This window comes from Dreissena polymorpha, chromosome 8, assembly GCF_020536995.1.
Source record: "Dreissena polymorpha isolate Duluth1 chromosome 8, UMN_Dpol_1.0, whole genome shotgun sequence".
NCBI classification, from domain to species: Eukaryota; Metazoa; Mollusca; class Bivalvia; order Myida; family Dreissenidae; genus Dreissena; species Dreissena polymorpha.
In genome coordinates this window covers 100,291,562-100,435,740 of record NC_068362.1, presented here as the reverse complement: position 1 = coordinate 100,435,740, position 144,179 = coordinate 100,291,562, and the positions used below count along the sequence as shown (strand labels likewise).

Here is a 144,179-nt window from a genome sequence, read left to right as displayed (position 1 = left end):
CATTATCTAAATGTAATATTTAATGTAAATTTAAGCAAAGACCCAATAAAACCTTGCGAAATAAAACTATACTACTGAAGCATCAACTTAATTATTATTTCTTTATGTTTATCGTATATGTATATTTATACGAGTCTTGTCTCATGTACTAGTATTCTACTGTTCGATGGTTCATGTGTATAGCATATATGGTACCGTATTGAGGTTTGTCCACATTCATAAAACACATACTTAAAATGTGTACTTGTGTACAGCTGCTGGGTCCCTGGTTTGTACAGTCCCACGTTGCTCCGTGCAGTTGGCAGGGATCCTCAGATTTCACTGATTGGCAGACCAACATTGTCCCCGGCGCAAAACCCGGTATCACGTACGCGAACGACGTTTGGAGGTAGGCTGTAGGTTGTGTCTCATGGACATACAATGTACGTCGTTGAAATGTGTGATGATGACATGAAGTGTATGGTGTTAACACTGGTTAATTAATATTGATTTTTTTAAGTGTATATCAATACATTTGGAAAAAGTGGGAGATTCGGCATTAAGCAGTTTAGGCAGTGCAATTGTAAAGTTTTTGTTTAATTGTTGTTTGTTTTAACAATCATGTCGAATACTTAAAACTTGGTAATAAACTGCGTGGTGGTAATAAAGGTTGTTTTTGTTTTGCGACATGCTTCATATGTAATACGATTTACAAAATTTAGTACTGAAAGTGTCCTTTCCGATACATGTGTTGATTGTAACTCTAAATTTCAAAAGTTTAAATAAAAACTTTTGGAATGCATTAAATGTAAGTCCAAAATAGAAACCATATCTAGTAACTCAAATATCAGTATATTCAAGTTTTAAACTAAAGCATAATGTTACAAACGTAACTATCATCAGACCTATGTTAAAATATATTTTGCTTTTTACACCAAATAAATAATATTTGTATGGAATTATTAAAAACACAAAACTATGTTTCCTGATGAGATAAGACCATGAATTAAAGCCATAAACAAGTACTTTGACGCCTCTTTATGATGAACAAATAAATCATAGTAAACGAAAAATAATTTAAAAAGAATAGTATGGCTATTCCAAATGTATAGCATATACTGATTATGGTAGGGATATTGAAATACTTACATTAAATATGTTTAAGTTTCGTAGCTTAACTTAAGTGGCTACGCATTTGATTTCGTTTTTATTCCACAGTATCTAAGTTCCGAGCCGTTTGATTGAAACAAACTGGTTTACTAAGGGTTTGAAATATTATCCTGATAAGTAAACTATAAAGCAAACAAATACAAGGCACCACAAACAAATTTTCCACATTTGTGTGGTAAAGTCATATAATAAATTGACTTTGACACATAATTCAAGTTCGCATTTCGCTACATGAAATATGCGTTTGAGCGTATGTTTGTTTGTATGACATGGCCGTTATTTCATAATGACATCAAGTGGTTCTGATTCACAGGTCGCACGGGACATGTATACAGGTTCCCTTAACACTGGTCTCTTCTAAACCTATGCCCGGAAAGTTCATCCTTAGAGATCCCATTGGTAAGATAACTTTTGCAATTTAAATGTGTAATTGTGTCTTGTTCTGTGAAAATTGGGCATAATGAATGTGCGTAAAGTGTCGTTCCAGATTAGCCTGTGCAGTCCGCACAGGCCTAATCAGGCATGACACTTACCGCTTTAATGGTACTTTTCGTTTTAAAAGGCAGTCCCTTTTTACCGAAAATCTAGTTTAAGCGGAAAGTGTCGTCCCTGATAAGCCTGTGCGGACTGCACATGCTAATCTGGGACGACACTTTACGCACAAGCATTTTGCCAAATTTTCACAGAACAAGACACAATTAATATTATATTCAACAGCCACAAAGTATTTAATATGCGCTCGTGGTTGTGGGTTTTAATAATGCAATGAAAACATGTTATTACCTACGACTAATATTGTTTAAAATTAAAAATAATGTAAAAACGTAAATACAAATAACAAATAACCATACATAAACGAATTTAAACAAATGATTGAATATTGAAACGTAATATGCACAAAATATTGCAAAACATTAGTATCCAATAAATACTTCCATCCTTAACAAAACGTTAAACTTCTGCGTACAGGTGATGTTTTGACTGGCGAGGCTGTAGTGATCGGGTTCGAGCCAAATGTGTACTTCATCCTATGGGGCTGCACCAAGCCCTCGGTGATTGCCAACCAGTGCGCTGATCCATGGCTAGAAATCATGACACGTGAGCAGTTTCCGCTTCCGGCCGTGTGGAAAAATATTGACATGTTGCTGATGAACGTGTTTGGTATGCGACTGGCAGAATTTCCACGTGTCCCGCAAACGAATGCTCGTGAGTACCTTATATCCTTATGTATTTGTAGAAACACACGTTCGTGATATCGTTGCATATTAAACAAATGTCACGAAGTATGTTTAAACATACGGTTTCAATATAAAACATAATTACATTTAAAATTATACCTTATCGTTAGAGAATAACAACAAGATAATAAAGCTATTCTGACTTTAAAAAAAACATCATTACGTTCATCAAATGATAATCTGTATTTTGGTCGGTATTTTTTCTCATTGATGCTTTCTGCATAATGCATTAAAACACGAGTTATCTTGATATTTTAGCGTGCGTCTCGAGCACTCCACACGGAATCAAGGGATAATCATCGTACGTCGACGGCACTTACAAGATGAAGACCCACACATTTTATTTTGTTAGCATGTATGTGACAAAATAAAGTATGTTACTCGTATTTTATGTTGATTTATTTTTCGTTCGTAAATAATACATTTGTTTTCGTAGTCATTCTTGAATTGTGTCCCTACACCACCACCATCGCAACATACAGGAACAAAACTTAACCCGCAGCAGTTTCAATTGCAGCGACCAAAACTGCTACTGACATTACATTATTAACCCATTTATGCCTAGTGGACTCTCCCATCCTTCTAAATTGGATCAATTTATTTCCAAAATTAGGGATGTCTAGTATATTTATTTCTATATTTAGAATATTTCTAACAGAAATTCCTTTAAGCAAACAGCGCAGACCCTGGTACTTCGCTGTTTGCCAATTCCTTTTTTTCTAGACGCTAGGCATAAATGGGTTAACTTGAACAATAAAGCAATTCGTTAACGTTGATATGAATATTTCAGTCTCGTTTACGATGCCAACCTGACACTCATTTATGAACCTTAAGGACGAGGAATCGTGCAGTCTAAACACGTTTTCGTGGAGAATTCTATCAGCGCAATTCATAATCGCATGCTTGTTGCCCCTTTAGAATCCGCAGTTATACGTATCATTGAATTATTGTTAGACGTTCATGGAGAGTATGCTAAAAATCTCGTCTATGGCATATTAAACTAGCGAATTAAACCCTGATGCAATAATAAAATAATCATTCGTATAAATAGACATTAAAATCATACATAGGTCTGTTTTCAAAGTATTGTTATTTACGTTAACGTTCATTGGAACGGACTTACGTTTGCATTTCAGTTTTTATTAATGTGGAAAAGATTAAGTAAAATGATACCAATGACTTGCATATTTTATTGCATATATGCTTAAGTCTTAGGAAACAAACACAGTATTTACTATGTCATCTAAAGGACAGTCAATTTAAGGAAATCAGCTAATGTTAAGCCTAAGAAAAACATCCATTTCCAATATCCTTGTCGGCAATATTTAGCATTTCGATTGAATGTATAAATGATTTGTCGATGTTGTTATAAAAATTGAATATCGAGCAATTTTTAAGAACAAATCTTACAAGCCGTTTTAGTGCTCGAGTTAAACTTTCTTTCTTGGAGAGTGAGTAATTTTATCAACCTGCACACTTTTTCCCCTGTTTATTTGATATAAACTCTTCAAATCGGGCTTAAACCGTTATTATTTTATGCTATTATTTTTTAACAAAAATACCATGGTAATGCAGTTTATATTTATAGCATAGTTAAAAGACGAAAAAATGATTATTTAGAGGATAATACACGGCTGAGCCGGGCCGGGCAGTGATAATCGGCCCACAGGGAGCATAACGGCCCGAGGGCCGTTTGCGATCTGGGGCCGATTATCACTGCCCGGCCCGGCTCAGCCGTGTATTAACGTCTATAATATATATCTTACTTTTATACTAAATTATAGGATGGGCCAAGGTTTTGAGTCATAAAATCATACTATTTTGGTCCATCACTAAAATTTATGAAGAACCAGCTTTCCGTACTTATATTTTCTTTAAATTGATTACGCAATTTATGACGTATCTCATGTGACGTAATTTAAATATCGAAACTAGCTAGACGCTTTGGATTTAAGGACAACAGCAAATAGGACTTGGAGTGTTTTTATTTAACCGTTAAATTATTTTAAGCATTGAACGATTAGTGTGTGTGTTTACGATGGATTATTATAATATTATGAACGTGAATAACAGTGTTGGGATATAAAACTGGAATGAAACTGGTGAGACTGCATTTTCGATTTCGTTAAAATAAAATGTCGAATAAAGCGATGTTTTGTTAAATAATTGATGGATTAAATTTTAGAAAAGTGTAAGTGAATTGTTCTTTAACTGTTCGAATGAATTCGATGTTGAATTAAAAGGGTAATTTCTTTGATGAATAAGTCGTTCCTTTGTCAGTCGATCAAAGAATGTCTATCCACAAAGAATCGCCTGCTTACATCCAGTGCTTTAAAATGGAAGAGATGGATTGCGATGAAGAAATGTGTTCAGAATTTTAACTCGTCATGGAAGCAAATTAAACTTTACGTAAATAAACATGGTTATTACACAACTTCGGTGAGTAGAACAATAACCTAGATGTTTTACTTTTTTATGGCTAAGACTGGATGTGGACGCCATTTTTTCCAGTTGAACGTCACGCGCACACATTCTGAGGGCCAAATATAAATAATCGGCCCTAGGGCCGAATATTTATAATGACCCCGCAATGGTGATAATGGCATGAACAACTGTACAAATGTGTTACTATATATAGTAAGGTATGTATTATAATCGAATACAAGTTGTTCTTAATCTTTTATCACAAACAGTACCAACGGATATGAATCCGAATGCCTACTTAATTATGTATACCAGTCTACACTATATATGTGACATACCTAGTCTTAATGGCCCCTTACATCATCCCCTGACAGACAGGCAGACAAACAGACAGACAGACGGACGGACGGACGGACGGACGGACGGACGGACGGATAGACAGACAGACAGACAGACAGACAGACTACATCATTAACCAAATCAACCAGGATCAGACCCAACGAGCACAATGATGTTAACATTTACATTTAACACATAAGAATTGTTAGAAAATGAAGAGAGTTTAAGAAAATCATATTATAGTGGACAAATGAGTTTGGTGCTAGTTATTTAAAACAATATCATATCATTTGAATCGAAACGCATATATTTGTAATAGTTTCATTACATCACATTAGTATATTAATACAAATAACAATTATATAAACATCGTGAAATTTCAGATGCATCAGCAAGAAGGAAACTTTTTTTGGTTTTATTTACAATCAATACAGTATGCAAGAAAACATTCATACACATTGCATACATGCATATAAAAGCATGAAAGGCAGATAATTTATCTAACAAGGAATAAATAATTGGTTTGGTAGTTGAACAAATAACGTTCTATAAAATATATTTCAGTTGGTTAATATTATCCGAATGAAAAACTGTGTGCGAAGTATACAATTCACAAAACAAAACAATAAGATCATTAAATATTTGAAACATGATTATAAAGTGTATTTAAAGCTCAGAATCATGTTAAACACTCCATAAAAAGATTATTATAAAGCATATTGGCGTGGAGAAAAACAACAACAGAAGCAATAATTATGCATACAGAAGTAAGGTATATGTTGAAATGCATAGGGGCAAAGAACATCAAACAATTACATCATTGAATAAGCCCTATGTGGTAGCAAATCAATCTGCGATGTATACTATGTCACAATGTAGATATTAAGACACTTTTACTATAACTAACATTAGGCAGCTTTCAAAGCAATGGCGAAATAGAATAGTGTCTGTCCTTTCGTGCGGACTTCCTGTTTAAGGGGTTAAAAACATTAAAAATACGATGTTTTGATGAGGGACACGGATTTATTATGTATTAATTATTTATCACTTCTTTAAGAAGGACTATAAACTTAGATAATAAATGATGTTTGGTGTCACTTGTTTTGTTATGTATTTCAAGTATAAATATATATTTACTTGACGTATTTGTCTTTAACATTTTATATACGCTTTGTAGATGTGAAGCATTATATACTGCGTATTATGTATAGCATTCATGGGTTTATTTAGTTCTATACCCTTAAATATTACTCCAGCAAATGGGTATTCTTAGAAAAGGTGTTCCAGTGTTTCTAACTCCCGGCAAAATAAGCAACATGGTGAGTTATATATAAGTTCCATTTAACAACATTTTCATTCGTGGGATTTATTCGGTTTAAAATATATTGTATTTAAATTGTCGAATTTTTCTATTCACTATTATTTTGTGTATAGTAAGATAAAAGAGTGCCAGTTCATTTTTAACTAAAATTTCGAAAGCATTGCACAGTTAAGAATTAAAACTAAACATTGAAAATGAAATTTGGCGAGTAACCAATCAAACAAGATGTGTTCTTGAAATACTATGTCCCCCCAATATATTTGACCTTTGACCTTGAAGGATGACCTTGACCTGTCACCACTCAAAATGTGCAGCTCCATGAGATACACATGCATGCCAACTATCAAGTTGCTATCTTCAATATTGCAGAAGTTATGGCCAATGTTAAAGTTTGACCAAAACAAACAAACTAACAGGGCAAAACAATACGTCCCCCAGTATAGACTGGGGGACATAAAAAGTCTTGTGTGGAAATGCGACTAAAAAAAATAATAATAATGAGATTGTTCTTATTTAACAACGGAAATATACGTGAATATGTATGTTATCCGTAGCTTTTCTGCACATAAGCTTTTATGGCTATTTTTATGAATCTATACGCACATTCCTATTCTTATGTTGCGGGTATTCTTATTTATTCAGGGTCTTGTTATGGACGAAATTGACTCAGAACGAGTGATTTTGTAAGGCATTTTAAATTTCTTAAGAATAGTAGAGTAGAAGGTACAGCATTAAATTATACAGTATATTATATGTATATAAATTTTGAAGCACAATTATACTGAATAATAAATAAATTCTTCGTACCGGTTTACATACCTGATAACCATGTAGAATAAACAATACAATATTTAAGTTTTTAACATAAAGTCCAAAATAAGTAATATCAATTCTTAACTACAAAATGCCGCACGTTCAATGTAGTAAAATAATACAAGCAACAAATACATATAAAAAGGTAAATAACTGTACCCCACCTGTGAAAGAGTAGAGTAAAAGGTTGTCCAATAATGTATGCGGTCGGTTTAAACAACCTATGGGCGGGACTTAGAATAAGCTTACTTTCTGAATATCCAATCACGATATAATTATCAGCAATCTCCGGAGCCTCCGATAATAGACAAATAGTATATTTCGGCATATTTAGAGTATGATTTTTCTATTTTTCAAGTTCATATGTCAACCGATTATCCTACCTGTAACCCGGAGAACTTTTGACTTAATAAATCGTGTTGAAGATATGAAGTATTTAAAGTACTGAATATAGAATTCATTAGTACTGAACATAAAATTCATTAAATATATATATTTAACCAGGTATGTGACTTCGACCGTTGAAATTAAGATATCGGCAAAATAGCCAGTCTCCGAAGCTCACTTGTCCAGCAAATTTTATCGAGAAGATTTCGAAATTCAGGCATAAGCGGATGCCTGTTCGCACAATTCTAACGTAAAGCGGTCATTAAACAGAAAACGTGCAAAACATTCACAAGAATCGATCTGGCTACCATGAAAATACATTGCAAATACGCATAGATCGGTTTGATAGTCATTAAAATTGTAATGACACATCAAATTCAAATCAGAGTTTAAAAAGAAAACAATTACGAACACATTTAAAAAAAAGATGTGCTCTTACTGGTATATAACGGAGGTGGGGCTTTCCTGTCTTTGATTACGAACCGAAAATTAAAACATACTTATGGTAATCTTGTCGCATTAATGTGTTCTCTGTAGTTCGTGAGAAATTATAATACATCATTCAGTAATGTACAGACCACATAATTCTCAAAGAAATTACCTGCAGCTCATCATGACATATCTTTTAAAGGAAGGTCATTTATTGAACGCGTTGGCATTTGATGAATTAATAAACATTTAGAACGGCCAACGGAAAAACTTTGCGAAACCGAAATTTCGCGAACTTAAGTACCCTTTTTCTTAAAGATTCGCTAATTTGAGACATAGTATGCGATAAAAGTCTTATCTTTTATTAATATTTGGTTATTTTCACTCATAAAATGCGTTTTCTTCACTATGAAATTTATAAGCAAAGTTGGGTTCCCATGGGATTTTTGCATTTTCCCAGGGGTTTTTCGATTTTCCCAATTTTTTTTTTCCCATGGGATTTTTTTTTCTCCCATAATTTGCAAATGGGAGAAAAATCCCATGGGATTTTGAACATTTTTAAAAACGTGTTTTATTTGCGTTTGCAAGTATTTTTACGTTATTTAAGGAATGTATATTGGTCTTATGCAAATTAATTATATAAATATTTAGTAATAAAAAAATCCCATTTTAAAATGGGAGAAAAAATCCCATGGGATTTTTTTCTTATTTTGAGATATTTATTCATGAAACTTTCAGAAACATCATATTTTGTGAAATGATGAACAACCTACGATATTTTAATGCGTTTAGTCGTGTTTGAAAAAAATTAAAAATCCCATGGAATTTTTTCACCCATGGGATTATTTTTACCCATGTTTTTTTTCTTCCATGGGATTTTTTTTTCCAATGGGATTTTTCAGTTTCGTAAGCCGAATAAGTTTCTTAATGCGAAAAACAACAATAAAGGAAATAATAATTATAATTATGAATAATAAATTGAATAATATAAATAACATGAATATTTTTAAAATAAGTTACAATTAAAGGTTTATGCTAGTAGAACTTACCATTTCTTGTTCGAGCAGATGGTTGAGTCCAATTGGTGAGTATGCCAGCTTAGAACCAGTATAAATGCATCGCAGACAGACAACGCTGTCATACTGTACACACCGCTGAGTAACAATCTTTATTTCATTTCATTTTGCAACAAAAAATGAACTCCGTAGTATAATTGATCTTATATATGCCCTCTGCTTTTGAAAGCGTGCAACACATTAACATAACAATAAGTCCATGCAAAAAACTATGTGCAAATTCCATTCAAAGCTATATACACATTATAAAGGTCAGATGACCCGCGTCATGCGAAAATGGGTCTTATGTCATATGCGGCCAAAGTTGGTCCATCCTACTTGTCCAACAGCGCAGTCTGGTCAGGTTCTACGCTGACTGATATATAAAGTCAAGCCATGATTCGTGGTCTCATATCCAAACTCGGTAGCTCCTGTGCGAAACTTTCACAGGAAACGACGGCACCGAGACGGGCGCTCAAACTTTGCGGATGCGCGTTATATGTTATATATAATAGCGCGATGTGTTTTTTCTTGCCTCAAATTAGTAAGCACAATCAGTGTTTTATTGTGTTCTTTGCTTCTACTATTAACAAGAACTTAAACCGATACGAACAAGAATTTTATTTTAATATGTTTATTTAATGCTCGGAAAACTCTTTGTATATTTAGACTACTACTTATAAAACAAAGTCGGGTTTTCAACATCTGTTTTCGGCATATAAATTGTTATTCCAAACCAGATTTTACGCACTTTACTGTACAAAATACCGTAAGGGCCACCGTGGTTACTCATTAAAATCCAGAGGGCGAGAATGCGAAAGTACGATGACGACAGAGCGGCAATACGATGGCGACAATGCGTTCGTACGATTGCGAAAACGCGCTAGTACGATGACGACAATGCGACAGTGCGACAATACAATGGCGGCAGTGCAATAGTACGGGGGCGACAATGCGATAGTCATATCGTACTGTCGCCGTGGTATCATCGCAATGTCGCCATCGTTCTATCGCATTGTCGCCATCGTATTGTCGCACTGTCGCCATCGCATTTTCGAATTGCCGCCATCATACTATCGCGTTATCGCATCGGCACCATCGTACTATCGACTGTCGGCTATCGCCATCGTATTGTCGTCATCATATTTTCGCACTGTCGTCATGGTATTATCGCACTATCGAACTGTAGCATTGTCGCCATCGTACTATCTCACTGTCGCCATCGTATTGTCGCACTGTCGTCATCGCACTGTCTGATTGTCGTCATCGTATTATCGCGTTCTCGCATTGTCGCAATCGTACTATCGCATTGTCGCCATCATAACTTGAACAATAAAGCAATTCGTTAACGTTGATATGAATATTTCAGTCTCGTTTACGATGCCAACCTGACACTCATTTATGAACCTTAAGGACGAGGAATCGTGCAGTCTAAACACGTTTTCGTGGAGAATTCTATCAGCGCAATTCATAATCGCATGCTTGTTGCCCCTTTAGAATCCGCAGTTATACGTATCATTGAATTATTGTTAGACGTTCATGGAGAGTATGCTAAAAATCTCGTCTATGGCATATTAAACTAGCGAATTAAACCCTGATGCAATAATAAAATAATCATTCGTATAAATAGACATTAAAATCATACATAGGTCTGTTTTCAAAGTATTGTTATTTACGTTAACGTTCATTGGAACGGACTTACGTTTGCATTTCAGTTTTTATTAATGTGGAAAAGATTAAGTAAAATGATACCAATGACTTGCATATTTTATTGCATATATGCTTAAGTCTTAGGAAACAAACACAGTATTTACTATGTCATCTAAAGGACAGTCAATTTAAGGAAATCAGCTAATGTTAAGCCTAAGAAAAACATCCATTTCCAATATCCTTGTCGGCAATATTTAGCATTTCGATTGAATGTATAAATGATTTGTCGATGTTGTTATAAAAATTGAATATCGAGCAATTTTTAAGAACAAATCTTACAAGCCGTTTTAGTGCTCGAGTTAAACTTTCTTTCTTGGAGAGTGAGTAATTTTATCAACCTGCACACTTTTTCCCCTGTTTATTTGATATAAACTCTTCAAATCGGGCTTAAACCGTTATTATTTTATGCTATTATTTTTTAACAAAAATACCATGGTAATGCAGTTTATATTTATAGCATAGTTAAAAGACGAAAAAATGATTATTTAGAGGATAATACACGGCTGAGCCGGGCCGGGCAGTGATAATCGGCCCACAGGGAGCATAACGGCCCGAGGGCCGTTTGCGATCTGGGGCCGATTATCACTGCCCGGCCCGGCTCAGCCGTGTATTAACGTCTATAATATATATCTTACTTTTATACTAAATTATAGGATGGGCCAAGGTTTTGAGTCATAAAATCATACTATTTTGGTCCATCACTAAAATTTATGAAGAACCAGCTTTCCGTACTTATATTTTCTTTAAATTGATTACGCAATTTATGACGTATCTCATGTGACGTAATTTAAATATCGAAACTAGCTAGACGCTTTGGATTTAAGGACAACAGCAAATAGGACTTGGAGTGTTTTTATTTAACCGTTAAATTATTTTAAGCATTGAACGATTAGTGTGTGTGTTTACGATGGATTATTATAATATTATGAACGTGAATAACAGTGTTGGGATATAAAACTGGAATGAAACTGGTGAGACTGCATTTTCGATTTCGTTAAAATAAAATGTCGAATAAAGCGATGTTTTGTTAAATAATTGATGGATTAAATTTTAGAAAAGTGTAAGTGAATTGTTCTTTAACTGTTCGAATGAATTCGATGTTGAATTAAAAGGGTAATTTCTTTGATGAATAAGTCGTTCCTTTGTCAGTCGATCAAAGAATGTCTATCCACAAAGAATCGCCTGCTTACATCCAGTGCTTTAAAATGGAAGAGATGGATTGCGATGAAGAAATGTGTTCAGAATTTTAACTCGTCATGGAAGCAAATTAAACTTTACGTAAATAAACATGGTTATTACACAACTTCGGTGAGTAGAACAATAACCTAGATGTTTTACTTTTTTATGGCTAAGACTGGATGTGGACGCCATTTTTTCCAGTTGAACGTCACGCGCACACATTCTGAGGGCCAAATATAAATAATCGGCCCTAGGGCCGAATATTTATAATGACCCCGCAATGGTGATAATGGCATGAACAACTGTACAAATGTGTTACTATATATAGTAAGGTATGTATTATAATCGAATACAAGTTGTTCTTAATCTTTTATCACAAACAGTACCAACGGATATGAATCCGAATGCCTACTTAATTATGTATACCAGTCTACACTATATATGTGACATACCTAGTCTTAATGGCCCCTTACATCATCCCCTGACAGACAGGCAGACAAACAGACAGACAGACGGACGGACGGACGGACGGACGGACGGACGGACGGACGGATAGACAGACAGACAGACAGACAGACAGACAGACTACATCATTAACCAAATCAACCAGGATCAGACCCAACGAGCACAATGATGTTAACATTTACATTTAACACATAAGAATTGTTAGAAAATGAAGAGAGTTTAAGAAAATCATATTATAGTGGACAAATGAGTTTGGTGCTAGTTATTTAAAACAATATCATATCATTTGAATCGAAACGCATATATTTGTAATAGTTTCATTACATCACATTAGTATATTAATACAAATAACAATTATATAAACATCGTGAAATTTCAGATGCATCAGCAAGAAGGAAACTTTTTTTGGTTTTATTTACAATCAATACAGTATGCAAGAAAACATTCATACACATTGCATACATGCATATAAAAGCATGAAAGGCAGATAATTTATCTAACAAGGAATAAATAATTGGTTTGGTAGTTGAACAAATAACGTTCTATAAAATATATTTCAGTTGGTTAATATTATCCGAATGAAAAACTGTGTGCGAAGTATACAATTCACAAAACAAAACAATAAGATCATTAAATATTTGAAACATGATTATAAAGTGTATTTAAAGCTCAGAATCATGTTAAACACTCCATAAAAAGATTATTATAAAGCATATTGGCGTGGAGAAAAACAACAACAGAAGCAATAATTATGCATACAGAAGTAAGGTATATGTTGAAATGCATAGGGGCAAAGAACATCAAACAATTACATCATTGAATAAGCCCTATGTGGTAGCAAATCAATCTGCGATGTATACTATGTCACAATGTAGATATTAAGACACTTTTACTATAACTAACATTAGGCAGCTTTCAAAGCAATGGCGAAATAGAATAGTGTCTGTCCTTTCGTGCGGACTTCCTGTTTAAGGGGTTAAAAACATTAAAAATACGATGTTTTGATGAGGGACACGGATTTATTATGTATTAATTATTTATCACTTCTTTAAGAAGGACTATAAACTTAGATAATAAATGATGTTTGGTGTCACTTGTTTTGTTATGTATTTCAAGTATAAATATATATTTACTTGACGTATTTGTCTTTAACATTTTATATACGCTTTGTAGATGTGAAGCATTATATACTGCGTATTATGTATAGCATTCATGGGTTTATTTAGTTCTATACCCTTAAATATTACTCCAGCAAATGGGTATTCTTAGAAAAGGTGTTCCAGTGTTTCTAACTCCCGGCAAAATAAGCAACATGGTGAGTTATATATAAGTTCCATTTAACAACATTTTCATTCGTGGGATTTATTCGGTTTAAAATATATTGTATTTAAATTGTCGAATTTTTCTATTCACTATTATTTTGTGTATAGTAAGATAAAAGAGTGCCAGTTCATTTTTAACTAAAATTTCGAAAGCATTGCACAGTTAAGAATTAAAACTAAACATTGAAAATGAAATTTGGCGAGTAACCAATCAAACAAGATGTGTTCTTGAAATACTATGTCCCCCCAATATATTTGACCTTTGACCTTGAAGGATGACCTTGACCTGTCACCACTCAAAATGTGCAGCTCCATGAGATACACATGCATGCCAACTATCAAGTTGCTATCTTCAATATTGCAGAAGTTATGGCCAATGTTAAAGTTTGACCAAAACAAACAAACTAACAGGGCAAAACAATACGTCCCCCAGTATAGACTGGGGGACATAAAAAGTCTTGTGTGGAAATGCGACTAAAAAAAATAATAATAATGAGATTGTTCTTATTTAACAACGGAAATATACGTGAATATGTATGTTATCCGTAGCTTTTCTGCACATAAGCTTTTATGGCTATTTTTATGAATCTATACGCACATTCCTATTCTTATGTTGCGGGTATTCTTATTTATTCAGGGTCTTGTTATGGACGAAATTGACTCAGAACGAGTGATTTTGTAAGGCATTTTAAATTTCTTAAGAATAGTAGAGTAGAAGGTACAGCATTAAATTATACAGTATATTATATGTATATAAATTTTGAAGCACAATTATACTGAATAATAAATAAATTCTTCGTACCGGTTTACATACCTGATAACCATGTAGAATAAACAATACAATATTTAAGTTTTTAACATAAAGTCCAAAATAAGTAATATCAATTCTTAACTACAAAATGCCGCACGTTCAATGTAGTAAAATAATACAAGCAACAAATACATATAAAAAGGTAAATAACTGTACCCCACCTGTGAAAGAGTAGAGTAAAAGGTTGTCCAATAATGTATGCGGTCGGTTTAAACAACCTATGGGCGGGACTTAGAATAAGCTTACTTTCTGAATATCCAATCACGATATAATTATCAGCAATCTCCGGAGCCTCCGATAATAGACAAATAGTATATTTCGGCATATTTAGAGTATGATTTTTCTATTTTTCAAGTTCATATGTCAACCGATTATCCTACCTGTAACCCGGAGAACTTTTGACTTAATAAATCGTGTTGAAGATATGAAGTATTTAAAGTACTGAATATAGAATTCATTAGTACTGAACATAAAATTCATTAAATATATATATTTAACCAGGTATGTGACTTCGACCGTTGAAATTAAGATATCGGCAAAATAGCCAGTCTCCGAAGCTCACTTGTCCAGCAAATTTTATCGAGAAGATTTCGAAATTCAGGCATAAGCGGATGCCTGTTCGCACAATTCTAACGTAAAGCGGTCATTAAACAGAAAACGTGCAAAACATTCACAAGAATCGATCTGGCTACCATGAAAATACATTGCAAATACGCATAGATCGGTTTGATAGTCATTAAAATTGTAATGACACATCAAATTCAAATCAGAGTTTAAAAAGAAAACAATTACGAACACATTTAAAAAAAAGATGTGCTCTTACTGGTATATAACGGAGGTGGGGCTTTCCTGTCTTTGATTACGAACCGAAAATTAAAACATACTTATGGTAATCTTGTCGCATTAATGTGTTCTCTGTAGTTCGTGAGAAATTATAATACATCATTCAGTAATGTACAGACCACATAATTCTCAAAGAAATTACCTGCAGCTCATCATGACATATCTTTTAAAGGAAGGTCATTTATTGAACGCGTTGGCATTTGATGAATTAATAAACATTTAGAACGGCCAACGGAAAAAACTTTGCGAAACCGAAATTTCGCGAACTTAAGTACCCTTTTTCTTAAAGATTCGCTAATTTGAGACATAGTATGCGATAAAAGTCTTATCTTTTATTAATATTTGGTTATTTTCACTCATAAAATGCGTTTTCTTCACTATGAAATTTATAAGCAAAGTTGGGTCCCATGGGATTTTTGCATTTTCCCAGGGGTTTTTCGATTTTCCCAATTTTTTTTTTTCCCATGGGATTTTTTTTTCTCCCATAATTTGCAAATGGGAGAAAAATCCCATGGGATTTTGAACATTTTTAAAAACGTGTTTTATTTGCGTTTGCAAGTATTTTTACGTTATTTAAGGAATGTATATTGGTCTTATGCAAATTAATTATATAAATATTTAGTAATAAAAAAATCCCATTTTAAAATGGGAGAAAAAATCCCATGGGATTTTTTCTTATTTTGAGATATTTATTCATGAAACTTTCAGAAACATCATATTTTGTGAAATGATGAACAACCTACGATATTTTAATGCGTTTAGTCGTGTTTGAAAAAAATTAAAAATCCCATGGAATTTTTTCACCCATGGGATTATTTTTACCCATGTTTTTTTTCTTCCATGGGATTTTTTTTTTCCAATGGGATTTTTCAGTTTCGTAAGCCGAATAAGTTTCTTAATGCGAAAAACAACAATAAAGGAAATAATAATTATAATTATGAATAATAAATTGAATAATATAAATAACATGAATATTTTTAAAATAAGTTACAATTAAAGGTTTATGCTAGTAGAACTTACCATTTCTTGTTCGAGCAGATGGTTGAGTCCAATTGGTGAGTATGCCAGCTTAGAACCAGTATAAATGCATCGCAGACAGACAACGCTGTCATACTGTACACACCGCTGAGTAACAATCTTTATTTCATTTCATTTTGCAACAAAAAATGAACTCCGTAGTATAATTGATCTTATATATGCCCTCTGCTTTTGAAAGCGTGCAACACATTAACATAACAATAAGTCCATGCAAAAAACTATGTGCAAATTCCATTCAAAGCTATATACACATTATAAAGGTCAGATGACCCGCGTCATGCGAAAATGGGTCTTATGTCATATGCGGCCAAAGTTGGTCCATCCTACTTGTCCAACAGCGCAGTCTGGTCAGGTTCTACGCTGACTGATATATAAAGTCAAGCCATGATTCGTGGTCTCATATCCAAACTCGGTAGCTCCTGTGCGAAACTTTCACAGGAAACGACGGCACCGAGACGGGCGCTCAAACTTTGCGGATGCGCGTTATATGTTATATATAATAGCGCGATGTGTTTTTTCTTGCCTCAAATTAGTAAGCACAATCTGTGTTTTATTGTGTTCTTTGCTTCTACTATTAACAAGAACTTAAACCGATACGAACAAGAATTTTATTTTAATATGTTTATTTAATGCTCGGAAAACTCTTTGTATATTTAGACTACTACTTATAAAACAAAGTCGGGTTTTCAACATCTGTTTTCGGCATATAAATTGTTATTCCAAACCAGATTTTACGCACTTTACTGTACAAAATACCGTAAGGGCCACCGTGGTTACTCATTAAAATCCAGAGGGCGAGAATGCGAAAGTACGATGACGACAGAGCGGCAATACGATGGCGACAATGCGTTCGTACGATTGCGAAAACGCGCTAGTACGATGACGACAATGCGACAGTGCGACAATACAATGGCGGCAGTGCAATAGTACGGGGGCGACAATGCGATAGTCATATCGTACTGTCGCCGTGGTATCATCGCAATGTCGCCATCGTTCTATCGCATTGTCGCCATCGTATTGTCGCACTGTCGCCATCGCATTTTCGAATTGCCGCCATCATACTATCGCGTTATCGCATCGGCACCATCGTACTATCGACTGTCGGCTATCGCCATCGTATTGTCGTCATCATATTTTCGCACTGTCGTCATGGTATTATCGCACTATCGAACTGTAGCATTGTCGCCATCGTACTATCTCACTGTCGCCATCGTATTGTCGCACTGTCGTCATCGCACTGTCTGATTGTCGTCATCGTATTATCGCGTTCTCGCATTGTCGCAATCGTACTATCGCATTGTCGCCATCGTATTGTCGCCCTGGCATCACCGTATTGTCACACTGTCGCCATCGTACTATCGCGTTCTCGCGTTCTCGCCCTCTGGATTTTAATGTGTAACCACGATGGCACTAACGGTATTCCGTAATACTGCCAAAGCACAGTATGATTAGGTCACTCCCAATGCTCAAATCTCTATGTCTATTTTAGTAACATCACATGTCTATGGAAGGATATTTAGGTAAAAATTACATCATTCGTGGTGAATATTTACATTATGACTGATGCTTATTCTAATTTGCTTTATGACAATTCCAACATGCTTGTTGTCTATTCGTTTATACTTGATGATTGCTGCAACATTACATCATTCATGATGAATATTTACATTATGCGTGATGTTTATTCTAACATGCTTCATGACAGTTCCAACATGCTTGTTCTCTATCGGTTATACTTGATGATTGTTTCAACATGCTTAGTGACTATCCAATGTTTGTGTGTTCATTATTCCTGAAACCAGTCATAATCGGTTTTGCCACAAAGCGTCATTAACAACGGCAGTTAGCAACAGGCAGTAAGCAGAATGCAAGTTACTAAATTATGACAACAGGTGGCGCGCGTTTATTTTCCGTATGTTGAATAAATTACTTTTCGGAAAAAAAACGAAAACATCCGAATCATTTTGACTAGTAAACTGAATAAGCTGAATTAGTTCCCTTTGTTCTCCATTAAACTAAATACGTTCATTATTGCCATGAAGACCAGTAGGCCTACACAATGAATTGACTGCCGTGAATGTTTTTGATATTTGTAAGATGAAATTGGCACTCAAAAAATTATACATGTATTTTATTCAGGACATAACGGGGCTGATGTGTTGGAATTTTGGCCCTTCCCTAGTCAAAATAATTACAGTAGACGTAATCTACCGATGTGCATTGCATATCGACCTCATATTTATAAAGTAGCCCAAACCCCCATTGCCACAGACCTGTGCGTGAAACTTTCAGATTTCTCTAGTCTGTTTACCATGCTATAATTACAAATTCTATAAACACATATTTATCATTTTATGACTATATAATGTCTGTGGTATAAAGAGAAACCTGAAAGTTACAAGTACTCGTGTCTAGTACTGTACAACTATTGTACTCATCGTTGAGAAAACAACTACTTCTACTACATGTATTAAAATATCATAAAACATAATTTTCAATCAAGTTGGAAAAAATCAATAAATAAATGTCATATAAACAGGTTAGTCATGAACGTTGACGTCGCTCTTGGTTACCAGAAAAATTCCCACGCACGGATTTCAACCGTCATTGTTTACAATCAATTAAGTGCATAAGTACTTGAATTTGTATACATGTAGTGTTTTTTAAAGGTGTATGCCCAGCCACAGGTGGTAAGCGTGTGGCTATAATAGTAATTAGTGAAAACATCTTTTGGAATGATAAGTAATCATATTATAACGAAAAATCAACTTTCTTAAAAAAATAAGTTAAATATATATATATAACAAGGTATCCAACTCGAAATCATCCGAAAACGGGATGCATCGTTTTAAACAGCCATTACTTCATCAATTTTGCAGCGATGTTCACGATCTTGGTCTTATTCAACGCAGAAATAAATTTCCTTTCTGGAAATGTATATGTCTTGCAATATTTTTACAAAAACTGGGTCAACTTTTAAGAAATAACACGATACACAACTCGCATGACCCAGCTGTGATCGATCAGACAGTATTCATGACTGAAATCTTCACGGAGTAAAGGGCATTTTCCCTGCAAAGTTCACGAACCTCGATATCATAATTCGATAAAACGTATGAAAAAAACATTCTTACCGTGCTTGCCGTTGCATTATGCATCAAAACTAACTGTCCAGCGCATTTTGAAACCTTTGTTTACATACATTTCAACCAACTGACATTTTAAACACACGAGTGATTTCATTGGTCTAATGCGGAGGTGTATCTTTACAAATGGAGATTTCATTCATAAATACGGTCTGATCGATCACAACTTGGTCAAGCGAATTATGTATAGCGTTATTTCTTAAAATTTGACCCAGCATGTGTAGAAATATAACAAGATATATACATTTCCTAAAAGGAAATTCATTTCTGCGTTGAATAAGACCGGGTCATGAAAATCGCTGCAAAAATAATTTAGTAATGGCTGCTCAAAACGATGCACCCCGTTTTCGGATGATTTCGAGTTGGATACCTTGTTATATATAAAACGATAGTGATTTTTTTTATAGAAATTTTGATTTTTCGTTATAATATGATTATTTATCATTCAAAAAGATGTTTTCACTAATTATTATCATAGCCAGACGCTAACCGACTGTGTGTCCAGCACGTGTGCCGGGAGAACAGGGCTTAATTTATTTTTTTGTTAAGCTCTATAATATTTTTATCCAATCTGTATGAAAAAATGTCGGTGAACATTATTCCGGTGGTAATTTTTGAAAAATTTGAGGCATTCGTTAATTATGGATCGAAAACGGAACATTAATCCGCATAAAAAAAACACCGGGCATATTGCATATAAGATCGGACACATGAAATTATTTCGAAAGAAAGCAATAAGAGTTTCAATTCTACATGAGTAAGTCTCGCTGCGCACGATTACGCTCTTACTGCTCGTATATATTTGACTCTTGGCAAATACCTAGTGTTTTATTTTGCTTAATCTAAATTGTGTCATGCATCTATATGTACTTATAGCAGCATGACCAACAGCTCTTTCATATGTGAAAGAGATTGACACGAAATACCTACCCATCTATAATAAAGTTTATATGTGCACTTCAATATTATAGTTGTATAGCATTTTATGTGGTGCAATATAAAAGTACTCTAGTAAATTTGAAATTATGTAATCGATTTCCTCTCAACATACATGCAAAGTTCCAGATAACTTTTTCAGCAAAATCTTGGTTTACACTCTATAAAAAATCCAGCCTTAAAGTCTATTATTAATTCTTTTTTTCAGGTAAGTATAATTTTTGGCACATCCGCATTTAGGTTTATAGTCTAAGAAGAGCTCATGACAATTGCCGGGTTACAGCAGACTTTTTGCAATAAAAGGACCAGATAATGGAAAACGTTCGGCTTTTCAACTGTTGTAAAGATGGTCTGTTATTCATAATAACGTTAAAGTGCTGTTGATTTCATAATTGTAATGAGGGCCTAGACGAGTGGGAACTCACTCATTGATAAAATGTTTACATTATATGCATTGATATTGAGTTTTACGCATGATCACACATTTTGAATTCTTATTTTATTTTTCTAATGTGTAATCGTACGCACATAATTTAAGTCTACTTTTTTACTAAATTTAATTCAATTTTTTACGACTTTAAGTGTCTTATCTTGAGCTCTATATACATGCATTAGTAGCATATATTGAAATATATCCATAGACTTTCTTTGGTTATTGAAGGAAAATTACTGTACAAAATTATGGTTAGTCATTAACCAAAAAAAAGTTAAGTCTACAAACACGCGGTTAATTTTGGTTCAGTAGCAAATATCTTACAAAGGGGCGCAACTTCTCCTATAACATAAAATTCCGTTATACGCCGTAAATTTCCGTAGTCCTCCGTAGCATTTCGGAATGACTGTCAATTGACAACATTGTATCATGCATGATAGTATGTTGCTTTGTGCTTGGGTGAAACTCACATCTTGCCATCGCGTTACTTTATTAAACGCATTAATATTTGATTCCATTATGCACTGCGCCTATTGCACAAGTCTCTCTGCACAAACCAACATACACATATGCAGCATGCAATTAACGAACATGAATGTTGCATCTGTACACATGCATGATACCATTAAGCAGAATGTAAATAGACATTGGACATCAGGCAAGATGTAAGTGTCATCAAGCACGAACAGGTGTCTACATACTAATTGAAAGTACCATCAAGAATCATGACACAATCACAAAGAAGGATGTAATTTTTACCTAAATACCCTTCCATACTTGTCGGCACTGTGTGTTTGCTTAATTTCACTGAAGAACGTCTACTGGTAAATCTTACAAAAAAAGTGATAAATAAGACTGAGTAGCAATTTTTTCGGCGTTGCTGTTTAACGTCAAATTTGGCCGTTGAACGAACTTCTTAAAAGCCCATTGAATTTTAATGAAGAAGTGTCCCGCTTGTAGGTCCGAATGAATTAAATCAAATTTTGCAATTGGCAATTTGATAGAAATCCTCATAAAACATTGCACATAGCTTTCTGAAATAAACAGGCCACATTGAACGCATTCACGATATCAACAGCTCTCTTTGCAAAGACCTATCTAGTGTTTCTTGGCCGTGTAAGATCTATAATTAGAACATCGTCACCTAAACATCTACTAATAGAAGAGCATATTTTGGGGAAACAGATTCAATAAGAGTATAAAACGTTCACGATCAATAATGTGTAGTTCGTTAAAGATATCACGGCAGTAGAAAAATAGCACTTTAAAGAGACCACAATCTGGTACATTTGGTCAATTGTTGCGTCCGTGGCGGACAATACATTTTTAAAAAGAAAGCGTACAAAAAAGCAAACACAAAGTTCTTCGTAAGCTTGTTTTAATCTTAAAAACACATAATCGACAGTCATTCCAGTCAAATACAATACTAACAGTCAGCACTCTAGAGATCAAAATTGCGAATATTAACATTTAATTCAGGGATATTAAGTGTATCAAGTTCGAATTCCGGAAAAAATAGCCGGTAGTCTGGGGCATTAGGTCCCATTCAGGGATAAAAGGTAAATCCCCGCCCGAGCCGTAGCTAATTGATTTATTGTAGTCTTTCTAGTTGCAATTTCTGGTGAGTACATTGTGGAATATTACGGATATTTGCAACATGTCAAAGATATTCGGAAAGTAGCGAAGAGGTTTTCGTCAGTTAATATTCATGTCCGTGCCGGCCGCTAACTTATCAGAATCAATAAAAAAGAACCAGGAAAAATCGGTACCGATCGCAAATTTCCGGAATTCCGATAAAGCTTTAACATTATTTGTTCTCAAATGATCGCGTACTCGAACGAATCTGTCCCTACGCCTCCAACTCCCTTAAAATCTCATCGGACGTACATTGATCTCAAAATCTATCCTTGACGACTCAAATCATATTTCCTGATTAGTTTGGCCTATTGACGTCCCTGTAATTATAACAATGGTCTTTAGGCTAAACAACGCTATGTTGTTGCAATATAATAACAGTTTAAAATAGTTACCGGTTTTCATTTAATAAAATGATTAAGTCATATTCGAGATTTCAGCGATTGCCAATATTTTGCTTTCGTTTCTCATAAACATATGGTGCTTGGCATCTGCTATTGACTCCTATGTAGATTGCAAATATTACATAACCCTTACAGCGGCCGAGCGCAGATATCTGCACTTGGCCGCTAAAAAGAAAAATCTTTGCGCATTAATTTAATTCAAATCTCATTATCATAATCAAAATCATCATCATTGTCGTCGTCGTCACTACCACTACCACCACCACCATCATCATCATCATCATCTTCTTCTTCTTCATCCTCCTCCTCCTCATCATCATCATCAACAACAACAGCAACACCAACTTAACATCATCATCAAACAACAATAAAATCGGTAGCATACAATGTGCTTCATCAACCATACATAATTATATGCGTTAAAACACCATAATAGAACAGCATGAAGGAAGCTGTCTATTACTCTTTTATATTTCCTATACCAATATTTTTGTTTCGTTAATTGAAGGACTAGTTGAAATCTTCTATAAAAGCCCTCCCCCCTCCCCCCTCCCAATAAAAAATAAAAAATAATAATAATAATAACCCTAGCAAACAACAATAAACATAGGTTAGTTAGTATACACTGTGCTTTAGCAACCATGCATAATGAATGTTTATGACTTCGGACCGTTGTGATCAAATTTAAAAAAGCAAGATGGTATGTATGCGGCACACAACAAATTATAGATAATGATAGTTTTATACCTTAAACGTAGTTCATCAAAATAAAGATAAGTTATTATCTATGTAATACTTAAATTAGGTTTTTAACGTATGCATATTTGTCTAAAACTTGTGAAATGCGATTCGTAAGCCGACGACAACATTATCATTCGGACACTTCTCCCCACCTAACAATCGAGATTAAACACCTGTGGAGATCCCGATCTTATCAATGAATAAACCGGTTCAATGATGTCAAGTCAAATAAAACATACTATTACTATCCAAATAAATATCTATCAAAAAATGTAAATTTATATACCTACTTAACTAAAACTAAACTTAAACGATTAGCAAGAAAAATATATAAAGAAGAAGCAAGCAAAGTAGACAAATTAATTGTAACATATGTTTTCTCAGTCTCCCACTGTTGAACAATATAAATAGTATTTATCGCCACCCCAAAAGGGATCTTTATCACACGTTTGGCTCAACTAATATATAATTGTGACAGGACAAACTGTCAACAATTACCTTGTTAATGTTTTACACATAAGTCCAATCAAAGGTTAACTTCCAAGGAAACTGCGGCATGTTTAAACTGTTGATTATGACAAAATGTTGTTTAGTACAAATCAGTACAATAGCGTCTGTTATGTGGCCTATACTAATCCAGTTAAATAAAACTTTAATCGCAGAAAAGTTTAGATTCTTTACACCTTTAAGAAAATATATACAACAGTTCTTTCCTGTTTTAACAAAATGATACATATAAAAATAAATTATGAAGCATCGCTAGCAATAGTAGAAAGAGAAGTACAAGGAGAATTATTATAATTAGTAGCAGTAGCAGCAGCAGCAGCAGCAGCAGCAGCAGTAGCAGCAGTAGCAGTAGCAGAATCAGTAGCAGTAGCAGTAGCAGTAGCACTAGCAGTAGCAGTAGCAGTAGCAGTAGCAGTAGAAGTAGCAGTAGAAGAAGCAGTAGCAGTAGCAGTAGCCGTATCAGAAGCAGTAGCAGTAACAGTAGCAGTAGCAACAGCAGCAGAAGCAGCAGCAGCAGTAGCAGTAGCAGTAGTACTATCAGTAGCAGTAGCAGCAGCAGCAGCGGCAGTGGCAGCGGAGGTGGCAGTGGCAGTGGCAGTAGCAGTGGCAGTAGCAGTAGCACTATCAGTAGCAGCAACAGCAGCAGCACTGGCAGCGACAGTGACAGTGGCAGCGGCAGTGGCAGCGGCAGTGGCAGCGGCAGTGGCAGCGGCAGTGGCAGCGGCAGTGGCAGCGGCAGTGGCATCGGCAGTGGCAGCGGCAGTGGCAGCGGCAGTGGCAGCGGCAGCGGCAGTGGCAGCGGCAGTGGCAGTGGCAGCGGCAGCGGCAGCGGCAGCAGTAGCAGTAAGAGTAGCCGAAGCAGTAGCAGTAGCGGCTGTTTGCTTTTTTGTTTTAGAAGTGTTTATCGTATAAGAAGAACGCAAGGAAGACAAATTAATTGTAACATGTGTTATCTTAGTCTCCGTTGTAGTAGTATTTGTTGTATCTGCACAGCCATTTTTCAGTCACCTGAGAGACATGTTTTTATAAGAGATTTAATTGTGGACCAATACATCGTGTATTAATATCAGTGTACCCACTGGGACACCACATGGGGCGAGGATTAACAGATAAACTAGGCCTTCAAATAATTATGCGCTGAGAGGCAAACAATACTATAACTTACTGATAATTTTAGGTTTGGGATGTGTTTGTATCTTATTTGAAATTAGCTAGCTTAATTCAAAAACTAATTATAGCCTCATTATTATCACAAGAACATCATCACATATTTATTGTGCAATATATAATCATATCACCATCACAATATGCCAGAGCGTTAGTATTTATTGTGCATACTAATACTACAGCAACATTTACAAAACTTATTACAAACCAACCACTCAAGCTTAATTAAGATTGATTTCAATTTATATTATGACATACATTAAAGATCACTGTCAATTAATTAAAAAATAGCTTGATGCTTCGTACTCAGCGATTTAAATAAAAAAAACGTTGCGTACACATTAATTGGGTTTAATAAAAAAAGTCTGCAATTAAAATAATCAAATTTAAATAATACTGGATTTAGTTTCAAATTGTCGCTCAAAATATGTATCAGTTATATCAGTTACTAGGGAATCGATTTGTTTAATCTCCGCAATCCAATAATAATTATGGTGTTTGTATGACAAATTAATAGCTATTCGTCATTGAATGTATGATACTCATAAAAATATTGAAATAATAACCACAACAACAACAACAACATATGTGATTATGTATATATCTTCTTCAGATACTCTGTGTCATACTATCAAAGTTATCCTCATAAGATTCATAATAATAAAATAAACACTATTGCAATATTAGTAAAAACCAACTTAGCCGTTATGCTAATGATTTTATTTTCAGTATGCGTGCAAATTTCAATATTATATAACAACAAGTGTTCACAAATACCTATGTTTAATAATTATTAAAAACATGAGAACCAATGAAGGTATTGCATTTTAATAGACTAGTTTTACCGTGTGTGTACATTCATATAAATTCTTTTGAAAATCACACTTGAGATAATGTCTTCGGGGTTTGCTATTTCTAATCGATGTATACACCATAAAACCACCGTATTTTCTCTTACATTCTAAATTTTCTTACATTTCCTTTTTAAGCCAAAATATTTATTTGTTCATGATTCTAAATTTTCGGGCATACGGATTTTCGTACAGTCAGTTAAACAGCGCTATTTCATCAGATTTTGGCCCTGTTTTTGCTTATCTGATGACCCTTCGATCATGCATTTTTACAACCGATTACCGGAATAAACGCCCTTCGGAAGAAACCCCCTTTGCTAAAAACGGCAGGGCGGAAGAAACCCCCTTTCATAGTTTGCATACGCGGAAGAAACCCTCTCGCTAGTTTTGCATACGCGGAACAAACCCCCTTCGAGTTTTCAGACAGGCGGAATAAACCCCCTTCGTGTTTTCAGACAGGCGGAATAAACCCCCTTCCTAAGTGTTAAGTCTTTCCCTTGAACATGTCGGCGGAATGGGTGTGCTCTGTCACTGACTTCACTACGGTGAGCTGAAACATAAAGCATACATATCGATGAAACAGGTCAATCAGGTTTACTTATAATATCAAGTACTTATTCATTTGTCCGAGCCTTTTTAAAAATGTTAATATGACTAATATAGCGATACTCAGATGTGACGAATTTGAATTTTATGCAAAATTAATATTATATAAAAATAATCGCAATACATGGGTTTTGTAGAAAAAAGACTCATTCATTTTTGAGTATAAGTACATGGTATAATATATCTTACCTCTAGATCAGTGGTAGCAATAGCATGGCATTTCTGTGAACCCCGTTGGTCACACTCCCAACGCTGGCAAACCGCTGACTTTGCTTTCTTCGTGTAGCAGTACCCCTAGTAACCGGATTAAAGTAATAAAACAGAATCATGCCTAAGGGCAATCGACCATTACATTTGCGTACTTGGGTAAATTACCTTGTAAACCTCTTATAAGCAATGGTTCCTTCCAACAGCGTTTGAAATGATATCGTATTAAGAAAGCCAAACGTTTATTGTTTTTGTTTTTTATATATTATTTCAGTTGATTGCAAAGCTGTTAAGTTGTATTTTTAAAGTACAGAACGAAGGGAACTACACAATAAAATTATGTACTTTGATGTATTATTTCTACTTCAATTAAATAATTGACAAACAAACATAACACACTTGTCTCTAAATATTTTTCGTATTTAAATTTTCCAACACGAAAAACAATATCTTTAAGTGACCGGAAACTTATAATTATTACGGCATATAGTAAAAGCAGAGTTGTCTGAACCATAAGTAAAATAAAAAAATAAAAAATGACACAGCTTATTTTTCCCTCAAGTGTTAATGATAATATGGATAAACAATTAAAAATACGTAAAGTCAATTGTGTTGATTACTCGTTATTGAAATATTGCAATGCCAATTATAAGACATCTGATTAAAAACAAAATGTATGGTGGAATACCTAATCTGGAAATACAAACTAATGATACTATTAATGCAACAACAACAATCACATCTTTTCTAGCGCAATCAGAAAACTGCTACAGCTTTGTATTAACAAACATAAATATGTCTGTGCTTATAGATTTAGATAAACTTCAAATCTTTAAGCGTGCTATGAATTGAATATAATTTATATTTAAAAGTTTTGCTACTCTGTTGATAACTAGCAACAGCAAAAAGGAAGATACCATCTTTTATCATCTAATTTTATTTATAGTTCATTGTTTATTTGTTTATGATCACAAGGATTGTTTGGATAACAGAGTGTGTCTAGATATACCGGTACCCTTATCAATATTTTTATGAATTGCAATAAAGCGTAGAAATTAAACAGGCCCTAATACAGACACCATTTTTATCGGAATGCGATTATAGCTTCAATAGCAACTCGTAACGCTTTTTGGATTGAATGTGTAATGAATACTTTTAGCGACAAATTGACTTGGTCAAATACTGCATCTTTAACGGATAAATAAAATTGAAACCATTTATTTTCAATATTATCAACATTATTATTTAGTTATTAATACATTAAGCAGCAAACTCTATAAATCAAAAAGATTTGATATAACATCCGAATTCACTGCAAAAATGAGCTCAGCGATAGGTTTTACGGTTGTTGAAATTGTTAATGATGATAACGATGATAACGATGATGACGATGACGACGATGATGACGATGACGACGACGAGGAGGAGAACAACGACGATGACAATGACGATGATGATGATGATGATGACACTGATGATGATGATCACGACGATGACGACCATAACGATGTTGTTGGTGATAGTGACGATAATGCTGCTGCTGTTGCTGATGACGATGCTGCTGCTGATGATGCGGTGGAGGCGGAGGAGCAGGACGAGGACGACGACGACGACGACGATGATTATGATGATGATGACGATGATGATGACGATGATGATGACGATGATGATGACGATGATGATGATGATGATGATGATGATGATGATGATGATGATGATGATGATGATGATGATGATGATGATGATGATGATGATGATGATGATGATGATGATGATGATGATGATGATGATGATGATGATGAGATGATGATGATGTTGATGATGATGATGATGATAACGATGAAAACGATGATGTTGATGAAAATAACGATACTGTAAGAAGTAAATTAACTCATTAATTGTTATTATAATACACACGCACATGCTAATGGATCTGTATCCGCAAGGCGGTCAAATGAAAACTCACTTGGTATAAATATGAAAAATTGAATCAAAATATCATAATGCGGAGTGTTAAAATGTGTTCAAATCTAGCGAAATTGTTGCAGTACTTTTCTACCGAAACCAATGCTTAGCCCAGTTATTTTAAGAATAATTTCAAAATACCACGATACACGTCAATTGGCTAACAAATACATTTGTAATTTTTACCTCACTCAAAAACAGTATTCATTGAAGACAGGGTGTCAACAATGTCCGAGTTTCATCATCGTAGCTTAAGTACCTAAAGTACCTTTCCGTTTGATTTATCGCAGGATCCTGGGTCCGCACCCACAGTCTTTTAAAGTGTCTGCATTAAAAAAGATAATAATTGTTGTTTGTAATAATCTTTTAAAGCTCATAAAAACATGTAAATCCTCAATTCGTAGAGTTTCCGTATGATTTCATTTATTTAAAAAATAAAGACGGTTAACATATTTTATACACACATATATTAGCAGCTATACGCCATATAACATAGGACATATTGTATATTATAAATCAAAGCGCTGAAGGCACTGAAGTTGTTCGCTGTTGTCGTCCTTGATTAGCTTGTTCGCATTGCATATGCTTATCATTGTGCACAGGCTAATCTTATTTGACGTGCATTAAGCCCCGTTTTCCATGAAAGCAGCCAATATGTACATATTTTAATGATAAACACTAGACTGGCCAATGGCGTTTACAAGCTGGTATATACATTCACTGCTAGAGCAGAATCATTTGTCGTCTGCTGCAGACAGGCAGTGGTAATCGTTCCTAGCAGAGTGAGTTGTGGTTCTTGCCGTACTTAAGTCTTCTAAGCACCTACTGATTTGCATACTACACATTCTCTGGAAACGCCGACTAATAAAGTGCGATAAACCGCCTTTAAGCACTTGGCACATTAACAAATAAGAACATTCCACACCTAACTCCTAACCGAGAACCGACGACTTTAATCGCGAAACTATTACCAGAAATTGAATACCGCCAGAAACAACAATGAGCTTACTTCGATTAAATATAAATACACTAGATTCATTGTGTCCTAAGCAATCTAACATATTAACCGAAAATACCAGCGAATACAGTATTATATATGACATCGGTCTTATAAATCGCCTCAGACATGCGAGAGCGCCACGATGAGTGTGTGTATCAGAGTTTGTTTACAGGTCCTACTGGCCTCTTCACGAGATTTGTGTAGCCCGACCTGTATGATGAATGAAATGGATGTAGTAACAATTATATGAACACGATATATCCGTACCAATATCCATGTGAGCACATACTAATAATAATTAATTTTTTAATCGCCATTAGCTTGAAAATAAACGTAAATAGATACAACAAAGACCAATTCGGAGACTTTAACATTTTAAATTACCTCCCCTGCAATAGAAAATTTATATGGAAACTCGCATTCAATGAAATATCAAAATCTCAATATATCTTTCTCCGAAAAAAAATTCTGGTAAAAATCATCTTAAACTTAGCTGTATATTCGTATGTAATTAATTAAACAAGAGTTATAAAAAGGCATCGCAAAAAATCTCGCGTTTTACTTGAATAAATTACCTCCCTTAAGCCTATCGGAATATCAAAAATGCGTATATAAACAAAACGCGTTCCTTGCATAAGTGATAATAAAGCGCGTGCAAATACTTACTAAATATAGTACAACGTATCTACAATCATTGCGACTAACTCAAACCTCAGTAAATAAGTAACCAGGATAAATATACGTTTAGGTAATTAAGGTATAAAACATACATATAAAAATTTACATGTTCCCTGTCTGCCGAACCCGATCCATGGACTATAGCCACAAGAGGTTCCTATGTACCTATGTAGCCGGATTGCGCCCTCAGAGCGCCCAACACCGACACAGATCACGCTACTCTCCGGTCAAACACAATACTACAAAGGACTGCTGCCTTTGTCACCATATTATCAGAATCATTAACGTGCAAAATGGAAACTTTCAACTGTCCTTTCACTTCATACATAAGCCTAGTTATGATCGTTTATCGGAGTAACGGTGATTTCGATATCCGAGCCTTAAAAAAGGTAGAATTACCGGAATTCCCGTTTTTACACGTTGTAGCATGGATCGGGTATTGAACACGATACACGTGTGTATTAGCACCCTACTGTAGTCCCGGCGGGGTGCTCGTTATCAACTGCATCAATACACCGGTAAGCAACCAGGGGGATATCATATGAAAAAAGAACTATCATGCATGTTTGATGTGTTAAAGTGTGTCACAAAATTTCCCTAACTGCCGATGTCGGCTATAATTTCGGTATAAACATGCAAAGAAATTAACATATATATAATGTTATTGCCGGTATGTTATTGGACATTTTGTATGTCAAATGTTCATTATTTGTATTAAAATTAAGACGCTTATTTGCCAGAAAGCGTTTATTTCAAATTCAAAACAAGCAATAATCATACATAATACCAAAATATAAAACTAACAAAATGACAACAATCTCGCTTAACGCAACGTTCAGTGGCATGCGCACTTAACAAAATTATTGCAACTAATGCAAGCTGTAATTAATATGTGACTACTTGCTATACAACCAGTATCATGCGAAAATTGATCTTATTTAATTGTGGTTCCCTCTTTGAATTTATGTTGCCTGTCGACTTTTAGAATAATGTGTCAGTAAGAAATGTATTGCTTGCTCTTCAACCAGCATCATGCGAAAAAGAATCTTATTTAATTGTAAATCCCTCTTTGAACTTAAGTTGTCAGTCGACTTTTAGAACAATGTGTCAGTAATAAATGTTTTTCTTCAGTTTCACATGTTTTTTTAAAGAAAATTTAGTGAAAGATGCAAATGTGTCTTGTTTATTTTTTTCTGTGTCTTCAATGTATCTTATTTATATAAGATAAAATGATATACTGCCAGTGTCATGCAAAAAAGGATCTTATTTCTTAATATCCACATTCACGCTTTGTTCTTTATTAGCACCGTCTTTAATTAGGCTATCTCTATTTAAAGTACAGATTACTGTGAACTTAATAATTGTGCAACGGTGATGTTGATCCATTATCGTTGTTAATTTTAAATGTAGACAACAAGTTTGCAATTAATGAAATCAGTTATTTTGGAAGAAAATCTATTTTTTCTGTACAGTAGTCAGGTGGATGTGTATTGAGCGGATAAGATAGGGATCACCACAACAGGTTGCTAATACACAGTATAGACTTCCCCTATTATTGTATTTTTTATTTACCTGATTGGAATGAAGATTGTTAAAGATCATTTCATGTGAAAAGCAGGATTTCTGACATAATTTCAATCGTTTTGCTTTTATACACAATTTCATGGAACAATGAATATATTGGCGCGATGGAACACAATTTATAAATCAAGCTCACAGTATAGTATCAGTTTTTAATTATGTGTAATTTAATTCGCATCTCTCCCTTAACTCGTTCAATGACACGTGAACTTATAACAATTATAAAACATCACGTGCATCATTAAAAAAATTTTTTTAATTATGAAAACATATTATATGTTCTACATGGTTTTGTTTAGTTTTTTTTACTCAACCAGAGAGACATTATAAAACATTGTTATATATAAAGCGCTTTACTTTTCTACATTACATAAAGATATATCGATTTTTTGTTAAGTGTTAAAATAGCAGTGTTTATTTTTGTAATAAAATCGCAAATTGACATTTAATTTGATGCAATCCACATTGTTTAGCGGCCAAGCGCAGTATTCCGCTCTCGGCGGCCGATGGTGTATTGCAATATATACAATGAAAAGCTGGGTTTCTGACATAATTTCAATCGTTTTGTTGACGCGGAAGTGCTTTTCGGTGGCCAAAAATACTATTGTGCCCTTTATTTACACCTAAATCAGTATTTTTTTACACTTGAAGGTTTGTACAGCGGGGATTTCGGTACCGGCGCGGGTTTATGTGCTTGTTAAGAATTACCGAAATCCCCGCTAAGAGGCAACATATGCTGATTTATGCTTTGATTAAACATTGATAACTAAATTGCAAAAGTGTATAGCATATTGAAAATAAGGTAGTACGATATCATTTGTTTCATCTGATTTGTTTGGAAAATACTTTCTGAAGACTTATTATTACTATGTCATGTTATATTTACATATACTTTTGTGTAACCAATGTTTTAAATGTACATTTTACCTTTTTTACATTCGTTTACACATTTTTTACATTAATAAACTATTTAATAATGGAAAAAATATTCTGATAAGAGTGTTTTAATGATTAACACCAATATGATTGTGTGCAATTAAACATTAATGCAAAGCCAAAACCCAAACATAATGACATATAGACCCTTTAAGGCGTAATATGGGTGATTGGCGTAAACATGGGTGATATCGGCTCTGGGCGTACGAATGTAGCAGTACCGAAATCCCCGCTAATTATTTTCCAAAAGAAGTAACCGAAAAGGAGATAATACCTATCACTGGTTGCTAATGAAAAAAAAAACACTATAATAATTTTGTTGACACTTGAAGGTTTGTACAGCAGGATTTCGGTACCGGCGCGCGTTTAAGTTCTTGTGTAGAATTACCGAAATCCAAACTGAGAGGCAACTTAATGCTGTCAAGAGTGCTTAATAATTAACATTAATATCATTTTTTTGCACCTAAACATTCATGTGAAGTCAAAAACCATTCATACCGATGACCTATTGACCCTTTAAGGCTTAATATGGGGATTTCGGTACTAGGCGGGCGAATGTAGAATTACCGAAATCCCCTCTATAAGTTTAGCTGCATTTTTAGTTTTAGTTTTTTGTGTAAGTAAGCTTTATGCAATATATACAATCTACATAACATCAAATAGCATATCACAGGCACCGTCAACGGAGGCAATCCTTGCATTGTTACACATTGTTATTAAACTTAATCATTTAATAAATACTATTATATATAAATACGCCATATAAGCATAATGATCCATATCTATCCATATGTATGTGTATCAATTTGTAAGATACTCTATTGTTAACATTTTTCGGAACTAAAATGTATCTTGATAAATAATCTTGTTCATCTTGCGTAACAGACATGTTTGATTTAAAAAATTAAACTTTGTTGCCTTAAATAAACTCTCAATATATATTGGCAATACCCTTCTATTTCATAGCATAATAACCCAAATTCTACCACGGCACGTGACTTGTTTTCTATATACAAAGAAGAAAAACTACTGTTGGTTATTACCCCGATATACCAACGGTTGTTTAAAGTGACGTCACTTTTATTGTCCGCGCACATTTTATGAATGAAGACGACGTCATTGTAATTGTTGTGGTGACGCCACGTTTTCGCGGAAAAGTGGAGGACGTTCGGTTAATATAATTCTCACTTATAACCTTTAAATCGCGGATAACTTATTAATGAAATCGTGTTAGCATCGAAATAATAATCGGGTAACCGTTGATTATTGCGGTAATAACCAACGCTATGTCGTTCCGATGCTTGTTATCAAACCACTCGGGCTACGCCCTCGTGGTTTAATTCCTACGCATCGGAACTCCATACCGTTGGTTATTACCGCAATAACCAACGGTTACCCGTGGATTATTTCTTAATTATATACTAAAATGACCCAATTTGTATTAAGTTCATTTTCCATAAATGTTAACAACATAATAGCTGATTGCCACCCTGTCGCATAAATGCTTTGTAAAAATGGGATTACCGGTATTATGTGTTTTTCCACTACTGTCATGTATTATGTATTAATAAATTGTCATATAACCTTCTGATATGTCTATTATAGTCTGGTTAAGACTGACGATGTTCTATTTACAAGTCGCTATACATATCTGTTCTGTTCTGATATTACGAGGATTGCAATCGTGATTGTTCTTACATTTTGGAGAAAATATTCACACCTGCCTCCAACCTGCATTTATTTTACAGTGGTATAACATTATTAACAGACTTGTTTTCAACAGTCTTTTCAATGACACATATATTCTTGTATTATAATACAATGTTGATAAACATTGTATTACCATAGAAGAACATTTTCGGTTTACTTCAACATACCTGTTATGTTGTGTTAGATTATTGAGATATGAAATAAAAATATAAATAAGCTTTTGTAATCATTAATAGAATTACCATTGTATACGTTTGATTCTTAAATATTTCATTACCTAAGCTGGTTTTATTAGTAATTCAATTTTACAGTACCGCCCCTTTAATATTTTTAGTTTTATGCTACAGCTCTGACCCTGGATTTTGTTCACGTTATTGTGTCTTCGCTTGTCAATTACGTCATACGATATTCTTTCTCTGTTCCTGGCTACATATATTTTTGTGACGTGATCGCTTCAAGTTTAAGCGTTCAATGTTTATTGTGTTTTCTCTCTGACAGGCGTTTCTTGTTTGATTTATTTTTAGCAGTCACATAAACAACCAAGCTATGTTATATGGACCTTTTACACCCATTATTGCTGCTTCTTCCTGTATTTGCGCGATGACGATCTGAAATATTTACTTCATGACGCTATATTCTTAAATCTTTTTCTATAAAAAAGGAATGTAGTTGACACTTGTTCGTAGTTTCATTTCATGGTTCCTCAAAAAGTTGTAACTCTCTTGCATTGATATCTTTCCTACCATTCAGTAATTAAATGGTAATTAAATTGAATACGTTTTAATTCCCTTTTATTATTGTTTAATTTGAATTACAATGCTATGAGGTTAATTTTTATTTACACTTAAATTTATCATGACTATTGCTGGGCCAAGTGTGAGGTTGAGCGCTCTAAAACCGGTTTAAACCCCCAATGCTTTGCATTGACCGTGTTCACATCTCAAGTTATATGATTGGGATATGAAAAAACACACAATATTCTTTCTACATACAGAGTAAACCCATAATGGGCTCATACCGGATGTCGCAAGATTTTTTTATATAACTTTTTAAAGACATTTGTTCTATGAATAATTAAATGCCAACGGTATTGTTCAGCGCGCCTTAAAACTAGTTTAAGCCGGTATGATTTATTTTATGACAGTGACTGCTTTTTGTATTATTCTTTATGTTTATTTATGTTGTTTATATTGTGTCATGTAATTTTTTCATCAATTAATTGACTGAAATCAACGACTAATTTTTTTCTAAATGAAAATATAGCAACTACTCTCAATACACAATAACTTTAAATGCAAACCTTTATACATCGCTAATATTCAAGCTGTCTTTCCATTTGTGGAAACACACTAATTTGAGTCAAGCAAATTTAAGCTACTAACGTTTGTTTTGCATGTCTTTCTATGCATGTTTAAATATTTCGTAATATAATATTTGACGACTTTAAACCTGGAATGTAACCGCACACACCAACATTAAATAATACAAGACGGCATACTGATAAATAATAAAGTGTGGAACACATAGTATCGTACACATGGTTATATCACACGTTTATATCAATGAGATTAATTTTGCAAATCCGTTTTTTACTAATATTTAAGTAATTAAATGTTTTACAAAACTTAAAGTCTCCTTATTATCTTTAAATTGAGTTGCACTTTGAAAAATTAATTTCATTTGATATTTAAGGGGCTTCCCCGAATTGTCAGTTTGTTATCCCCGCCAAAGGCTGAGGGATATAGAAATGGCGCTTTTCGTCAGTCCGTCTATCCGTCTTACTATTTGTTCAGGGCAATATCTCAGAAACTATATGATATATCAGCATGAAACATCATGTGTGTAATTATACATTAATTAGCAGAATTTCAATGCACAAGAACTATTACCACACAGTTACTTAAATAAGAATTATTGCCATTTGTGTTTTTGCATGATGTTATTTTTAGGGCTATATCTCATATACCAAGACTTCAACATGAAACTTCATATGTGTATTGCTATCAATGGAAAGAAGCGCCTTGCTTAAGAACCATAACCCTACACCTTCTTCAATAAAGTGGTATTGTCCTTTGTTTGTTTTTACATTATGTAACCTGTCAGTTCTATATCTCAGATACGATACACTATTTTAACATGAAACTTCTTGTTTGTATAGATATCAATGAGGAGAATGGCATTGCAAAAGAACAATAACCATAAAGAAGGGATATTGCCTTTTGTTGTTTTTGTATCATGTATTTTTCAGGGTTATATCTCAGATACGCTACGAGACTTCAACGTGAATATTCATTGGTGCATATATATATATATATATAAATGAGGAGAATTTCAATGCAAAAACATACACTTATTATATTTTAGTAATATTCCCTATATCAAGTTATTTGCACCCATCCATAAACAAAATTTATTTTGCGGCGGATATCAATTCAACGAATTTATTTGTTGTCTTTGTTCGTAGCATATCTTCTGTCATTCTATATTGGTTTTGAACTTGGTGAATTAAGAACCCTGTAAAACGTGTTCTGTCAATTACAGTTGCCAATGATTCACTTTGCTTACAAATCGGTGCGCCCAACTCTATGATTTCACAAGCAAAATAATATTGTCATAGACTGATTCTACGTCAACAGTATTAAGATGCAAGTGAATATTTCCTTATATCTCACCTCCTACAAACAATGGCTTAGAGCGGTCACGTGCCCATGGTGTATTTTCCATACATCCGGAGTAATTGCCATACATCCCGGGAAATCTAGTAGTCGGTTGAGATATAATCGTTAAATAGTTAGTAACTGATGGTGTATGGGATATACAATCTCGGTACTTTTATACCATACTCGAGCTTCGCTCTTGTATGGTTTCTTTAATCCCGCATCTAGTTCAAGAACCACGTTAATCTTTTTGACGACTTGTGTTTTATGATTAATTTTATGCTACAGGTAATGATCAGGGCGCCTCATATCAAGTCCAAATTGTTCGTGTCAAGGCATTGGCCGCATTTTGTATTATTCGTTATGTTTATTTGTGTGGTTTACAGTGTTAAGTAACATTTCTTGTTATTTTCATGAAAAACGTGACTGATATCAAAGACTTAACTTTCGCCTAACCTTAAATACAGTAGTAACTTGAAATACACCAATTATTATAGTGCAAACCATCTTTAAATCGCTACTATTTAAGCTTTCATTCCATTTAAGAAAAAAAGCTTGAGTTCAGAACATTTTTAACTGCAAACGTTTGGTTTGCGTTACTTTGCTTACAAGCCGATATAAATCTCATTACATTAAAACGTATATTTTCATGCTACACCAATTTGCATATACAAGATTTTATTTGCTTGTTTTAATCCATGCACATGAAATAAATAAAACATTATTTAGTACACTTCTTTGTATTTGAGCAAAAAGGTATCAAAGGTGTGACAGAAGAAAAGACCCACGAAATCATGACATAAACGACTTCGAATTAATGATGGCCCTACAATGATGCAAAAACTCTGTGCTAAAATAAAGGTAATTTACAACTGCTTGTAGATCTACCTGATCGCATTATTATTTTTTAGCAGCGAATGAATATATTTGACAAAGTACGAATAGCGTTCAAGTATATGAATGTGGTTCTTGCAAACATAATTCAACGATATATTGTGTGATAATGTCGTTTGGTGACTTAAAGGTAGGATCTAGTGATAACTGTGCGAATGTTTTCATATGGGAGCCCTTATAATCTGCACTAATTATCACATGAACGATTATTAAATGCGATATATGCTGTTACGTGATATTGTTCAAGTTAATGCTCTTGGCTGCGACGTAATATTATGTTTAACATAAGTTAACAACGAAATTGTGTTCAGTTATTAGTGCGTGCTTTTTATTGTAAATATGCGGACAGCATGGTTAGAATACAAATGACCTTAATGACATTGCTTTCGAACTCTGTTTACATTCAAATGCATTTTTTTATCAATAACACTTATTTTAATGTGCGATTATTTGTTTTATCGATCATGTATTGTGCACTGTAATTCTGTCTTTATGGTTTGATACCAGTGTTTAGTTTGCCGTCCTTTAAATGTTACATAGATAAGAAGCGAGATACAGAACGGAAGCGATAACAGTAGGCATCAACATGTATAACCAGGCGTGTGTTGTTATTAAATATTTTGCTATATTGTTGTGTTCTATATCAGGGGTTAAGACGAAAGGAAGCGATTCAACGGTAGACATTATTCTGACGTACGTCCGTATCCCACCAGTGCGCACTTACTATGTTTGTCAACAGTTTGAGGTATGTTAAGCAATAAATTTAAAATTTGATATTTATATTACGCTTGTACGGTATTAAATGTTATTGATAAAATATAGAGATCTGTATGGCGTTTAAACCGTAACAGTGACCATTTAATGAGTTTGCGTCCTATTTTAATGATTTTACAGCGTACTCATTTAGTTTCATTTTAAGATTTCAGATGACCTGACATTGCACGTGACCAGGTTTGAGCCAATCATTAATAGTTCTGCTATTCACCATATGCTACTGTTTGGATGCGAATTTGACATGGAGACGAGGGTATATATGTTATTGTTCTCTAATTTTGTAAGATGATTATTAAAAATTCTTTAAATACAATACTCTTAAGTGTTAAACGTACGACATACAATTTAGCGTAGTGTAATAACGGACACGGAAACAACGTAAAATATAGCAACATAAAATCAGAAACACACAAAATATCAATACCAAACATTATCTTTAGTTTGAGTATTTGAACTTGCCCACTCAACGATAATATACGGCCATTATGAACCAGTGGTTGTACTGTCTATAACCCTAAGGCAAGGTAATGCTTGGCTGAAATTATCGTGTCGGTATACTGACCATGACCATACGTAGAAAACGCCAATAGGATTTAGGATACTGTAACATTCGACATCTTAAAAGTTCGTATTGGATTTGTCTGTTTTCCGTGTTGTTGAATAACGAACTTCTAACTTGTCGCATAATAGCTAAATGTAAGAGTTTAAATGCATCATCACATAGACGACCATTAGATTAACACCATATTTTTCAAACACCTATCAACCACCGTATTCATTCAAATTCCATGTGAACCTATTGTGTATCACAGGTGGTTAGCGTGTGGCTATGATATTAATTAGTGAAAACATCATTTTGAATGATAAATAATCATATTCTAACTAAAAATTAAATTTTATGAAAAATAAATTCACTATCAAATATATATATATAACAATGTATGCAACTAAAAATCACCCCAACATGGGGTGCATCGCTTTGAACAGCCATAGCTTCATCAATTGTGCAGCGATTTTCACGATCTCGGTCTTATTCAACGCAGAAATGAATTTCCTTTCTTTTCTGGAAATGTATATGTTTTGCAATATTTTTACAAATGCTGGGTCAACTTTTAAGAAATAACACGATACACAACTCGTATGACCCAGTTGACAATGATCATGCAGTCTTTATGAATGAAATCTTCACGGAGTAAAGGGCATCTTCCCTACAAAGTTCAAGTACCTCGATACCATAGTTCAATAAAACGTATGAAAAAATATTATTACCGTTCTTGTCGTTACATTATGCATCAAGAATAACTGTCCAGCGCCGTTTGAAACCTTTGATTACATACATTTCAACTAACTGACATTTTAAACAAACGAGTGATTTCATTGGTCCAATGCGGAGGTGTGTCTTTACAACTGGGGATTTCATTCATAAAGACTGCATGGTCATTGTCAACTGGGTCATGCGAGTTGTGTATCGTGTTATTTCTTAAAAGTTGACCCAGCATTTGTAAAAATATTGCAAAACATATACATTTCCAGAAAGGAAATTCATTTCTGCGTTGAATAAGACCAAGATCGTGAAAATCGCTGCACAATTGATTAAGATATGGCTGTTCAAAGCGATGCACCCCATTTTGCGTGATTTTGAGTTGCATACCTTGTTATATATATATTTGATAGTTTATTGTTTTCATAAAATTTAAATTTCCGTTATAATATGATTATTTATCATTCAAAATGATGTTTTCACTAATTACTATCATAGCCACACGCTAACCACCTGTGTTGTGTATGATAATATTGTTCACGTAGACGCTTTGTTTGTCAGTCTCCTCATCCGTGCATTGGTCTTGATTACCGATGTCGCTCCTGGATGGTTAAGTGGGACGTGGGCATGGAGGGAGTTATTGACATGCCCGATGTGGCGGGTGTCCGCATTGGCAAGGGTTCCTTTAAGTATCTGCTCCTCCAAATACACTGGAATAACCCTCAGCTACGGGGAGACCTTACAGGTGGGCATTCGATTAAAAATAGTTATTTTAAAAGGCATATTTTCTCAAACTTAAATTTTCTTTTCATTTTGTTTTCCTTTTTCTTTTCAAAGTGTGGAATGTGGGGTATGTTTTACACGTATCATGTTCACATGTTCATTTGTTGTTCTATCACACCATTGTAGACCAGTCTGGTTTCCGACTTCATGTTACAACGAGACTGCGACCGTACGACGTGGGCAACGTGCAGATAGGTCAGAACAAGATCAACATCCCTGGTATGACCTCAAGCACGGCGGTCTCGGGTACGTGTCCGGGGTTATGCACTCAACTGATGCTTCCGGCTCCAATACATCTGACAGAGGTGTATCTACACATGCATGGGCTAGGTAAGCATAATACATGCCGATCATGACTGCATTGAAACCAGTTTGAATATTTGAAGAATTTGTCAAGCAAACATCTCAACACCAGAATGTCGGTGTTGTTGTCGGCATAATGTTGTCATTAAGGTTTGCGTACGTATTGTAACTTCATCTACAAATCTCTGTAAATACTATTCCTTAGTATATGCCATTGATACATTTACAGCTATCGTTGGTAACATAATGCGCGTTTAAAGTCAGCGAGAACAGATATTTATTTGAGCAGAGTGTGTCCGCTTTCTGTCCGCGATATCTATGTGAAAGAGAAAAAAAAGCGCGGGCGATAAAAATCGTAAAAATGTCACGGGACGGTTACATCTTTTTTCATGGTTGTGTCGCATTTTTTATTCAAAGATGTATATGCATTGCATGAAGTGTGCGGCTTTATATTTGCACGGACATTTTATGTTTTTATTTGATATAATACTAGGCAGCGGAAAAAATTAACAAACAAGTTGTCTTAAAGTTTTCTTTAATTAGGATTTAGTTCAAATGATGTTTGGCTTTGCGATATGCAATTTGACGGCTGACAAACGATTTTACAACCAACAGTATTTTTAACTAATCAACAACACAACAAATATAATACACACAGTTTTGCTTTCCTTTTATATTATATTTCGGCTTAAACTATAAGTAAATATAATGTCTCTTACAATAAATGACTACGTTTTGTAAAAGATATGAATATATTAGGAGTAATTGGAGTGTACTTTGGCTCGTAAGTGTATAAGAATGTTGCTGTTGATAAACTTGCCCTTGTTCGGGACTTCAACAATTTAATTGCTCGATTAGCAAAAAAAACCTTACAGGGGTCAAGGCCGCAATCGACATAATAAAAGACCGCGAGGTTTGGACGCGATTGGCTGAAGAGCGTGACTATGACTACCAGAGGCCCACATGGCACCATCTTCGGCCGGCCGCCATATTTGAACCAGGTAATTGTTTATTACTGTATTTATATTGTTTACAAATAAACATCTATGTGGTGTTATTTTTTTTTCAGAAAAAACTAGTTTTATTATGTTTGGTCACGTGGACGCTTTCAAGTGACATTCAAATAGCGATATTGAAACATCTGGTTCCAACTAGAAATCGTGAATGTTATTGCAAAAAAACTCCAGAAACTACATCTTGAGATACGTTATTGTTCTTATTCACCACATCTTTCTTCGAGGGCACGTCGAATCTCACACTTACCCCATAATTAATATAAACCAGAATGGATAGCAAACAACGGTCAATGCAAAGCATTAGTGGGTAGGGGGTAAACTAGTGTTTAACGGCTAGCGGAAGCTCACAAGTGACACTAAATTAATATATAAAAATATCTTGTCTGAATAATCTGATGCAAATGTATATATGCAGACAGAAAATAATAACATGAATGCCAAATAACGGCGCTTGCATCGAACACTACAAATATAATATTAGTGTACACGTGTCGTGAGTATCATACATATATAAAAATGATTAGATGACGGATATTTAAGTTATAAGCAAACATACAAAAACAAGAAGGTGTAAGAAATACTGAAGATCTGGTTAAGCCTCGTACCCAGACACTGATCTACTGCTGACAGCTTTTGACGACTTAAACATGAAAATGTGCATTGCCATATTAAATTATAACAACGCTTACTCAAGGTAAAGTCCGACAAACCAAGTGTAACGTTATCTACTATTTGTACAAAACGAACAGGTCAGTAAAAGCCTTTCTCTCTGAATAGTTTATGCATCGTCATATTAATCCTGTCGTCAGGCAAGCAACAATAAGATAATAAGCCCCAAAGTTAATGTTCATTTCATGTTTAATCAAAATCTCGTGTTGATACAGGCAATAGTCTCCGATTGACGTGCTGGTATGACAGTAATGCTGGACCTCGTGTCAGACAAAACGCCACATACTTTGGCCAAGGGTCTCAGGTAGAAAAGAATGTCAGTTTTATACCAGTAACTGATATTTAATTTTTACCGTTTTATTGTTGGCGTTATGATAATCTTCCTACTAATCTATATCAATAAATGCTAAATATCAACGTGTTATTGTATTATTTTTCTTTGAAATTTGGACCAATATAAGTGAAGTAAAAATTGTTTTTATGTTTTAACTCCCTATTTAATACAGAACAATTAATACTATTGAGTCGTGGGTTTTAAAACAAATACCTTGTGTGCTGCTGTTGTAATTTGCTATTTCCTTGCGTAAAATAAAATATAATATAATACAAATATGTAATAATACACAATACGAAGCCACGTCGACAACAACGGAGTACTATTTCTTTTGTGCACATTTTCAGGCAGAGATGTGCTATGCCTTTATTCGCTACTACCCGCGTGTAATGGGCTTTGACCAGTGTATCCAGAATGGAACCATCAACCTGAATTGTTAACCCATTTAAGCCTTGTGGACTCTCCTATCCTTCTTAATTGGATCAATTTATTAATTTATTAATATTAATTTTTCTATTTAGAATATTTTTTACAGAAATTCCTTTAAGCAAACAGAGCAGACCCAGTTGAGACGCCGCATCATGCGGCGTCTCATCTGGGTCAACGCTGTTTGCCAATGCCTTTTTTTCTAAACGCTAGGCATAAATGGGTTAATTTGTGTTACAACACATTTAATATAACACTTATTAAAGTTTAAACCTTTGCTTAATAAGTAAATATATTAAATGAAAGACATACGTGGCTGGACTTTTTGTTCGCATAAATTAAATGCATACTTTCCGATATTAGTGGTGTAAGACATTCCACTTAAAATTGTAATTGTGTGTATTGCACATGCTGTTTATTATAATCCCAAATTTGGTTAATGTCATCTTAAGTTAATATTCTTTTTTACTTTTTTATGATTAAAATGTTCAGTAGTACATATTTGGTTAAACACATTTATTGTATTACTTTCAAATTGTTATTTTGCATTTAAACTGGGTAAACGGTGATTCTGAATTCAGAAGAGACGAGTTTAACACAAGTACTAAACAAGTTCCAAAGCAATGAAATAACTTTTGGTGTTTTGCAACTTATAATATAGTGCTAAGGGTGATTTCAATTCAATTATATTCATTTTTCAAAACCACCCGCTAGACAATACTACATACCAATCATGGCATCAGTTAAACCTTTCAACCAGTGTGCATAATCCGAATATCTCTATAATGTCAATTGAAGATCGTGCTATTACGCGATATTAAACCGTTCACAAACAAAGCATACACATTATATCGTATTCAAGAAAGAAAGTGATGCATTCATCTTTCAGATTTATTGCTAGTTTTGGATGATCGCGATATCAACGCAATAACGGAGTATGTATCTAGGGTAAATAGAAACTTCCATACACAACAGCTTATGCATTTATTGAAACAAATGTCTTTCAGTGAGATAAATGTTCTTGACTGTTAGTAGAATAGATTTCATTTTTTAATATATTGAATTGTTTTATGGGGTCACGTGCTTTATTTTTGTAATAGCTTTCTGTTAGCACTATATATTCGGCTTATTTATGACAATATTTACCTATTGACTTTTTTAATGTTAAACCATGTGTATTATGATGCTTCAACATCAACGCGATATTTTTCAGTTTATCCCCGTTGACATTGTATATTTTTATAAAACTTAACTTGATAATACACTATGCGACGTAAACACTAATTCGTTAGTTTTTTTCATGTAACACAAGATGGTTTGCACGTAAATTGTCAATTGTATTTCATAAATATACAATTTAAAAGTGTAAGTAGTAACTAACAGAAACGCATGCAATATACGTTGTGAAAACAGAGATATAACCTAAACTTCACCGGATTTTCATTTGCTAAGTCTTCTAGAATTGTGACATGGCATGACATGTTGATGCCATTCGCGCTATTTCAATACGTTATATGCAATTCGCTTTAAAATTCTTCAAAATGCGACACCATGTATTTTTAATAAAGTCTTTTTGATAGACGAATCCGTTTAAATAGCTCTACACATTTGCTTTCGGGTTTATTCCTTCACAGCCGCCGGAGGCTCCTGAAAATGTATGTAGGATTTCTCCTCGTTCCCCGCAATCGTCATCTACGAACAGTTTCAGTTCAAATCCGTAAAACTGACCATTCGTAACCGACGTTCCATTATCGCTCGTTCCAACCTTCAAATCACAAAATGTCATGGTCATGCCATTAACGCTAACTCGTGGTTCCGTCAAGTAACACCTGTGTACATTCGGTCCGTTCACTCGCTGCCTTACGGAGTAAATCATTCTCTGTCTCAATGTGATGTCAGTTCCTAAAGGAACGAGTTCGTGCTTCAAACCAGCACTATAGGCTAGTTTAAGTTTCTGTTTGTGCACAATAGAGGTGCCTTCGAGTATCTCTAAAATCCCCTCCACAGCCCCCTCGATCTCGGGCAGAAACATATCAAGAGCACTCAAGACGCAGTCCTCTGATACCATGAAACTCAAACCATCTTGTCCTCCGTTATACGCCCACGGGGATGCTATTGTTTTACACCTGTAGAACATGCATTTCTTGCTTGCAAGTTTCCTTGGTTCGTCGATGAATTTCGAAAGGTTTTGCTTTTTGATAATTGTTCGGAACACGCTTACTTTTTCTTCATTTGTGAGAACATCGTCCAGTGCTACAACATCGCTCATCTCGTCTAACGTCATGGCGGGAAATCTTATCAAGCTTATAACTTCTTCACCCAACTCCTTTCTTATAGCTCGGCCAGGTTGTTGAATTCCCGCAGTTGCGCACCTTTGAGACGCCCACTGCTTGCAAGCGAGGTAGATATCGATTTCACTTGCATTGAACTGACAAAGTTGCACTATTTCTTTAAGCCCCGCCTGTGTAATTTCGAGAAAGGACTCCGATTTGAATACATTTTTAGATTCCCTCGTTATGTACTTTAAGCATTTGCTTCTGAGATCCGCACAGTCAAAGATAATTGCCTGGTCCAGGATTGTACACACGTTGTCAGGGTCCATATTAAGATCCATGTACGACCTGCATAAATATTCCAGGCATGGCACGTCGTATTTCTTTGCCGCGTAAAGTAGCAACAAAACCGTGTCCTCATTAATGCTGACCTGGTCCCCGTATATGTAATCTGTATATAAAGAAAAGACAAATCGTTACCATAAACATAATTTAGTATAAAAACACTAAACAAAAGACGTCTTTTTATAGTTAAAATGAACACACCATTTAACACAGTGCTTGAATATATCATAAAAACAGACTAACGTTCTCGCATCAATTACTAGTCATAATATGAAAAAGGAAAAGACACGAGGAAGTGTCGACACTAAAATGCGCTCTCGGTTAACACAAATAGCATTATTTTATTTCATAAAGCCCATTGGTTTAACCATATCATCAATATCAGATAGCGCATTTCTATACCCATAGATATTTGTTAATAAATATACAACAAGAATTAAATACAATGAAAAGTAAATACTGAATCGGTTTAAATTATACAAACACACACATTAAAGTACATAATGATACAAAAGAGCCAACCAATCGCGAACAAAGTATTTCTCTTAGCCACACAATTACAAACCATAATTTTAATAAAAATTCAAACAATTATTCACCTCACAAACATTGCCAACGTAGATGGTTCAATATCCGGAATAGGAATGACGTCACCTGACTCCGCGAGCGGCCCGCAAAACATAGCATAAAAAACCGGACTTCGGCTGGCCAATATTACTTTATGACACCTTATCTCGTGTTTCTCCTTTCCGGCCGTTAGTGTGACGTCACATAGAGCCTCGTTGTCAAGCATTTTCAGGTTCGCTTCGGCAAGCGATTTCGAAGAAAGCCGGTTGGACGCCATTTCTTAAATAAAAAATAATTCCTACTCATGAACGCACTTACACATATACAACGATTGTAAAAGAAGTTGTTTTATTAACTGTTGGTTTAAAGGGAAATAATATAATAATTTGTAACTAGTAATAGTTTCTTTACTAAAGACATCACGCATTAAACGTAATTTTAACACAATAACATAATTGTAAATTATTCTGTATTGTCTAAACTATGTATTCAAGTGTGGTGTACTTTTAATTGTTATGTCCCACAAAAACGAAACGAACAATAGATCGGTCATTCATACAAACCCATCAGGTTGCACATTATGAAAAGTACAGTTGTTTTTGTAAATCTTGACAACAAGGAATATACTTTTTGGATTCTATATTTATGGTTATTCTTATCATTTCAATACGTTACCTAATGTCTGCTATCGGTTTCGAATTTCCTGATATCAGGTCCTCTCATAATGTCACTGTTCTCTTCCTGTTTAGAATATTATAATAAAACATAAATGCGGAAGTTAAGCGAGCAATACAACCTTAAATGGGAAAAAATGCTATCTTCCCATTACACTATTTATGAATACAGCAACACGCAGTGTACGTGTAAACCACTTGACTTAAGTAATTCATGTAAAAGTGGTTTATTTACAGGGACATTTTCTACCGTACAGCTAAACTATCAAACTGATCTTAACATGGATAGATCAGTTACCTGTTTATTTAGAATAATTGGTTAGCATTGTACGTGATTGTTTATGAATATATTGATAAGAAACAAATTGTTAATCATATTTTATTGAATAATCTAACGCGCATATCCAGTGTAGTTGTAATGCATTGTATGTACAGTTGATGATGTGTCGTATGTTTTAAACTAATATACACAATAAAAAACGTATATTAAAGTTATAGGTGTTAATTTTAACTGTTGTGTTTAGTTTCAAAGTATAAATATAGTACTTGCAGTCAGTCATGTATGTCCCGCGAAAACCGATAATACAATGAAGTTGGCAACGAACTCTATCACAACTTTAAATCCAATAGTGTAATTTCAAAGAACGAAAAGCTTGTAAAGTCAGATTTGAATAAACACACACAAAGAATATTGCAAAGTATTTGGCATAAACAAAACAATACTCATATCTACTTATATACCTAACAGATGTATTACCGTGATAATAACATTAATCCAGTACACGTTCATATTCGCTTGATACAACCCGGTGTTATACAAACGATAAACTGAAATAACTTGTCGCAAACAAAATAAACAGCTCACTTACCGTGTCGGAATGGACTGATATTTACAAGTGCTTCAAGTGCATAGACAGTGCTATTTGTACATTCAAATATTAAGTTAACTGATATCAACATATCGTATGTAAAATAAGATAAGTATGCAAATTTCGGCGCGTATAAATGTGGGGCGATTGTTAAATCTTCTATATGCGCCTTGCAGAAACTTGTATATATATATATAGATGTGGGGGTGGTTTAACAAAAAACATATCAAAATTAATCGTAAACTATATTTTAAATCGCTGATGGAAAGGATTTGAAAACAACATTATTTTATTCCTTTCTAGGTATACATTGATGCCGTAACTGAACGTTTACTTTTTACCATGCCCTTGAATGTGCCAAAAATTTACTCCATTTAAAAACATTTTTTTAATAAACCAAAACACCAAGTGTAAAATTGCAATAATCCTTACATATAGCTGCAATAAACAGTATACTCAACTTAAATATAGCATTACTCAGTAAACTTACTTGTTTCAATTTTATGTCCATAAAAATTACATATATCAATACTTATTTAACCAAGTTCCTGATAGATAGATAGATAGATTTATTTCGGCAAGGAATGCATACAAGGGCATTTACAACATGTACAAAATATAAAAATATAACATACATGAAAATAAATATACCATTACATACATACCAACACCAAGGATAACACAAAAATGGGTAAACCCATATTTCCATTGTGGTCCTTTGAGCTGGTGGCATGACATAGAGTGGCACTTAAATATTAAACAAAATTACATCAATAAAATGGACCAACATAATTTAAATAAATATATTAAATACTATGCATGTATATCACAGACCATTTTGATACTTAAGATATCACAGATATCATTATTAATTATGAGATCCTAAAAATACACTATTAAAAAATGTGTAAGAAATAAATTAGATATCACAGATAGCATCATTAATTACACCATCCTAAAATACATAGAATAAAAAATGGAGAATGCATAACATTTTTGAAAGATAGGATCAATTTTGATAAAAATTGCTGACTAAAACTGATTCCTTAAGCCGAAAAAACAAACAATACACATAAAAAATTACAGATTTTCTAATAAATAATTTTTTAAAGATGACTTAAAAACAGGCAATCTGTCAATCTGTGTAATACTGGAGGGTAAATTGTTCCATAATGAGCATCCCGTGTAACAAAAGGACTTTGACCCGAAACCTTTGACCCTGGGGACAGCAAATGCACCTTTTTGAGTTGACCTGGTCCTGTATGAATGAATAGAGGCCTGCGGGATAAAATGTTCTCCCATATAGTCAGGGGCCAAACCATTTTGAATCTTAAAAACCTGAATATATCGATATTTAGTTAGCCCATGATGTAATTCATTTTACAATTCGAAATTTACGATGTTAATAATAGTCAGTAAACTAGAAATGGCGCGGCAGAGGCCGACGCGTATCCCCACGCCGAATGTTTGACCTAGGTGTGCCCCAGGGTTGGTAAGGGGCCATGCATAGCTGAGATTGACCGTATTGTCATAAGAGAAGTTCATCATCAATTAGAAGTGAATTGGTGTAGAAATGAAGAAGTTATAGTAAAAGGCAATTTTGGGTGGGTGTGACATATGTGGGCAGGGCGCCCCAGGGTTGGTAATGGGGCCATGCATAGTTGAGATTGACCGTATTGTCATAAGAGAGGTTCAGTATCAATTTGAAGTGAATCGGTGTAGAAATGAAGAAATTATAGTAAAAGGCAATTTTGGGTGGGTGTGGTCTATGTGGGCGGGGCGCCCCAGGGTTGGTAATGGGGCCATGCATAGTTGAGATTGACTGTATTGTCATAAGAGAAGTTCAATATCAATTTGAAGTGAATCGGTGTAGAAATGAAGAAATTATAGTAAAGGCAATTTTGGGTGGGTGTGGTCTATGTGGGCGGGGCCCCAGGGTTGGTTATGGGAACATGCATAGTTGAGATTGACCCTAATGTCATAAGAGAAGTTCAGTATCAATTTGATGTGAATCCGTGTAGAAATGAAAAAATTATAGTAAATGGAATTTTTTGGTGGGTGTGGCCTATGTGGGCGGGCGCCCCAGGGTTGGGATTGGGGCCATGCATAGTTGAGATTGACCCTAATGTCATAACAAAAGTTCAGTATCAATTTGAAGTGAATCCGTGTAGAAATGAAAAAATTATAGTAAATGGAAATTTTTGGTGGGTGTGGCCTATGTGGGTGGGGCGCCCCAGGGTTGGGAATGGGGCCATGCATGGTTGAGATTGACTGTATTGTCATAGGTGAGGTCCAGTATCAATTTGAAGTGAATCGGTGTAGAAATAAAGAAGTAAATGTAAAATAACCTAAAAAAATGAGTGATAATTTCTGACGCGGCCCCACCCCAACCCCTATAACTTTTGACCCAGGGGTCAGATCAAAATTCCAAATAGTGCACCGTCGCACATATGCTCATAGCTACCATGTGTGTAAATTTCAAGGTTCTAGTGCTTTTAGTGTAGGAGGAGATAGTGGCCAGGACGGACGGACAGACGGACGGACAGACGGACGGACGGACGGACGGCGGAGATCACCACAATATCCCCACCTTTTTTTCAAAAAGCGTGGGGATAACAAATATGTTCACGATTCAGTAGTTGTGTTAAAGCTACGATGTTTAAGGGACCTTTACACAGATGTTGGCATGTTTACAAGTAAATCATTAAATGCTTTAAATTGGTGAATGTAAATATGGGAGTTAAAGAGTTCCATTATAAAACAAAAATTAATTTAAAGAAAGCAAACATTAATACCATCATGGGTTAAAACAACTGACCCTGTGTTTTTCAGGGATGGGGTATATTGACGTACGACCAACACGATGTGAATTTGAGACACTATATGCAATTAAAAGGTAACGTTATGCAATTAAAAGGTAATTATGTGTGATCAACACCTGATTAAAATGGTTGCTACACTTTTATAATAGAGAAATACAAACATATTTATTTGTATTTGGTTGGTTGTGTTTTACCAAATTTACTACAATCAAAATCAATTAACATTTGTTAATTTCATGGACACATTATGTCTGATATTCTTTTAACTTCCTGTATATTTACTTAAGCAAACATAAATCATACAAACCCATACCCTCGCTTTATGCAATACGTCGGACAAACTATTGCTTATTATTCTGGCTCCAATAAAATTTGTTCACAATACTATTGGCAGGTTTTGAAAATACACTTGTTAAATAAATAAATTTACACTATGATTTTTCACGGCCTGAATAACAAACTTCATACACACTGAAAATCCTTTCAAATTCAAATATTATAGCAATTATATGAATGTAACTGCCATTGGGGCATTTTACGATTGAACGTTGTTTGTCCATAAGAGTTAGATAAGCTTTTGAAAGATGTTGAGATCCGTATATGTAATCCGTTCAAATAATGTATGTTTGCTTCGCAATTATAACCAATATTGTTATTATTTTTTGGAATGCGTGCAAAGTTTTCAAAATTGTCAATCTGTTAATATTTTTGTCAATATGTCAAATTCCATACACATGTAAATTTATTTATTGTTTTTTAATATAAAAGTTCCGGTTTATGTTTTATTGTTCTGAAAAAGCGGAAATGAACACTTATGTACATTCTGAAGTTGTAATATACTATTTATTGTTTGCGCAATAAATTTGTATTTATAAAACACTCCAGTTTAACAAAATATAGCTAAACGGGGACAAACAGCTAACGACTGAATCAACCAATTCTCTATTTGGATCTACGAGATACACATTTGAAAGTGTAAATACGTTAATAATTTATGTTTATAGTCAACCATTAACTCAAACATTGAATAAGGGAAAAACAAAAACATACGACCAAAAGTACATTTTTACTCCATAATGGGCTAAATGTTGTACGACCTATTTATCTATGGGAACAACGCTGACTTATTTAAAATGCTTTCTAAATCACATATCGTAATAAACATTATTATTTTTGAATGAATATAGAATGAATCAGATTTGCTTTTGCCTAATTTGTTGAAAGTGTTTTACAAAGTTATGAAAACCTGGATAATACGTATTCACTAAATATGAATACAAGTTTTTATGAATAGCACACGTGCTGTCGTCATATTGGTCACTGTAATCTGTTTCATACACTTCATACATTTGTATCAATAATTTTATCACTGATTTACAAGTAAAAATTCGCTTGTGTGTTTAGATCTTGTGTTTCCGGAAAAATAGCCCGCTTAGCAATAGCTAGTGTTTATCGATATTCAATCGGAATACTAAATTTTATACTCATATGTCATGAACCTTTTGCGTTATTACAATAGTAAACTGTTTTTTTTTGCGCTACTATAAGATATGTGGATCTATCCTTTGATATCAGATGAACAACCCAATTAATTATCTCAAACTTATCTGTCATGAGTAAATCACATTTTATACAAGCTTGTTCGGTTTTATTTTTAGAATTAAACGGATCCAGGTTATGATTTTACACGAAACCTCCTAATATTCCATCATCGCTTGTATATATTATCAAACGCTGTACGTTTGAAATTGGTTTACACCGTGTGTAAATATGTTGTTACTTAACCCTTTGCATGCTGGGAAATTTGTCTTCTGCTAAAATGTCGTCTGCTGAATTTCAAAAAATAGCATTTTCTTCGATTTTTTCAAAGAATACTATCAGAATAGCAAACAGTTTGGATCCAGATGAGACGCCACGTTCTGTGGCGTCTCATCTGGATCCAAACTGTTTGCAAAGGCCTTCAAAATTCGGTTCCCGCACTGAAAGTGTTAATATGTTAAATCGTTAAAATGTGACTGTGTACCTAGTGTGTTTTTATAAAATTAACATATAACATAGATTTGTATTTATTCTTTCTGTACAACGCTTACTTATATATTCATCAATTGTGATATTTACATACGAACTTGATCGCGTATTCAGATACTATACAGTTAAAATTCTTACGGAAATTGCTGAATACAAAAGGTCGTTCGTAGCAAATAATTACAACAATCGAATTTCAATTTCTAATGTCTCACCAAACAATTTTCAACAAACCTACACAATGTATCACCCTAATTCAAGATCGTTAAACAAACTAATCTTGTTGCGAATTGAGTCAGCTCAATCTGAAAGCATTATTTATTTTAATATGGTTCTCTACATAATAATCATAAAATGGACTTACAAAATATAAACATTGAAAATGCAGCACGAATTGTGGATATTTACTGTAACTGTAATAGATCACTGTTTTATAACGCTTATAGATTTATCCGAATTTTCATTCGCGTTAAAGCCCATACAGATATTTTTATAACGGATGTTTGCTAAGTTTGCAGCATATTGAATAACTCTAAGCGCGATCTCTCATATCTGGATCAACAATCATTAGCAAGCATTGAACATGTGTTTGCTTGCAAAATTATTGAATTCGAATATTCCTTTTTGAAATATTTCACAAAATTATAAAAACAATACATCGGTAGAATAATATATAGAGTGTTGCGCAGTTAAATATCATCATTCCTTTCATTAAAATAAATATTGAGCTACTCCCTCGAAACGTCAGTTTCTTGTTTACTTGATTCAATTCTTTAATCAGTGAGCGACATATTTACACCACCCATCCACATATTGTTGATTAATGAATCACAATAAAACACAAGTGTATGTCTAGTTATCTATTACTGCATTATGCGACATTTTCTTGTTTTCAACACCAAGTTAAATATCTCCGTGAACGTTTTTCAGAATATACAACATCCGCACACTCTTCTAAGATCAAGGCTGGGAAGTTAATCAAGCTGATAAGTCCAACCCCCAACTCCGGCCTTATATGTTCATCAGTTACCTGAATGCATGTTTCTCTATATATTTCAGTTACCCATCTTTTACATGCAAATTATAGTTCATACTTTTTGGTGTAAAAAGTATTTAGTTTCAAAACTTCTTTTAACCCTTTGCATGCTGGGAAATTTGTCGTCTGCTTAAATGTCGTCTGCTGAATTTGTAAAATTAGCATTTCTTCGATTGTTTTCAAAGAATACTATCAGAAAAGCAAACAGTTTGGATCCTGATGAGACGCCACGTTTTGTGGCGTCTCATCTTGATCCAAACTGTTTGCAAAGGCCTTCACAATTCGGTTCCAGTACTGAAAGAGTTAATCCCAATTTTGATATTCGAACAAATGCGTGTGAGTTCAAAACGTTCTCGTACTTGTCCATTATAAATTCTAAACTTGTATATTTCAGATCTTCATCGTTAAAAATAGCGGATTGGTCGAGAATTATGCAAACATTTTCAGCGTCTATGTTGACCATCAAAAATGATTTGCATTTGGATTCCAGTCCATGAACATCGTATTTCTTTGCAACGTACAATACACTCATAAATGTATCAGCGTTTATTGAGACATTGCCTGTGTACAGAAAGCTAAAATAAAGCATGCTCTTATAAGATAAATTATAGAACACAAATGACATCCATAGATGAATTGTTGCTTAATTTAAAATTCAGTTAAGTATTTATTAAAAAAAAACATTATACCAAATAGTATACGTGAATGTATTAACAGGAATTATTTGTGTTAGTTATCCTTACCTGCAAGGTAATGTTTCCTCTATAATGCATCACATGATCTTAAATCTGGTAGACAACAACTCGAGTCAATATTTTGGATATAATTAACATTGTTTTCAATGTGTATTATTTAAATCATTATCAATTTAAAAAGCTCTACCTGCAATCACACGTTTGGGGGTGTTTTACCAACCGTAATAAATCCTCAAATGTAGATGGTTCTACATCTGGAACGTAGATGACGTCACTTGATTCAGCAAGTGGACCACACAACATGGCGTGAAACACCGGACTGCGTCTGGCAAGAATGAACTTGTGACATTTAATTATTTTTGTTTGTTTCCGGCTGAAAATATGACGTCGCAGAGAAAGTCGCTCTCAAGCATATTGAGGTTCGTGCTGGCGAAGGATTTCGAATGCTGCCTACTTGTTGCCAATGCCTTGAAAAAAAGATCACTGCGTATTTAATGTGTAATGTGCAATGCCAATATCAACAACAGACCTATGAACAAATATACAAACTTTTCTTTAGTATGACATTCTCTGTACAAGATGTAGGAACCCAAACATAAATCAAGTCATGACACTTTTTTAATATTGTCATTTAAATTTCCATATACTAGCTTTAGTTAATAGCATGAATTACAATTCATATTTCAAAATAGCCCAACCCTTTAATTTGAACGACAGAACATTTATTTTTAACACGAATTGATACCGATTTTTTACTAAAACACTAAACCGCGTTTTTTGTGTGTTTTGTCTTCTTCAATAACTTTTAAAAATGTACTTGTGTGTTTATTATGTTTCTTACTTACGTGTACACAGGTTCATTTGACAGACATCGGAACTTAATTCTACACAAACCATAATAACAGCATTCGTTCGAGCAGTCAATTACGTCATTATCATATAAATGAAATCAACTGAAAATGTTAGAACCCGTATTCTTCCCCACGAAAGATATGAAAGAAAGATTTTAATTCTGTAGCGCAACTCTTTTATCGCATCTAGAGCTTGGAATTGTCTCTTTAGGAAACATAAAGTCATAGTATTTCTATCTGAATTTAAGTCTTAAAGCTACACATGTATGTATAAACTTATTTTAAACTTTCCGATTATTTTATTTATACGAGCATTGTTTAAATACAAATATCTGAATACTTATGAAATATAAATCAACAAATGACTGAGGAGATTAATGGATTACTTTCGATTTGTAAAAAATTGCATTCACTGCATTAAAGAAAACCATCTCATACCATGATATCTTATATCAGTCTTTATTCATTATTATAAAAAGGATATGTTTTTTTATGTTAAGAAACCAACATACATACACACGTCGAAGCAATTCTTATTAACGTCACTAAAAAAATATGTTCAATTGTTTACATTTGTGAAGTGCGTGGAATGATTCCATCTGCGTAAATGGGCAAAAAATTTGTTCCGAATAGTTGCATTAAAACTCGCAAGTTTTTGCACGATTTATCGTACATTTAAAAATCATATTTCTTAATTTAATGCATGCGATCTTAAATATCCAATTAAATATACATTGAATGCGTTTGTTCGGTTTTACCTATTTTATAGACAAAATGGCTATCTGAGCATTTCGCAGAGTTGTATGTGAGAGCAAGGAACGACAACTCTGCGTGGAGATTGGCAATTGACCAGTCGCCAAATACGCGATTGCTCCGCCCACTTAGTTGTTTTTTCATAAAACGCTTATTCTGTTACTCCGACAGTTTTTGTTTGTCGGACCATGTGGTCGCAATAAACGAAATATGATTGATTATTACGTGAGTTGGATTGACAGCTGGCGAGTGGTCAATTAGTGAGCACTTTAATGTACCGAACTGATCGATATTCTACTCAACATTTAGCGTTCTATTTATTATATTTAGAACGCAACTAGCATTTAGCTACACACAATGTTATAAATACTCGTGTATCGTGGATGGTAGCTTATTGACATTATATTCTATGTAATGATTATTCAAATTACAATGCATAAGCCGATGTATTTAGGCCATTTATGTTTACCCTTCATGTAATTTAAAAGAACCACCAATTTCGGTCAAACGTTATTATAATCGATGTTATCATTAAAAATGTCCTGCACTGGAATTCAAACTCACGAGCATCGAGTTCCTCGCGTTTTTCATGGCACTCTCAGTTGTCTCTACTTTCATATAGATCATGCCGCTTTATAGATACATGGCAAACACTATATAACGTCTCTTGAGTTGTTGAAACAAAATCAATGTCAAAGACAAATGTTGTTAAATTATATTTTGTTATGAATACACATGTAAATATATTACCAATATTAACAAACCAAAACAGGACGTGTCAGACCTGGGGGTAGGGGACCACAATTAGGTTTGGGGAAAATGCTTATGCCGGATCCGTCAAAGAGCCATGAAACGCAGACGTTTCTATAAGCATTCGTTACCTGTAACGCGTTTTCAAAAAGACCATTAGCCATATATTCGTATAATTAAAAATCTAACCATAAAATTCTTGCTATGAAAAATTAGGCGTTTTTTTCGTGGTATGAAAGTACAAAAACAGATTTTCACTAGCTAGTGAGCAACTAGAATTACCATAAAACGGTTTCAAGCGTGTGTATTTTGTTTGGCTACCATGCATTTTCATATCGTTGAATTCAGCCAATGAATGCAATTAATTAAAAATGGTATGTGTGTGTGGTGGGGGGGATGGTATGGGCGGGAGTTGGGGGGTGGATGTTTACGTGAATGAATATATGGATGAACACACGGAAGAACAAATGAATGAACGAACGAACAATAGATCGAATGAATGAATGAAAGTCCTTTGAATACTAGGATGTCAGTTCACTTTAACGCATTTTCCCAAACCCCTACCGACGCCCCCTTCCCCACCCACGGGTCTGACACGTCGCGATATCAGGTCTGTGAAGATATCCCTGGAAATTATAATATCATGTATACTCGTCATTAATATATTTATAATAACTTTCATTTGAATAGATGTATATTTTTTCAAACAACTTAACAAAGGTCATGTATTGTTTTGCAGGTATCTATATAGCGGCGCGGTTGAAATAAACGTAGAAACAAGTATAAGTGTGACGTATGCGGCGAAGAAATTCGATGTTCCTGAGCTTGAATGCCAATGCAGGACATTCCTGAATGACAACATTGACGTAAATAATGTTTGCACGACTCTGTATAAAGCCATAGTGTTTGACGATGTTGAGTTAAAGACTAAATGTTTAGAATTTATTATGGATAAACCTTTAAGCGTGTTGAACTCATCTTCATGTATCCGCTTGTCTAAATCAGGTTAGGAAGAAGTGCTAAAACTAGAAAAGTTAACCGTAAATGAGTGTGAACTGAACAATGTGTGCATACGATGGGCTTCTCAGAAATGTAGAGACGCGGGAAAACAGGAATGTGATGAAAATATAAATCAGGAACTAGCTCGCCATGCTCATCTAATATATACGGCGCTAGAGATGCTGAACAATTAATTAAGTACTGAAAATTTATAATTATATGATGTGGACATTAAGCTATTATGCATCTTCGAAAAATGTGTCGTATCGTAAATGTGTACTACGATGTTTATTGAAACGGTCCCCATGACGTTGGAATAGTTCACGGATTATGTAGCAACTGGCTCTGTTCTCTACAAAGATGAATTACTCAACGTTTATCAAAGCATAGTAAAAAAGGAAAATGTCTCAACATTTATTAACCGATCCCGATTCGATTGAGCGGGTGTTTAAATACATTTATTTATAAGGTGTGAGCATATAAACAGCGGTTGGGGATATGGGGACTACAGTATGGTATTAGTTTTATATTGTATGTATACTGTGTTCTGTCTGCAGTAGATATGTTTATGCCAATCGCTGAAGGTTCTGTCACTGATGTACTAGAGCTCCTCGAGGGAACTACTGTCATACATGCGCAGAATGTTAAGTTGTTCTACAAAAAAGGTGTTAAGCATTCGCTCGTAAATTTAACTATGTGTATGTGTGTTATGTATTTATTTGACCTTGGGTCAAGGATAACCCATGAAGTGCAAGCACTTATTTCCTATGGGGTCCTTTGGTTTTGCTGAAGAGACAGCAAGCAGAAGAGACAGTATTGGGATACAAGGAATCCGGGTGCGATACCCTAGCTCTTTGCGAATAGATCCCTTGGTTCTGTAACGTGCTCAGTGTATAGCACCGATACACGCGATAATTATCTGGCTTTCATACCAGTACATCTCTAGTTAGGTGGGAAACACTTTGAGCATTTCTGAAATTTTCAGTGCCCCGGCCGGGAATTGAACCGGGGACCTCTGGAATGGTAGACCAGAGAACAAAGCGTGTTTATCTTCGTTAAGTGAACGCTTATTCCATACGACAAAGAATGCAAGGTAGACCTACGTAATAAAATTCTCAATGCAACAGGTTTTATAGACTTATGGCACAACCAACACCAATTGAATACTACTATAAAAACAAATAAAATCATTAAAAACAAATTAATAGAGCAATATAAAGCTACATGGCAAAACAGTCTCACTACCTCAAACAAAACCAGAACATATAGAATATTCAAAGAGAACATTGAACTGGAAAAATACCTTACACTTTTGCCTCAGCGTGAGCGAAGTAGCCTGTTCAAAATCAGAATGGCTAACCATAACCTCCCAGTCGAAACAGGTAGATATGATGGCACCCCATACGCTGAAAGAAAATGCACAAAATGTACAAATGACCAGGTTAGAAGTGAAGAACACTAAATTTTATTTTGTCCCTACCTTCAAACACAAAGAGAACAGTATTTAAGTGTATTCAACACACCAACTTCAAACCTTACTCTTAAAACAGTTCTATCAACAACTTCAACAACACAACTTAAAGAAGTGTGCAAATTCTTAAACATAATCCTTCAAAGTTTTAAACAACAGTAATGTCACACCACTCCACTACCATTTCATCCCATTACTATCATACATGAATTCTTGTCGCATTATATGTCCAACCCAATGCCTCCTGATCTTCCCAAGTTGACAAATGACAACCATTATCAATGTATTATATGTTTATTGTTGTTTCGTATCGCTTCTCCAGTAACGGATTCTTTATCGTTTATTTATTTCATTGTTTTATGTCAACTTCAAGGGAGATAATTTCTTTTTCTGCTTAAGGTTCGTGTAGAGGCTTCATTTTGAAAAATGTGGGACCCCAAGCATTGAACTCAAATTTGACTAAAGGAAGAGTGCCACATTGAAAATGTATACATATATGCTTTAAAGGATGTTTTTCCTTCAAACTGCTACCAATTTTGTACATCAACGTATCATACCATCCACAAAATCAATCAAAATACAAAGCGATTTTAACACTAAAATATACATTATTTTCAAAAATCTGAATCATGTTTATTCCACGTATTTCGGCGGAAAATTATATAACTAGTGAATAATATCGACATTGACGAGGGCAAGTTACGCTTAAATAGTAAAAAAAGTTTACATATCTAGAAATATCAAAACTCGAACACATGTCATTTCATCACCATGGGGGCAGCCATTTGTAAATTCATAACATAGAAAGAAACATGCTAAAAACTAACTCATCGCCTAATTGACATTCCAAACGGTTGACGATGACAAATGCATTGGATTGTAATCTTTCCGTTGATGTTTGCAAACTGCACGATCAGACCTCATAAACACTCAAAAAAGAATAACTATGTAAGAAGCATTTCACCAATGTTTACAATTGTTGTCGAATCACCATACTTATATTATTGCGCATAAAATAGCACGCTTACAGACTGACAGAAAGATCGATACGTAACTCCGTTAAATTCATCACGGTATACTATACTATTGATAATATATAATAACACATCGCTTTAACAATCTAAAAGGAGAAATAATTCTTTTAAACAAAGTTTTTAATAACGAAAGTGAAAACAACGGAAGTTAGATGGATATTCTGTGAGATGCACTTCGGCTCCAGAAAAAACAATACAAATAAACTAAAAAAGACGTGTGGGGGACAATTTTCAGCTGGAAAATATTTGAAATAGGGTAAGTGATGATATCTCTACGCGGTCATTTCTGTTATTGAGTGCGATCTCTTGCTGATTAATGTTAATAGTTGTTTTACTAGTTGCGAACCAACTGTCAAAATATGTTTGTGTTTTCTCAGGTATGTGTTTACACATACCCGGTTTTCTCACTACTGCACGTGGTTTCGACCGATTTGTTTTGCACGTTTTTCTACGGAGCACAGCGAGGGCCACGCTTTCAAAATGGGTAGAAGTAATCGAAATATAAAATCAATCGGTTTGCCAATTTCTTTATAATTCTTTACAATTGTATATGTCGTCTGCAATCTATTTCAATTTTAGATGGTTTAAATTTGCAATTTGGTTGAGAGGTAAATAACAAAATTGTTAAGCCTTTGAAGAAGAATTGTGACTCTTACTTTCCACCTGGATTTTTTAAAAGTAGTTACGTTTTAGTTATTTTTAGAACTTTGTTTAGGAAATTTATCCAAAATAGGCAGTTGAATAAAAACTCATTTGTTGTTTTATGACAATAATTTTCTGTGAAATGTTGCTAACTTGACCTTGTATATGTATATAGCTTTGTATTTATTCAACTTAATGTAGTGCATATCCTTCCTAACTTTAGATTGAGATTTTGTAAATTAGTGTAAAAATGTATTGGTTTTAAACCAAAATATGAATAAAGCACACAAATATTGAATGTCAAAAATGTGTTTATGTTATTCTATCCGTCTTTAGCTTTAAAATGATATATAGTTTGACCATATTGTACCACATTGAATGAAGAAAAACCAAAGCGAATTTTTAATGAATTTTATCCCCCCCCCCATGAACCTTAACAAAGACAGTTAAACAGTAGACTATTAAATGATACCGTGCACCAATTTACTTACTAAGCTTATTTAATAAATAAATTACCTGCTTACCTGGCGCTTTAACGGTACGTTCCATCCTTTAGCTAAATTTTATCCGATAATTGCTGTCACGAGTTCGTCTTCAGGTGTTCTTTTTTGCACTTGTTACTCTAAAGCGCGAACGAACAAATAAATTATTCCCGGAACGGGCTACACGCTGCTATACTGCCTTTCTATGTTTATGTTTTTGCGGCTGTATTTAAGTTATCCTTTTTTTTCTTAGAAGCAAACTGTATGTTTGCCAACATCGGATAAAAATGTACATTATAAAAATAGCTAATGTAAATAAAATGAAAGCTATCCATAAATGTCGGTGTTAATTGCTACTCACAGCAAATGTTGCCAATATACCTCCCGACAATATACAGTATAAAATCTGTGTTGTATTGCATTGCTCTGTGTATGTTAATTGTTTATTATATATAGTGTACATATTATTCAAATATCGCAACTGTGGACTTTTCTCTCTCTCTCTCGAAAAATAAACTCAGGTTACACCTGACTACGACTACTAGTGATTGACATTGAATTAAATCTACTTATAAAGCCCAATACCTAAAAAGGACTTCCCATTTTCTGTTTTCATCATTGTCTGCCGGATTCGTCATCTCGATATATAACTATTGTATATATACATGTAAAGAAATGTCCACTACCCCCTCCCAACGAACTAGTTAAAATTGATTGTGTTTGAACACTCCATTTAATAGTTGCCCTTAGTATTGTGTATTATAGTATTGTAATTATATGTTTACATTATGCATGCTATAGCTGATCAACTTGAACCGGATAATATTGTTAAAACCTGTTTTTGTCATGTTGCCCTTATTGTATACCTCGTATACTTGGGTGAAAATAAAGAGTTGTTCTGTTCTGTTCTGTTCTGTTCTGTTTCTTAAAGGTTGGTGAAAGTGATGCCGGCACTGACCTGTCATGGGGACAGTTTTATGGCTTTGAGCTATTATGCTAAGCACAGCAAACCAAGCTGACCAGTTAACATCCATTCAAAATCATACCCCAGATCTACGATTATTGTCTTATTGAAAAAACAATTTATTTGTAATGAAGACCAACTTTGTTCTTACCAACTGATTGGTTTTACAAAATCTTGTTTTACAAAAATATGTGTTGTTTTACAACAATCAGCACACATGTTTTATTTAATGCCAACAAATTCTTGCCAACTATTAACCCAAACATGTGAGAAGAAGTCATTTTTAAGTAAAATCAAAGTAAAAGAATATGTGCCGTTATAACAACACATACATACATCAACTCGATGGATAGTTCTTTGCTCTGTATTCAGTTGTTACCATAAAGTTTCCAAGTCAATATAATTCTGTAAATTAGTTGTTAATGCAATATTTCCAAGACCATGTAATTCCCCAAGTAACTGAAAATATTTCCAAGACATTACAAAATCCGTCCAAATCCATCCTGATAGGACCCCATCCCACCTGGGGTTGGGTTCTGAAAATAAACCTCTAGCGTTTCTCCTATGTGTTAAATCCTTATTGTTTTTAGTGTCCAAAACGCATTGCTTATATACATGTATCGTTACAAAAACATGTCAACTTGATGGGTCAAACCAATTTGTTGAAATACATTTACTGGCGCATTTACCATCTGGCAAGTGCATATGCACGCGAACAAACATACATGTATTTTGTAATCTGGTCATGACCTATAATTAAAACGGACTGTAGCCAGTTGGAAAGCGTGTACCTGCTGTCAACAAATTAATGAGTTCCGGCCGTACTGACGTAAACATAAGGCATGAATTATTGCGAACAAGACATATACATCAGTTATGCGACAAATATAATATTGTCGCTAATGTTGTAGTCAATTCATATCTATAAAATTGCACGTGATATGTTACTGTAACATACCGTACCATGCAAAGGAGATTAGTAGTTATCTAGTTATCTATTCCACAGAACATTTTCATACGGTTAACCATTGTATGGTCCCCATTAACAGGATTTGGGTATTTAAGATGACACAATAAACGCTTGTGTTTATTGCCAGGCGATAACGACCAAAAAACTGCAATTTGAATCGAGAATATGAGTCTAAATTTAATGTTACATAGATAAACAAAAATGAGAAAAAACACTTTTAATTTATTCTCGTCAGTCGCAACATGTATGAAAACAAACCTTCGTTTCTGATAAGCAGTCATTTATCTACATTTTCATTGTTTTCGGAATGTATGGCATTCCTTCTGATTACATGTCCACATGTATTTTGAATAATTAAAGTTTTGTTTACATTAAATGCATGGCTTGCATATTCCAAGATGATCATTATGGATATTTTTAAAACGGAAAAGAAGGGTGGCGTTACATTCCCCCTTATATACCAATATGTAAACATATAAAAAAATAAATGAATAAATAAATACAAATATATATATATATTGTGATATATATGATGTGATATATATATATATATATTTATTTATTTATTTATTTATGTATTTATTTATTTATTTATGTATTTATTTATTTATTTATTTATTTATTTATTTACTTATTTATTTATTTAGTACAATGCTTACAACATGACTTTTAAAGCAAATGACAGTGATATACTGTGTGTTTTATCATGGAGATGTACGTCGTTAAAACTTCCATCAGGTTCTCACCACGCTAGACCAACAGTTCACACCGATAACTGACCAAGATCTGATTGGGCTCACCTCCAATTATGATGTGATAATTAAATAGGTGAACGCATTCCTATGTAGTATAATATTTACTGCTAAATGTGCGCATTAACTTTGCTACTCTTCCAATCGTCTGCATTTATCTTTTCTTAACCCATTTATGCCTAGTGGACTCTCCCATCCTTCTAAATTGGATCAATTTATTTCCAAAATTAGGGATGTCTAGTATATTTATTTCTTTATTTAGACTATTTTTTCACATATATTCCTTTAAGCAAACAGCGCAGACCCTGATGAGACGCCGCATCATGCGGTGTCTCATCTGGGTTTACGCTGTTTGCGAAGGCATTTTTACTAGACGCCAGGCATAAATGGGATAAGCTCCCCCTGGCCAGCCATTTAAAACACTGACTACTTTCAAGCATAATTGGAGCAGTGTATTCATGTTTATTTTGTTTACAATAAGCAATCATACAAAAAAGCTATCAATTATATTTGCACTTCTAGAAATGCAAACGTGTTCAAACGTTTGTTTTGCAAGTAGATCACCAGAGTCTCATCCGGACGACATACCGTGTGTATGGGAAACAACACATGTTAGAATGGTAAAGATTTGTCTATGTTTTATATCCCTTGAACTTTACTTTGGAATATTTATAACTACACAATTCATTTGATTTCATGCTTGATTTTAAAATTGTTCTTTAATTAACAATTTCTTTTTCAAATATAAACAAAAACTCACAACACGTTTACATATTATATTGATATTCACCAGAAATATTTTTTCCGTTTCAAGTACTTTATTAATTACGTACTATATGCACATACAATCAATTTGCAATGAAAAGTACACATATATATACATATGGAATACATTAAAATGATTATGAAAATGGAAAAGAAAAATGTGGTATGTTTTGAACAATAAAGGACACAAACGTACATGTATACAGAAAAGCATATGAAGTAGAAATATTATCATATTTATCTTCTTTTTCCTAAAATTGAAGATAACAGAATTACATTTCAAAATTATTCCATTTCTGAGTATGTTTTTCAGTTATACCCTGCCAGCTTGCGATTATCTCTAGACGCTCAGTTTCCAGCCATATCAGTAACAAGGTGATTAGCGTTCATTTCGTATTAAAATACGCTTTATATCTCTGTTTAATTTTTAAATGACGCTGGCTGGCTGGGCGCACAATGAAAAAGCTTTTTTATTGATCACTTAGTAAAATGATATTGTATTTTTCCGTTTATTCCCCGTTGATTTTATAAGGAATCGGCTGTCGCTCCTTAATGGCCTCAGCTGTTGCGCGCGTGTATGTGTGTATTTCAGCGTTCATCTACAGGTCCGGCTGCTTCTTTAAAAATGCATCTATTGGCTGACCTACCCTGTTACCTTTAAGGAAAGCTGTGTTTTGCGATTATAACGAAGCACACAGTGGACTATTTTCTTTATGCAATATAGATATGTAAAGTATACTCTTATGCGAACTCTTTCTCGGTGTGGATTACATGTACGATTATTGTATCTCAAAGAAAGTACATGTACTTAAAATATACAACACTTTGCGTTCAATTTTTAGTGATTTGGTGAACAGAAAAACTTATGCTGACCGATTTACAGAACCCAACTATTAACCTTAATAGTTCGCAAGCCAACAACCAAAAAAACAGATTGCGCCAAAAAAAGTAATGATGTTTTGTGTTAATTATTTTTCATTTGGTTACACACTTTTTGTTAAAAATTCGCGCTAAATTATTAAATAACATTTTATATTTTATGAGCGGTATATTTGTTTAAAAATGAATAATCTCACAGCACCGACACGGAGAGTTGATATTCATTAACCATACAGATGGTAGTCATGTGCACGTATACCGTTGTATCAATTTAAATCGTGTAAAGTAAATAAATGTCAAATGAGAAAAACAATACAATGTCATTATCAGGTTTAACTTAAATTCCTGTTAAATCCATCCTGATTTGGGTAGCATTTAAAAAAAATAAATTGTGATGGTTTCCATTACATGAGCTAACGAATATCGATCGTTAATGAATTGCCCGCCAACTTTGTTAGAAAGTGACTTGCAAAGGCAAGTTCGTCTTCGGTGACATGAACTTCTTATCAATTATGATTGTGTTGTTCCTGATGGTTATGGCTATTGGCTAATGGCTAATGTATAATTTGAACTGTCGATCATTAATGAAATACAGTTTGGTCTTCCACATAAATGGAAACGAACAAGGAATCTAAATAGGTTTGCCGACAAGAACGTGAAGTGTAACAGATGTAAGTGCGATTATGGAATACCGTTAAGGCCATCGTGGTTACACTTAAAAACCCAGAGGGCGACACTGCGATAGTGCGATAGTACGATGGCGACAATGCGATAGTACGATGACGACAGTGCGACAATACAATGGCGACATTGCGATAATACGATGACGACAGTACGATAACGCGATAGTACGAAGGTGACAATACGACAATACGATGACGACAGTGCGACAATACCATGGCGACAATGCGATAGTGCGATGGCGACAATGCGACATTGCGATAGTGCGAAAATACGATGGCGACAGTGCGATGATACGATGACGACAATGCGACAATACGATGGCGACAGTGCGATGGCGACAACGCGATAATACGATAACGACAGTACGATAACGCGATAGTTCGATGGCGACAATTCGATGATACGATAGCGACAGTACTTAAAGCAAACAGCGCAGAGTCAGGGTCAGACCTCATCAGGGTTAGGGTTAGGTTTGCTTAAAGGAATTTCTGTTAGAAATATTCTAAATATAGAAATAAATATAATATGTATATACTATATATAGACATCCCTAATTTTGAAAATAAATTTATCCAGTTTAGAAGGATGGGAGAGTCCACTAGGCATAAATGGGTTAAGTCATATGAAATATGTCTTTTCTCATGTTCTCGATTCTACGCTCCAATGACGGCACATACGGCAGGCACACTGAGAGCATTTTTAACATCTCCATCCGACACTCTTTAAACCACAACACGTAGACGAAAGGGTCGAGTATACAGTTCACCGTTGTGATAATATCTAGACCAAATCGCAGTGCAACGTGTGAAAGATTTAGCTTGATGACCAACAAGTACCCTGCTGACGTCAAAATAATGATGACTAAATACACAAACACTGCTGATGTCGCTTTATAATGTTTCACTGACACATTCGGTCTCATCGACAGTTTCACTTCGCTTTTCATTATTAAAAATATTTTTATGTAGCATAGTATCGCTATGAAAATGGTGACTGCAATTCCGGCAATATACCCATTGTTTGATATTGTGTTACACTTGCCAGTCACGTGGTACAATGAAAAATCCTCTGTTTGTAAAAAGCACACTAGAAACCGGAAACTGAAATAAAGGAGCGTTGCTGCTAATCACACGCAGTAGGCAATCGTTTTTACCAGTTTTGAAGATACGTGACGGAGATAAAAGTTGGGATCATAGAAGAGGATCAGTCGCTCCAACGACATCATTCTTACCGTTACGTAGGCTAGAAATGCACAGTTGATTGACGTCACCTGCACAAGGATGTTCATCGTGTCATTGGACAGAAACTTTCGCAGTAAAAAACCAGCGGCAGCAAAAATGTCTTGTATTATAAGTCCGTTAGAAAGAAATCTGAAAAGGACACGAAAAATCAATTTAAGCTGTATGAACGTAAATCAAAATAAACAGTTATAGTTCGAAATACAAGGGATAGGAAGATGTTATAAAAGATATGACGAGTTCTTTGGGAAGTAACCACTTACAACATATTTAATTTAATTATGCAATACTTTAGAGTTTATTATCAGTTGGAGATATTGGATTTTATACATGATGGTGTCTGATAAAGCAGCGCAAACTTGTATAAATTACAAGCGCGATGATTGTGCCTTGACATGGTTAATTGATTGTGTACACGATTCTGTCAAACAAGAAAAGGAAGACTAATAAACATTAGTAATCACGCATATTTATATACTGGTTATTACAAACGGGTAACTGTTCTTTCGCTTTTTTTTCAAATGATACTAGTTGACTGCGGATACAAATACTTTTCATAACATGGGAATAATCCCTGAAAACAATAGTAACAGCGAACACGGAGCACGGAATGGGTTGGATCAGAAGCGGCACTCACCGTTATATGGCAATTCATTAAAGAAAGTATTTCTACATGTTCAAATCAAATTAACGATACTTCGTACCTATTAAAGCACAACACTTTCTTATATTATTTTCATTTGTCTGCTTTATATTTCCTAGATTTCACACACACTTCAGATCCATAATATTGCTCGATTGCAATCACGAAATTCCTAGATTGCGATATCACTTGAAGATCATTAATGTATTTATATGTGCATTTACATAGTTTAGCGATCTATAAACACGCTATTTACATGTATTTTTATTGTTCATGTAAAATATTGCGAACCAAAGAAAGAAACGATTCGATATAAGAAATGTTAAAGTAAATTACTAAAATTGCAGTAAAAACCAATTGACAAATTGAACAGTTCGTGTGACTAACACATGCTTTTTATAAATATAGGGAAATCATTAATTGTCGTCTATATGACATTTTGAAGCTTTTTAAAAGATGACGTCGACACATTAATTCTTGGATTTATGACCCAAAAAAAAATTGATTTTTTTTTTCGACTTGTTTGTAATATTTGCGATAAATTGTTTTAAAATTTGGGTAATTATTTATCACATCGTTAATCAATTGAAGTTAAATAAGCAGTATACACGAGCGATTTCTGAAATATGTGTTTCTACAAGAATATTCAGTGGAAACAGGTAATGTTTAAGGCTGGATAAGCCTTTGTACACTTTCGAATAGGGAAGCGTACTGCTCTCCACACAGTGTGGGAAAATTACTCAACCATGACCTTAATGAATGACCTTATCTACTGACCTAAACACTGGTCAGATTTAGTAAATAGTAAAAGAATTGTGTTTAATTAAAAACACACTTAAATAATCTTACATCAATTCTAATATATAAATGAGAATTTAATGTGTTAAGTGTTATAAAAAAATATATTTAAACAGAATAAATATAAACACTTTTTTTATTTAATGATTGCATTTGCATCAATTGGCATAAACGTTTCCACAAATCGATCTGGGGATTTCCTGATTCTATGGGGCTGGCAAACAATTTCTAGTTGTACTGTAGCATGATGTGTATGTTATTTTATCGGCTATGTTGTAGATTGTGATGTTGGCTTATTGGTATGGTGTGGTGTCTACTGTATTGTAGATTGTGATGTCGGCTGATTTGTATGGTGTTGTGTATCCAGAAACTCGACTGAAGATTCATTTAGTAAGGAATGCTCATTAGAATGAACACTACTAAGGTCTAGACCTCTATTCCATTTAAGAATTAATAATGTTTGAATATTCAGACTGGTTACCTTACAGTGTCATTTGACAGGGATAAGATGGAGAATTTTTATTTTCTGTGTCAGCAGAGCAGGTTTGGGGTTGACAATCAAACTGTTGGACCTTTTTTGTTGTTGTATGACCTGGTATATATCCAGCACTACGTTGCGGAATAATGAATGTTTCTGACTCTGGCAGCTTAATCCACATGTGTTTTACTGGGATCTGGTTAGACGTTTTGTATTTTAGATTTTCTGTTTGGAAGAAAGTTGAATAGAAACCCTAGAGAGTATCGATTTTTGGTAACCCTAAATTCCAGTGTAAGGTTGTTAAATCCAAATCCATCATCACGTTTGATCCTATATACAGGTATAATCATCTGATTGGACATTTCAAAATCTGTAAAAAATGAGTGGTATCCGGACAATCGTTCCTACGGACATTCGCTCCAATGCTAAATTTGACAGGGCGGACAGTCGCTCCTACGATGTTTTCACAGAGCGGACAGTCGCTCCTACATTGTTTTGACAGGGCGGACAGTCGCTCCTACGATGTTTTGACAGGGCGAACAGTCGCTCCTATAGTATTTTGCCAATCCGGACAATCGCTCCTACATTATTATGTCAACCCGGACAGTCGCTCCTACGTTATTTTGACTCCACAGCAAAATGTAGCATACGCCGATCAAAGGCTAACACCTATTATTAACCGACAATTAAAATTACCGACTTGTTCAAAGTAAGCCGATTCAACATGAGCCGATCAATGTGATTTTAATTAATTAATTAACTTATTAAAAACTCGTGTGTGGTTCCCATTAGTCAGAAAGTTTGTGCTTTCCATCAAAATGAGTTTGACAGACCAAAACGTTATCATTTGGTAAAACATACAAATCTTCCTTTCGCTTGATGTACATGTAAATCATTTTTTAACAAAATGTACATAGTCATAATACCACATCGAGTGTTTTTTAACTGTTTGACTTTTTATTTCAGATACGACTAAGAATATGTTTTGTCGGAAAATAATGACGTATTAACAACGACGATTTAAAAAAATATTTAAATCATTGAACATTGATTAAAATACATAATATTACAAATATGAGCCTTTTATACATGTATATAGTTTTATTGTACTTGTCCCGTTTAAAAATAAACTAATAAATGGTTGTTATTTAAAAAAGATAGAAAAGTTGATGTCTACATCATTTTACAATATCTAATAAAAGATGGGGAATTTGATGTTCACATCCATTTACACATAACATAGCTGTACATATGCCAACAAAAGCCGGTGTTGTCTACAATAATAATGACTGTCACACTTAATCTTTAATTGGTAATTACAGACGTGTTCATCAATTACCTACTATTATCAATTTGTGTTATAGATAACATCAATATGTAAGTGTCATAAATAGGGTGTATTCGAGATGCAAACACACGAGTCACTAATGCGAGTTTTACACGACATCTGACATTTTAACATATAAGTTTGACTGCTTAACTTTAATAACATGTCTTTCTTTTAACACTAAAACAGCTTTTTTACTAATCAGATATTAGATAATTACATCATTTGGACTGGTCTTGACTTTTGTGCAGCACTTACTTTTCTTTTGGATAACTTGTTTGTTGAATTTAATGGTAAAATATTTAAACAAATTATTGGCGTTCCTATGGGTACTAATTGTGCGCCACTTCTAGCTTTCCTTTTTTATATTGTTATGAAAGCGAATTTATGTTAGAATTATCTAAAACTAAGCAAGTAGATTTGATTAATTGTTTTAACCTTACTAGTAGGTATACATTGATGACATACTTAATTTAGATAATCCATTATTTGAACAATACATTCACAAAATCTACCCAAAAGAACTAGTCTTAAATAGATCGTGTATATCAAATACAGACGCTGCGTATTTAGACTTACATTTAACTATTAATAATAATTTGATCAAAACTAGTTTATACGACAAACGGGACGATTTTAACTTTGAAATTGTGAATTTTCCGTTTCTAGATGGCAACATCCCTAAAGGACCTTCCTATGGTATTTACATTTTGCAGTTGGTACGTTATGCCAGAGCATGTTCGTGTATTAAAGATTTTAATGATCGTAATCTAATATTAACTAAAAAATTGCTAAAACAAGGCTTTTTGTATCATAACCTAAGAAATAAATTTGCTAGATTTTACTCTAAGTATGGTGATTTAATTTCAAAATATAATGTTTCTTTAAAATGGCATTTAAATAATGGAATCTCCCATCCATCATTTTACGGAGATGTTTTGAAGCGTGTCCGCAAAATAAAATATGTTAAACCAAATGTTCATATTAAACTTTTCAATTTAATTAACTTGTTTTTATCAAAAGGATACAATACTTATGTACTTAAAAACACGTGTTTGATGGTTTTCGATTCACTATATCTTTCTTCCCTTAAAATTTGGAATCATTAGTGCTATTATAGGCATTTTTCACTGTTGAATAAAATTGTGTCATTGTGTCGTATGAACAAATCTGCATGAAAACTACATTATAGGCATTTTTCACCGTTGAATAAAATTGTGTCATTGTGTCGTATGAACAAATCTGCATGAAAACTACATTTGCACTCAAATCGTACATCAAATCATTTCTGTCTTCAGTTGTCAAAACACCTATATACTGTTTGATTCCAATAATGTCGCTTTAATGGAATTACCATTTTTATTCATTTGCTTCTTAATATTAAATCACCTAAACTTGTTTTATTAGTAGCACAGCCCCATTAATATTTTTATTTAGTATTGTCCCTGGAATTTGTTCACGTCATTATGTCATTATGGATTTTTGTGACGTCAACGACTGACTTTCCAAGTTGTAATCTACATGCATAGGTCATTGGGTTTATAACGTTTCATTTTATTTATATTTTCTCTCTGATAAGCGTTTCTTGTTTGATTTAATTATTTTTATTTTTTTAGCAGTCACATAAACAACCAAGCTATGTAATATGGAATTTTTACACCCATTATTGCTGCTTCTTCCTGTAGTTGCGCGATGATTATCTGAGATATTAACTCCTTGACGCTACATTCTCAAATCTTTTTCTATAAAGAAGGAATGTAGTTGACAATTGTTAATAGTTTTATTTGATCGTTCGTCAAAAAGTTGTAACTCTGTTACTCTTGTATCTTCAAAGCAATTGAGTAATTAAATAGTAATTAAATTGAATGCGTTTTAATTCCCTTTTATTATTGTTTAATTTGAGTTACAATGCTATGACGTTAAATTTTATTTACACTTAAATGTTTTATGAATGTTGCTGGGCCAAGTGTGAGGTTGAGCGCTCTATAACCAGGTTTAAACCCCCAATGCTTTGCATTGACCGTTCCAAGGCGGTGACCCCAGCTTTATTCATATTTTGTGTTTATGTTGGTTTGTATTGTGCTGTATTGTGCTGTTTTGTACTGTTTGGGCAATCGGTCACTTGCCTTAAATAAAGGACCAATTAATTGTTTTAATGAAAATTCAATACTGCTCCAGCAGCTGGAGTTTCACTTCTTTATATTAAATAGGAATAAAACGTGTTGTTAAAAAATACATTGATAAAACTTGTATTTTTTTAAATTTATTTGTTAAGATAGAAACACATGTGAAATTCTTTGGAAAATATTTAAGTGATACGTACGGTTACTTAAAATACATTAAATAACGCAAGGCTGATTTGCACCTCGCTTAGGATAAAATAATGGTATCGTGAAGCTCGTGCAAAACGTGCACGAACAAAAACAAAGGCAACGGTAGGAAACAGTTCGTGCGAGTTATCTCCTCTCACTGTTATTGTATAAATAGAGAATACTATCTTAGTGTGATTGTGTACTTAAATTTATCCCACGAGTGAAGAAAGGTTTACATGGCGAGGCTTGCCGAGGCTTGTAAGCCTTTCTGACACGAGTTTATTTATCCTACAATATTTTTTTTATTTAATTTATTTCTGATGCAATTAAAAAAATAGTAGACTTTAATTTAAAAAATAAAAGCAAAAACACATTAAAATAGCTTAATCTAACATTGCGTAGTAATATTAATTGTGATCTTTCACGTTTACGGAACTCGAAATAGTCATTAAGAATTCCACGCAAAAGAAGAGTAACGAGACAAAATATCGCTATACGCCTCGATTCAAATTTAATCAGCGTTCCATATGTTACATATTCAAGTAGAACACAGACGGTTGTGTTCAAACTACAATTCTGGTTTCACTGTAAAATACCGAAAACAAAAATGGCTGCCATTTTGATTTACAAAATGTGTAGAAACCTACGTGAAGTTGGGTAGATCTTCTAACCATGTTTATTTTGTAAAGTTTAATTTGCTTCCATGACGAGTTAAAATTCTGGACACATTTCTTCATCGCCATCCATCTTTTCCATGTAAACGTACTGGATGCAAGCAGGCAATTCTTACTCTTTTAACTCAACATCGATTTTCTTCGAACAGTTAAAGAACAATTGACTGATACTTTTCTTAAATTTAATCCATCAATTGTTCAACAAAACATCGCGTTATTCGAGTACATTCGACATTTTAACGAATTCGAAAATGCAATCTCACATTCATAATATGATAATAATCCATCGTAAACACACACAATAATCGTTCGATGCTTAAAAAACATTTAATTGTTAAATAAAAACCCTCAAAGTCCGAATTTATGTTGTCCTTAAATCCAAAGCGTCTAGCTAGTTTCGTCATTTAAAATACGTCACACGAGATACGTCATAAATTGCGTAATCAATTGAATGAAACTTAAAGTATGGAAGGCTGGTTGCTCATAAATTTTAGCGAAGAACAAAAATAGTATTATAGTATGACTCAAAACCTGTGCCCATCTGTAATATAGTATTAAAGTAAGATATATATTATAGACGTTAATACACGGCTGAGCCGGGCCGGGCAGTGATCATCGGCCCCAGGTCGCAAACCAGGGTTATGCCCCCTGCGGGCCGATTATCACTGCTTAGCCCATCTCAGCCGTGTATTATCCTCTAAATAATACATCGTAAACACACACACTCGTTAACTCGTTAAACGACTGCGTACCCAATGACCTGAATGACGCAATCGGGGGTGAAAGGCCAAAAAAAGTAGTCCCTATGTTCTAAAAATTAACCGTGGAGAAAACCTTATCTTTTCTTTATGAGTCGCATTTGTTCTATAAAATCATTTAGCTGTAGGATAAAAGTCCAAGTTGATATATTGCAATCGGCTTACTGATTGAGTGATGATATGATAATTATATTATGGAGAAGACTTAATTTACAAATATCAACATGTTACATTCAAACATAGGACGTTGTCAAAAAAAGTAGTCCCTATGTTCTAAAAATTAACCGTGGAGAAAACCTTATCTTTTCTTTATGAGTCGCATTTGTTCTATAAAATTATTTAGCTGTAGGATAAAAGTCCAAGTTGATATATTGCAATCGGCTTACTGATTGAGTGATGATATGATAATTATATTATGGAGAAGACTTAATTTACAAATATCAACATGTTACATTCAAACATAGGACGTTGTCAAGCGCCACACTCGATAAACTAGACCTGTAAAATATTTTATGTTGGGTATGTTGAGTAATTGTTTGTCGCACTACGCAAAATTTAATGAGATATATAGACCGAAAAGGAATTATTTATGAAAAAACGTAAACTCTCGCACGGCTTATGTAAGCATCTATACACCTATGATTCATGATATGAATTTGGGCCAGTTGAATGCAAGAACAATCGGATCAGAGCATGAATCTTCTTTCCGTATAACTGATGATGGATTCATTTTAAATGTAATAGGGAAAAAAAACGATAATTTAGTTGTGTTATTTATTGTTGTATTTTTGCATGATTAAGGCTCATTTAGATCTAAGAAATAAAGAAATGGTTGAACGCTGTATATGTTAAATTAAGATTAATTAATCGAAAATTTCAGGTGTTTGTTGTGGCTTCATTTGCAACATATGTGTTCAATTTATTCCAGTTCTTACCAATTTATTACCATTGCTGCTCTAATTGGTCGGTGCACAATTTGTTATTGCCACCATGTAGTATTGAATACATGCACGTTATATAAATTGCAGGTCTTGAACAAGTACTTGAAGGGTTTATGCGAACATTGTTGATATAATACATTAATATATAGCACTACTAATTATAAACCAAAATTTTACAAAAGCAATTATTATGTTTACTTATCAGTATTTGATATGTTGCGTACAATTTTGCTCGTTATCCGTTGCGTATTATGTCTCCAGTACATCTTCGTATAAACCCGACTCAATTTCTAAAGAAAGGCGAAATACTTTGTAAATATATACATCTTATAATGTTCTGGCTGTCCTGAATTGAAATATATTTTGGTCCTCACTACAGCCTTAGTTCAACGATTGAGAGTCACAAGAAACGAATATATACGCAATATAACTATTTGTATACCTACCGCGCTGTTTCCGGCGTTTTTCGAGTCCGATTCAGGGCTACGATGCCCAGTATCCCAAATGCCACGAATGGAGCATTTAAACACGCATAGCCGACTTTGATCCACAGGTCTAAGTTATCGAAGCTGTTTGACGGCATTTTCAGATCGAACACAAGCTATAACTGTAGTGGATACGTTTTATGTCCATTAAGTCAATGCCGTGCAGTGGGCGTCGTCAGGGAATTTACACTTTGCCAAGTTCGTCAATAACACCTTGAAACTTGAAACTTGCTTGAAACTTGCTAATTTTATGAAACGCCTATATATATAATTATATTCAATGGCGCTGTACAAATCACCAATCTCGTGTTGCCGACCTCGCTTTCTGTTCTCAGGTGTTATTGCAGGTACACATCTTTGTGTGAAGACAGATATACTTGTATGCTGCCCTTCTATTGTAATATGTTCTTTATCACCCGATACGAATCGAGTTATACTGTTCAAGAGGCCTTATGTTAACGAAGTTACGCTCTATGGACAGGATATGGTATTACCATCCTACCATTTGGTATGTGGTTAGCCTCTAGATAACCTGGCTAAAGATCTGTAAATTAACAGTTTATTTAAAGATACAGAATAATAAAGGATTAGGCAACAGTATCACGAATTTCTCGATTAAATATTAAAAATAACGAAAGTAGACGCACTTATAGGTGTTGTAGTCAATAAAGAAATGAAATAATTAATATTAATGTATATTTTATTCAAGAATTTGGAAAATTTTGAGATTGAATAAAATCCATACTTAAGTGAATCTTGTTACCGCATTGTTTATTTGTAATACCATTTAAATGTACAATTGATTCATAATTTTGAAAGCACTAGGGATTTGTTGATAGTTAAATAATTTTTAGTATGCATCATCAAAAATATTAACGAACAAGAAGTGTGAACGAAACAAGGATTCATTCAGTCATTCAATCATTTACGTATTTATTTATTTATTAGTTCACTAAACCTTTCTTCCGCACTTCCTTCTGTTTGTTCGTTCGTTTGTACGTTCGAGCGTTCGTGCATTAGTTTATTAGTTTGTTGATTCGTTTGTTTGATTGTTGTCTGGTTCGTTCGTTCGTTTGTTTCTTTGCTTTTGATTGTTTCTTTTATTCGTTCTTTAGTTCATTTGTTGTTCGTTCGTTTGTTCGTTAGGTCCTTCTTTCTTTCTTTCTTTCTTTCTTTCTTTCTTTCTTTCTTTCTTTATTTCTTCCTTTCTTTCTTTTTTTCTTCCTTTCTTCCGTTCTTTCTTTTTTTTCATTCTTTTTATTTGTTCATTTATGTATTCATGTTTATATGTTTTATGTATTCATTCATTTATTCATTCATTCTTTCATCTTTCCGTCCGTCCGTCCGTTTGTTTGTTGTTTGTTCGTTATTTCGTTCGTTTGTTTGTGCGTTCGTGCGTTTGTTCATTGTTTCGTTTGTTTGTTCATTGGTTTGTTCCTTTTTTGTTCGTTCGTTCTTCCATCCCTCCCTCACTCCCTCATCCATCGATCCATCCCTTCATTTGTCTGTCCGTCCTTCAGTTCTCCATCCATAAACTTACGAGCAGAAACACCCAGCCAAACACCTAAACATCCACCCAAACAACCACCCACCGTCCCACATATCCATCCACTCATCCACCCATCCACCCAAGTACCTTCCCAGCCAAACACCCATCTCAAACCACCCACCATGTACCTACCCAGCCAAACAACCACCAACCCACCCAATCCCACCCAGCCACCCACACACTCATCCATCCAACCACCCACCCAAACAACCAAAAAACAACCCACCCACCAAAACCCACCCACCAAGCCACCCACCAAATCATCCATCCATCCATCCGTCCGTCCATCCATCCATCCATCAATCCATCCATCCAATTCATCCATCTATTTATATATCCATCTATTTATATATCTATCTATTTATATATCTATCTGTCTGTCTGTCTGTCTGTCTGTCTTTCTGTCTGTCTGTCTGTCTGTCTGTCTGTCTGTCTGTCTGTCTGTCTGTCTGTCTGTCTGTCTGTCTGTCTGTCTGTCTGTCTGTCTGTCTGTCTGTCTGTCTGTCTGTCTGTCTGTCTGTCTGTCTGTCTGTCTGTCTGTCTGTCTGTCTGTCTGTCTGTCTGTCTGTCTGTCTGTCTGTCTGTCTGTCTGTAAGTCTGTCTGTCTGTCTGTCTGTCTGTCTGTCTGTCTGTCTGTCTGTCTGTCTGTCTGTCTGTCTGTCTGTCTGTCTGTCTGTCTGTCTGTCTGTCTGTCTGTCTGTCTGTCTGTCTGTCTGTCTGTCTGTCTGTCTGTCTGTCTGTCTGTCTGTCTGTCTGTCTGTCTGTCTGTCTTTCTGTCTGTCTATCTATCTATCCATCCATCTGTTTATCCGTACACTCACCCACCCAACCAACCACCCAAACACCTAAAAAACCAAAACCAATCCTCCCTCATTACATTTATTTGCCCTAATGTATACCTATTTGCATGTGTGGGCATTCACAACGGGTTCTTATGTACAAGTCTTCAGGGAAATATCATCGGTGAAGTAACATGGCTTTTCACAATATAATACAACATTAAAAATCTCAAAGACAGCAAAACATTTCATAATAATAATATTTTTGTTATGAAATAACTCAGTAATTTATGCGCAAATTTGGTTTCTATGACAGCACATACTTCATGTAAAATAAAAATTCGCTGGCGAAACATCTATCCATCCATCCATCTATTTATCCGTACACCCACCCAACCACCCACCCAAACACCAAAAAACCTAAACCAATCCACCCTCATTACATTTATTTGCCCTAATGTATACCTATTTGCATGTGTGGGCATTTACAACGGGTTCTTATGTACAAGTCTTCAGGGAAATATCATCGGTGAAGTTACATGGCTTTTCACAATATAATACAAGTCTAAAAATCTCAAAGACAGCAAAACATTTCATAATAATAATATTTTTGTTATGAAATAACTCAGTAATTAATGCGCAAATTTGGATTCTATGACAGCACATACTTCATGTAAAATAAAAATTCGCTGGCGAAACATCTAATGCGGCAGAAACGCAATTAAATTCCTTTATAAAATACGATGTTTAGTCTGAACTTTTCTGTTGACTTTTACATAACATATTAACTGCCATCACCTAATGCGAATTACTTGTTTTATTATTTACTTAATTGTATTTGTCGTCCTCAGTTAACTCAAGGTGTGTGATGTATCCATAAAATCACTTCTTCGACTATGTTGTCATCTATACTCTTCAATAAAAAGTCAACGGCGCTATTTTCAGGCTCTTTATACGATTTTTATTTCAAAATTGGATTCCATATTTTATCCCATTTTCACCGCGACATTGACGGTATAACACGTTGTGGAATATACTTGCTTGTATTCAACACTGTGGAATATACCTGTCGCGTGCACGGACTACTTTTTAAATGACGTCATGCGAGATGCGCTAAAATTAGGTCGATATTGTTTGGTTCATTGATCGAATTTTTAAGGTCACCCATTAGAAGAAAATGTGCATATTTTGCAGAAAAATATATATATGACATATTCACCAAAAGAAATGTTGAAATGAAATATAAAATTACACGATTTTTGTTTTGTTAATTTTTTTATATTTATATTTACTTTACCACTGAATGATTTTTCATAAGAAACAAAGTCGACAAAACTTAAGCTTCAAAATTATACGACCTTCAACCTTTAAATCTAGTTATATGACATGATTTTTCGCCATATGTATAATGAATCAGCTGATTGATGGCGTCATAAAATGACATACTTATTGCGTCATTTTCCCCATTTTTTTGACGATTTGTTATAAACGCGACTTATTTCACATGTTTTCTACATGGACTTTATGTCGACATATCTGAATTGTCAATTGATCACATTTTCCTTAGTTCGTGTAATGTGCATTGTTTATAACCAAAGCATATACTTTTGACATTTAACTTAAATATTAAGAATGTACAACAAGCCATACACATATCGCACAGTTCATGAATAATCTGCTATGTTTGCTTTCCTATTTTATTCACGTTAGGCATAGAGCCGTGTAAAGTATAAGATGGTAAAAATAGCACCACACTGGAATTGGGAACGTCCCATTTTGTACACGGGTATTTTCTACTCATTTATCTGTTGTGTACTGGAATGTTTTCCATTCTTTGTGTATTTATATATTAAATTATTTTCTCGTACAATAAGGGCATTTACCATAGATAAATAAAACATTGTGCAAGTTTACTCATAATTATGTTTGTATGCAGAAATCTGCAAATGCAACCGAGTTTACCAACGGCTATTATTAGATAAACTGCTCCGGTTCATTTGAACAGCAGTAATGTAGAGTACATGACGTAGCGTGTGACGAAGAAGAAAGTTTATCGCGTTCATAAACTCATTTGAACAAAGTGATAGAATGGCATAAGGGTCTTTATTTAACTATGCTAAAATAATTATTAAAGACCCTAGATGCAAAATCGTCAAACATTGAGTTAAATGGATTATTAGATGGATTTTAAAGGATAATTAAAGGTAAGACACTAGTTCTTACATGTTTTGATTTTTGTTTGTACTTTTGTCGTTTCCTGTTCTCGGGGAAATGATTTTAACATGGGCGCCATTGATGCATCGGATCACACACGGCATACCCATAACATTATATAAAAAAACACGTTCTGCGCGTCCTTAAATTCGTCGTCCGAAGTCGGAAAACGTATTACCCTGTATATTTTGTCAAATAAAGTGTCAGTCGCTGCAATTGTCTGTTTACTCGTCAAAATTGTCAAGGTCTTCGATAGCTAAAGAAACTTCAGCGTACAGTTTATTTAGTATTGACAGACCTGTACAAAGTCGCGCCAGTCAAAAATCATAAAAAGCGACATTTAAAGTTATGCTAGCCAGAACTAGGTCGTCGATGGTGTACATGTATGTTGACATCGACAGCATTTTGTCAGGAGCAATCGCCGCCATATTTGATTTTGATCATTTTCTTTCGAAAATAAAATGAATTATAGTAAAGTAAAATCTTCTTTTCGCGGTCGTAATGTGTTAAAATTCGCATACTGCGTAAAATTGAATGTAGGCATATGGTGATATTTTTACTTGTTTTACAGTTTGTGTGTGAATTTTTTAAAGACTATTTTGCGTACCAGAACAAATACATGTATATCACTACGTATGGTTACATTTGTTAGATTTTAAGCGCTTTTATGACTGAATTAAAACTATTGTTAATGTTAATAGATCTATTTATGTTAAATGCCACGTTGAAAAAATCAAATGGGATAAATAGAATACTAGGATTAGCGTTGAATACAGAGAAGTTTATGTTGCTCGGCTCGAACACCGAAAACGCTCGCCAAGGCTCGCGCTTCCGGGGTTCTAAGCCTCGCAACATAAACTTCTCTGTATTCAACACTAACCTAGTATTCTCTATATCTAGGTTTCCACGAACTTTAGATGAGAGTTTTAGAATCTAGGTTGAAATGTTCGTACTTTGTACCGATTTGTAGCGTTTATATTTGGAGTTCAGTTTTAAAAATTACATCTTGAGGAGAATAGAATTCTGAATACGATAAAAAATCAAAGTACTGACAGTACTGGTGTGATGATGCTTTTGAGAGGATGGATATAAAAGCATCAAGTTAAGTTTATCTACATCACCACAATCACCACAATTGTGTATGTTGGTACGAAAAAAAAATTTGGTACAAAAATTTTGCGAAAAAAATTTGGATATGAAAACAAATTTGGGTACGAAAAAATATTTGGAAACAACAAAATTGGGACCGAAAAAAATTTGGGTACGAACAAAAAATTGGGGATGAAAAAACAATTTGGGTACGAATAAAAAATTGGGTACGAAAAATTTTAGGTACGGAAAAAAATTGGGGGAACGGGAAAGTAGTACCTGTGGGGAACTTGACCCACACTTGCACATTTTCGGCCCTTTCCGTCAAACATCAGATAAGTTCATCGAAGGCAATAGTATGAATACACATTTCGGATGCGGTAATCCGGTCCTACCTACGCGCGTCAAAATGTAATCGAAATATGTACACAAGTCTGTCAGGAATGATTGAATTAACGAAGAAAATCGTGTAATGATGTAAGTTTTTTTAAGGAAATGTGCAGAAAATATATTAAACAAGAGCTGTGTTTGTGAAACACAATGCCCCCTGCTGCGCAGCTTTGAAGCAATATATTTTACCTTTGACCTTGAAGGATGACCTTGACATTTCACCACTCAAAATGTGCAGCTCCATGACATACACATGCATGCCGAATATGGAGTTGCTATCTTCAATATTGCAAAATTTGACCTTTGACCTTGATCTTGAAGGATGACCTTGACCTTTCACCAATCAATATGTGCAGCTCTATGAGATACGCATGCACGCTAATATTGAAAAAGTTATGGCCAATGTTAAAGTTTTTGGACAGACAGACAATAATATTTGACATTTGACCTTGGAAGATGACCTTCACCAACACCTTTCACAACTGAAAATGTGCAGCTCCATGAGATGCACATGTATGCCAAATATCAAGTTGCTATGTTCAGTATTAAAAAAGTTATGGCCATTAAAGTTTTCGGACGGACGGACAGACTGACACACTGACTGAGTGTTCAACTGATATAGGCCACCCTACCGGGGGCATATAAAGCAATGGCGATATTTTTCTCAGCCACATAATTGTTAATAGTTTGATATCACAAAATGAAAGTGAAAGTTGAACTGTCAAAAATGACAACCTGTCAACGTGTTGTTTTTGCTGGCACGAGAGGGCGATTACACTCAATGTGTTCACATTTTGACCATAGGCTTTGTCAATGACCTTTATAGTATGGGTAGCTTTGATATTATTTATTGCTATCATGTAACTGCATGATTGTGTATATGTTTACAATACACAAAGCAAAAATAATGATATAAATATACTGATTGAGCTTATAATAACCTGAGAACTAGAGCCAGGTCAATTAAGGACTTAAAATACAATTTTGTGTCCTGATTTCATGAAGAAATGACCATGCATGTCCTAGATTTCAAATTCAAGGCCCTGGTGTGACACATTGGTAGCATTACCGTTAAACTGTTACCAGGCTTATAAAATTAGTTTTGATTGAACTATCTAAGGAAATCTAAATCAGGCACTGATTTTTCTTGTTTTAATACAGTCATAGATCAGTTGTGGCCTCTGGGTAATGACCAATTTTGCTTACTTGTCACACCCTTAAAACTTTTCACAAGTCTATAATAGCAAATCTGGATTTAGGTGATCTCCAATGTTACATTTAAACTTTAGCTCTGTTACAAGAGTGCTGGTAAAGTCCAGTCACATATTTAAATCAGGCCATGTCAAAATCAAAGTGTCAAAGACAAATGAAAGATGCGTTCATTAATTATTGTCCAGTTGTTTACTACTGCTGTAAGTTTTTATATAATATGACTGATGAACATCATGTGAGAGAAAATTCACATTATCATTGTATATCAGGTTTAGCAGCCTTTTAGATAACAAAGTATGCTAGTTTTCAATGAGGATCAAACCCGTGGGGCTTTTAGGAAGATTCTGAAATTTTCGATCCCTCGAGACCAAACCAAAAATTAAGTCAAATATTGCCGACTCGGTTTTTTGAGTCGGTTCATGAGGGATAATGGAGCTCGATTGGACATTGTCGGCTCTGATACTATTTATATGTACCCCGAGTACTCTTAAGTATACTTACATGTACCCTGGGTATTCTAAGTATACTTACATGTACCTCAGGTACGGTAAATAAACGTAATTGTACTCGGTCAATATTAGACTGACTGTACCCGAGTTGTATTCACGCCCAAAATCCGATGTCGTAAAACGCGCAACCGCTTATCTTAAACACACTTCTCTTCAAAAAACACTGCATCAACATGCTTTTTGAGTATGTGTTCCGATAATATAGAGGCCATTCTACAGAAAATTGACATAAATGTGCAGGGCTTAGCACTAAGGCACGTCCGAACGACATGCACTGCCTGTACCTTGGTCCGGGCTAGCCAATGTCCCAGGAACATGCCCGACCAGTCGTGTGTATTTTGGGCGGGATTATATGTTCTATATCAATAAACTGCGTTTTAAATAAGCTTTTCAAAGATGCAAAAGTCTTAATACAGTACGATCAGATGACAATTAAATCCCAGAGTGAGTTCAGAGACAACAAACGGATCGTATCTCGAAATAGATTCGGAACCCCCTGATTGCAATCAAAAAGAGGCCGACAATTCAGAAAATCCCCTGCGGATTTCCTGGTGAAACACGTCAGTACCTATTTTTAAACGGAATGCCGCTAGACACGGTTTTTGATTGGTTTCCTCGAAGTGACGTGTTTTCTCAATGAAAATACGTTAGAAACTAAAAGCCGGGATCGCCCAGGATCGTCCGGAATGATGAAGGTATAAAACTCGACATTAACACAAAGTTACTATAAAATTAATAGTTATTTATCAATTTTAAATAATTTTAATTTGTTGTCATTATGGAAAAGTTATTACATCCTTAAGACGATTAATAATTCCATTTAGAGGAAGAAAGAGACTTTATTTAGATTAGAAGTGTTTTGACAATATTTTTTACGCAATTCAATTAGCAAAACTAATATTAATGGTCGATCCCGGCTTTTAGTAGAAAGTTAACCCTGTACAATTGTTACAACTACCGTAACACGTTATTTTGCTAAGATTCACTTACCATTTCTTGTAAGACGGTAACCCGGCAATCTATGTAAAAAAGGTTTTAACGTTCATGCCATTGTTTAAGTTTGGCTTTACGGGTGGGGATGGGGGTTCCTCGGATACGAAAAGAAAAGCTAAGGAGGGAAGTAAGACAAAGTATGAGGAAATAAAAAAAAACAAGAAAATTTCTCCAGAAATGGCGTGAAGATTACAAATAGATGTCTTAAATAGATTAATATTGAATTCAATAGCATTAGTAAGGCAAGCTAATAAGAATGATTTAATCATAATTGCGCATCTCCAAGCACAAGAAAATACAAGTTGAATGATAAATATAAAGGTTTTTATAATACTTGGGTCAGGGCACATGAAAGATTGGTCAGGGCTAGTAGGTTTTGCATTTACTAGCCCGAACGGGCTAGTTGCAAAAAAATTAGTGTTAAGCCCTGATGTGTATATATAATTATTACAAAAAAATAGTCGACAACGACTGATTTAGGGTTAAATTTCCCGGGTACATTTTAGTATATTTACCGTACCCGGGATACATGTAAGTATACTTAAGAGTACCCGGGGTACATGTACGTAGTACCCGAGCCGACAATGAACAATCGAGCGATACTGGAAGGTGCAACATCTCTCACGCCCCCTAGCATCGCCTTTAGCAGTATTCAATTCTCAACAGGAAAGTGCTGGAGTCATTGATCCCGAGGGACAAGAAAAACAATTGATTAATGTTCGAAATAAATAATTTGATTAATGACAATTCTATTATTTGAGCCAGGTCACAGGAAAAACGCAGTCAAATCAGTATCCAATAAAATTATTTGTTATTGTCATAATAACGCTTTTAAGCAAACAGCTTTCAAGCGACTGCAGGCTGATCTGGATCCAAACTGGTCACAATCGCCTTAATGTCTCTTTTGCTGTGACACAGTTCATTAAACTTTAAAATGATAAAAGGTACTAACACTAAGAAAGAGTATACAAACCAGTAAGAGTTTGAAATCAATGTTGAATTTCAGGACAGCTTGGTGATCTGCAAATCCCCGATGAAATGTTGATATCGGGTATCATAGTCATTCAATAAGTCGCAAAATGCTCGAATACAATTTATAAAGCACAATGTGACTTATATTGATAACTAAAAATACCAGTATGCCAGTCAACATACGCAGAACATTTAAGTATCACCTAAATCTCATTTTCGATTGATAAATTGCAAACTGGACATAACCGTAAATGTTCAGGCAAATTCTCATATCCTGTTTCTAGTCGAATAGGTGCCACCCCACACCGGAATTTAGCAAAAGCAGATCTATATTTTATGGGCATTTTAGATTTCACATAGTTTTCTGTATCAAAATCATGCTTAAAGATACGATATGTTCTTAGTTTGTTTCTACCAGTACGGGATGGACCTTGTTTACTCTGTATTGAATCTTTCCACTGTTCTATGTATTTATTCATGGTTACAGATTCTACAAGATTACATAATTGCTTCGAGGTAACTGTTGCACATTCATCAAGATAATTCAGCATATCAATACTTCTGAAATAAGATTTAACATAAAATTGCCAATTTCTGCAGTTATTATTACTTCTATGACAGCATATTGAGAAAACTTTACTATTAATTCTATTGTCATCCATGCGTTTCAGTCTATGCCATTGCTGTACAACAGATCTCCATTGTTTCACATGTGATGGTTGCCATGATAATTCACCATAGAGAACACTGTTTGGTGTATATTTGCCCAAACCCAAGAGAGAGCGCATAGCTCGACTCTGGACTGCATATATGCAAGAGAATGATCTAACACCCCACACTTAGCCCCCATAATATATGACTGGCCAAACAGTGCTATCATATAGTTTCTTAAAAACATTGTATGGCACTAAAAACATTGTATGGCACTCCGCCGATAGATTTACATTTGGCAATGAGTAACCCAAGGGTCCTGCTTGCACTTTGAGAGACACTTTTAGCAGTAAAATCAAAATCAAGGAACTCATTTAATAACAGCCCGAAGTAAGTTGGAATATTTTAAATACAAAATAAAAATCTAAGAGATAATCGTCTATTTAGTCAAGATGCAATAGTCTCCGATTGACGTGCTGGTATGACAGTAAAGCTGGACCTCGTGCCAGACAAAACGCCACAAACTTTGGCCAAGGGTCTCAGGTAGAATAGAAGGTCAGTTTTTTATCAGTAACTGATATTTAATTTTTACCGTTTTATTGTTGGCGTTAAGATAATCTTCGTACTAATCTAGATCAAAGAATGATATATATCAACGTGTTATTGTATTATTTGTCTTTGAAATTTGGACCAATTTAAGTGAAGTTAAAATTGTATTTATGTTTTAGTTCCCTATTTAATACAAGACTATAATACTCTTTAGTCGTGGGTATTAAAACAAATATTGTGTGTGCTGCTGTTGTAATTTGCTATTTCCTTGCGTAAAATAAAATACAATATAATACAAATATGTAATTATATACAATACGAAGCCACGTCGACAACAACGGAGTACTATTTCTTTTGTGCACATTTTCAGGCAGAGATGTGCAATGCCTTTATTCGCTACTACCCGCGTGTAATGGGCTTTGACCAGTGTATCCGGAATGGAACCATCAACCTGAATTGTTAACCCATTTATGCCTAGTGGACTCTCCAATCCTTCTTAATTGGATCAATTTATTTCCATAATTAGGGATGTCTAGTATATGTATTTCTATATTTAAAATATTTCTTACAGAAATTCCTTTAAGCAAAACAGAGCAGACCCAGATAAGACGCCTCATCATGCGGCGTCTCATCTGGGTCTACGCTGTTTGCAAATGCCTTTTTTTCTAGACGCTAGGCAAACATGGGTTAATTTTTGTAATAACACATTGAATATAACACTCATTCAAGTTTAAACCTTTTCTTAATAGGTAAATATATTAAATGAAAGACATACGTGGCTGGACTTTTTGTTAACATAAATTTCATGCATACTTTCCGATTTAAGTGGTGTAAGACATTCAACTTACAATTGTAATTGTGTGTTTTGCACATGCTGTTTATTATAATCCCAAATTTGGTTAATGTCATCTTAAATTATTTATTTTTTCTTGCTTATGATTTAAATGTTCAGTAGTACATATTTGGTGAAACACATGTATTGTATTTCTTTCAAATTGCTATTGTTATTTTGTATTTAAACTGGGTAAACGGTTATTCTGAATTCAGAATAGACGAGTTCAACATAAGTACTAAACAAGTCCCAAAGAAATGAAATAACTTTTGGTGTTTTGCATCTAATAATTTAGTGATAAGTACGATTTCAATTCAATTATATTCATTTTTCAAAACAACCCGCTAGACAATACTACATGCCAATCATGGCATCAGTTCAACCTTTCAACCAGTGTGCATAATCCGAATATCTGTATAATGGCAATTTAAGATCGTGCTATTTAGCGCTATAAAATTGTTCACAAACAAAGCATACCGATTATTTTGTATTAAAGAAAGAAATTGATGAATTCATCTTTCAGATGTATTGCTAGTTTGGGATGATCGCGATATAAACGTAATAACGGAGTATGTATCTAGGGTAAATAGAAATTTCCATACACAACAGTTTGTGCATTTATTGAAACAAATGTCTTTCAGTTAGATAAATGTGCTTTTCTGTTAGCATAATGGATTTCATTGTTTTCAATATATTTAATTGTTTTATGGTTTCACGTGCTTTATTTTTCTAATAACTTTCTGTTAGCACTATATATTCGGCTTATTTATGACAATATTTACCTATTGACTGTTTAATGTAAAACCATGTGTTTTGTGATGCTTCAACATCAACGCGATATTTTAAAGTTTATCCCCGTTGACATTGTATATTTTTATAAAGCTTAACTTGTTAAAACACTATGCGGTGTAAACACTAAACCGTTAGATTTCTTCGTGTTACACAAGTGGTTTGCACGTAAATTGTCAATTGAATTTAATAAATGTACAATTTAAAATTGTAAGTAGTAACTAACAGAAACGCATGCTATATACGTTCTGAAAACAGCGATATAACCTAAAGCTCGCCAGGTTTTCATTTGCTAATCTTCTGGAATTGTGACATGGCATCTTTAATAAAGTCTGTTTGATAGACGAATCCGTTTATATAGCTCTACACATTTGGTTGAGGTTTTATTCCTTAACAGCCGCGCGAGGATCTGAAAATGTATGTAAGATTTCTTCTCGCTCGTCGCAATCGTCATCTACGAACAGTTTCAGTTCAAATCCGTAAAACTGACCATTCGTAACCGACGTTCCATTATCGCTCGTTCCAACCTTCAAATCACAAAATGTCATGGTCACGCCATTAACGCTTACTCGTGGTTCCGTCAAGTAGCACCTGTGCACATTTGGTCCGTTCACTCGCTGCCTCACGGAGTAAATCATTCTCTGTCTCAATGTGATGTCAGCTCCTAAGGGAACGAGTTCGTGCTTCAAACCTGCACTATAGGCTAGTTTCAGTTTCTGTTTGTGCACAATAGAGGTGCCTTCGAGTATCTCTAAAACTCCCTCCACAGCCCCCTCGATCTCTGGAAGAAACATATCAATAGCACTCAAGACGCAGTCCTCTGATACCATGAAACTCAAACCATCTTGTCCTCCGTTATACGCCCACGGGGATGCTATTGTTTTACACCTGTAGAACATGCATTTCTTGCTTGCAAGTTTCCTTGGTTCGTCGATGAATTTCGAAACGTTTTGCTTTTTAATAATTGTTCGAAAAACGCTTACTTTTTCTTCATTGGTGAGGACATCGTCGAGTGCTACAACATCGCTCATCTCGTCCAACGTCATGGAGGGAAATCTTATCAAGCTTATAACTACTTCACCCAACTCCTTTCTTATAGCTCGGCCAGTTTGTTGAATTCCCGCAGTTGTGCACCTTTGAGACGCCCACTGCTTGCACGCGAGGTAGATATCGATTTCACTTGCATTGAACTGACAAAGTTGCACTATTTCTTTAAGCCCCGCCTGTGTAATTTCGAGAAAGGACTCCGATTTCAATACACTTTTAGATTCCCTCGTGATGAACTTTAAGCATTTGCATCTTAGATCCGCACAGTCAAAGACAATGGCCTGGTCCAGGATTGTACACACGTTGTCAGGGTCCATATTTAGATCCATGTACGACCTGCATAAATTTTCCAGGCATGGCACGTCGTATTTCTTTGCCGCGTAAAGTAGCAACAAAACCGTGTCCTCATTAATGCTGACCTGGTCCCCGTATATGTATCTGTATATAAAGAAAAGACAAACCGTTACCATAAGCATAATTAAGTATAAAACAATAAACAAAAGACTTCTTTTTTGATAGTTAAAATTTACACGCCATTTAACAGAGTGCTTGAATATATCAAACAAACAGACAAACGTTCTCGCATCAGTTACTAGTCAAAATATGAATAAGGAAAAGACACGAGGAAGTGTCGACACCAAAATGCGCTCTCGGTTAACTCAAATAACTTAATTTTATTTTATAAAGCCACTTGGTTTAACCACATCATAAATATCAAATAGCGCATTTCTATACCCATGGATATTCGTTAATAAATGTACAACAATAATTAAATACAATGGAAAGTAAATAGTGTATCGGTTCAAATTATACAAACACGCACATTAGAGTACATAATGACTACAAGAGTGCCAACCAATCGCGAACAAAGTAATGCTCATAGCCACACAATTACAAACCGTAATTTTAAAAAAATGCAAAACATTATCCACCTCACAAACATCGCCAACGTAGATGGCTCAATATCCGGAATAGGAATGACGTCACCTGTCTCCGCGAGCGGTCCGCAAAACATAGCATAAAAAACCGGACTTCGGCTGGCCAATATTACTTTATGACACCTTATCTCGTGTTTCTCCTTTCCGGCCGTTAGTGTGACGTCACATAGAGCCTCGTTGTCAAGCATTTTTAGGTTCGCTTCGGCAAGCGATTTCGAAGAAAGCCGGCTGGACGCCATTTCTTAAATATAAATAATTCCTACTTATGAACGCACTTACATGTATACAACGATTGTAAAAGAAGTTGTTTTATTAACTGTTAGTTGGCTTAAAGGAAAATGAGATAATAATTTGTAACTGGTTATTAGTTTCTTTACTATAGACATCACGCATTAAACGTAATTTTAACACAATAACATAATTGCAAATTCTTCTGTAATGTCTAAACTATGTATTCAAGTGTGGTGTACTTTGAATTACTATGTCTCACAAAAACAAAACGAACAATAGATCGGTCATTCATACAGACCTATCAGGTTGATTATTATGAAGAGTATAGTTGTTTTTGTAAATCTGCACGACAAGGAATATACTTTTTGAATTCTGTATTTATGGTTATCCTTATCATTGCAATACGTTACCTAATGGCTGCTTTCGGTTTCGAATTTCCTGATATCAGATCCTCTCATAATGTCACCGTTCTCTTCCTGTTGAGAAGATTATAATGACACATAAATGCGGAAGTTAAGCGAACAATAAAACCTTAAATGCGAAAAAATGCTAACTTCCCAGTGCACTATTTATGATACAGCAAACCGCAGTGAACGTGTAAACCACTTGACTTAAGTAATTCATATAAACTTGGTTTATTTACAGTGACATTTTCTTCCGTAGAGCAAAACTATCAAACCGATCTAAACATGGATACATCAGTTACCTGTTTATTTTTCTTAAAATTATTTGGTTAGCATTGCACGTGATTATATATGAATAAATTTATAAGAAACAAATTATGAATCATATTTTATTGAATAATCTAACGCGCATATCCAGTGTAGTTGTAATGCATTGTATGTACAGTTGGCGATGTTTGTCGTATGTTTTAAACTAATCTACGCAATACATAACGTATAATTAAGTTATTTGCGTTAATTTTAACTGTTGTGTTTAGTGTCAAATGATAAATATATGAGTCGTGTTCTGAAAAAACTGGGCAAAATGCATGTGCGTAAAGTGTCGTCCCAGATTAGCCTGTGCAGTCCGCACAGGCTAATCAGGGACGACACTTTCCGCTTGAATGCTTTTTTTAGTTTCAAGAAAGTCCCTCCTTACCGAAAATCAAGTTTAGGCGGAAAGTGTCGTCCCTGATTAGCCTGTGCGGACTGCACAAGCTAATCTGGGACGACACTTTACGCACATGAATTAAGCCCAGTTTTCTCAGAACAAGACACATATTATTTGCAGTCAGTCAAGTACGTCCCGCGAAATCCGATAAAAAATGAAGTTGGCAACAAACTCTATAACAACTTTAAATACAATAGCGTAATCTCAAAGAACGAAATGCTTGTAAAGTCAGATTTGAATAAACACACACTAAGAATATTGCAAAGTATTTGGCATAAACAAAACAATACTCATATCTACTTATATACCTAACAGATGTATTACCGTGATAATAACATTAATCCAGTACACGTTCATATTCGCTTAATACAACCGGGTTTCATACAAACGATAAACTGAAATAACTTGTCGCAAACAAAAATACACAGCTCACTTACCGTGTCGGGATAAACTGCTATTTACACGTGCTTTAAGTGCATAGACAGTGCTATTTGTGCATTCAAATATTGTTTCTCTTTCAGTGCTGAAACCGAATTTTTAAGGCATTTGCAAACAGTTTGAATCCATATGAGACGCCACAAAACGTGGCGTCTCATAAGGATCCAAACTGTTTGCTATTCTGATAGTTTTCTTTGAAAAAAAAACGAAGAAAATGCTATTTTTAAAAATTCAGCATACGACATTTTAGCAGACGACCAATTTCCCAGCATGCACAGGGTTAAGTTAACCGATATCAACATATCGTATGTAAAAATAAGATAAGTTTGTAAATTTCGGCGCGTATAAATGTGGGGCGATTGTTAAATCTTCTATATGCGCCTGACAGAAACTTGTTTATATAGATGTGGGGGTGGTTTAACAAATACATATCAAAATAAATCGTAAACTATATTTGAAATCGCTGATGGACAGGATTTAAAAACAACATTATTTTATTCCTTTCCAGGTTTACATTGATGCCGTAGCTGAACGTTTACTTTTTAAGGTGCCCTTGAATGTGCCAAAAAATTTACTCCATTTAAAAACATTATTTTATTTATTATTATTATTATTTTTATAAACCAAAACACCAAGTGTAAAATTGCAATTATCCTTACATATATCTGCAATAAACAGTATATTCAACTTAAATATATCATTACTCAGTTAACTTGCTTGTTTCAATTTTATGTCCATAAAAATAACATATATCAATAGTTATTTAACCAAATTCCTTAATGTATCGATTTCTAGTTAATGTGCCAAATTTTGTTTAGTCCATGATGTAATTCATTTCACAATTGGAAATGTAAATGTACGATGTTAACATTTGTCAGTAAACAAATATGTTCACGATTCAGTAGTCGTGTTAAAGCTGCGATGTTTAAGGGACCTTTACACAGATGTTGGCATGTTTACAAGTTAATCATTAAATGCTTTAAATTGATGAATGTAAATATGAGTTAAAGAATTCCTTTATAAAACGAAAATAAATTTAAAGAAAGAAAACATTAATACCAACCTGGGCTAGAACAACTGACCTTGTGTTTTTCAGGGATGTGGTATTTTGACGTACGACCGACACGATGTGAATTTACGACACTATTTGCAATTAAAAGGTAACGTTATGCAATTAAAAGGTAATTATGTGTGATCAACACCTGATTAAAATGGTTGTTATAATAGAGAAATACAAACATATTTATTTGTATTTGGTTGTTTGTGTTTTACTAGATTTACTACAATCAAAATCAATCAACATTTGTTAATTTCATGGACACATAATGTCTGATATTCTTTTAACTTCCTGTATATTTATTTAAGAAAACATAAATCATACAAACCCATACACTCGCTTTATGCAATACGTCAGACAAACTATTGCTTATTATTCTGGCTCAATTAATATTTGATCACAATACCATTGGCAGGTTTTAAAAATACACTTTTTTAATTAATAAATTTACACTATGATTTTTCACGGCCTGAATAACAAACTTCAAGCACACTGAAAAAAATCTAATTCACATATTATAGCAATAATATGAATGAAACTGCCATTGGCGCATTTAAAGATTCAACGTTGTTTGTCCATAAGAGTTAGATAAAAAATTTGAAAGATGTTGAGTTCCGTATCTGTAATCCGTTCAAACAATGAATGTTTGCTTCGCAATTATAACCAATTTTGTGATTAATTTTTGGAATGCGTGAAAAAGTTTTCAAAATTGTCAATCTGTTAATAGTTTTGTCAATATGTCAAACGCCATACACATGTGAATTTATTCATGTTTTTTTAATATTAAAGTTCCGGTTTATGTTTTACTGTACCGAAAATGCGGAAATGAACACTTATGTACATTTTAAAGTTGTTATGCACTCTTTATCGTTTGCGCATAATTTGTATTTATAAAACAATCCAGTTTAACAAAATGTAGCTAAACGGGAACAAACAGCTAACGACTGAATCAACCAATTCTCTATTTGGATTTACATTTGAAAGCGTAAATATGTAAATAATTTATGTTTATAGTCAACCATTAACTCAAACATTGAGTGAACGAAAAACAAACACATGCGACCAAAATGTGTCTTCTAATACACTGACTTACAGTGGGTCCGACATCCAAAACGCATATCGTGATGAGTCAAACCACAAGTCTGGCAGCAATCACCGGTAAGTATCCCGGAAAACCCCGCCTGCTACAAGGAGCAGCACTGTCGACACTTCCGGTACCGCTGACTATTACTCGTCTAAGAAGAAACTAAGTTTTCTGTTATGGAACGTTCAAGGACTAATCTCTAAACTAAATGATGACGACTTTATAAATTACATATCTAATTTTGATATTTTATTATTCTGTGAAACTTGGCATTCGAATACTGCAAATGTAAACATTGTCAATTTTGATAATTTTCTTGTCCAAGACCATTAACTAACAAGAAGGCAAAACGTAACAGCGGAGGATTGATGATTTATTTGAATAGTAAATACGCAGACAAAAATGAGCTAGTTGACATCAATGTTAAGGGGTTTGTGTTTAAAATTATGTAAGTCTCTCTTCGGATCAGACATTGATATTTATTTAATCTATTGCCATTTTCCACCCGAAGATTCACTTGTTTATAAATATAGTAATTCATCTTTGTATGAATTTGATATTTTGAAGCTATTTCACAGGATTTGCTCCGGTATTCTGCTCTCGGGTATGTTATTATTACAGGCGACCTAAATGCAAGCAGTGGTCAGAATTCAGATCTAGTGGAAAAAATTAACCTAGATAGGTATGTTAATATGCCGACGATTTCATTTGATGTGGACAGAATACCGGTTCGACGATCTGCCGATGAAAAAGTCAATACATACGGATATAAATTATTGTCGATGTGTAAACAGAATAATCTATGCATAGTAAATGGGCGATTAGATCCGGGTGACTTCACGTGGAATAATTGAGCGGGAAATAGATTTGCGGCCAGTGCAGTCGCTTATGCTATATGCGACTACGAACTATTTTATCGGTTTAATAGTCTGTGTGTCCATGACATAACGGAGTTCTCAGATCATTGTCCAATTGAGTTTCATTTAAATTGTATCGATCGTACATTTAATAATAGAGGTAGTCAAACAGTTGATAAACTGATATGGGAGGATAACCCATGCAAAAACGAACAGTTTAACTGATATTACCACATATGTGAAATCTTTGTCAAGTACAATTTTTGATATCTCATTTGTGGTTTACGGTAAAGCGTTTCGAACTAAAGGGAGTAAAGATATTAATAATAACACGAAAACATCTTGGTTTAACACTGACTGTAGAAAAGCTAAGTCGGTGTTTTACCAGAGTAAACTTGTTTATAAAGATTATCCGAGTGTTGAAAATTGAAAAAAAAAATTAATGCAAGAAGTGCTTTTATTACCACCAAACGGAAGGCGAAAAAATGTCAGTATTTAGCTGAAAAAAAGAAACTATCCTCGCTTAGTCGAAATGGTTCTCGCAAATTTTGGAAACACGTTTAATTAATGATTTTAATAATACGAATCATTGTAAAGCCCCTGATATTTCGCCTGAGGATTTTGTTAATTATTTTTGTAATGTGTCACACGATCCCAATGATAGTTCATATAGGGATTCTAATGACTGCAACTATGAAGTACAAGAGGATATTATTTTATTAATAGTTTAGATAGTAATTTTAGTGTTGAGGGGATCTGTAAAACTATAAGTGAGATGTCAAAATATAAAAGTTGTGACTTATCTGGCAATGTTGCCGACTTTTTTTATCGATGCCAAAGATTTTATTGCTCCGTATTTGATGTGTATTTTTAATCATATAATTGGCACAGGTATTTATCATGAAGACTGGTCTAAAGGAGTAATCGTGCCGATTCATAAAAAGGACTGTAAATCTGACCAATCAAATTACAGGGGCATTATAATAGTAAATACAATGTCTAAAGTATTTTCACTCTTGCTAAGAAATAAACTAAACGCTTGGTGCGAAAGTGAACAGAAGCTGAATGAGGCTCAATTTGGTTTTCGTGAAAACCGTAGTACTAGCGATTGTATTTGTATCATTCAAACTAAAAAACAGAAAGAACTTGCTAATAAACTTAAATTATATTGTGCATTTATTGACTATCAAAAGGCTTTTGACACTGTTATACATGACGCTTTATGGATGAAATTAACTAATTTACAAATAAGTTCTAAGATGTTAAAAATGCTTAAATCCTTATACTCAAATATTAAGGCTTGTATAAGAAATAATGAAAATATTTCGTATTCTGAACTGTTTGATCTACCACTTGGTGAAAAGCATGGCCAGCCTCTTTCCCGTATTGTGTTTATATTATTTAAAAATGATATCAAGGACTATATGGAATAATTTGTCTGTAAATGATATTGAAAAATTTTCACTATATATGCTCTTATTTGCTGTTGACATTGCATTATTTACAACAGATCCAAAAAATCTCAAGCCTCAACTTGACCGTATAAGTAGATTTTCAGGGACATGGGGCTTTAAAATCAATGTAGAAAAAAAAATGTATTTTTTGTGTTATGTATGTTGTTTTGTATAGTGCTGTTTGTTTTGTGCTGTTTTGTACTGTTTTGGCAATTGGTTACTTGCCTTAAATAAAGCACCAACTAATTGTATATAATGAGAATTCAATACTGTAGCTGGGGTTTCACTTCTTTATATTGTATATTTCAGATCTTCATCGTTAAAAATAACGGATTGGTCGAAAATTATGCAAACATTTTCAGCGTCTATGTTGTCCGTCAAAAATGATTTGAATTTGGATTCCAGTCCACGAACATCGTATTTCTTTGCAGCGTACAATACATCCATAACTGTATCAGCGTTTATTGAGACATTGCCTGTGTACAGATAGCTAAAAGAAAGCATGCTCTTATAAGATAAATTATAGAACACAATGAAGTCACTTGATGCAGCAAATGGACCACATAACATGACGTGAAACACCGGACTCCGGCTGGCAAGAATGAACTTGTGACATTTTATTATTTTTTTGTTTGTTTCCGGCTAAAAATGTGACGTCGCAGAGAAAGTTTCTCTCAAGCATATTAAGGTTCGTGTCGGCGAAGCACTTAAAATGCTGCCTACTTGTCGCCAATTCCTTGACAAAAAGATCACTGCGTATTTAATGTGTAATGTGCAATGTCAATATTAACAAAAGGCCTTAGAACAAATATACAAACTCTTCTTTAGTACAACATTCTTTGTGCAAGATGTAGTTACCCAAACATAAATCAAATCATGACGCTTTTTTAATATTGTTATTTGAATTCCCTTCTATTAGCTCAAGTTAATAGCTTGAATTACAATTAATATTTCAAAATAGCCCAAACCTTTAATTTGAGCGACCGAACATTTCTATTTAACACGATTTGATACCGATTTTTAACTAAATGTCCAGATGTAGCAGTATGTTGCTTACGTGCTTACCAAATATCTGACACGTCGCGATCAGGTCTGTGCATAGTTGTCTGGAAATTATTATATAATGTTTACTCGTCATTAATATATATATATATATATATATATAACACTGTTTTTTGAAAAGATGTATATTTTTTTCAAACAACTTAACAAAGATCATGTATTGTTTGTCAGGTATCTATATAGCGGCGCGGTTGAAATAAACGTAGAAACCGGTATGAGTGTGAGGTATTCGGCGAAGTAATTCGATGTTCCTGAGCTTAAATGCCAATGCAAGACATTCCTGAATGACAAATATGACGTTAATAATGTTTGCACGATTCTAGATCAGGCCATAGTGTTTGCCGATGTTGAGTTAAAGACTAAATGTTAAGAATTTATTATGGATAATCCTTTAAGCGTGTTGAACTCATCTTCATGTATCCGCGTGTATACAGAAGGTTTAGAAGAAGTACTAAAACTAGACATGTTAACCGTAAATGAGTGTGAACTGTACAATGTGTGCATACGATTGGCTTCTCAGAGATGTAGAGACGCGGGAAAACAGGAACGTGCTGAAAATATAAGCCAGGAGTTGGGAGATGAACTCATCAGCTTGATTAGATTCGGATTATGTAGCAACTGGCTCTGTTCTCTACAAAGATGAATTGCTCGACGTTTATCAAAGCATAGTTAAAAAGGAAAATGTCTCAACATTCATTAACTGATCCCGATTCGATTTAGCGGTTCTGTCAATGGTGTACTAGAGCTCCTCGAGGAAACTACCGTTATACATGCGCAGAAGGTTAAGTTGTTCTACAAAAAATGTGTTGAGCATTAGCTTGCAAATTTACCTAAGCGTGTTTATCTTCGTTCAGTAAATGATTATTCATTACGAAAAAGAATGCAATGTAGACCTACGTTTAATTGTGGTTCAAGCAAACGTTGACGGTGTGACTATGACATTCAGTGACTTTAAGGTTGGTTAAAGTGATGCCGGCACTAACCTTTCATGGGGATAGTTTAATGGCTTGAACTTTTTTGTTAAGCACAGCAAACAAGCTGACCAGTCAACATCCTTTCAAAATCATACCCCAGATCTACGATCATTTTCTTATTGAAGAAACAATTTATTTGTAATGAAGACCAACTTTGTTCTTACCAACTGATTTACAAAATCTTGTTTTACAAAAATATGTCTTGTTTTACAACAATCAGCACACATATTTTATTTAATACCAACAAATTCTTGCCAGCTATTAATCCAAACATGTGAGAAGAAGTCATGTTTAAGTAAAATCAAAGTAATATAATATAATATTGTCGTTGATGTTGTAGTCAATTCATATCTATAAAATTGCACGTGATATGTTACTGTAACATATTGTACCATGCAAAGGAGATTAGTAGTTATCTAGTTATCTATTCCACAGAACATTTTCATACGGTTAACCATTGTATGGTCCCCATTAACAGGATTTGGGTATTTTAGATGACACAATGTATAAACGCCTGTGTTTATTGCCAGGCGATAACGACAAAAAAACTGCAATTTGAATCGAGAATATGAGTCTAAATTTGATGTCAAATAGATTAACAAAAATGAGAAGAAACACTTTAAATTTATTCTCGTCAGTCGCAATATGTATGAATACAAACCTTCGTTTCTGATAAGCAGTCATTTATCTACATTTTCATTGTTTTCGAAATGTATGGCATTCCTTCTGATTACATGTCCACATGTACTTTGAATAATTAGCAAGTAAACAAGTTTTGTTTACATTAAATGCATGGGTTGCTCATTCCAAGATGATCACTATGGATATTTTTAAAACGGAAAAGAAGGGTGGCGTTACATTCCCCCTTATATACCAATATGTAAACATATAAATAAAAAAAATGAATAAATAAATACAAATATATATATATATATATATATATATATATATATATATATATATATATATATTTATTTATTTACTTATTTATTTATTTAGTACAATGCTTACAACATGACTTTTAAAGCAGATGACAGTGATATACTGTGTGTTTTATCATGGAGATGTACGTCGTTAAAACTTCCATCAGGTTCTCACCACGCTAGACCAACAGTTCACACCGATAACTGACCAAGATCTGACTGGGCTCACTTCCAATTCTGATGTGATAATTAAATATGTGAACGCATTCTTCTGTAGTATAACATTTACTGCCAAATGTGCGCATTAACTTTGCTACTCTTGCAATTGTCTGCATTTATCTTATATTAACCCATTTATGCCTAGTGGACTCTCCCATCCTTGTAAATTTGATCAATTAATTTTCAAAATTAGGGATGTCAAGAATTTTTATTTCTATATTTAGACTATTTTTTAACAGATATTCCTTCCAAGGCATTTTTACTAGACGCCAGGCATAAATGGGTTAAGCTCCCCCTGGCCAGCCATATAAAACACTGACTACTTTTCAAGCATAATTGGAGCAGCGTATACATGTTTATTTTGTTTACAATAAGCAATCATACAAAAAAAGCTATCAATTATATTTGCACTTCTAGAAATGCAAACGTGTTCAAACGTTTGTTTTGCAAGTAGATCACCTGAGTCTCATCCGGACGATATACCTTGTGTATGAGAAACAACTCATGTTAGAATGGTGAAGATTTGTCTATGTTTTATATCCCTTGAACTTTACTCTGGAATATTTATAACTACACAATTCATTTGATTTCATGCTTGATTTTAAAATTGTTCTTTAATTAACAATTTCTTTTTCCAATATAAACAAAAACTCACAACACGTTTACATATTATATTGATATTCACCAGAAATGTTTTTTCCGTTTCAAGTACTTTATTAATTACGTACTATATGCACATAAAATCAATTTGCAAAGAAAAATACACATATAATTACATATGGGTACATTAAATTGATTTTGAAAATGGAAAAGAAAAAGGTGGTATGTTTTGAACAATAAAGGACACAAACGTACATGTAAACAGAAAAGCATATGAAGTAGAAATATTTCCAGCCATATCAGTAACAAGGTGATTAGCGTTTATTTCGCATTAAAATACGCTTTATATCTCTGTTCAATTTTTAAATGACGCTGGCTGGCTGGGCGCACAATGAAAACATTTTTATTGATCACTTAGTAAAATGATATTGTATTTTTCCGTTTATTCCCTGTTGATCTTTTAAGGAATCGGCTGTCGCTCATTAATGACCTCAGCTGTTGCGCGCGTGTGTGTGTGTATTTCAGCGTTCATCTACAGGTCCGGCTGCTTCTTTAAAAATGCATCTATTGGCTGACCTACCATGTTACCTTGAAGGAAAGCTGTGTTTTGCGATTATAACAAAGAACACAGTGGACAATTTTCTTTATGCAAAATAGACATGTAAAGTATATTCTTATGCGAACTCTTTCTCGGTGCGGATTACATGTACGATTATTGTATCTCAAAGAAAGTACATGAACTTAAAAGATACAACATTTTGCCTTCAATTTTTAGTGATTTGGTGAACAGAAAAACTTATGCTGACCGATTTACAGAACCCAACTATTAACCCTAATAGTTTGCAAGCCAACAACCAAAAAACAGATTGCGCCAAAAAAAGTAATGATGTTTTGTGTAATTATTTTTCATTTGGTTGCACACTTTTTTTTTTTAATTCGCGCTGAATTATTAAATAACATTCTATATTTTATGAGCGGTATATTTGTTTAAAAATGAATAATCTCACAGCACCGACACGGAGAGTTGATATTCATTAACCATACAGAGGTAGTCATGTGCACGTATACCGTTGTATCAATTTAAATCGTGTAAAGTAACTTAATGTCAAATGAGAAAAACCATACAATGTCATTATCAGGTTTAACTTAAATTCCTGTTAAATCCATCCTGATTTGGGTAGCATTTAACAAAATAACTTGTGATGGTTTCCATTACATGAGCTAACGAATATCGATCGTTAATGAATTGCCCGCCAACTTTGTTAGAAAGTGACTTGCAAAGGCAAGTTCGTCTTTGGTGACATGAACTTCTTATTAATTATGATTGTGTTGTTCCTGATGGTTATGGCTATTGGCTAATGGCTAATGTATAATTTGAACTGTCGGTCATTAATGAAATACAGTTTGGTCTTCCACATAATTGGAAACGAACAAGGAATCAAAATAGGTTTGCCGACAAGAACGTGAAGTGTAACAGATGTACGTGCGATTATGGAATACCGTTAGGGCCATCGTGGTTACACTTAAAAACCCAGAGGGCGACACTGCGATAGTGCGATAGTACGATGGCGACAATGCGATAGTACTATGACGACAGTGCGACAATACAATAGCGACAATGCGATTATACGATGACGACAGTACGATAACGCGATAGTACGAAGGTGACAATACGACAATACGATGACGACAGTGCGACAATACCATGGCGACAATGCTATAGTACGATGTCGACAATGCGACATTGCGATAGTGCGAAAATACGATGGCGACAGTGCGATAATACGATGATGACAATGCGACAATACGATGGCGACAGTGCGATGGCGACAATGCGATGATACGATAGCGACAGTACTTTAAGCAAACAGCGCAGTGTCAGGGTCAGACCTCATCAGGGTTAGGGTTAGGTTTGTTTAAAGGAATTTCTGTTAGAAATACTCTAAATATAGAAATAAATATACTATGTATATATAGACATCCCTAATTTTGAAATGAAATTTATCCATTTTAGAAGGATGGGAGAGTCCACTAGGCATACATGGGTTAAGTCATATGAAAGATGTCTTTTCTCATGTTCTCGATTATACGCTCCAATGACGGCACATACGGCAGGCACACTGAGAGCATTTTTAACATCTCCATCCGACACTCTTTAAACCACAACACGTAGACGAAAGGGTCGAGTATACAGTTCACCGTTGTGATTATATCTAGACCAAATCGCAGTGCAACTTGTGAAAGATTTAGCTTGATGACCAACAAATACCCTGCTGACGTCAAAATAATGATGACTAAATACACAAACACTGCTGATGTCGCTTTATAATGTTTCACTGACACATTCGGTCTCATCGACAGTTTCACGTCGCTTTTTATTATTAAAAATATTTTTATGTAGCATAGTATCGCTATGAAAATGGTGACTGCAATTCCGGCAATATACCCATTGTTTGATATTGTGTTACACTTGCCAGTCACGTGGTACAATGAAAAATCCTCTGTTTGTAAAAAGCACACTAGAAACCGGAGACTCAAATAAAGGAGCGTTGCTGCTAACCACACGCAGTAGGCAATCGTTTTTACCAGTTTTGAAGATACGTGACGGAGATAAAAGTTGGGATCATAGAAGAGGATCAGTCGCTCCAATGACATCATTCCCACCGTTACGTAGGCTAGAAATGCACAGTTGATTGACGTCACCTGCACAAGGATGTTCATCGTGTCATTGGACAGAAACTTTCGCAGTGAAAAACCAGCGGCAGCAAAAATGTCTTGTATTATAAGTCCGTTAGAAAGAAATCTGAAAAGGACACGAAAAATCAATTAAAGCTGTATGAACGTAAATCAAAATAAACAGTTATAGTTCGAAATACAAGGGATAGGAAGATGTTATAAAAGATATGACGAGTTCTTTGGGAAGTAACCACTTACAACATATCTAATTTAATTATGCAATACTTTAGAGTTTATTATCAGTTTGAGATATTGGATTTTATACATGATGGTGTCTGATAAAGCAGCGCAAACTAGTATAAATTACAAGCGCGATGATTGTGCCTTTCCATGGTTAATTGATTGTGTACACGATTCTGTCAAACAAGTAAAGGAAGACTCATAAACATTAGTAAATCACGCATATTTATATACTGGTTATTACAAACGGGTAACTGTTCTTTCGCTGTTTTTTTCAAATGATACTAGTTGACTGCGGATACAAATACTTTTCATAACATGGGAATAATCCCTGAAAACAATAGTAACAGCGAACACGGAGCACAGAATGGGTTGGATCAGAAGCGGCACTCACCGTTATATGGCAATTCATTAAAGAAAGTATTTCTACATGTTCAAATCAAATTAACGATACTTCGTACCTATTAAAGCACAACACTTTCTTATATTATTTTCATTTGTCTGCTTTATATTTCCTAGATTTCACACACACTTCTGATCCATAATATTGCTTGATTGCAATCACGAAATTTCTAGATTGCGATATCACTTGAAGATCATTAATGTATTTATATGTGCATTTACATAGTTTAGCGATCTATAAACACGCTATTTACATGTATTTTTATTGTTCATGTAAAATATTGCGAACCAAAGAAAGAAACGATTCGATGTAAGAAATGTCAAAGTAAATTACTAAAATTGCAGTAAAAACCAATTGACAAATTGAACAGTTCGTGTGACTAACACATGCTTGATATAAATATAGGGAAATCATTAATTGTCGTCTATATTGACGACATTTTGAAGCTTTTTAAAAGATGACGTCGACACATTAATTCTTGGATTTATGACATAAGAAAAAATTGATTGTTTTTTTTCGACTTTTTCGAATATTTGCGATAAATTGTTTCAAAATTAGGGTAATTATGTATCACATCGTTAATCAATTGAAGTTAAATAAGCAAAATACACGAGCGATTTCTGAGAGTTTCAAAGTTGAAACTCTTTCGAATAGAGAAGCGTACTGCTCTCCACACAGTGTGGGAAAATTACTCAACCATGACCTTAATGAATGACCTTAACCACTGACCTAAACACTGGTCAGATTTAGTAAATAGTTAAAGAATTGTGTTTAATTAAAAACACACTTAAATAATCTTACATCAATTCTAATATATAAATGAGAATTAAATGTGTTAAGTGTTATAAAAAATATATTTAAACAGAATACATATAACCACTTTTTTATTTAATGATTGCATTTGCATCAATTGGCATAAACGTTTCCCCAAATCGATCTGGGGATTTCCTGATTCTATGGGGCTGGCAAACAATTTATAGTTGTACTGTAGCATGATGTGTATTTTATTTTATCGGCTATGTTGTAGATTGTGATGTTGGCTTATTGGTATGTTGTGGTGTCTACTGTGTTGTAGATTGTGATGACGGCTGATTTGTATGATGTTGTGTATCCAGGAACTCGACTGAAGATTCATATAGTAAGGAATGCTCATTAGAATGAACACTACTAAGTCTATCCCTCTGGTCCATTTAAGAATTAATAATGTTTGAATATTCAGACTGGTTACCTTACAGTGTCATTTGACAGGGATAAGATGGAGAATTTTTGTTTTCTGTGTCAGAAGAGCAGGTTTGGGGTTGACAATCAAACTGTTGGACCTTTTTTGTTGTTGTATGACCTGGTATATATCCAGCACTACGTTGCGGAATAATGTATGATTCTGACTCTGGCAGCTGAATCCACATGTGTTTTACTGGGATCTGGTTAGACGTGTTGTATTTTAGATTTTCTGTTTGGAAGAAAGTTTAATAGAAACCCAAGAGAGAGAAGATTTTGGTAACCCTAAATTCCAGTGTAAGGTTGTTATTGATCCAAATCCATCATCACGTTTTATCCGATATACAGGTATAATTATCTGATTGGACATTTCCAAAACTGTAAAAATTTAGTGGTATCCTGACAATCGTTCCTACGCACAATCGCATCTAAGCTTAATTTGACAGGCGGACAGTCGCTCATACGATGTTTTGACAGGGCGGACAATCGCTCCTACATTGTTTTGACAGGGCGAACAGTCGCTCTTATAGTATTTTGCCAACTCGGACAATCGCTCCTACATTATTATGTCATCCCGGACAGTCGCTCTTACGTTATTTTGACTCCACGGAAAATGTAGTATATGCCGATCAAAGTCTAACACCTATTATTAACCGACAATTAAAATTACCGACTTGTTAAAAGTAAGCCGATTCAACATGAGCCGATCAATGTGATTTTAATTAATTAATTAACTTATAAAGAAACTCGTGAGTGGTTCCCATTAGTCAGAAAGTTAGTGCTTTCCATCAAAATGAGTTTGACAGACCAAAACGTTATCATTTAGTAAAACATACAAATCTTCCTATCGCTTGATGTACATGTAAATCATTTTTTAACAAAACGTACATGTACATAGACTATGTACATGTATCAACAAGTTTGATAAGTAATCGCGGTGAATTCTACGAGTCTTAATACCACATCGAGTGTTTTTTAACTGTTTGACTTTTTTATTTCAGATACGACCAAGGATATGTTTTGTCGGGAAATAATGACGTATTAACAACGACGATTTTTTTTAAATATTTATATCATGAACATTGATTAAAATACATAATATTACAAATATGAGCCTTTTATACATGTATATAGTTTTATTGTACTTGTCCCGTATAAAAATAAACTAATAAATGGTTGTTATTTAAAAAAGATAGAAAATTTAATGTCTACATCATTTTACAATATCTAATAAAAGATGGGGAATTTGATGTTCACATCCATTTACACATAACATAGCTGTACATATGCAAACAAAAGCCGGTGTTGTCTACAATAATAACGACTGTAACACTTTACCTTTAATTGGTATTTACAGACGTGTTAATCAATTACCTTCTATTATCATTTTGTGTTATAGATAACATCAATATGTGTCATAAATAGGGTGTATTCGAGATGCAAACACACGAGTCACTAATGCGAGTTTTACACGACATCTGACATTTTAACATATAAGTTTGACTGCTTAACTTTAATATCATGTCTTAAATAGGAATAAAACGTTTTGTTAAAAGATAAATTGATAAAACTTGTTGTTTTTTTTTTAATTTACATGTAAAGATAGAAACACATGTGAAATTATTTGGAAAATATTTGAGTGATACGTACGGTTACTTAAGGTTCATGTAGAGGCTTCATTTTGAAAAATGTGGGACCCCTAGCATTGAACTCAAATTTGACTAAAGGAAGAGTGCCACATTGATAATGTATACATATATGCTTTAATGGATGTTTTTCCTTCAAACTGCTACCAATTTTGTACATCAACGTATCATAACATCCACAAAATCAATCAAAATACAAAGAGATTTTAACACTAAAATATACATTGTTTTCAAAAATCTGAATCATGTTTATTCCACGTATTTCGGCGGAAAATTATATAACTAGTGAATGATATCGACATTGACGAGGGCAAGTTACGCTTAAATAGTAAAAAAAGTTTGCATATCTAGAAATATCAAAACTCGAACACATGTCATTTCATCACCATGGGGGCAGCCATTTTTAAATTAATAAAATAGAAAGAAACATGCTAAAAACTCACTCATCGCCTAATTGACATTCCATACGGTTGACGATGACAAATGCATTGGATTGTAATCTTTCAGTTGATGTTTGCAAACTGCACGATCAGACCTCATAAACACTCAAAAGAATAACTATGTAAGAAGCATTTCACCAATGTTTACAATCGTTGTCGAATCACATATACTTTATTATTGCGCATAAAATAGTACGCTTACAGACTGACAGAAAGATCAAGATTACTCCGTTCAATTCATCACGGTATACTATTCTATTGATAATATATAATAATACATCGCTTTAACAATCTAAAAGTAGTAATAATTCTTTTAAACGGAAGTTGGTTGGATATTCTGTGAGATGCACTTCGGCTCCAGAAAAACAATACAAATTAACTAAAAAGACGTGTGGGGGACAATTTTCAGCTGGAAAATATTTCAAATAGGGTAAGTGATGATATCTCTACGCGGTCATTTCTGTTATTTAGTGCGATCTCTTGCTGATTAATGTTAATAGTTGTTTTACAAGTTGCCACCAAACTGTCAAAATAAGCATGTGTTATCTCAGGTATGTGTATACACATACCCGGTTTTCTCACCACTGCACGTGGTTTCGACCGATTTGTTTTGCACGTTTTTCTACGGATCACAGCGATGGCCACGCTTTCAAATGGGTAGAAGGAATCGAAATATAAAATCAATCGTTTTGCCAATTTCTTTATATTCCTTTACAATTTTTTATGTCGTCTGCAATCTATTTCAATTTGAGATGGTTTAAAATTTGCAATTTGGTTGAGAGGTAAATAACAAAATTGCTAAGCCTTTGAAATAGAATTGTGACTCTTATTATCCACCATACCTGGATTGTTAAAAAGTAGTTACGTTTTAGTTATTTTTAGAACTATGTTTAGGATATTTATCCAAAAAAAGGCAGTTGAATAAAAACTCATTTGTTGTTTTATGACAATAATTTTCTGTGAAATGTTGCTAACTTGACCTTGTATATGTATATAGCTTTGTATTTATTCAACTTAAGGTAGTGCATATCATTCCTAACTTTAGGTTGAGATTTTGTAAATTAGTGTAAAAAAGTATTGGTTTTAAACCAAAATACGAATAAAGCACACAAATATTGAATGTCAAAAATGTGTTTATGTTATTCTATCCGTCTTTAGCTTTAAAATGATATATAGTTTGACCATATTGTACCACATTCAATGAAGAAAAACCAAAGCGAAGTTTTAATGAATTTTATCCCCCCCATGAACCTTAAAATACATTAAATTACGCTAGGTTGATTTGCACCTCGCTTAGGATAAAATAATGGTATCGTGAAGCTCGTGCAAAACGTGCACGATCAAAAACAAAGGCAACGGTAGGAAACAGTTCGTGCGAGTTATTTCCTCTCACTGTTATTGTATACAAGTCCAAGTTGATATATTGCAATCGGCTTACTGAATGCCTTATTGTCAGAAAAATAAAACGCCCGGTAAAATTAGCGGGGGTCTTTTTAAAAAACCCAACCCCCTTATTCAACCCTCTGAACATTTTCCGGGCCTATAATATAGCGCCGCATCCCATTCCTAAAATGGACACAAGAAAAAAGTGGCTGTGGTATATATCAACATGTTACATTCAAACATAGGACGTTGTCAAGCGCCACACTCGATAAACTAGACCTGTTAAATATTTTATGTTGGGTAAGTTGAGTAATTGTTTGTCGCACTACGCAAACGTTAATGAGATATTTAGACCGAATAGGAATTATTTATGAAACAACGTAAACTCTCGCACGGCTTATGTAAGCATCTATACACCAGTGATTCATGATTTGAATGTGGGCTAGTTGAATGCAAGAACTATCGGGTCAGAGCATGAGTCTTCTTTCCGTATAACTGATGATGGATTCATTTTAAATGTAATATGAAAAAAAGAGATAATTTAGTTTTGTTATTTATTGTTGTATTTATGCATGATTAAGGCTCATTTGGCTATCCTGAATTGAAATATATTTTGGTCCTCACTACAGCCTTAGTTCAACGATTGAGAGTCACAAGAAACAAATATATACGCAATATAACTATTTGTGTTTCAATTGTGGATACATTTGCAACATATGTGTTCAATTTATTCAAGTTGTTTACGAACACATTTTTTTGCATTTGAAGAGATTACTATTGCTGCTATAATTGGTCGGTGCACAATTTGTTATTGCCACCATGAAGTATTAAATACATGAACGTTATATAAATTGCAGGTCTTGAACAAGTACTTGAAGGGTTTATGCGAACATCGTTGATATAATACATTAATATATAGCACAACTAGTTATAAATCAAAATTTTACAAAAGAAATTATTATGTTTACTTATCAGTATTTGATATGTTTAAATGGTGCGTATAATTTTGCTCGTTAACCGTTGCGTATTATGTCTCCAGTACATCTTCGTATAAACCCGACTCAATTTCTAAAAAAAGCGAAATACTTTGTAAATATATACATTTTATAATGTACTGGCTATCCTAAATTGAAATATATTTTGGTCCTCACTACAGCCTTAGTTCAACGATTGAGAGTCACAAGAAACACATATATACGCAATATAACTATTTGTATACCTACCGCGCTGTTTCCGGCGTTTTTCGAGTCCGATTCAGGGCTACGATGCCCAGTATCCCAAATGCCACGAATGGAGCATTTAAACACGCATAGCCGACTTTGATCCACAGGTCATAGTTATCGAAGCTGTTTGACGGCATTTTCAGATCGAACACAAGCTATAACTGTAGTGGATACGTTTTATGTCCATTTAGTCAATGCCGTGCAGTTATATAAATTGCAGGTCTTGAACAAGTACTTGAAGGGTTTATGCGAACATCGTTGATATAATACATTAATATATAGCACAACTAGTTATAAATCAAAATTTTACAAAAGAAATTATTATGTTTACTTATCAGTATTTGATATGTTTAAATGGTGCGTATAATTTTGCTCGTTAACCGTTGCGTATTATGTCTCCAGTACATCTTCGTATAAACCCGACTCAATTTCTAAAAAAAGCGAAATACTTTGTAAATATATACATTTTATAATGTACTGGCTATCCTAAATTGAAATATATTTTGGTCCTCACTACAGCCTTAGTTCAACGATTGAGAGTCACAAGAAACACATATATACGCAATATAACTATTTGTATACCTACCGCGCTGTTTCCGGCGTTTTTCGAGTCCGATTCAGGGCTACGATGCCCAGTATCCCAAATGCCACGAATGGAGCATTTAAACACGCATAGCCGACTTTGATCCACAGGTCATAGTTATCGAAGCTGTTTGACGGCATTTTCAGATCGAACACAAGCTATAACTGTAGTGGATACGTTTTATGTCCATTTAGTCAATGCCGTGCAGTAGACGTCGTCAGGGAGTTTACACTTTGCCAAGTTCGTTAATTACACCTTGAAACTTGAAACTTGCTTGAAACTTGCTAATTTGAAGAAACGCCTATTTATATAATTATATTCAATGGCGTTGTACGAATCACTAATCTCGTGTTGCCGACCTCGCTTTCTGTTCTCAGGTGTTATTGCAGGTACACATCTTGGTGTGAAGACAGATATACTTGTATGTCGCCCTTCTATTGTAATATGTTCTTTATCACCCGATACGAATCGAGTTATACTGTTCAAGAGGCCTTAGGTTAAAGGAGTTACGCTCTATGGACAGGCAATGGTATTACCATCATACCATTTGGTATGTGGTTAGCCTCTAGATAACCTGGCTAAAAGATCTATAAATTAACAGTTTAATTTAAAGATACAGAATAATAAAGGATTAGGCCACAGTATCACGAATTTCTCGATAAAATATTAAAAATAACGAAAGTAGACGCACTTAAAGGTGTTGTAGTCAATAAAGAAAGGAAATATTTAATATTAATGTATATTTTATTCAAGAATTTGGAAAATTTTGAGATTTAAAAAAATCCATACTTAAGTGAATCTTGTTACCGCATTGTTTATTTGTAATACCATTTAAATGTACAATGGATTCATAATTTTGAAAGCACTAGGGATTTGTTTTTAGCTAAATAATTTTTAGTATGCAACACCAAAAATATTAACGAACAAGAAGTGTGAACGAAACAAGGATTCATTCATTCATTCAATCATTTACGTATTTATTTAATTATTAGTTCACTAAACCTTTCTTCCGCACTTCCTTCCGTTTGTCCGTTCGTTTGTACGTTCGAGCGTTCGTGCATTAGTTTATTAGTTTGTTGATTCGTTTGTTTGATTGCTGTCTGGTTCGTTCGTTCGTTTGTTTTTTTTGCTTTTGATTGTTTCTTTTATTCGTTCTTTAGTTCATTTGTTGTTTGTTCGTTTGTTCGTTAGGTCCTTCTTTCTTTCTTTCTTTATTTCTTCCTTTCTTTCTTTCTTTCTTCCTTTCTTCCGTTCTTTCTTTTTTTTCTTTCTTTTTATTTATTCATTTATGTATTCATGTTTATATGTTTTATGTATTCATTCATTTATTCATTCATTCTTTCATCTTTCCGTCCGTCCGTTTGTTTGTTGTTTGTTCGTTATTTCGTTCGTTTGTTTGTGCGTTCGTGCGTTTGTTCATTGTTTCGTTTGTTTGTTAATTGGTTTGTTCCTTTTTTGTTCGTTCGTTCTTCCATCCCTCCCTCACTCCCTCATCCATCGATCCATCCCTTCATTTGTCCGTCCGTCCTTCCGTTCTCCATCCATAAACTTACCAGCAGAACCACCCAGCCAAACACCTAAACATCCACCCAAACTACCACCCACAGTCCCACATATCCATCCACTCATCCACCCATCCACCCAAGTACCTTCCCAGCCAAACACCCATCTCATACCACCCACCCATGTACCTACCCAGCCAAACAACCACCAACCCACCCAATCCCACCCAGCCTACCACACACTCATCCATCCAACCACCCACCCAAACAACCAAAAAACCACCCACCCACCAAGCCACCCACCAAATCATCCATCCATCCATCCATCCATCAATCCATCCATCCATTCATCTATCTATTTATATATCTGTCTGTCTGTCTGTCTGTCTGTCTGTCTGTCTGTCTGTCTGTCTGTATGTCTGTCTGTCTGTCTGTCTGTCTGTCTGTCTGTCTGTCTGTCTGTCTGTCTGTCTGTCTGTCTGTCTATCCATCCATCCATCTGTTTATCCGTACACCCACCCACCCAACCAACCACCCAAACACCCAAAAAACCTAAACCAATCCACCCTCATTACATTTATTTGGCCTTATGTATACCTATTTGCATGTGTGGGCATTCACAACGGGTTCTTATGTACAAGTCTTCAGGGAAATATCATCGGTATAGTAACATGGCTTTTCACAATATAATACAAAATTAAAAATCTCAAAGACAGCAAAACATTTCATAATAATAATATTTTTGTTATGAAATAACTCAGTAATTTATGCGCAAATTTGGTTTCTATGACAGCACATACTTCATGTAAAATAAAAATTCGCTGGCGAAACATCTATCCATCCATCCATCTATTTATCCGTACACCCACCCAACCACCCACCCAAACACCAAAAAAACCTAAACCAATCCACCCTCATTACATTTATTTGCCCTAATGTATACCTATTTGCATGTGTGGGCATTCACTACGGGTTCTTATGTACAAGTCTTCAGGGAAATATCATCGGTGAAGTTACATGGCTTTTCACAATATAATACAAGTTTAAAAATCTCAAAGACAGCAAAACATTTCATAATAATAATATTTTTGTTATGAAATAACTTAGTAATTAATGCGCAAATTTGGTTTCTATGACAGCACATACTTCATGTAAAATAAAAATTCGCTGGCGAAACATCTAATGCGACAGAAACGCAATTAAATTCCTTTATAAAATACGATGTTTAGTCTGATCTTTTCTGTTGACTTTTACATAACATATTAACTGCCATCACCTAATGCGAATTACTTGTTTTATTATTTACTTAATTGTATTTGTCGTCCTCAGTTAACTCAAGGTGTGTGATTTATCCATAAAATCACTTCTTCGACTGTGTTGTCATCTATACTCTTCAATAAAAAGTCAACGGCGCTATTTTCAGGCTCTTTATACGATTTTTATTTCAAAATTGGATTCCATATTATCTAGGTTTCCACGAACTCTAGATGAGAGTTTTAGAATCTAGGTTGAAATGTTCGTACTTTGTACCGATTTGTAGCGTTTATATTTGGAGTTCAGTTTTAAAAATTACATCTTGAGGAGAATAGAATTCTGAATACGATAGAAAATCAAAGTACTGACAGTACTGGTGTGATGATGCTTTTGAGAGGATGGATATAAAAGCATCAAGTTAAGTTTATCTACATCACCACAATCACCACAATTGTGTATGTTGGTACGAAAAAAAAAATTGGTACAAAAATTTTGCGAAAAAAATTTGGGTATGAAAACAAATTTGGGTACGAAAAAATACTTGGAAACAACAAAATTGGGACCGAAAAAAATTTGGGTACGAACAAAAAATTGGGGATGAAAACAAAAATTGGGTACGAATAAAAAATTGGGTACGAAAAATTTTAGGTACGGAAAAAAATTGGGGGAACGGGAAAGTAGTACCTGTGGGGAACTTGACCCACACTCGCACATTTTCGGCCCTTTCCGTCAAACATCAGATAAGTTCCTCGAAGGCAATAGTATGAATACACATTTCGGATGCGGTAATGCGGTCCTACCTACGCGCGTCAAAATGTAATCGAAATATGTACACAAGTCTGTCAGGCATGATTGAATAAACGAAGAAAATCGTGTATTGATGTAAGTTTTTTTAAGAAATGTGCAAAAAATATATTAAACAAGAGCTGTGTCTGTGAAACACAATGCCCCCTGATGCGCAGCTTTGAAGCCATATATTTTACCTTTGACCTTGAAGGATGACCTTGACATTTCACCACTCAAAATGTGCAGCTCCATGACATACACATGCATGCCGAATATGGAGTTGCTATCTTCAATATTGCAAAATTTGACCTTTGACCTTGACCTTGAAGGATGACCTTGACCTTTCACCAATCAATATGTGCAGCTCTATGAGATACGCATGCATGCCAATATTGAAAAAGTTATGGCCAATGTTAATGTTTTTGGACAGACAGACACTTTATATTTGACATTTGACCTTGGAAGATGACCTTCACCTTCACCTTTCACGACTGAAAATGTGCAGCTCTATGAGATGCACATGTATGCCAAATATCAAGTTGCTATGTTCAGTATTAAAAAGTTATGGCCATTAAAGTTTTCGGACGGACGGACAGACTGATACACTGACTGACTGACAGTTCAACTGATATAGGCCACCCTACCGGGGGCATATAAAGCAATGGCGATATTTTTCTCAGCCACATAATTGTTAATAGTTTGATATCACAAAATGAAAGTGAAAGTTGAACTGTCAAAAATGACAACCTGTCAACGTGTTGTTTTTGCTGGCACGAGAGGGCGATTAAACTCAATGTGTTCACATTTTGACCATAGGCTTTGTCAATGACCTTTATAGTATGGGTAGCTTTGATATTATTTATTGCTATCATGTAACTGCATGATTGTGTATATGTTTACAATACACAAAGCAAAAATAATGATATAAATATACTGATTGAGCTTATAATAACCTGAGAACTATAGTACCCGAGCCGACAATGAACAATCGAGCGATACTGGAAGGTGCAACATCTCTCACGCCCCCTAGCATCGCCTTTAGCAGTATTCAATTCTCAACAGGAAAGTGCTGGAGTCATTGATCCCGAGGGACAAGAAAAACAACTGATTAATGTTCGAAATAAATAATTTGATTAATGACAATTTTATTATTTGAGCCAGGTCACAGGAAAAACGCAGTCAAATCAGTATCCAATTAAATTATTTGTTATTGTCAGATAAACGCTTTTAAGCAAACAGCTTTCAAGCGACTGCAGGCTGATCTGGATCCAAACTGGCCACAATCGCCTTAATGTCTCTGTTACTGTGACACAGTTCATTTAACTTTAAAATGATAAAAAGTACTAACACTAAGAAAGAGTATACAAACCAGTAAGAGTTTGAAATCAATGTTGAATTTCAGGACAGCTTGGTGATCTGCAAATCCCCGATGAAATGTTGATATCGGGTATCATAGTCATTCAATAAGTCGCAAAATGCTCGAATACAATTTATAAAGCACAATGTGACTTATATTGATAACTAAAAATACCAGTATGCCAGTCAACATACGCAGAACATTTAAGTATCACCTAAATCTCATTTTCGATTGATAAATTGCAAATTGGACATAACCGTAAATGTTCAGGCAAATTCTCATATCTTCCTGTTTCTAGTCGAATAGGTGCCACCCCACACTGGAATTTAGCAAAAGCAGATCTATATTTTATGGGCATTTTAGATTTCACATAGTTTTCTGTATCAAAATCATGCTTAAAGATACGATATGTTCTAAGTTTGTTTCTACCAGTACGGGATGGACCTTGTTTACTCTGTATTGAATCTTTCCACTGTTCTATGTATTTATTCATGGTAACAGATTCTACAAGATTACATAATTGCTTCGAAGTAATTGTTGCACATTCATCAAGATAATTCAGCATATCAATACTTCTGAAAAAAGATTTAACAAAAAATTGCCAATTTCTGCAGTTATTATTACTTCTATGACAGCATATTGAGAAAACTTTACTATTAATTCTATTGTCATCCATGCGTTTCAGTCTATGCCATTGCTGTACAACAGATCTCCATTGTTTTACATGTGATGGTTGCCATGATAATTAACCATAGAGAACACTGTTTGGTGTATATTTGCCCAAACCCAAGAGAGAGCGCATAGCACGACTCTGGACTGCATATATGCAAGAGAATGATCTAACACCCCACACTTAGGCCCCATAGTATATGACTGGCCAAACAGTGCTATCATATAGTTTCTTAAAAACATTGTATTGCACTAAAAACATTGTATGGCACTCCGCCGATAGATTTACATTTGGCAATGAGTAACCCAAGGGTCCTGCTTGCACTTTGAGAGACACTTTTAGCAGTAAAATCAAAATCAAGGAACTCATTTAATAACAGCCCGAAGTAAGTTGGAATATTTTAAATACAAAATAAAAATCTAAGAGATAATCGTCTATTTAGTCAAGATGCAATAGTCTCCGATTGACGTGCTGGTATGACAGTAAAGCTGGACCTCGTGCCAGACAAAACGCCACAAACTTTGGCCAAGGGTCTCACGTAGAATAGAATGTCAGTTTTTTACCAGTAACTGATATTTAATTTTTACCGTTTTATTGTTGGCGTTAAGATAATCTTCGTACTAATCTAGATCAAAGAATGATATATATCAACGTGTTATTGTATTATTTGTCTTTGAAATTTGGACCAATATAAGTGAAGTCAAAATTGTATTTATGATTTAGTTCCCTATTTAATACAAAACTATAATACTCTTTAGTCGTGGGTATTAAAACAAATATTTTGTGTGCTGCTGTTGTAATTTGCTATTTCCTTGCGTAAAATAAAATACAATATAATACAAAATTGTAATAATATACAATACGAAGCCACGTCGACAACAACGGAGTACTATTTCTTTTGTGCACATTTTCAGGCAGAGATGTGCAATGCCTTTATTCGCTACTACCCACGTGTAATGGGCTTTGACCAGTGTATCCAGAATGGAACCATCAACCTGAATTGTTAACCCATTTATGCCTAGTGGACTCTCCAATCCTTCTTAATTGGATCAATTTATTTCCATAATTAGGGATGTCTAGTATATGTATTTCTATATTTAAAATATTTCTTACAGAAATTCCTTTAAGCAAACAGAGCAGACCCAGATAAGACGCCTCATCATGCGGCGTCTCATCTGGATCTACGCTGTTTGCAAATGCCTTTTTTTCTAGACGCTAGGCAAACATGGGTTAATTTTTGTAATAACACATTGAATATAACACTCATTCAAGTTTAAACCTTTTCTTAATAGGTAAATATATTAAATGAAAGACATACGTGGCTGAACTTTTTGTTAACATAAATTTCATGCATACTTTCCGATTTAAGTGGTGTAAGACATTCAACTTACAATTGTAATTGTGTGTTTTGCACATGCTGTTTATTATAATCCCAAATTTGGTTAATGTCATCTTAAATTATTTATTTTTTCTTGCTTATGATTTAAATGTTCAGTAGTACATATTTGGTGAAACACATGTATTGTATTACTTTCAAATTGCTATTGTTATTTTGTATTTAAACTGGGTAAACGGTTATTCTGAATTCAGAATAGACGAGTTCAACATAAGTACTAAACAAGTCCCAAAGAAATGAAATAACTTTTGGTGTTTTGCATCTAATAATTTAGTGATAAGAACGATTTCAATTCAATTATATTCATTTTTCAAAACAACCCGCTAGACAATACTACATGCCAATCATGGCATCAGTTAAACCTTTCAACCAGTGTGCATAATCCGAATATCTGTATAATGGCAATTTAAGATCGTGCTATTTAGCGCTATAAAACCGTTCACAAACAAAGCATACCGATTATATTGTATTAAAGAAAGAAATTGATGCATTCATCTTTCAGATGTATTGCTAGTTTGGGATGATCGCGATATAAACGTAATAACGGAGTATGTATCTAGGGTAAATAGAAATTTCCATACACAACAGTTTATGCATTTATTGAAACAAATGTCTTTCAGTTAGATAAATGTGCTTTTCTGTTAGCATAATGGATTTCATTGTTTTCAATATATTGAATTGTTTTATGGGGTCACGTGCTTTATTTTTCTAATAACTTTCTGTTAGCACTATATATTCGGCTTATTTATGACAATATTTACCTATTGACTTTTTAATGTAAAACCATGTGTATTGTGATGCTTCAACATCAACGCGATATTTTAAAGTTTATCCCCGTTGACATTGTATATTTTTATAAAGCTTAACTTGTTAAAACACTATGCGGTGTAAACACTAAACCGTTAGATTTCTTCGTGTAACACAAGTGGTTTGCACGTAAATTGTCAATTGAATTTAATAAATGTACAATTTAAAATTGTAAGTAATAACTAACAGAAACGCACGCTATATACGTTCTGAAAACAGCGATATAACCTAAAGCTCGCCAGGTTTTCATTTGCTAAGTCTTCTGGAATTGTGACATGGCATCTTTAATAAAGTCTGTTTGATAGACGAATCCTTTTATATAGCTCTACACATTTGGTTGAGGTTTTATTCCTTAACAGCCGCGCGAGGATCTGAAAATGTATGTAAGATTTCTTCTCGCTCGTCGCAATCGTCATCTACGAACAGTTTCAGTTCAAATCCGTAAAACTGACCATTCGTAACCGACGTTCCATTATCGCTCGTTCCAACCTACAAATCACAAAATGTCATGGTCACGCCATTAACGCTTACTCGTGGTTCCGTCAAGTAGCACCTGTGCACATTCGGTCCGTTCACTCGCTGCCTCACGGAGTAAATCATTCTCTGTCTGAACGTGATGTCAGTTCCTAAGGGAACAAGTTCGTGCTTCAAACCTGCACTATAGGCTAGTTTCAGTTTCTGTTTGTGCACAATAGAGGTGCCTTCGAGTATCTCTAAAACTCCCTCCACAGCCCCCTCGATCTCTGGAAGAAATATATCAATAGCACTCAAGACGCAGTCCTCTGATACCATGAAACTCAAACCATCTTGTCCTCCGTTATACGCCCACGGGGATGCTATAGTCTTACACCTGTAGAACATGCATTTCTTGCTTGCAAGTTTCCTTGGTTCGTCGATGAATTTCGAAACGTTTTGCTTTTTAATACTTGTTCGAAAAACGCTTACTTTTTCTTCATTGGTGAGGACATCGTCGAGTGCTACAACATCGCTCATCTCGTCCAACGTCATGGAGGGAAATCTTATCAAGCTTATAACTTCTTCACCCAACTCCTTTCTTATAGCTCGGACAGTTTGTTGAATTCCCGCAGTTGTGCACCTTTGAGACGCCCACTGCTTGTAAGCGAGGTAGATATCGATTTCACTTGCATTGAACTGACAAAGTTGCACTATTTCTTTAAGCCCCGCCTGTGTAATTTTGAGAAAGGACTCCGATTTCAATACCGTTTTAGATTCCCTCGTGATGAACTTTAAGCATTTGCATCTTAGATCCGCACAGTCAAAGACAATGGCCTGGTCCAGGATTGTACACACGTTGTCAGGGTCCATATTTAGATCCATGTACGACCTGCATAAATTTTCCAGGCATGGCACGTCGTATTTCTTTGCCGCGTAAAGTAGCAACAAAACCGTGTCCTCATTAATGCTGACCTGGTCCCCGTATATGTATCTGTATATAAAGAAAAGACAAACCGTTAACATAAACATAATTAAGTATAAAACACTAAACAAAAGACGTCTTTTTTGATAGTTAAAATTGACACGCCATTTTACAGAGTTCTTGAATATATCATACAAACAGACAAACGTTCTCGCATCAGTTACTAGTCAAAATATGAATAAGGAAGACACGCGTTCTCGGTTAACTCAAATAACTTAATTTTATTTTATAAAGCCACTTGGTTTAACCACATCATAAATATCAAATAGCGCATTTCTATACCCATGGATATTCGTTTATAAATGTACAACAATAATTAAATACAATGGAAAGTAAATAGTGTATCGGTTCAAATTATACAAACACGCACATTAGAGTACATAATGACTACAAGAGTGCCAACCAATCGCGAACAAAGTAATGCTCATAGCCACACAATTACAAACCGTAATTTAAAAAAAAATGCAAAACATTATCCACCTCACAAACATCGCCAACGTAGATGGCTCAATATCCGGAATAGGAATGACGTCACCTGTCTCCGCGAGCGGTCCGCAAAACATAGCATAAAAAACCGGACTTCGGCTGGCCAATATAACTTTATGACACCTTATCTCGTGTTTCTCCTTTCCGGCCGTTAGTGTGACGTCACATAGAGCCTCGTTGTCAAGCATTTTTAGGTTCGCTTCGGCAAGCGATTTCGAAGAAAGCCGGCTGGACGCCATTTCTTAAATATAAATAATTCCTACTTATGAACGCACTGACATGTATACAACGATTGTAAAAGAAGTTGTTTTATTAACTGTTAGTTGGCTTAAAGGAAAATGAGATAATAATTTGTAACTGGTTATTAGTTTCATTACTATAGACATTACGCATAAAACGTAATTTTAACACAATAACATAATTGCAAATTCTTCTGTATTGTCTAAACTATGTATTCAAGTGTGGTGTACTTTGAATTACTATGTCCCACAAAAACGAAACGAACAATAGATCGGTCATTCATACAAACCTATCAGGTTGATGAAGAGTCCCACAAAAACGAAACGAACAATAGATCGGTCATTCATACAGACCTATCAGGTTGATGAAGAGTCCCACAAAAACGAAACGAACAATAGATCGGTCATTCATACAGACCTATCAGGTTGATGAAGAGTCCCACAAAAACGAAACGAACAATAGATCGGTCATTCATACAGACCTATCAGGTTGATGAAGAGTCCCACAAAAACGAAACGAACAATAGATCGGTCATTCATACAGACCTATCAGGTTGATCATTATGAAGAGTATAGTTGTTGTTGTAAATCTGCACGACAAGGAATATACTTTTTGAATTCTGTATTTATGGTTATCCTTATCATTGCAATACGTTACCTAATGGCTGCTTTCGGTTTCGAATTTCCTGATATCAGGTCCTCTCATAATGTCACCGTTCTCTTCCTGTTGAGAAGATTATAATGGAACATAAATGCGGAAGTTAAGCGAGCAATAAAACCTAAAATGCGAAAAAATGCTAACTTCCCAGTGCACTATTTATGAATACAGCATACCGCAGTGTACGTGTAAACCACTTGACTTAAGTAATTCATATAAACTTGGTTTATTTACAGTGACATTTTCTTCCGTAGAGCAAAACTATCAAACCGATATAAACATGGATACATCAGTTACTTGTTTATTTTGATAAAAATTAATTGGTTAGCATTGTACGTGATTATATGTGAATATATTTATAAGAAACAAATTGTGAATCATATTTTATTGAATAATCTAACGCGCATATCCAGTGTAGTTGTAATGCATTGTATGTACAGTTGGCGATGTTTGTCGTATGTTCTAAACTAATGTACACAATAAATAACGTATAATTAAGTTATTTGCGTTAATTTTAACTGTTGTGTTTAGTGTCAAATGATAAATATATGTGTCTTGTTCTGAGAAAACTGGGCTTAATGCTTGTGCGTAATGTGCCGTCCCAGATTAGCCTGTGCAGTCCGCACAGGCTAATCAGGGACGACACTTTCCGCCTAAACTTGATTTTCGGTAAGGAGGGACTTCCTTGAAACTAAAAATACCATTAAAGCGGAAAGTGTCGTCCCTGATTAGCCTGTGCGGACTGCACAGGCTAATCTAGGACGACACTTTACGCACATAAATTAAGCCCAGTTTTCTCAGAACAAGACACAATTATAAATATATTACTTGCAGTCAGTCAAGTATGTCCCGCGAAATCCGATAAAAACATGAAGTTGGCAACAAACTCTATAACAACCTCAAATACAATAGTGTAATCTCAAAGAACGAAATGCTTGTAAAGTCAGATTTGAATAAACACACACTTAGAATATTGCCAAGTATTTGGCATAAACAAAACAATACTCACATTTACTTATATACCTAACAGATGTATTACCGTGATAATAACATTAATCCAGTTCACGTTCATATTCGCTTTATACAACCCGGTTTTATACAAACGATAAACTGAAATAACTTGTCGCAAACAAAAATACACAGCTCACTTACCGTGTCGGGATTGACTGATATTTACACGTGCTTTAAGCGCATTAACAGTGCTATTTGTGCATTCAAATATTGTATCACTTTCAGTGCTGGAACCGAATTTTGAAGGCCTTTGCAAACAGTTTGAATCCATATAAGACGCCACAAAGCGTGGCGTCTCATCAGGATCCAACCTGTTTGCTATTCTGATAGTATTCTTTGAAAAAAAAATCGAAGAAAATGCTAATTTTAAAAATTCAGCATACGATATTTTAGCAGACGACCAAATTTCCCAGCATGCACAGGGATAAGTTAACCGATATCAACATATCGTATGTAAAAATAAGATAAGTTTGTACATTTCGGCGCGTATAAATGTTGGGCGATTGTTAAATCTTCTATATGCGCCTTGCAGAAACTTGTAAATATAGATGTGGGGGTGGTTTAACAAAAAAAAATATCAAAATTAGTCGTTAACTATATTTGAAATCGCTGATCGAAAAGATTTAAAAACAACAATATTTTATTCCTTTCTAGGTATACATTGATGCCGTAGATAAACGTTTACTTTTTACCATGCCCTTGAATGTGTCAAAAAATTTACTCCATTTAAAAACATTATTTTATTTATTATTATTTTTTTAATAAACCAAAACACCAAGTGTACAATTGCAATTATCCTTACATATATCTGCAATAAGTAGTATATTCAACTTAAATATAGCATTACTCAGTAAACTTGCTTGTTTCAATTTTATTTCCATAAAAATTACATATATCAATACTTATTTAACCAAATTTCTAAATATATCGATATTTAGTTAATGTACCAAATTTTGTTTAGCCCATGATGTAATTCATTTCACAATTGGAAATGTACATGTACGATGTTAATATTTGTCAGTAAACAAATATGTTCACGATTCGGTAGTCGTGTTAAAGCTGCGATGTTTAAGGGACCTTTACACAGATGTTGGCATGTTTACAAGTTAATCATTAAATGCTTTAAATTGATGAATGTCAATATGGGAATTAAAGAGTTCCATTATAAAACAGAAATAAATTTAAAGAAAAAACACATTAATACCAACCTGGGCTAGAACAACTGAACCTGTGTTTTTCAGGGATGTGGTATTTTGACGTACGACCAACAAGCTGTGAATTTAAGACACTATTTGCAATTTAAAGGTAACGTTATGCAATTAAAAGGTAATTATGTGTGATCAACACCTGATTAAAATGGTTGTTATAATAGAGAAATACAAACATATTTATTTGTATTTGGTTGTTTGTGTTTTACCAGATTTACTACAATCAAAATCAATGAACATTTGTTAATTTCATGGACACATTATGTCTGATATTCTTTTAACTTCCTGTATATTTATTTAAGCAAACATAAATCATACAAACCCATACCATCGCTTTATGCAATACTTCATACAAACTATTGCTTATTATTCTGGCTCCAATAAAATTTGTTCACAATACTATTGGCAGGTTTTGAAAATACACTTTTTAAATTAATAAATTTACACTATGATTTTTCACGGCCTGAATAACAAACTTCATACACACTGAAAAAAAATTCACATATTATAGCAATAATATGAATGAAACTGCCATTGACGCATTTAAAGATACAACGTTGTTTGTCCATAAGAGTAAGATAAAATTTTATAAGATGTTGAGTTCCGTATCTGTAATCCGTTCAAACAATGTATGTTTGCTTCGCAATTATAACCAATATTGTAATTATTTTTTGGAACGCGTGACAAAGTTTTGAAACTTGTCAATCTGTTAATATACTCCTTTAATTGACGTTTCGGCATAATGCCTTTATCAAAACATTGGAAATTATATTTTGTTTTGATAAAGGCATTATGCCGAAACGTCAATTAAAGGAGTATAATCAGAGAGTTATAATTTTTTAATATCCCTTCGGATAATTCAACTGAGCTAATCTGTTAATAGTTTTTTTCAATATGTCAAACGCCATACACATGTGAATGTATTTATTGTTTTTTAATATTAAAGTTCCGGTTTATGTTTAACTGTACCGAAAATGCGGAAACGAACACTTATGTACATTCTGAAGTTTTTATGTACTCTTTATCGTATGCGCATAATTTGTATTTATAAAACAATCCAGTTTAACAAAATATAGCTAAACGGGGACAAACAGCTAACGACTGAATCAACCAATTCTCTATTTGGATTTACATTTGAAAGTGTAATTATGTAAATAATTTATGTTTATAGTCAACCATTAACTCAAACATTGAGTGAACGAAAAACAAACACATGCGACCAAAATGCACCTTATGTTACACTGACTACAGTGGGTCCGACGTCCAAAACGCAAATCGTGATGTGCCAAACCACAAGTCTGGCAGCTATGACCCGTAATCATCCCGGAAAACCCCGCCTGCTACACGGAACAGCACTGTCGACACTTCCGGTACCGCTGACTAGTACTCGTCTAAGAAGCAACTTAGTGTTCTGTTATGGAACGTTCAAGGATTAATCTCTAAACTAAATATAACGACTTTATAAATTACATATCTAATTTTGATATTTTATGATTCTGAGAAACTTGGCATTCGAATACTGCAAATGTAAACATTGTCAATTTTGATAATTTCTCTTGTCCAAGACCATTAACTAACAAGAAGGCAAAACGTAACAGCGGAGGATTGATGATTTATTTTACTAGAAAATACGCAGACAAAAATGAGCTAGTTGACATCAATTTAAAGGGGTTTATGTGTTTAAAATTATGTAAGTCTCTCTTCGGATCAGACATTGATATTTATTTAATCTATTGCTATTTTCCACCCGAGGATTCACATGTTTATAAATATAGTAATTCATCTTTGTATGACTTTGATTTTTTGAAGCTATTTCACAGGATTTGCTCCGGTATTCTGCTCTCGGGGATGTTATTATTGCAGGCGACCTAAATGCAAGCATTGGTCAGAATTCAGATCTAGTGGAAAAAAATTAACCTAGATAGGTATGTTAATATGCCGACAATTTCATTTGATGTGGACAGAATACCGGTTCGACGATCTGCCGATGAAAAAGTCACTGCATACGGATATAAATTATTGTCGATGTGTAAACAGAATAATCTATTCATAGTAAATGGGCGATTAGATCCGGGTGACTTCACGTGGAATAATTGAGCGGGAAATAGATTTGCGGCCAGTGTAGTCGATTATGCTATATGCGACTACGAACTATTTAATCGGTTTAATAGTATGTGTGTACATGACATAACGGAGTTCTCAGATCATTGTCCAATTGAGTTTCATTTAAATTGTACCGATCGTACATTTGATAATAGAGGTAGTCAAACAGTTGATAAACTGATATTGGAGGATAACCCATGCAAAAACGAACAGTTGAATTCTTTATTGCATGACAAGCAACATGTATTTGATGATTTGCCAAAACATTTCAGACGGTTTAACTGATATTGACACATACGTGAAATCTTTGTCTAGTACAATTTTTGATATCTCATTTGTGGTTTACGGTAAAGCGTTTCGAACTAAAGGGAGTAAAGATATTAATATTAACACGAAAACATCTTCGTTTAACACTGACTGAAGAAAAGCTAAGTCGGTGTTTTACCCGAGTAAACTTGTTTATAAAGATTATCCCAGTGTTGAAAATTGAAATATTTTTAAATGCAAGAAGTGCTTTTATTACCACCAAACGGAAGGCGAAAAATGTCATTGTTTAGCTGAAAAAAAAACGCTTAGTCAAAATGGTTCTCGCAAATTTAGGAAACACGTTAAATTAATGATTATAATAATACGAATCATTGTAAAGCCCCTGATATTTCGCCTGAGGATTTTGTTAATTATTTTTGTAATGTGTCAAACAATCTCAATGATAGTTTATATAGGGATTCTAATGACTGAAACTATGAAGTACAAGAGGATATTATTTTATTGATAGTTTAGATCGTAATTTTAGTGTTGAGGAGATCTGTAAAACTATAAGTGAGATGTCAAGATATAAAAGTTGTGACTTATCTGGCAATGTTGCCGAATTTTTTATCGATGCCAACGATTTTATTGCTCCGTATTTGATGTGTATTTTTAATCATATATTTGGCACAGGTCTTTATCCAGAAGACTGGTCTAAAGGAGTAATCGTGCCGATTCATAAAAAGGGTTGTAACTCTGACCCTTCAAATTTCAGGGGCATTACAATAGTAAATACAATGTCTAAAGTATTTTCACTCTTGCTAAGAAATAAACAAAACGCTTGGTGCGAAAGTGAACAGAAGCTGAATGAGGCTCAATTTGGTTTTCGTGAGAATCGTAGTACTAGCGATTGTATTTTTATCATTCAAACTATAATACAGAAAGTACTTGCTAATAAACTAAAATTATATTGTGCATTTATTGACTATCGAAAGGCTTTTTACACTGTTATACATGACGCTTTATGGATGAAATTACACTAATTCACAAATAAGATCTAAGATGTTAAAAATGCTTAAATCCTTATACTCAAATATAAAAGGCTTGTATAAGAAATCATGAAAATATTTCGTATTCTGAACTGTTTGATCTAACACTTTGTGTAAAACAGGACGAGCCTCTTTCCCCTATTTTGTTTATATTTTTTTTAAATGACATCAAGGACCATATGGAATAATTTGTCTGTAAATGATATTGAAAAATTGTCACTATATATGCTCTTATTTGTTGTTGAACTTGCATTATTTACAACAGATCCAAAAAAACTCCAGCTACAACTTGACTGTATAAGTAAATCTTCTGGGACATGGGGCTTTAAAATAAATGTAGAAAAAAATGTATTTTTGTGTAATGTATGTTGTTTTGTAAAGTGCTGTTTGTTTTGTGCTGTTTTGTACTGTTTTGGCAATTGGTCACTTGCCTTAAATAAAGCACCAACTAATTGTATATAATGGGAATTCAATACTGGAGTTTCACTTCTTGGTATTGTATATTTCAGATCTTCATCGTTAAAAATAACGGATTGGTCGAAAATTATGAAAACATTTTCAGCGTCTATGTTGTCCATCAAAAATGATTTGCATTTGGATTCCAGTCCACGAACATCGTATTTCTTTGCAGCGTACTATACATCCATAACTGTATCAGCGTTTATTGAGACATTGCCTGTGTACAGATAGCTAAAATAAAGCATGCTCTTATAAGATAAATTATAGAACACAATGACGTCACTTGATACAGCAAGTGGACCACAAAACATGACGTGAAACACCTGACTCCGGCTGGCAAGAATGAACTTGTGACATTTTATTATGTTTTGTTTGTTTCCGGCTGAAAATGTGACGTCGCAGAGAAAGTTGCTCTCAAGCATTTTAAGGTTCGTGACGGCGAAGCATTTCAAATGCTGCGTACTTGTCGCCATTGCCTTGAAAAATAGATCACTGCGTATTTAATGTGTAATGTGCATTGTCAATATTAAAAAAAGGCTCTAGAACAAATATACAAACTCTTCTTTAGTATGACATTCTCTGTGCAAGATGTAGTTACTCAAACATAAATCAAATCATGACGCTTTTTTAATATTGACATTTGGAATTCCCTTCTTTTAGCTCAAGTTAATAGCTTGAATTAACAATTAATATTTCAAAATAGCCCAACCTTTAATTTGAGCGACCGAACATTTCTATTTAACACGATTTGATACCGATTTTTAACTAAATGTCCAGATGTAGTAGCATGTTGCTTACGTGCTTACCCAAATGTCTGACAGGTCGCGATCAGGTCTGTGCATAGTTCTCTGGAAATTATTATATGATGTTTACTCGTCATTAATATGTATATATATGTCTTTTGAAAAGATGTATATTTTTTTCAAACAACTTATCAAAGGTCATGTATTGTTTGTCAGGTATCTATATAGCGGCGCGGTTGAAATAAACGTAGAAACCTGTATGAGTGTGACGTATTCGGCGAATAAATTCGGTGTTCCTGAGCTTGAATGCCAATGCAGGACATTCCTGAATGACAAAATTGACGTAAATAATGTTTGCACGATTCTGGATCAGGCCATAGTGTTTGACGATGTTGAGTTAAAGACAAAATGTTAAGAATTTATTATGGATAATCCTTTAAGCGTGTTGAACTCATCTTCATGTATCCGCTAGTATAAAGAAGGTTTAGAAGAAGTGCTAAAACTAGACATGTGAACTGTAAATGAGTGTGAACTGTACAATGTGTGCATACGATTGGCTTCTCAGAGATGTAGAGACGCGGGAAAACAGGAATGTGCTGAAAATATAAGCCAGGAGTTGGGAGACGAACTCATCAGCTTGATTAGATTCCCGACCATGACGTTGGAAGAGATCATGGATTATGTAGCAACTGGCTCTGTTCTCTACAAAGATGAATTTCTCGACGTTTATCAAAGCATAGTAAAAAAGGAAAATGTCTCAACATTCATTAACTGATCCCGATTCGATTTAGCGGTTCTGTCAATGGTGTACTAGAACTCCTCGAGGGAACTACCGACATACATGCGCAGAATGTTAAGTTGTTCTACAAAAAAGGTGTTGAGCATTAGCTCGCAAATTTACTTAAGCGTGTTTATCTTCGTTCAGTAAACGATTATTCCATACGACAAAGAATGCAATGTAGACCTACGTTTAATTGTGGTTCAAGCAAACGTTGACGGTATGACTATGGCATTCAGTGACTTAAAGGTTGGTTAAAGTGATGCCGACACTGACCTTTCATGGGGACAGTTTAATGGCTTGAACTATTTTGTTAAGCACAGCAAACAAGCTGAACAGTCAACATCCTTTCAAAATCGTACCCCAGATCTACGAGTATTTTCTTATTGAAGAAACAATTTATTTGTAATGAAGACCAACTTTGTTCTTACCAACTGATTAACAAAATCTTGTCTTACAAAAATATGTCTTATTTTACAACAATCAGCACACTGATTTCATTTAATTCCAACAAATTCTTGCCAGCTATTAATCCAAACATGTAAGAAGAAGTCATGTTTAAGTAAAATCAAAGTATTATAATATAACATTGCCGTTGATGTTGTAGTCAATTCTTATCTATAAAATTGCATGTGATATGTTACTGAAACATATCGTACCATGCAAAGGAGATTAGTAGTTATCTAGTTATCTATTCCACAGAACATTTTCATACGGTTAACCATTGTATGACAGGATTTGGGTATTTTAGATGACACAGTGTATAAACGCTTGCGTTTATTGCCAGGCGATAACGACCAAAAATCTGCAATTTGAATCGAGAATATGAGTCTAAATTTGATATCACATAGATTAACAAAAATGAGACGAAACACTTTAAATGTATTCTCGTCAGTCGCAATATGTATGAAAACAAACCTTCGTTTCTGATAAGCAGTCATTTATCTACATTTTCATTGTTTTTGGAATGTATGGCATTCCTTCTGATTACATGTCCACATGTATTTTGAATAATTAAAGTTTTGTTTACATTAAATGCATGGGTTCCTTCATTCCAAGATGATCACTATGGATATTTTTATATATTTATTTACGTATTTATTTATTAAGTACAATGCTTGCAACATGACTTTTAAAGCAGATGACAGTGATATACTGTGTGTTTTATCATGGAGATGCACGTCGTTAAAACTTCCATCTGGTTCTCACCACGCTAGACCAACAGTTCACACCGATAACTGACCAAGATCTGATTGGGTTCACCTCCAATTATGATGTGATAATTAAATATGTGAACGCATTCTTCTGTAGTATAACATTTAACAAATGTGCGCATTAACTTTGCTACTCTTGCAATCGTCTGCATTTATCTTATATTAACCCATTTATGCCTAGTGGACTCTCCCATCCTTCTTAATTTGATCAATTTATTTCCAAAATAAGGGATGTCTAGTATATTTATTTCTCTGTTTAGACTATTTTTTAACAGATATTTCTTTAAGCAAACAGCACAGACCCTGATGAGACGCCGCATCATGCGGCCTCTCATCTGGGTTTACGCTGTTTGCCAAGGCAGTTTTACTAGACGCCAGGCATAAATGGGTTAAGCTCCCCCTGGCCAGCCATTTAAAACACTGACTACTTTTCAAGCATAATTGGAGCAGCGTATGCATGTTTATTTTGTTTACAATAAGCAATCATACAAAAAAAGCTATCAATTATATTTGCACTTCTAGAAATGCAAACGTGTTCAAACGTTTGTTTTGCAAGTAGATCACCAGAGTCTCATCCGGACGACATACCGTGTGTATGGGAAACAACTCATGTTAGAATGGTAAAGATTTGTCTATGTTTTATATCCCTTGAACTTTACTTTGGAATATTTATAACTACACAATTCATTTGATTTCATGCTTGATTTTAAAATGTGTTCTTTAATTAACAATTCTTTTTCAAATATAAGCAAAAACTCACAACACGTTTACATATTATATTGATATTCACCAGAAATATTTTTTTCCGTTTCAAGTACTTTATTTATTACGTACTATATGCACATACAATCAATTTGCAAAGAAAAGTACACATATATATATACATATGTTATACATTGAAATGATTATGCAAATGAAAAAGAAAAAGGTGGTATGTTTTGAACAATAAAGGACACAAACGTACATGTATACAGAAAAGCATATGAATTAGAAATATTATCATATTTATCTTCTTATTTCCTGAAATTGAAGATAACAGAATTACATTTAAAAATTATTCTATTTCTGAATATGTTTTTCAGTTATACCCTTCCAGCTTGCGACTATCTCTTCGATTTTTATTTTGTATTTAAACTATTTCAAACATCTTTCATAAATTGGTGGAAATCGTTGATATTTGCATTTAAATATAAAATATTTTCCTAGTAATACAATAAAATGGACACAGTTGGAGCAGTTCCTATTGTTGATAAAAACATTACAAAATGAAATACATTCATAAGAAAATTTTAAATCAGTAGAAATGCTAAGTTGAGTTTCTATATATGTCTCAATGTTGTTCCAAAAAATATTAGCATTAGGGCAATTCCAAAACAAATGCATATTTGTTTCAATAGACATTGAACATAAATCACACAGACTTGATTCTACAATGACATATTTAAACAAATTTTCGTTCTTGGTAACAATGTTCATTAGCTATGTATACTGGAACGTTCTTGAGGAGGAATCGAGTGTGATTTGAACATAATTAGTAAATATTGTTCCCAATGTAACTGTTTATTAAAAAGAATTTCCCATTTGCGTTCTTGTTTGTTGTTTTCTTATATGTGTATTCTCTATTAACAGTTCGTTTGTAAATTTGCACATTTTTGTTGTCGGGGTAATTCTATTAATAAGGTAGCTAGGTGGCCCGTATGACATTTTTTCGTTTTTCATTTTTTCTTTTCTTTTTTTCAGCATTTTGGTATGCAACCAACTAACGTGTTGTATTTTAAAACATCAAAACGGGGCAAATCATATAATTCTTGAAGTTCTGCGAAGGTATGAAAATGCTTGTTCCTGTAGTTTAAGATATGTTCTTTTTGTGTTATACCTCGATCGAACCATGTTTTGAAAAAAAAAGTTTTATTAAAAAGTAATAGATTTGAATTGTTCCAGAGTATATCTTTCCCTATGATTGTATGTTTTTCTTTATAGTTCGCGCGGCACCATCCTTTTAAGCATTCAGTTAGAAATTTAGATTTCAATTTTAAAGAGTCTACGTTTGATGATTTTAGGTTGCATTTAAAGGGATCTTTTCACGTTTTAGTAAATTGACAAAATTGAAAAAAGTTGTTTTAGATTCGCAAGTTTTCGTTTTAGTTATGATATTTGTGAGGAAACAGTAATACTGAACATTAACCATGGTCTAATATAAGCCATTATATGCATCTTTTGACGATTTAAAAACCTGAAAATTATAAAGCGTTGCAACGCGAAACGATTTAATAATTTGGAGAGTTCTGTTGTTGTCGTTTAATTTTGTGAAACTACAAAGATTGCTTATATAAACTATAAAATACAGTCTCTCATACATACTTGGCAGGATGGCAGAACAGTCTAATTGGTTTTTACTTCAGGACTCGGGGGGTGACTGGTTCAAGCCCTGCTGCGGACTACTTTTTTCCTTTTTGTAAATTTAATTCTTGATGTTTTACTAGAGCTTTTTTAATCCAATGTTAACATTAAGCAATATAAAGCATTTAATGACAAACTTCAAAAAATGCCAAAATTTGTGAAAAGGCCCCTTTAAAGATAAAGAGATTGCCATTATTTTCAAACATGTCACTTTAATTTTTTGCCCAATTTGTAGTTGGTTGATATAACATTCTTTTCACCCAGCTTGATTGCAGCGCGTCTATAAACGTTTCGAGATCAATCATTCTGAGTCCCCCATTTTTGTAGTTTTGAATAATTTTGTTTCTCGCGATTGTATCTGGTTTATAATCACACACAAATGAAAACATTGAGTTCTTTATATCTTTTATAATTTCATTGTCTGCTTAATTTAAAACTGTTAATGGATATATAAGTTTCGGAAAGGCGAATGTTTTTAGACCTGTTATTTCCCCATTATACTTAGTTTCCATTTTTGCCATTTTGCGAGACAATTTTTAAACTCTTTAATCTTTGGTTTGATGTTATACTCTGTCATTTCGTCAGTGTTATTCAAAACTGTTATACCTTATGTTTTTGCACTTTCCGATGTCCAAGAAAAATTGTGTTTGTTACAGAAAATTATGTTTGAAAATTGTATACGTCCTATGCGCAGAACAGTGCATTTATTTTTATTAAATCTTATGCATGATATGTTTGAAAAATTGTCAAGGGTTGCAATAAGGGTCTCAAATGATAATCTAGGTCCATCCAGAAGGAAGCATGCGTCATCTGCGAAAAGCGTTTGTTTACTTTCTGTATTTTTCACCCTTATACCTGAGATATTTTAATTTGTGTTTATTTCATTTGCCAATAATTCTATACAAACAATAAATATGTAAGGTAACAGCGAGCAGCCTTGTCTAACACCTTTTGGTATGCTAAAATATTCAAAAAATGACCATTGTTTGATATGCATGACTTAGCATCTTTGTAAAACAAATTAATCCAATTAATAATTGCAGAGTTAAAACCAAATTTAGCTAAACTGTTCCTCATGAAAGAAAGATCCAGACTGTCTTATGCCATATTAAAATCTGAGAATAACAAGAGCTTTCAGAAGGCAGCGCGCTTGACTATTCGAGTGCTTGACAGTATATCGAAAGCCATCATGGGGATATTGTTCATATTCAATGAGTTATTAAACGATCTTTAAAAAAAAAGGAAAATCAAATTTTTTAGTGGGGGGGGGGGTTGAGAGGGGGTATAATGTGGGGTGGGGTCATTTATAAGACGATCTTTCCAAAAAAAAATGCGGGTAGGGGGGGGGGTAGAGGGGGATATGGGTGGGGTGAGAGGGGGTATAATATGGGGTGTGGTAATTTATTAGATGATGTTTAAAAAAAATTGGTGGGGGCGGTTGGTGGGGAAGGAATCTGGGCAGGGGCGTGGGGTATTGTTTGGGTGGAATCCATTGTGGTATTCAGGTAAGTGTTGTTTTGTCAAAGGAATAAAAAATGTGATCATAAATAAAGAAGTTATGGCAATTTAAGCAAAATGTTCAATTATCTAAGTGTAAAAGGGGCCATAATAATGTCAAAATACTTGATACAGTGGTCTGCTCTTGTTTATAGGTTGGGGTCATGTTGGTAAACAAGTATGCAACATATAAAAGCAATATGTCAAAGGATATAGGAAATAATTGGGGTTGTACGCAAACTTTAACATAGATGTATCAATAATATGCATATTCTAAGTATAAAAGGGGCAATAATGAGGACAAAATGCTTGATATAGTTGTCTGCTCTTGTTTATAGGTTGGGGTGATGTTGATAAACAAGTATACAAAGTATGAAAGCAATATGTGTATGGACAATGAAAATAAATGGGGTAGTACGAAAGCTTAAACATTTGCTGCATATTCTAACTTAACGTGGAAAGGGGGCCATAATTATGACAAAATGCTTGGTAGAGTTGTCTGCTCTTGTTTATAGGTTGGGGTCATGTCGGTTAACAAGTATGCAAAAAATGAAAGCAATATGTCAAGGGACAATGAAAATAATTGGTTTAGTACGAAAACATTTGCTCGCTAACGCTAACGCAGACGCTAAAGGTAACGCAGACGGTAACGGTAACGCAGACGCCGACGCCGACGCCGGGATAGCTCCACTATATATATTTTATATATAATAGTCGAGCTAACAATAGCCCAATTTTATTGTAAATGTTCACCTTTTCAATAGCTTTTGACAGGCATCTTACATTGTTTTCCTATATACCTTCCTTTACAAAAGCCAGTTTGCTCTGTGCCTATAATGGTTGGTAGGTGTTTTTTAATTCTATTTGCAATTCATGTTGATGCTTTTTTGTAATCACAGTTAAGTAGTGATATTGGTCTCCAATTATTTAAAGTTAGTAGATCTTTGTCTCCTTTTGAATGAAAGTTATGATACTTTGTTTTTGAATTTCTGTTTAGTTTCCATTATCATAAGAATAATTAAGTGAATTTACGAGGTATTTCTTTATATCTTTTCAAAATATTGTATAGAAATCTGCAGTTATACCATCGGAACCCAGACTTTTGTTGTTTTTTATATCTAGAAGGCTTCGGCACATTCGTATTCTGTATGATGCTCTATACTATCCGAATTATTTATCCTATTTACATTTTTGTTGAAAAAATGAATGTCTGGTCTCCTCGATATTATTATCTTTTTTATAAATTTTTTGAAAACAATCTTTTGTATGGTGTATGATTTTCTCAGGATTTCCTTCTATTTTGTTTTCGTCAATTTTTATTCGTGGTATTTTTTTCTTTTCAGAATTATATTTTTCCAAATTAGCGAAATATTTTGTATTTTTTAAACTCCCCCATCCATTCAGCTTTACTCCTTAATATATAACCTTTTATCGTATTGTTATTAAATTCATGTAATAATTGTTTTGCATTATTTAATTGTTCTAAAAGTAAATTATCGTTTGAATTTGATATTAACTGATTTTCGATGTTTATAATATTTTGAAATAGCTCTTTTTCTTGTTTATTTTAAATTTTATTTTTATGGCTTGAATATTTGATGGTTTCCTCCCTTATTCGTCCTTTAATGAATTCCCATAGGGTGTTTGGATCAGCTTCTTGATTAAACTCAACAACTAATTTTTTTCGTTTTTAATTATCGACTGATATTCAGAATCTAGAAATAACGAATAGTTTAATTTGCAATACCCGGGACCTCTTTCTTGCGTGTTAGTATTTAATATCATTTTAACAATATAATGATCGGATCGATAACCTGGGTGTATTTGGCAGTCCGACATGGAATTTAAGATGTTGTTTGCGATTAAAAATAATATAGTCTGCAAACATTCGGTGGCAGAGTGTTGAAATGTCATGTATAATAAATTTGCATTTGGATTTTTTTTGTTCTGAATATATCACTCAGATCATAATTTACTATGATATTATTTATTTTATTTGATGTTTTATGGTCAGAATTATCCCTTCCATTCAATTTGTCGCAGCTATAGTCTAAAACGGCATTAAAGTCACCTCGAATTATTAATGTTTCGTCTTTGTAGTCTTTAATAGTATTCTCGAATGTGTTATAGAAATTGACGTCATCATTATTTTGTGCATAAGGATCAATCAAAATGACGTTGCTATCTGATATACGTAGTTTTATAAGTTGCATTCTTCCAACTATGATTTATTTATATCCACTTATGTCACAATTACATGATTTAATAATAAGAATTCCGACTCCATTGCTATTGGAGCTATCGCCACTTAAAAACGACTGTCCTGTCCAAGAAGCTCCCCAATTTGTATTATCATTCTGATCATTATAGTGAATTTCTTGTAATAAAACAACAACGAATACCTTTTGATTTAGCCAGCTTAATACTTTATCACGTTTATTTTTAGTCCCTAAACCCTTGAAATTCAATGTAACAATTCGTATATTAAGTACAACATATTAGAATTATAGCATTTTTCTGCTTAGAATGTGTCTTCTTATATTTTTTGAGTGCTTTAAAATATGTTACGTTATATTGTCTTTTATGTTTGTGTCATGTAAAATTTTATTACAAAGTTTTCTTATTTGAAACATTTTTTAATCGGATTTGGAATACTTGCGTTCTGCTATTTGATGCGGATTTAACGTTTATTACCTTTTATTTTTTAATTTCTCTTTGCGTTTCGTGCATGTAAGCGGGTGTGTGAGTATGTGTGCGTGCGTGTGTGTGAGCGGAGTGTGTGCGGCATGTGAGTATGTGTGTTGGGCAGATCGCATCAAAATAATATTTGAATTTTACGTCGGTGGTTTTGCTTTTTATTGCTTTATATTGTTTTATATTGTCTATACAAAGCGTTTTCGGAAGTCAATGTGTTATTAGATCTATAAATAAACGGATGTATATTGATATTATTACATCGGGCGTGTTATTTTTGTTGTTTGAACATAATGCATACCTTCTTTTAAGAATCTATGACTTTTGTAGTGTCAGTTTGCAATACTGTGAATACGTACTTTTAAAATGAAATAAAAACACACAACTTATATGAGTTTTAGAAGAAGGCAAATCATGTATGAATAAATACCATATCGATAAAAACAAAAATACAACGCCAACTGACTAGGAAAATATTCATTTTAGCAAGAACATAGTTAATAACCTTCACACATATAATATATAACGCTTAAAACTTAAGTTAAATTCAAGATAAGCAATTATACCAAGATGATTGAGAATTAGTATCGATAAACTCCTATCAAGATAACATAATATACATTTTATTGGACTTTGCTTAGTGAATATGTTTGCTATTAATTATGTAATAACTTAGTGTCCAGAGCGCAAGCGTAAGCAAAAACACGTCAACTCAAACACATCAACCAACATACACCATGTTTCCCACGGTGGAATGCAATGTTTGAAAGACAACAGCAAGATGTCTGTATAAACAATTTTGAAATTCAATTGGCCACTTAACATGCACTTAAGTATAATTGCTGATAAAATACTCGATTTTAAATAAAATTAGGCATTTGTACTGAACATTCAATTTCGATCAACTGAAAGGAATACCACTTACGCTGATAGACGATAATGGTTGCTCGGTTGCTTGTTTGTACAGGAAAATACTTCATTCATAATAGCTTGTATGAACATGAACACGATTAAGCATGACCATGTCGCTATATGTCTTTTTTTAACTTTTTAAAGGAGCCCACACTACGTCCGAAACATATATACTATGCAAAGCACGCTATAGTAAATAATATTGATTAAATGTATTTATATTACTACAGAATTATATACATAAAATGCATAAGGTTGAATATATAGTATTTTTGTTGTAAATATTTTTCCATGCGCATTTTTTTAGAAAAAATCATGTATATATATATATATATATATATATATATATATATATATATATATATATATATATATATATATATATATATATATATATAAACAAAAACGCTGTATTTATTTTATGCCGAAGCTTTCGACCTCACGGTCTTCATCAGCGGTCATTTTTTATTTCAAGATTTTTCAGATATGTACGGATATGACGTCGTGCATTTCCGGCGTCAACGTTGTTTTTGCCCCTTTCATGTCTGTTTATTCTTGCACGTTGATGCCATATGGTCGGTATGTCCTTAGTTTTGCCTTCCATAATTGCTCAATGGTCTTGCGATACTCGTCCGACCCGTTTAGTTTTTCAAGTCCCATTATTTGAAAATCATCCATGGAGTGTCCGTCTGTGTAGAAATGGTCACTGTGCTGTGTGCGAATACGCGACAGATTCAACAGATGTCGCTGGAACAGAGTTCCGCCGGTCTCTCCCAAATACACGTACTTGCGATAGCGACGACAGTTGACCGCGTACACAACATTGGATGATTTGCAATCAACATTGTTTCTCACGCTGTACTTTCTGCCGCTGGGATCTGTGAAGTAGTCCGCCGTCATCATGTACGGGCAAATGGCGCACCTCTGCGCCCCACAGGGCCCGCTCATGTTGGGCTTCCGGAAGACCCGGTAGCTGAACATTTCTACACAGACGGACACTCCATTACATTAATGTACAAAGCCTTGTTCTTTGCACCCTATTCAACCTGTCGAAAGGTGCGCGATGATAAATTATACAATTATACATATATAACATGTGCAATAAATCATGTTATAATATGCAAAATATGAAATATCAAACTAGTGGATTATAACAGGGTTTAATCTGTGGTCTTTGTTGGCGTAGCGCCCCGCAGTTGGTAATGGGGCCATGCACAATTGAGATTGACCGTATTGTATTATGGTCGGGTATGCCTATGTAGGCGGGTCCCTGTGGTTGGTAATGTTGACATGGATGGTCGAGATAGACCGTGTTGACATAAGAGATGTTCAGTATTAATTTGAAGTCAATTGGTGAATAACGGAAGAAGTTATGTTTAAACAAAATTGTGGGTGGGCGTGGTCCATGTGGGCGGGGCGCCCCAGGGTTTGTAATGAGGCCATGTAAAGTTTAGATTGACCGTCCTGTCAAAAGAGATGTTCGATATCAATTTGAAGTAAATCGGTGTAGAAATGAAGAAGTTAATGTAAAATAACATAAATCTCTGATCCGGTCCCCATTTAAAAAAAACATAACTTTTGACCCAGGGGTCAGATCAAAATTCTAAATAGTGCACTGTCGCACATATGCTCATAGCTACCATGGGTTTAAGTTTCAAGGTTCAATAAAAAAAATATCTAAACCCTTTTGGATGCCTATCGTTAAAATGACGTTAATACTTTTGAGAATTCGTATCGATAAAGACTCTCTTAAGATAACAAAATATGCAATTAATCGAATTTTGGTTAGGGACACTGTTTGCTTTTTATCATATAAGTGTCAGGAATGCATGTGAATGACAAACAAGTCCATTTAACACAATAATCTAACATGCATCATTTTACCTAGGCCTAGTTTGCAGTCGACAACATGATGTCTGCATAAACAATGTCAATATGCAATGGACGACATCAAATTCACTTAAGTGATATTGATGATCACATTATTTACGTTACAACCAATGATTTGTCCTTAACATTCAATCGCAATAAACTAAAATGCAGACCACTTAGCGCTGATACGCGATACTGGGTTTTTATTTGCGCGTATGTACATGTAAATGCTTTAGTCATCATTATTTAACACGCACATGATAAAGCGTAACAGCATGTCGCTTAATGAGTGCGGGGGGGGGTGTAACTTGAACAGAGGCCAGCACCAGGTCTCATATCCGAAACAAGCAAACAGTTGAATGACTTAAGATACTATAAGCAGTAGAGTTATTTGTTGTTTGTAATGTAAATGAAACATATTTACGATAGTAAGCTATTAAATTGTTTGTAGACGCATCGCTTACTTTATAGTCTGATACATTTAATACTTCTTATATTTCTTTGAGGGGTTATAGCTTATAAACCTATTCAATTATTCCTTTACTATAGTTCAGATACTTACGACAATAGAGCATTAAACGAGATAATACGATTTTGTCAAATATTTATTAATTTATATAAAATGTGCAAAAAAAACTTATTAAACATATATTTCAATATAAATTAAAATAAAAGTTAAGAAGAACATGTGTCGAAAATAAGAAATAAGCCAAATATTTAATTCTGCAATCGAAAATGTCTGTACATTCGCCAGCATTTAAATCATGCATGTACGGTGGGAATCTAAACTTAGTTTAACGTTCATTTTACATTCCTGCAACGATATCTATTCATACGATACACGAACACTTACTAAAAAGAGGAATGCTTTGGTTTTTGTAGGAAAATATGTACGAAATATCTTCGTCACAATCGTCTCGGGGCGTCAATTTGCATTTGCTGCATTTTATGAAATTCGTCTTTAATGTATCATTTTCTTTCCTATTTTGTGTTATTGCAACAAATTTTATAAATATATTACAATTTAACACATATGCGTGTAGCATTCGAATCCCGCGTCATGTTTAGAAATTCAGGTTTCCTTATTATATGTCTATGTTTGATCAGTTATTAATTATGTACATGTATTACGTGCGACGACCGTTAGCCCACACGCCAGTTTAAATCCCGATTACCATGTAAAATCGTTCGAAGGCTGATATCCCAGTGTCATTCAATTCATGGTTATAGTAAGTGGTTTGTTATAAACAAAGTGTTTAACAACAAGAATGTCCCTCTTGTTAGAGTTTGAGTTGTTTAATTACTTCTCTCCATACTAACATTTTTTGAGAATTATCTTGATTTCGTATTTTGTCGATGCGGGATATAAAGCTTAATTCATGTTTTTTTAATCATTTCTATCATTAGTATCTTCTTATTTAATGTTTTATCAAAACCAATTGACAATATTTGTACTATATATATTTATATATAATATATAAAATATCTCCGTCTGTATTTAACGGATGTTTTATGGTGATATCTAACTTTTCTCTTTTGGTATATTTTACTTTCGTTGAGTCACGTGATATTGCCAGGTGGTCAGCTTGCAGAAGTTTGAAAGTTGGAAGACGTATTTTGTTTTTTACTCAACGGTACATACGTATTATTCTTATTTTAATATAAGTTTTACTAAAAGTAAGCAACTAATATTTGTATGTATATTCATTTGCATTTGTGAGTGAACAAAAGAGGAGGTCAATCCATTAATCGCTAAGGATCATTAACTGTGATAAATGTTTCTGCAATGTTAATGTTTAAGTTTTGTCACGTCTTGCCTTTCTGTATATGTTTGTTATGCTTGCAGATGTTTTGTAAGGTTTTGATAAAGTCGGTCACTATAATATCATTATGCTGCTAGTATTATGATTAATAAATAAATTATATTATTGCAGCGTGTTTGTTTTTAAGATTTTGAATTAGTTCATATTATAGTGCTTGAAACAGGCACACATAAGTCGCTTATTTAGGGGAGTAACTGGCCACTGATCATAAACAAAGAGTTTTATATACAGAAATGTTCATCTGGGTCTGTAGATTATGGTATGAGATTTCATTTGTTCGAAATGTGCTGGAGGGCTTCAAAATCCAAGATTGCGTCCAAGATGGCCGCCAAAAGTGTCCTACTCACTGTATACATTACAACTTTTATTTTATGTGGGGAAAATTGCTATCCTCCTTATAAATCAACATTAAATGAAAGGGGTGCGTATCTTAAATGCTTTATTTACCTATTACCATGTAATGGAATGCATTTTTGTGCATATTTTACTGAAAATCAGCAAAAAATGCTCAAATTTTGGGGGCAAAGTCTAATATCTAATAATAAAATGTACTTAAAATCAGGTACAATTAATAATTGTATTATTATCCTTTAAAACAAATGAAAAAGAAAACTTTATGGTCAAGAATACGATCCAGATATCATTAAATAATATTTTAATTGATGAAGTGATTTGTAACTGTACTTTCATTTGATACATTGTGTTAATTCATAGCTTAAAACTTAAATTATGATTTTATACCAGTAATATGTTATCCATTTAAATGAAATTATATACCTTTTTTACGAACTGAGTCAACTTTAAACTCTGAAAGCTTTGACAACTATAATCATATAAAAAATTATTTGATTTTAGATACTAGACATTTGTTTAGTTACTCCCCTTTGATATAAATTTACCATATACATAAAAGTTAGCAGACACCAATGTCAAACTTGTTTTGTCATTTTCACAGTTTTCATTTCCATGTACATCTTATATGGTAAGTATTCAACATGTTTATTCATTGTTCGTTTCATAACTACATGCTATGTTTATAGATTTTAATTGATAAAACATTTTCTCAAACATCACCACAAGGAAATTTGCCTGCAATGTCATTGATGTTATTCATCACATATATTTACTAAAATCAGTTTGAATACATGCACAAGTAGTGTGCGTGAAAATTTGAAACCCTAACATGAAACCTACACTGTCTTTTGTATTTAATAAGAGGTGCTAATATTTGTTTTTCCAAAACTTGAGTAGTACTCGGATAGGTACTAGTAAGCGGACATTGGTTTCACTCATTTTATTATCTTGTAAATTAACTTATTTGAGGTTTTTATATTTTTTCTGTTGATGAATTATTGTGTATGCCTAATATATGTTAATTTCTGCCTATTCTAAACAATTGTTTGGAATATATTAATAGGTTCGACAAAAGAACTTCATCAGCCAAGGGAATGCCACAGTCTTCGGTGAAGAAAACATGGCTACATCTGGAGAGAGCTTAAAGATCTACTATGACTGCAAAGTAAGAAAGTATGTATTGTTAATTGTAATTCTGTTGATCCATTATTACAGTCATTTATTAAAGAGGTTTGTGTATACTAAATAGTTAGATATAAATGTACTAACAATGAGAACACAGACAAGTTATAATTATTATTAAATCAAAGATGATTTTTGTTTGCTTCAAAAAAATGAAGCAGAGGAGTGTACTGAAGACATATATGACAACCATTTTGTGATCCTGGTCTGGTATGACTATAATGATGATATTCATAAATATCATAGTTTGATTTCTCTCAAACATGATCATTGAGAGTAGAACATTAATGTCATTTCAAATTCTCTATTTTTCTTCAAAGGATTTCATATGTATTTCTGTTTTTCAGGCGCAGATGGTCCTATGATGACTCAACAATGGATGACAAGGAAAACACAAGAACACCTTTTTAAGACGAGGTCCACTTTGAGAACTTTGACTCGAAATCATAGTGCTTTATGTAGCGAAAAGTGCAGCCGTCATAGAGACAATACATCAAGAGGTTTTAGCAGAAGTTGGTCCCTAGGGCCAAACAAAAAAAAAGTGTGTGTTTCGGGAAACGGCTGAAAAATAATTAGGTAGTATAGGTATTTTTTCTGGTCTTTGC

The 144,179-nt window shown here is 34.1% G+C and overlaps 2 protein-coding genes and 1 long non-coding RNA gene across 12 annotated transcripts; 1 reads left to right on the top strand and 2 right to left on the bottom strand.

The window, feature by feature from the left end:
• Window positions 1–39,130: 39,130 nt before the first annotated feature.
• Window positions 39,131–119,944, top strand: LOC127841497 (tyramine beta-hydroxylase-like). 2 transcript variants are annotated; one of them, XM_052370365.1, is made up of 8 exons: window positions 39,131–39,322; window positions 39,497–39,604; window positions 41,174–41,357; window positions 41,522–41,725; window positions 42,574–42,699; window positions 43,599–43,687; window positions 44,065–46,116; window positions 119,906–119,944. In XM_052370365.1, exons 1-7 carry the CDS (start codon window positions 39,164–39,166, stop codon window positions 44,155–44,157), a joined length of 963 nt encoding a protein of 320 aa, XP_052226325.1. In that variant the 5' UTR covers window positions 39,131–39,163; the 3' UTR covers window positions 44,158–46,116; window positions 119,906–119,944. The 2 variants fall into 2 exon arrangements, with proteins under 2 accessions (XP_052226325.1, XP_052226324.1); XM_052370364.1 differs by lacking the exon at window positions 119,906–119,944 and adding an exon at window positions 90,363–90,535.
• LOC127841496 (BTB/POZ domain-containing protein 6-like) lies at window positions 45,109–124,270 on the bottom strand. 8 transcript variants are annotated; one of them, XM_052370363.1, is made up of 5 exons: window positions 124,249–124,270; window positions 122,030–122,095; window positions 121,127–121,373; window positions 90,736–91,112; window positions 45,109–46,489 (listed from the first exon to the last, which is right to left on the bottom strand). In XM_052370363.1, the coding sequence occupies exons 3-5, from the start codon at window positions 121,369–121,371 to the stop codon at window positions 45,744–45,746; spliced, it is 1,368 nt and encodes a 455-aa protein (XP_052226323.1). In that variant the 5' UTR covers window positions 121,372–121,373; window positions 122,030–122,095; window positions 124,249–124,270; the 3' UTR covers window positions 45,109–45,743. The 8 variants fall into 8 exon arrangements, with proteins under 8 accessions (XP_052226323.1, XP_052226319.1, XP_052226322.1 ...); XM_052370359.1 differs by lacking the exons at window positions 121,127–121,373; window positions 122,030–122,095; window positions 124,249–124,270 and adding exons at window positions 91,607–91,854; window positions 92,254–92,319; window positions 123,053–123,117; XM_052370362.1 differs by lacking the exons at window positions 90,736–91,112; window positions 124,249–124,270 and adding exons at window positions 119,906–120,655; window positions 123,039–123,096 and having other exon boundaries at window positions 45,109–46,116.
• On the bottom strand, window positions 47,360–49,146 carry LOC127841498 (uncharacterized). Of its 2 annotated transcripts, none has more exons than XR_008031040.1 (3): window positions 48,872–49,146; window positions 48,004–48,069; window positions 47,360–47,607 (listed from the first exon to the last, which is right to left on the bottom strand). It is a non-coding gene; the product is annotated as an uncharacterized LOC127841498 (long non-coding RNA). The 2 variants fall into 2 exon arrangements; XR_008031039.1 differs by lacking the exon at window positions 48,872–49,146 and adding an exon at window positions 48,760–48,844 and having other exon boundaries at window positions 47,460–47,607.
• Window positions 124,271–144,179: the final 19,909 nt, after the last annotated feature.

Coding starts and splice junctions, on each gene's coding strand:
- LOC127841496 (XM_052370363.1), bottom strand. CDS start 121,371: ATGGCGTCCAGCCGGCTTTCTTCGAAATCGCTTGCCGAAGCGAACCTA. Junction 91,113..121,126: donor ACGTTGGCGATGTTTGTGAG/GTGGATAATGTT, acceptor CTTTATATACAG/ATACATATACGGGGACCAGG. Junction 46,490..90,735: donor AACTGCGGGAATTCAACAAA/CTGGCCGAGCTA, acceptor GAATTCAACAAC/CTGGCCGAGCTATAAGAAAG.
- LOC127841497 (XM_052370365.1), top strand. CDS start 39,164: ATGTATAACCAGGCGTGTGTTGTTATTAAATATTTTGCTATATTGTTG. Junction 41,358..41,521: donor GCTACGGGGAGACCTTACAG/GTGGGCATTCGA, acceptor ACACCATTGTAG/ACCAGTCTGGTTTCCGACTT. Junction 41,726..42,573: donor TCTACACATGCATGGGCTAG/GTAAGCATAATA, acceptor AAAACCTTACAG/GGGTCAAGGCCGCAATCGAC.